At 36.3% G+C, this 121,896-nt stretch overlaps 1 protein-coding gene and 1 pseudogene across 7 annotated transcripts; both read left to right on the top strand.

Annotated features, from left to right (window-relative positions):
* Nucleotides 1–7,999: 7,999 nt before the first annotated feature.
* On the top strand, nt 8,000–121,492 carry CNOT4 (CCR4-NOT transcription complex subunit 4). Of its 7 annotated transcripts, none has more exons than XM_033098874.1 (12): nt 8,000–8,235; nt 52,962–53,227; nt 61,042–61,239; nt 70,321–70,407; nt 71,158–71,259; nt 72,314–72,439; nt 75,158–75,291; nt 89,113–89,170; nt 90,815–91,064; nt 91,995–92,492; nt 119,201–119,416; nt 120,115–121,492. In XM_033098874.1, exons 2-12 carry the CDS (start codon nt 53,054–53,056, stop codon nt 120,414–120,416), a joined length of 2,145 nt encoding a protein of 714 aa, XP_032954765.1. In that variant the 5' UTR covers nt 8,000–8,235; nt 52,962–53,053; the 3' UTR covers nt 120,417–121,492. The 7 variants fall into 7 exon arrangements, with proteins under 7 accessions (XP_032954765.1, XP_032954770.1, XP_032954771.1 ...); XM_033098876.1 differs by having other exon boundaries at nt 8,022–8,235; nt 75,158–75,282; XM_033098875.1 differs by having other exon boundaries at nt 8,029–8,222; nt 120,115–120,416.
* On the top strand, nt 79,064–85,190 carry LOC117017958 (signal transducer and activator of transcription 2-like; annotated as a pseudogene).
* Nucleotides 121,493–121,896: the final 404 nt, after the last annotated feature.

The following is a 121,896-nucleotide window of genomic DNA, read 5'->3' on the forward strand; positions in this document are numbered from 1 at the left end:
ACAATCTCGTATGCCAGCTTCTCCCCTGGAGATTCATCTCTCAGGAGATTTCTTGAAATCTTCTATAGGTAGACTTCTGGTGACCATTCCGCTTGTCTCCCAGCAGTAGACCCAAATGAGATTCTCCTTGGGATCATTTTTGGACGAAGTTAGCAGTTTCCGGCATATATAATAAAGTCTCTCTAACTTTCATGCAATAAAATGAACAAGATCAAAAAAATTTTAATCGTTTCCATCTTATAGGAAAATAGGTAAAAAGCAAAATGATCGTGATAGAAAGCAGGTCAGTGGTTGCTGAGGTTGTGAGTAGGGAGAGAGGATTGACTGCAAAGAGGTCCAAGAAAACTTATTGAGGTGACAGCATTATTCTGTATCTGGGCGGTGGTGGGGGTTACGGAATTGGATACCTGTTGTACTAGTTTAGAGTCCTTCAGAAGCAGACCCGGAGGTAAGAACTTGGGTGAAAGTAGTTATGTAGGAGGTGATTCCAAGAAGTACAGGAAGTGAGGAAGTATGGAAAGGGAAAGGGGAGAGAGGAAAAGGGCACATTTATGATCCGTTTCCTGTAGCGGCAACAGGTGTTCCACCCTGTATTGTCTTGACTTGAGGTGTAGTCCATAATCTCTTATTGTTTCTTAGGGATTTTATTTTGCACATTACTTTTAGGAATAATTTCAAAGCTAAAATAATCGAGGCTTCCTCCAGAGAATTTTTGTTTCCTTCTACTAAGTACCTGATGAGGCTGGCAGTCAAGGGTTACCTAGATGAACCCCTGGAGAGCACCTACTCTTACTTTCTGAAGTAGGGCATTTCAGGGTCCCAGCCAAGGGCAGAGGGTCCCTACCCTTTAGATGTGTTGAATTCCAACCCCTGATCTTTTAGCTACAGGTGTCCATGAAGCCACTCTCCTTTTCAGCTGTTGCCCTCAGATTACCATATGGCCCCAGGGGGAGAGCACTAGCCCTTTAGGATATTCAATAAGGAGGGGGCTCTTTGTCTTGGCAGCCAAAGGACTTACCATTGACCATTGGTCAAAGGCAGCCTTGTCTCTTAGATGCCTTTTTTTTTTTGCATGAGTGAATGCCTTTTGGACAGAAATGGCTTTCACTCATCTCTTTAACTTTAATTCTCTCCCAGTTCGAGGCCTACTATATTATTTCGTCTTTGATCCTTTTTAGTAAATGCTTCTGGTATTTATCCAACTTCTTTTTAGTTGTCTTTAGTGAAAAGATAAATGGACCTATATAATGAGCCCCCCAAGAGCCAGGAAGTGGAGTGAAGAGAAACAAATCTGGATGGTCCTGGAGATTCATTCCTGTCCCTCATTTTGTGGTAGATTAGATTATTATTCAGCAAATATTCACTCTACCCAACCTGGGAAATAGAGAGGAGTCTCTTTCCCAGCTCTTCTGATGTTGAACTTGGACATGCGACTTGCTTTGACTACTGAGATTTTGCCAAGTGTGGTGCAAGGAGAGGCTTCAAATGTGCTTGCATATTTGGGCTTGCCCTCCTGCAGCTCTGCCATTGCCATGAGAAGAACTTTCCTCAGGAAGCTGCTGGGCCCCCGAATGAATGCACATGAAAGCAATCCTGAGCCCAACCTATAGAGAAGTGACCCCAGCTGAACTTGCAGCTTGAAGCAGAGACACCCACATGAGCCCCATTTTACTACGGTGACCACCAGCTGACCTGTAGTTGTCCGAGAGGAAACAAACGATAATTTTTTTAAGTCACTGCGTTTTGGGGGTAGTTTATTACACAGCACTTTGGTGGCAATAGCTAATCATACAAGCAGCCTAGGAAGAAGCTGGCTCAGCATATCCAAGTTATTGCCACAGGAAAAAAGGCTACGATCAGAAAACTGAGCTTCAGAAGCTTCTCTTTTCTAACCTTCCCCAACCGGGAGGTTCTCTTTGTTATGAAATACATAATTGCCTAGATGGTCCCCGTTTCCCATTCTCTCAAGTCGTTAAAACTTTGCAGGAGGGGGGTGGTCGGTTAGTTCAGTTGGTTAGAGCATGGTGCTGACCACACAGGGTTGCCCGCACCATCCCCGCGTTGGCCACCACAAGGCGTGCCCTCCCTCCCACTCCTGCCCCAAGAAACATCACAGGAGTGTGGTCTATCACCTGGAAACTACCCCCCACCCCCAGGGGGCACATCCCCAGTCCATCCATGCCAGGCTCAAGCATGTGTCTCTGTGGGATAATGAGGAGCAGTGTCTTCCATCTCCAGTGTTTTTCCCACTGAATCTTATTTTGCATTTACCCTACGCAGCACTGGTGGAGTGTGTGTGCCTCTGTGCCCTTTGCACAATACGGGGAAAGGTAGATCAGAACCATCTTGTACGCTATTACCGAAAGCCAGAAATCCCAATCCCTTTGTTAAAAAACCTGTCACCCAAACCGAACAAATTTTACCATTTTATGTGCATCTTTGAACTGTTTCGTGTTGTTATTGCTGATATACAAGAATGCTACTGATTTTTGTATGTTGATATTGGAGCCAACAACCTTGCTGAACTCTTTCATTTTCATTGTTCATATATTCTCTTGCATTTTCCATGCTGACAATGGTAATATCTATATATAATGAGAGTTTTCTTTTCTTTCTGTCTAGTTCTTACATCTCGTTTCCTTTTTATGTCTTTTTGCATTGGCTAGGCCCTCTAGTATGATCCTGAACAGTAACTGCGATAGCAGTGAATATCCTTGTCATGTTTTAAAGAAAATGCCTTTAAAATTTCACTATTAAATGTAATGCTTGCTGTAGGTTTTTAGTGGATTAAAAAATCCACTAAATTTTGAAATTCCTTCTTTGAAATTGAAATGTGTCGCTGTAGTTCTTTTTTTTTTTGCTGTGTAGTATTACACTGTATTAAATTACTCAATTTATCTATTCTATTGATTGACATTTGCGCTGTTTCCAGTACTTTTGCTATTACAACTAATACGGCCATTAAATTTCCTGGCATACATACATTGATATATACATATATACATACACACCCCCACACACCCAGGAGTGGAACTGTTTGGTTGTAGGGTGTATATTAGCGAGCCGTTTTGTATTTCCTCTTATATGAATGATTTTAAAAAATCAAACCAGCAAATGACAGCCTTAGAGCCAGCTACTTATTTTGGTAACTAAAGTTTTATTGGAAGCAGGGCCAGGACTAGGGGGAGGGAATATTTTAACCTTTTGCTCATCATGGATTTTTTTTTGCATTGATTTTTATTTTTAAAAACGTTATTATCAAAAGGTCATGTACCTTCATTACCGCATCTTTTGGTGCTTGCTTAAATTTTGTGCCCAAGGCGAATGCTTCCCTCACCTCACCTTAGTCCCAGCCCTGCCCTAGTCATTATCTCCAAGTGGCGGCTTCCTGCAATATCTTCATAACTGGTCTCTCCACTTCTACGTTTGCCACTTATCTTTGATCCATTCATCACATGGCAGCTACCCTGATCTTTTGAAAAGATAAATTGATTTATGTCACTCTTCTGCTGCAAATCCCTTCAACTATCTCTTAATCTACTTGGAATAAAACCCAAATTCCATGTAAAACCCAGCATAATCTGGATTTTGCCTTCTTCCCTAACCTCCTCTTCTACCACTCTGCCTTTGGATGCCCTAACTTCACTGGCTAACTTTCCATTCCTGGAATATGCTAAACTCATTCCTGTATCAGGGTCTTGGCACAGGCTATTCTACAAATGGGTGATCCTTTCTAATCCTTTAAATTTCAGATGAAGTTATTCCTTTAGAGACTTTCCAATCTAAAGTAAATCCCTTCCTGATATTTCTATTACTCCATTCCTTTTACTTCCTAATCCTCAGACACATAGTGTTTTACTTATCATTTTCTTGTTTTCTGTTTTCCCTTTTAAACCCAAACATCTTTGAGGGAGCTCAGTGCTTTGCTTACTACCATCTACCCAATATTTAGCACTCAAATATTCACTAAATAATTAAAACTAAAAGAAAATATGTAATGATAAAACTCAAAAGTAAATGGGTTTTTGGAAAAAGTGGCCCACAAATGAAGGGACATTAATATTCATTAATATTAAATGAATACTAATCTGGCCCCAACAGGGGTCATAAAACTGATCATTTCCTTGGGCCCAGTAGGTCTACATTTGAGACTATAATCCTAAGAACTTGAAAATTTTATTTATTAAAAATATCCATATTTTCATAATTTTTGAAGGTTGAAAAAATGGGAAACAACCCATAATGTTGTTGATCATTAAACTTCCCCTGGTTTCATTCTCCTCTAGTTTAGATAAGCCCAACTATATGTTGCTTCTATGCCAGAATCCAAGCAGATAAGCATTATTAGAGAAAAAAAAAATCACTAAGTTGGGCAAAATACAATTGCCATGATTTTTAAGTTCACCAGTCTCAATTATTATTTCCCTGAAATGTTGTTGTTTTTATGATGAAGCTATTCTCCTACTCTCTACAGATGCTATTTTAATACTCATCATTCTTTTACTAAAGGAATCACCATCTATCGACAAGGCCATTTAAGTCAGAAAATCTGAGAGCCATTCATAAGAACGTCTCCAAGTCCTATTGTTTCAGTCTCAAAAAATGTATCTAGAATTTACCTCTTTTCTATCTTCACTGTCACCATAATCAGAACCAACAACTGGATAACGGAAACATTCTCTTAATTAGTTTCTCTATTTTCATTCTTTCTTTTCTCCTATCCATTCTCCACATAACAGAGTGATCCATTTTTTAAAATATATAAAACTAACTCATACACATAACAATAAATCAATACAGCAACTTATAAAGAAAAAGTTTTATTCTCCCTCCACCCCTTTCCAATTGCAATCCCCCAAGGTAACCAACCACACACTAAATATTTTATGTGTGTGTATTCTCCCATTCTTTTTTTCTATGCTCTATAGAAATATATTCAAATATTTTTTGGTTGGCGCTTTTTTATTTTTCTCTTTTTTATATAGCCATATAATATTCCAGAGAATGGAAGTACAAAAAATTAAATTAATAGCTTTCCCAGTGATGGACATTTAGTAGCATGATCTTTTAAAATGTAAACTAGATCACGCCTCTTTCCTTCAAAGGCTTTCCTTTATTCATGGAATATGATCTACATTTTCTACCAGGGCTTGCAAGGCTCAGGAATGGTCTAGCCCTTGCCTCTCTTTAAATTCAATCTACACCACTTCTCCCCTGGCTCACCATAGCCCACACTTGCCTTCTGGTACGTTTTTTTTCACCGCATGGTCCCTGCGTATTTTCTACTCTTTAACTTGTAAAGATCTTTCCTGACTATCCTTCTCTTCCCCACCAATCTAAACTAGGTTCTCCTCTTAAGCCTTCTCATAACATCTTGTAAACACCTTCATAGTACTCACCACCAGTTATGGTTATATGTAGGAAATTATATTTATATACTTGTATGTATTTATTCATCCGATTATTTCATCGGTGCCTCCTTCACCAGGCACCACACTCTGTGAGGATAGAGACAGGGTTTTGCTGTACCACTAGCACCTGGCATAATGGTTAAAGATAAAAAACATTTATGAAGTGAAGATGTCCTACACTGAGGAATCACTAGGCAGCTAGGTAATGGAATTGAATGTTAATTAACTTTCAAAATGATATGAGAATTAAGTTTTATATAGATAAGTTTATATGAAATTATACACACACATATATGAAAAACTGGTAATATATTAATAGTATAGTAAAAGAAGCATTGGCATGAGAGGGTAGTGACTCTGTCACTAATTAGTTGGTGACCTAGGAAATGTCATTTCCTTGCTGTTAGTTTCCATCAATTAATGACTTTCAGCATGGGTGGTGTTGCCCCCTAGTGTTGGATACTCTGAGAGGTAATCCTGAGCGGGGGCCAGCAAGCAAGACTCCCTGCAAAATGTGGGACTGTTTCTCACATGAACAATTATTTTGTGTCCCTCATGAGTTTTAAATGCTCTAGTGTATGTGAAAAACCTGTATATAATGATCTGTACGAAAAACCTGACCTATTTTACATACAAGCATAAAACTGGTTTTTACTTTTACATAATTCTAAAGGTGAATGTTTTAGGACTGCATTTGCAGTGGACGTTGAGGACAGATGAGTGTTGTCCACCAAAGGTGGTTAAAACACCATACCTGTGTCAGTTGGCATTTGTAGCTTTCACATTCGTGGGGATTTCACTTATAGTGCCAGCAAATGACGACTTGATTGTATATTCTAGACATGTCTGAGCATTTATATATTGAAATACAAATTACTGTATTATAAATTACTTTCTTTGTATTTTATATTATATAGGGCATTATATTAATTTGAAACAATATCATATATCTATGAATTTCATTTTAGGCTAGTAAAGGAGATGTTATGAAAATATTTGTTACCAAAAAAAGGTGTGTTAAAAAAAAAGGTGGGTAAAATAACGTTGTGAACCACTGAATTAAGTGATGATAACACTCCTAGTTCTTAATGTGATGCATCTAATCTTTAACAACAGAAAGGATTCTTTTTATTTTTTCTTTTCATTACTATGTTTATATTTCACTATAAAATTGGCAAAATAAAAAACACATAAAAATATGTCTCCTATATTGAATGTTTAAACAGTTACCTAAAGGTGAATCCAAATGATTTCCCAAGTTTACCTGCTCGATAATTTTATGATTCTATAATTTGAAATTTATGGTAAATTGTGAGTTTATTACATATTTTAAGTTTTCACCAAATAATTGTTGTCCCTAGGCTTGACAGTGAAGAAACTGAAACACAAAGAACTAATTAATATATTAAAAACAAGAATGAAATGAAGGCTCCTCACTATGAGATTAGGTTCACAGATTTAAAATTACAACTTCTTTCCTTATTCCCCTTCTCTGTTTTAAATTTTTCATCAGTTATGACATACTATGCATTTGAATCATGTATTTAACAAATTGCCTCCTTTCCCTTTTCCCTCACCCCAACACACACTAGAAGAGATACAGGAAATCCTAAAGTGGGAACAGAGAATTTTGTGTTTTGCTCACCCACATATTCCCATGTATAGAACAGTACCAGGCACACTGGAGCTCAATGAGCATTTGCTGAATGAATGGAAGAACACACGCAATAAGTAAAAACGACAGCTTCGAGCGGCACCTTCACCAGAATTCTAGGAGGCAAGAGGGAGGAACCCGGAAATTGACTGATTTTTGTGACTTGGCGATCGTAGGAATTGCAGGTGTATTCTTCTATTCTTTGGGATGTACTGATGTGTGAGGACTTTGTGACTTTGTGCGCAGGGCTGTCCAGGCTGGGAACCGAACCAACAATAATTTGCACCAAAGTTCGCATAATGTTCTTAAATGCTTATCATCAGAAACACGTTTTTGTAAGTGCATGGGTTTTCCGTTCTCTTGTATAGGACAATTTAGGATATTTCTTCCGTGGAGATTAATAGTGAGGACGGGATCAAGGGTAGTGACTCCAAAATGCGCAAACATGGGAAACCAGTTAATGCTCACTTTTCGCAAACAGATACCAATTCAGCATCAAATTCTCACCCTAGATCAAATCCCGCGCTCCTCTTACCTTCCCAACCTGCCTTTACCCCGCCTCCTTTAATATCTATGGTGGGCGGGGCAGAGAAGAGACATTCTCAGCTCCTCCTAAATTGGTTAAGCTCGCGGCGAGTTTTGGTAAGCTCGTCTTTGAAGAAACACGGAGAAAACGGAACCACTTACGAAGACCGCCGACCAAATGACAGCGTGCAGCAGCACACGAGGGCAGACAAGGAAGCAAAACACGAAGAAAGGCGCCGTCTTGCAGCCACGTGAGGTGGGCGCTGCCATCCGCCCCAAGAGTGAGAACTTCAACTCCCGGCTTGCAGCTGGGCGGTTACCCTCCAAAGACTACAACTCCCAGGGTGCCGCGGGAGGAGCCGCTCGCCGCTCCTTCCGCCCCTCCCCCGCCCCTCCCTGCCGAATCGGTGTGCGCCTGCGCACGGGAAGCCGGAGGAGTCTTACCCTAATGTAAGATGGTGGCCCGTCTGGCTGTGGAACCCACCGAAAGCTGAGAGTCTCTCTCTCAGCCGTAAAGGTCGGACTCGCTGAAGCAATCAGGCCCGGTTCTGAAGAGTTTTTTCCCCGACACTCGTTCAGTGGTCTCTCGTGAGGACGCGGCAGCGCGTGGAGTCGGCTAAGGGAAAAGCGAGGCAAGTCAGGCGGGTGAGTCTATGCGGGGCTGGGCTTAGGGGAAACCCGGGGCTGACCGGTTACGAGAGAGCGGAGGCTTCGCTGGGATTGTGCAGGCCGCACCCCCCTCTCTCCCCACCCCCCCGCCTCATCTTCACCCTCCTCTTTCTTGGTCTTCCTCCTTCTCCTCTTCCTCCCTCTCCCCTCTACGCCACAGCAGTTACCACCAGGAAAAGGGAGCGGGGCAGAAGGCAGCGCGGCGGCGGGCACCGACTCCTTGGAAAATTTCTTCAATTGGGGAGCCGAGGCGGCTTTTCGTCTTCAGCTCTCTCCCTTACATTTTTGTTGGGGCAGGATTCTTAGGTTGGAGGACTCCTTGTTTTCTCAGCCTCCTTTCCCCTCTCTGACGTCCTTTCCCGGTGGCCCCCGTCTCCCAAGACCAAAGCCATCACTTCCACTCTGACCCGTGTTGCTGCTGCTCGTTAGTCTCTCTGCTCAGTGCCCACTCGTCCTGCTGCTTGTTTTTTGCTCCACTGCTACCATTCTGGAGTTAGCCTTTGCCCTGTTCTTGTGCTTGCAATCAGCCCCCAGTTTATCTGCCACCGTAGAGCTTCCGAGGTGCAGCCTTTCCTTGTAACCACATCTGTCATTTTAAAGCTGCCCCTTAAGTATCGAGATTATGCTGCTGATCGTTCTAACCCACCTGTTTCACAGCTTTCTTGGGAATTGTCCGTTTCTTCCCTCTATCCTATGTTCTTTCAACATACAGTTCCAGAAAAAAGGGGGGGGGGGCCGCCCGGTGTTGGCCCCTGGCAAGTCAAGAAGTTGGAAAGTGAATGAAATGAGGTAGGGTACTAGGAAACGTTCTGAGCGGAGAGCGTTTATTTAGGCTACTCAGGAGAGGGACGTTTTCCTTGTGCTTTCAGTGATTTGTGGATTATTCGCTCTATAGGGAGGGGTTTTTTTTGTTTTTTCTTTTAATGCACCGGTTTGCCTATGCTACTAAGCGTTCTTCTGAATTGCCTCTCCCCAGGACATTTAATGTAGGCTCTGATTATCCTAACAAAATATTAGCCTAGGCATTTCAAAGTAAGATAAGTCTGATACAACCAAATTTCATATGTGAACAGACGCAAATATAAGTGATATTTTGATTATATGCAGGTTATATGTGGGTTACAGATTCCATATTGAGAATTGATTATTGACCAAGTGAGTTACATGTTCTGCTTAATTGATGACATTTTATTTATGGTTTGAGTGGAAATTTCCTCTCCGGCTAATGTCAGACTTAGTATTTTTGGATTTGGGCAGTTCTTTCTTTTAACATTTCTAGAATGGTAGGTATCTGAATAAATTGCTTTTTTTTTTTTTTTTTTTGAAAACCCTTGAGGTATGTATGCAAAAGATGTTGCTTTTTTTCCTCCAAAATTAAATCCCTCATTTTTTCCATAGAAAAGAAGAGGGCTGGGGGAAGGAGATGACAAAGTGCAGATACATCATTTGGTGGTACTCACTGTCATTATCTACATTAAAAAGCAGAAAACTAGAAGCAAGAGGTGGTTTATGATGTCTATATTTTGGAGACAGCTAAATTGAAGTATACTGACTAATGGCATAATGGGAAGAGGGAGCTTTTGCTGTAATCAGACCCTTGTGAAATAAAGAATTACCAGAAAATCAAACAGGATTACGTAGATCAGATACATACATCTCAAATTTAAACATAAGTAAGACATTGTGTCCTTAAGATATATGTGAAAGTGTTAAAATTCATAGTAGCAATCTCATGCAGCAATATTTCTCTTATTTGCAAAAGTAGTAATATCTCAAGTGTAAATACAGATACATATAGTTACTCTTTTAATCACTTGTGCACATTACTGTATTGAGATTTTTACCAATTTTACCTGTAATACTTGAAGAATATTACATTTAGTATTTTTGTCACTTAATTGTGATAAATGGCCTGTTTTATCAAATGTAAACTGAGGTTAGAAAAGCTGTTTATAAAACTTCTTTTTTCCTTTTAGCCACTTAAGCTCCAATTTGGGGAAACTAAATTAAATCCCTACTCTTGAGAATTAGAAGTAATTTATATAGCAAACCTTGTCCTAACTTATAGCTTGAGGTTTTTAAAAAAATATTACTTTCATCTAATTTATCAATAGGAACATGTATAATACAATTGATCTTTACTCGTAAGTAAATAATGTTAACTTATAGCTTGAGGTTTTTAAAAAAATATTACTTTCATCTAATTTATCAATAGGAACATGTATAATACAATTGATCTTTACTCTTAAGTAAATAATGTTAACTTTATAGCTTGAGGTTTTTAAAAAAATATTACTTTCATCTAATTTATCAATAGGAACATGTATAATACAATTGATCTTTACTCTTAAGTAAATAATGTATTTTATTTTTCATTGTAATATGCTGGTGGAGAAGCTTTCTACTTTCAACAAGCCCAACACACAGGTTTAGAAACCCTTGGCAGTCGTACTTGTTTGAATTGTAAGCAGTGTGTTCTAGGAGAGGACCGTGTGTCTGGCAGAAGAGAAGAAATTATTTTAATACATCTTTTGTAAATTTTTTTTTTTTTTGCCTCAGTAAATAACATTCTCAGATAATTTTCTCCACTCCATCCTTTTTTCCTGCAATCATCAAATTCTTAGTTTCAGCACTCCGAAGTCAAAATGAATTTCATTTGGGATCTTAAGCACATCTAAAGGTATCTAAAGTTCTTTGACATTTTGAGAGGAAATAGGGAGCTGAGATTTCAAAATGTTTTTGTATGGTTTAAGTTTTTAGGTGTAACATTATGAGCATTGCAGCTTTATAATGCCGTGGTGGTGGTGGTTGTTGTTTTTTGGTTAGTTTGCCAGGTTCAGTGTTTCTTTTTGGTAGTTTACCAGATACAGTTGTTGAATTCTTCAGATGGATATCTATAGGAAAGTTTTAGTACATGAATTACTTAAAGTTGACTTACTATAAAATTTGTTTTTATAAAGTTTCATAGACAAATCTTTAATTATATTGAGATGAGACAGTTATAATCAAATGGCCAAATGCAGGAAAATTGTAATGCTGTCAGCTTCAGTCTAAATGGGAACACTAGTGATAACCTGAAACTCATTACTAAGTAAGAGAAAGAGGGTATTGCTTAAGGATGAACTCCTTGTATTAAGGGAGTTTTATTTTTAAAATGATTTTACATGTCTTAAGAGAATGAAAAAATATCTTCTCAGCTTAAGCAGTATGATTTTAGAAGTCTTCCTTTTCTCTTCTTCCCTACTCATGATTTTAAGGTGAAGCTACACTCTTCATTTTAATAGTTAAAAAAGTTTTTTTTGGTGCCTGTAAATAATACTCAATTGGATCTATTTCAACTCAGTGTTATTATTTTTATAGACCAAGTGAAATAGAAAGTTTTGATTTGTGAAAACTTCAGCCTCTGCTGGAAATTTAGTTAGCTTACGGTCATTAAGTACAGTACCTGTCTTGACTTTTTGTGAAGGAAGTTACATTTGGCTCAGTTGGTTCCAAAGAAAAACAGTAGGGAAATAGGTTATCGAGATTTTTAGTGTTCTAGAAATAGTATAACTAGAATGTACTACATACTTTTCTCAAAGGATTTCTTAATCTAAATGGAGCTTGTAAATGGTTTTCATCCCATTGGAATAGCATGTATTAGATAAAACTTGTTAACACATTCTGGGATTTTAAAAATTGTATGTTACCTCAGAGATAATAGGAAAAATCTGCAAATGTCCATTTTCATGTAAAGTGTAGCAATATCCTTGATATTTGAAGATATGTATGTTTTTTCAAAAGTTGAGAGTACACAATTATAAAGATAGCATGATTTACTGAATTATTTAGTGATGCAAGGAAAGACGATAAGTGGAACTTTTGAAATCATATTTAGTGGTTTTCTGAAATAATTTTTTTTCAGAATTGTTTTTAATCTTGTTATTATGTGGCCTTATTTATTAGAAAAAATTGTGTGGTAAAGGGCAACTTTTTCAAGTGTAGTGATATAATCCAGTGAGTTTTGTCACATTTCTTTTTCATAGTATGATTCTTTCATTTTTTTAAATCAGAAAGTAGTTTACAGAAGACAAAATTTCAACAGTATTTTGGCCCCTTAGGTTAACTTTCCCATAGCAGACTTTCTTTTACCAGAAGAGAAAAATTACTAAAAAGAAGATGCTTCCTTTGCTAACTAAAAAGATGATTATTTTTACTTGCTACCATAGAAAAACTTAACTTTAAAGGTAGTACAAATACAAGGCAATTTGAGTATGAGTTTTTTTCCTAAGGAGTTTATTTGTGTGGATAGTTTCATTCTTACTAAACTCTGTTTATACAGGAGAGTTTTCCTGTTTTAAATTTTAATTGCATTGGGTGATGGGCAGATGATCTATCACTATTAGGAAAAACCTTGCTATTTGTATCTGTGTATATGTGAGATATCTGTTCAGAATCAATTTTTTTTTTTTTAAAGTAATGGTAACTGAAATCTCACCTCTTGAGTATTTAGAGAAAATTAGAGAAGGGGAAATCAGAATAATTAGATTGGTTTGTATAAATGTCCATAGCTAGTTTGGGGAGAAAAAGTGAAGGGAAAAAAACAGTGTAATTAGAAGAATAAAGATAATAGATGTTGTATTACTGCTTTTGGAAGGAATTAATGAATAATGTAGTGAATAATGTTGTGGGGAAAATTGTAGTGATTGAATTTTGAAAAGTAGCTAAGGACAAATATCAAAGGGGTAGTGCATTCCTTAGCAGTAACAAACAGATACATTGTCATTAAGCCAAATATCTGAAATTTCTTAAGCATGTTTTGCAGTCCTTGAAATAAAGAGGAAGTGCTAATTTTTCTTATTATTTAAGAACTTACTAATTCATCCCCTGTTAAGGGTGCTGATGTCTTCAGATTGTGAATTTCCTGAAATAACATTGGCTGATTTGTACAACTTTTTTTTTCTTATTTTCTGCTTTTCCTGTTTTGCTTTGATTTTTTTTTTTTTACTAATGTTTTTTGGTTTTCAGCAGTTGTTTGGGTGGACCCATTTGTGAAGGCAGTAATTGAGTAAATATTTGAAATAAGCAGTTTTTCTTTTGGTAGTAAGATTAATTTTTGTTTTGATGGAGATCCCCTCCATTTTGATTAGTTTTTTCCCTCTAATTTTTATTAATTCTTACATAAGAATTAGGATCATGCAAGTTCCCTGCCAAATTAGATCTCTCTAGGAAAACCTTTTCTTACTCTTAATGGGGACCTAGGCATTTGTTGGGAGGAAAAAAAATGTTACAATGTATTTTGCTTTTGTCATTTAAAATTAAGTGAAGAGATTATTTGTACTTAGGAAAATGAACTTATTAATGTGAAAATTTTTAAACAAGTATAAAAGTAGACGTGAACCTCTATATAGCTGTCACTTGAAAGATTATCAATTCATAGCCAATCTGGGTTCATTCATATACCCAGTTACTTTACTCCTTGTCCCCTCTCTTTGACCTGGGTTATTTTGAAGCAAATTGGAGTTATCACATTATTTAATTTGTACTAGAACTCTTTTGACATAAAATATCTTGATTTTTTAAAAATCAGGATTATTCAATTAGCTCGTCAAATAGTCTTTTTGAGTACTTATTATAGACCCACTTCTTGGGAAATGGCCCATCTCTTTTAAGAGTTTATTATCTCGTTGGATCTACTTTCATAATAATATATTAGCATTATCCAAAGCTTTATACAAATAATGTGTGGTACATATAGACTGAGTCCAGTATGTTAGTGTAGGGGTATCTTCAGACTAAAATTCTAGGAGTGGGGCTTCCCAGAGAAAGTGGAACTTGAGTAAAGAATATGTACTATCTGCATAGGAAGAACATCTCCAGAAGGAGAACATTCCATACATTCCATGTGTGGGATGGAAACATGAGCGAACATTTATTGATGGGACCAGCATGATGTGAGAGGGATGTAAGGAATCTGATCGCAGTAGAATAAGGTGTTAATTTCTGGGAAAGGTGTCACAGAAGTTAGTGTAGTAGGGTCGAGCTAGATTATGAAAGGTGTATTCAGTATCAGGGTGGATTTGATCTGCTAAGCAGTAAGGAGCAATTAGAGGTTGGTAGGGGGCAGAAGATGACATAATAAAAGAGCTTTTTAGAAAGATTGCCCTTTCAGTAGTGTGCAGCACATTTTGGGGTTGACGGTTGAGTGTGAAAAATTAACATCTAGGCCACAGAGGTAAGGGGCCATCGGAGAGATGTTAGTGCAGAAATTCTACAGGATTTGGCAGCTAATTGATTCCATCTTCTCTTTAGTCCCTTTAGTCACTTACATACAGAAGTGATATCAAGGTTTTAGAGAATGGAGAACTGAGGAAACTATATCTATTTGTCTTTGATAGTAAACTGTGCTTATTATCAAAGTCCAGCTTTTGCAAAGGAAGTGATGCATGATTATTCAAATAACAGTATCAAAAGATTTCAGTAGAGAATAGCTACCAGAGTTTTCAAATACTTTCTATTTTCTATTTTCAAGTAGTTTTAGATATTCACTCACTGCGGAATAAGAGTTGGGAAAATAATTATATGGTAGTAAAGAGATGGAGCATATTTCATTTGTAAAAGATATTTGTGCCTCATCTCCTTATGTGTGTGTGAGTTCAGAAAGGGTATTAGGAAACTTATATTTGAACAGCTTATAACCAGTATATATTATTATCTTTAAAATTTAATAATGACCTGATTAAAGCAGAAGAAATTCTGATGAAATAGGGCACTAAATATTGTTAACTCCCTTAAGAATGGATAAGGTTAGATCAGCAGGCCAAAGAAAAATGTAGGGACATTATTAAATGAAAATTTAGTCTTTATTTTGTATACTTTGTTTTGCAAAGGTATTATTAAGATCTGGTTTAACAGTAGCCACGTTTGTTTTATTTGGAATTTTTTAAAGTTCTGAGATGTTAGAAGTTATTCTTTTCTGTGTTTTGGTTTGTTGACTCTTCATTAAGCGAACTTTCTTCATCAATTGTGTATTTTTGGATAGCATGCTTTCTTTGTTTTGTGAAGGAAAACTTCACATTTTACCTTATGGAGCCGGGGTGGGGGGGAAGTAGATTTCTTGCTTCTGGCATTGTGAATAGTAGATGGATAACACTGTATTGCCATTTAATCTTTTCCTGCTTCCTTCAATAGGACGAGTATTCCCTCTCCACTGTATTTAGCATGTGGATCTCAAGAATTCTCATAATTGAGCAAAAACGTCTCAAGCTTAGGTGCTTACAACTTCAAAATTAAATTTATCTTAATTTACCAATCATTTTTGTTTCTGTTATTATAAAAGATATGACCGACCATTACTGCCGTGCACTTTTTAGGTACTTGGGAAATATTAGTAAGGATAAAGATGATGATGCAATATAGTACATTATTGGGAAATATCTGTTTTTCATTGACATTCCTTCCATCCTAAGACTTTAATTCTGGTAACGTGAGCTATTTTTGGCATTCTTTACTTTATTTAGCTGGTCATGAGTGCCATTTAATATGGTCACTGTAATAGAAAGCTATTGACCTCTCCTTGGGAGTTTGTTTTAACAGGGGCTTTAATGTTAATTTTGGATTTAAGATTGAATTGAGATCCCCTGTGTGCGGGAGAATCTTGAGAAGGATTATGTGTTTTTTCTCATTGCCTGCCACCAGTGTATGTGGGAGGGAAGTAAATATCAAATAAGTAGTGTAGTATTTGAGACGGTCTTCAGCGGTAGCTGCCGATCCATTCTTTTCCCCAAGAAATTTTAATTTAACTCCCTGGAGTGTGGAGCCATTTATAAGTGTCATGGTGGGTGGTGGTGGGGAGAGAAACGGCTCCCTGTTCCTAAAATCTCAGGTTTTAATAACTTGAGTTAATCTTAGATTATTAACACTTTGCATATTTTTCATTCATACAATTCTTTGGAGGGAGCTGATTTTGTGTGAGTGGCTTTAGGAGTGCCTTGGATAGCCAGGAGGAAGGTGCATTATAAACCCAGGACAAAAGAGGAGAGGCAGAATAGAAAGTGGGAAGACTTCAAATTCTAATAATGGCTACTGGGCAGTCTTGCCTGAGGCGTTCATGGCACTGGCTCTTTGCTGCCTTTGGCTGCATACTTTAGGTTTTTCTAAGTTAGGCTGTCAGTACTTAGAAAGGCAAACTAGTGTCCATGTTGGCTTCTGCATTTTAATCTCTCCAGCTCAAACCCTGACAATTTTTGTGTCTTTTCTCTGCCAGAGGGTAAGGGGAAAGAGAAGAAAATGGTAGGTATGGTGCTCCCCATCTGCTCACATGTTAGGGTTGTGTAATTTTAAGGTATTTTAATGGAAGAACCTCTGCCTTTCATTTTTAATTTTATGTAATCAGTTATAAAATAGCTTGATGAATTTACTAAATGAATCTTCAGAAACCTTTTAAAAGGTCTTTTAGTCATAGAGTTGGTGATAGGTTGAAGAGTACCTATATGAATTAGATGCTTAGTGGAACTTCTTTGGAATTTTTTGCTTCTACTACAATCTTTTCTGTTATACTGGACCTTGTTCTAGATGTGATTTTGCTTCCCAAAAGTACAGTCAGTAGTCTTTCTTTAAGGTAGTTAGCTTCCCTGCGTTGTACTCAAGTCTGTTTTGATCCTGATGAAAACAAGTATGACAGGAAAATACTTTAAATAGAACATTTGTTTGTCATGTGTCACCATATATTCTTTTATCATGCCTAGCAAACATTTTCAGCAGCTTTGGAGAAGTCTGAATAATATGTGAAGTGTTTGTGTTTATAGATTGTGCTTTTTGTTACATACTGCTAAATTCTAGAATTTTGAAGATTTGGCATGATATTAAAGGAAATATTATTCTTCAGTATTTGGAGTACAGGGCTAACTTAAATGATTTTTTATAGTTGAACATAGTTTTCAGTAGTTTTCCAGGCAAGCCCTTTGAACTCTCCCTATTTTTATTTATTGCTCCTATGGGAAGTATACAGCATAGTATGGAGCCAGACTGAGTGTGAATCTTGGCTCCACCACTTAATACTTGCCAGACCGAGAGCAAGTCACTTTTTACCCTGTCTGGGCCACAGCTTCCTTAGTTGTGGGTAGGAGATACTAGGATTGTTGTATGGAATAAAGGAGTTCATATACATAAAGTGCTTGGAATAGTGTTTGGCAAATAGTAAGCCCTGTATATGTGTTTGCTGTTTTTATACATTTCAGAGAACCAAAAAAACAACCATTTTTGAACACTTGACTTTTTATTCAATGCACTTTTGCATGCTTAGATACTGGACATATGTTTTCCGTAGTTATTTGATCAGCTGGAAACACAGGTAATATGTTTGAGGGGAAATCAAAGAACTGGCCTTCCTGGAATTTTTTTTGAATCATGATAAATGAACATGGATAGGTATGATGGAAAAATATTATGGAGCATTTTGAACTAAGGCAGAGAAATTTAGATTTGGTTGATAAGAAGGGAATCATTGCAAGATTTTGTTTTTTACTTTTTAAAGTCAGGAGAGTGATGTGTTTAAAATAGTGTTTAGGGGAAGATAGTTTTGAGTGTTATTGGTAGCATAGAAAGTTGTTTTTTTTTGTTTGTTTTGTTTTGTCCTGTTTACTAATCTATCCAGAGTGCGTGGTGGAGAGAGAAGGTGCTCAGTAAATATTTATTGGATGAATGAACCTTAAAGGAAACTGAGTTAACAGAGAGAGAAGCACAAAGGGCCCTAATTAAACTTTTGATATCCCTACTTTTAAGGGACAGAAGTGAAAAAGTTATTATTAAAGGTACAATTAGGGAGGTAGAGGAAAATGAGAAAGTATAAGTCTCAGGAAAGAGATTTTCTAGGAGAGAGGTCACAGATAGGGATAGGAAGAAGCATGGTATTGCTTCTGTTTCAAGAAGGAAAGACATTGACATGGTCTAACACAATATTCAAGGAGAAGGAGAATAGTTAAGCCCCTAGGCTTCTGGTGTCATAATCACCACCCATGTTAGAGCGATTTCAGTAGACTGGGAACGTAACTGGGAATGTAAATGAAATTGGGGGGACGGTAAGGAAGATGATAAGTGGAGATTGTAGATAAAGACCACTCAGTCTAGAAAATGTCTGGTAAAATGGCAAGAAGACATTATCATAGCAGCTTTCCTAATTATTGAATGTGTATTTTTAGAGATGTGTATTAGAGATGAGAAAACTGGAAGCCGTTTGTGCTGGATGTGAAGTTCTATAGTAGACAATAAACGTGCTTTTTCAGGCCACTTCTACTTGCTAAGTCTGTAATCTTGAGGCAATGGTAACACCTATTTCATAGAGCTATGGTGAGGATTAAATTATTTAATCTCTTAAAAACACTTAGAACAGTGCTTGGTGTGTGGTAAACGTTTGATAAGTGTTAGCTGTTATTGTTGTCCATTGCTATAGTGGAGTAGAGAGTAGGTAGGATTGGAGGCTGGAAGAGAAGAAATAGAAAAATAAAGAAAGTAATAAAATTATTGCCAAGTAGTAGCAAGAACTAAATGAAAAAGCCTTAGAACCTTTGTCCTGGCTATTCCCTCTCTCTGAAGAACACTTTTCCAAATATCAACGTAGCTATCTCAGCTTCTTCAGACCTTTGTTCAAATCATCTCCTTTTCACTAGGCCTACCCTGGCTATTTATTTACAGTTAAGATATCATTATTTGCATTGTTTTACTTTTTCCTGTAATATTGATCTTCAAACATATAAGCCACTTATTCATAATATGTATGCTGTTTGTTGTTGATCTCCATCTACTAGGGTAAGGGTGGATGTTTGTTTCCTTGATGTATCCCAGGTTCTGGGAATAGTACTTGGTACATAGTTGCTGCTCAGCATATGCTTTTGGAATGAATAAATTATTTACCATTGAAGTTGATTGGATGGAGAAATGAGTTCAAGGACTGGTGGTGGTGATACTTTTTTGGAGGAGAGTCAATTTTCTGAGATTGATGGACACTACATAAAAGTTGACCTCCAAGACTTCCTCTTCTTCAAATGAGTTTTGAGTCCATTTTGATACTGGTTTTCCAGGAAATCACTTGGGAAACCCATTTAGCTGAGGAAAGGAAAATATAAGATGAATGTCTTTTTTTGCTACAATAGTTATATTTTACATTTGATTAGCTAATAAAAGCATATCTTTGAGTGCTCATTAAGATGCTAGGAACGGTTTGTTTTATTAATTAAAAAAAATTCTATAACAGCCTTAGGAGCACATGACAGTTTCCTTGCAAGCCGTCATTCGAGGTGACGGAGAAGCCCTTTGCACTGAGACGGAGAGCATGCTTGCCCAGACTGTGGCGTTGTGTTGACAGGGAGATACCGCCCCGCCCCCCACAGCACTCACAGCCTTGACACTATTACTTGCCTGAGGTTCATCAGAACTAATCTTATTATATCCCTTACCCGTTTTTATGTTGTTACCACCAGTCTCTCAGGTGACATTTATGTCTCACACTTCCGTTGTCACAATGTTCTGAATGATGATTCCTATCTTTTCACTCCTCTCCATCGTCAGCAAAGTCTCCTGTATCCTTGTTTTTCTCCCGGAACACTTCCTCTACTCTCTGCTTTTCTGAGGAGATGTTTCCTCTGCATCCCTCTTACATATTGGCTATTAAGTTTTTCATTTTATTATTCATTTTTAAAAATTTATTGAATTACAGTTAACATTCTAATTATTTTACATTAGTTTTAGGTATATAGCTTAGTGGTTAGACTTTTATATAATTTATGCAGTGATCCTCCCAATTAGGCTCCACCCACCTGGCACCATGCGTGGTTATTACAGTATTACTGACAATATTCCCTGCGCTGTACTTTTCATCCCTGTGACTATTTTGTAACTACCAATTTATACTTCTAGTCTCTTCACCTTTTTCACTCAGTCCCCCGACCCCCTCCCATCTTCATTTTTTTCTTCTATGCCACCTCAAGGGTCAGTGGGAATCCCATGCCCTGAGACGTAAGACCGTATTTCCCATTCTGACTTCCTCCATTGAATAGGAATGAAAGAGGGAGACTGGTTCTGCTGAGCCTGGAAATGAGGCAGATGTCCTCTGTTCTCCTCTCTTCCCTAAAACTGGTCTGTGAGTAGGTTATAGTGTCCACAAACCCTCATGTTTGCTGGCATCTACAGCACTCTAGATTACTCCTTATCTTTTCTTTATTTTAGCTCCTAGCTCATTGTCATTCTTGCCAATACTATGCCTCTTTTAATTCTTGGTAATTTCAACATATACCATCTACGATCCTTCTAATACTGTGGCCTCTTAAGTTCTAAAATTCCTCTTTAATGACCTTGCTCTCTACCCTCTCTCAGCCATTCACTCCACGGTCATATCTTACACCTTGTTATTACCAATAAAGTGAACCCCTCCATAAATTTTAATTCATGCAACCCCCTCTCTGACCACATCTATATTTTCAGCTCATTCCACCTGGTACCCCAACTCAACAATCTTACTGTCGTTAGGATCTCCAGTCCGCAGAGGCTGTTTCCTTTGCACTGTCCTTTGCCCCCTTGGTTACCTTTCTTCCTTCCCTCGCATACATTCATTACTAGTGATCAGCCACTGTTACAGGCAGTCCCTTTAATACGCCCTCAACTCCCTTGCTCCTTTCTTCTTCATACTTACTTGGCAAAACCTCAACCTTAGGTAAATCACATTCTCTGAATACTTCATGTCTGTACCAATGTAGCTGCAAGTAACTGAAGAAAAATATAACGATATGACCAGTCTCACTTTAAATTCATGGTAGGAAACCTCACGTGGCCCTTAATAGTGTCTGGCACCGAAGTCTATTTCCTTAGTTTATTCAGTTTCCCCACTCCCAGATGACTTAGCATATGCCCTTGCCCTTCTCCTCATACTTTCACCTCTCCTCCTCACGTCCACTCTCACTTGATGGACCCGCTTTCTATTTCACTAGAAAACAGGAGTAGTCAGAAGAACATGGACAGACTCCACCAGCGCTCTGTGCACCTGCTGATCTGACTCACAGACCTTGCTCGCCTTCGGTTACCGCAGATGAACTGTCTGCTTCTTTCAAATCCCAGTTCCTCTGGTTAATGTGCTTGTTCTAGTTGTTTTATCATGTTCTTTTCTTATGTCTGTTCCAGTCAGGCTGTCGTCCCTACCATTGTACTAAAGTTGTTTTTGTTCAAGTCTCCCAACAATGACATTGTTAAATCTAGTAGTGAGTTTTTCATCTTAATATGATCAGTATACATTGATTTTTCTCTCGATGTACTTGTTTCACTTGCCTTTTAGGGTACCACCTCCCCTTGGTTTTCCTCAAAACTCATTGGCTGCAGTTGCTTAGTCTTTCCTGGTAGATCCTCCTTTTGGCCTACCTCTATCCTTGGAATATCCCAGGGCTCAGTCCTTGATTATTTTCTATCTACCCTCACTACCTTGGTGATCTCTGCTAGTTTCATTGCTTTGAATACCTTCTGAATGTTGATGACTCTCAAATTCACTCTCCCGAACTCCATATTTGTATATTTAGTTGTCTACTCAATAGCTCCACTTGAATCACTATTACAGATCTCAAACTCGACGTGTCCAAAATGGAACCTTACTCTTCCCTTCCAAATCTGCCGTCCCATACCTGCTCCACCCACACACACAGCCTTCCTCTTCTCAGTTGTTGCTCAGGCCAGAAATCTTGGAGTCATTCTTAATTCTGTTGCTCTCACCTCCCACATTCATTCTTTCCATCAGGAAATTGTTGGCTCCACTTTTAAAACATACCCGGAATCCAACCAGTTTTTACCATTTCCACAGCCTTCACTATCTCTTGCTGGGTGATTGCAATAGCCTTTTAACCGATTTTCCTGCTTTTACCCTTTTCTCTATAGTCTGTTACTATAGTCTGTTACAGCTGTCACAATGATCCTTTGAAAACCTAAGTCGGATGGCAAGAGATTTTGCTCCACGTTTAAGTTTCATGAGTTGATAAGATTAGAGATTATTCTAGTTTATCTTATACTATATCTCCTTGTCTTGGAATTCATCTTGAATGTAGGCTTTGATTTTGCCAGTTTTTATGGGTGAGGAAGAAGTTATCAGGCATGGGTTCATGGCCTTCCTCTTTTCTTACTAAACTCTAGCCCACACACAGAAAGACTTAACACCTGTATTCCCAAAGAAATTGGAAAGAAAGGGTCTGAGTTGGTTGCTATTCCAAAACGTTGCTTTGAATGGAAGACTAGGCCATGCTTTGGTAATAGAGGTCTGTTATTTTACTACTACCTCTAACATATTTTGCAACACTTGCTTTCCTTCTAATCCCTGCTAAATTTAGTGTCCTCCCCCATCCCTACTTTTCCGCTGTTTTTCCCTATTTCCAGGTAGAAATGTTGTATTTATTAAGACTTTTGACTCTATTTAATTTAGTATTGTATACTTTAAATACTCTCTTTTCAGATATCCTGAAACCCATTCTTAAGACTTCCATGTGAGTTAGTTTTACTTTTGTTAACAGTTTCCAGCAGAATGATACTGAACATGATAGTAAAAGGGAAATTGATACAAATAGGAGAAAAAGAAATGTGTAATACATTTCCCCATAATGTATTACAATTATGGGGAAATTGAAAGATATTTTTGTTGGGTACTGTGAATGTACTTGTCATGATATGGTGCTAATGATTTCTAGAGGAGTTATATTGTATATATATAAAGAAGCTTGGAGATTGGTTGGCAAAAAAGAACTTCACCGTTCATTTCTTTTATCTCTTTACAAGGCAAATGTTCTCTAATGAGTTTTCCTTTGGTTACTTTGTTTAGAGTCCACTTGTACTGGGTGGGATCAACAATTATAAATTGTAATATTGTATACATATACTACTATTGATTATTTATCTTACAAATTGTAATATTGTATATATGTTACTATTGATTTTTAGATCCTTTCCAATTATTGTACTTAATCTCTTGGTCTGATGTATTCCTGTTTTTTCAAGCCATTTCTTAGACCTGTGTTGTCCAATGTGATACCTATAAACTACATATGGCTATTGAGCACTTGAAATGTGGCTAGTCTGAATTGAGATGTGCGCTAAGTGTAAAATACCCATTGGAGTTTGAATCCTCAGTACAAAATTATAAAAGATCTCATTAGTAATTTTTAAAATAATACACGTTGAATTGATAATATTTTGCATACATTGGTTAAATAAAATTAATTACCTTTCTTATTTTTTATTAATATGGTTATAGAAAATTTTAAATTATATTTATGGTTTGCATTATATTTTGCTTCGACACTGCTGTTAAAATTACCTTTCTCTTTGCCTCAACCCTTTTAGGGTTATTTTAATGTAGATAATGAGCCATTATATATTCACTAAAAATGGTATCGATATTATGTATTATAAACGGATTTCTTTCTGAATTTAAATACTTTTATGTTGTTATCCTTCTTAGTATTAATTTTCTTAAGCCCTGTTATCTTTTTTTTTTAACCAGTTGACTTTTGCCACATCCTGCTACTTAAGCATAAGTTATTCTTTCTCTACATTGCCTGGAAGAATTTTGAAGGAAGAATTTAAAAGTACCAGGGTTGATCTTATATTGACTTCTTAATATTAGGAGTATCAGTAGTACATTTTATAATCCTTCCATTATTAACATATAATTTTAAAACTTACAGGTAATTTGTATCTGGTGAAAAAAATGCATTGAAAAATTACATATGAGAAAAGAGAATTTTGTGTGTTTAAACATAATCCATAGTCCATAAAAGTAATCTATAATATGTTGTTGCCATAAAGGCATTAACAAAAATTACTTTGTTAGGCATTTGACAATAATTTATTTAATGGAGAACTATTATTTTTATTATTCTCAAAGTTTGGGCCAAAGACTTGAATCTTTGCTTTTTCAATGATTGGAATTGATAAAAATTTTTATAAACAAGGACAATTAGGGGAAAAGAAGATACCTAGGGAGAAGAGAATCGAGATAATATAGATAATAGGAATTGTGGGAATGAAGAAGGAAAGTCAGCTCACTAACTTCACCTTCTTTTTTTTTTTTTTTTTTTTAACTTTTTAAAGTGTGTTTTTCCAGGACCCATTAGCTCCAACTCCAGTCGTTGTTTCAATCTAGTGGAGGGCACAGCTCAAACTGGCCCGTGCGGGGATTGAACCAGCAACTCTGGTGTTACAAGCATCGTGCTCTAACCAACTGAGCTAACAGGCCTCCCTCTAAAATCACCTTCTTAGGTGCTCGATGGAAGGACAACTTGGTAGACTTGGGTAGATTGAAATAAGATTTTGCTCCTTGTCATTTTTTTGGATCTTAGAATACCCTCTTTACCTTTTTGATTCCTCCTAAGTTTTGAGGATAGGACTGATTTCTATTGGCTGTGTAGACTTAGATTTGGATTTATGCATAAGAATAATTTCTGAATCCACCTATGTTGTGTATATCAAATGTTTGTTCATTTTTTATGGCTGAGTAGTATTTCATGGTGTGGATATACCATATTTGTTTAACATTTACCTGTTGGATATTTGTATTGTTTTCAGTTTTTTGGCCCTTACTAATGGAGCTGATCTGAATACTTGTATACAGATTTCTGTGTAAATGTAAGTTTCATTTCTCTGGAATAAATGCTGGGTCATCTGGTAAGGGCATATTTAGTTTTTTAAAAAGCTTCGAGACTGTTTTGTATAGCTGTATGATTTTGCATTCCCACAAGGATCGTATGAGTTTCTCTGCATTCTAATTAGATTGAGTATTATCCCTGTTTTTTATTGTAGTCATTCAAATAAGTGTGTAATGATATCTCATTGCAGTTTTAATTTGTACTCCCTAATGGCTAAAGAGGTAGAGCATCTTTTCATGTGCTCATTGGCCATCTGTATATCCTCTTTGGTGAAATGTCTGTTTATGTCTTTTACCCATTTTCTAATTGGATTTTTTTGGCTGTTGAGTTTTGAGGGTTCTTTATATATACTAGGTACAAGTTCTTTGTCAAATAAGTGGTTTGCAAATATTTTCTCCCAGTCTGTAGTTTGCTTTTTCATCCCCTTCATTGGGTATTCAGAGCAAAAGTTTTAATTTTGTTACGACTCAATATGTCAGTTCTTCCTTTTAAGTGTTGTGCCTTTTGTGTTAAGTCTAAGAACTCTTAACTCTATTCCAAAGTCTTGAAGATTTTCTCTAAATTTTTTTCTGAAAGTTTTATAATTTTACATTAAAGTTTGTGATCCATTTTGGGCTAATTTTTGCATAAGATAGGAGGTTTGGGTTGAGATTCTTTTTTTCTTTTTAAGTCCAGTAGCTTCAGCACCTTCTGTTCAAAAGGCTATCTTTCCTCCATTGAATTGCTTGTGTACTGTTGTCAAAAATCAGTTGGACATATTTGTGTGGACATATTTCTGGGTGGTTTTCTGTTCTGTTCCAACCATTTCTATGTCTATCCCCCCATCAGTACCACACTGTTTTGATTACTGTAGCTGTGTAGTAAGCTGAAACATCCTGAAGAGTGAGTGATTCTTCCCACTGGATTCATAATTTTCAAAATTGCTTTAGGTCATATAGGACCTTTTCCTTTCCATATAGATTTTAGAATAAGCTTTTATCTATACCTGCAAAAAATAAAATCTTTCCAGGATTTTGCTGGAAATTGCATTATACTTGAAGATCTTTTTGTGGAGTATCGATATCTTTACTTGTATATTCCAATCAATGAAAATGATCTCTCCAATTATTTAGATCTTTGATTTCGTTCATCAGCATTTTGTACTTTTCAGTATATAGATCCTGCATGTTTTGTTAGATTTATATCTAAGTATTTCATTTTCTTTGGAGCAATTGTAAATGGCATTGTATTTGTCATTTAGGTTTTCACATGTTTATTGTTAGTGTATATGGATGTGATTGATTTTTTGTGTTAATCTTGTAACCTTGCAGAACTCTCTTATTAGTTCCAGGGGATTTTTTGGGTAGATTCCTTGGCATTTTCTAGGTAGAAAGTCATGTCATCTGCAAACTGGATCAGATTTTATTTTTCTTCTGTTCCAATCTGTTTGCCTTTTATTTCCTTTTCTTACTTTATTTGCTGGCTAGACCTTCCATAGCTATGTTGAACAAGATTGGTGAGAGCAGCCATCCTTGCCTTGTGTGTACTGGAGCTTGGGGGAAGCGTATAGTTTTCACTATTAAGTTGTGGTGATAGCTGTGAGATTTTTATAGATGTTCTTTATCAAATTGAAGTAGTTCCCCCCCATTCTTAGTTTACTGAAAATTTTTATTGTGAATTTTATCAAATGCTTTTTCTGTCAATTGATATGATTATGTAATTTTTATTCCTTAGCCCTTTGATATGGTAGATTACACTGATTAATTTTTAAATGATCAACCAGCCACATGTACCCAGAATAAATCCCAATAATATTTTTATACATTGTTGGGTTTTATTTGCTAATATTTTGTTTAGGATTTCGCATCTAAGTTTGTGAGAAATATTGGTCTAAAGTTTTTGGTTTTGTTTTTTGGTACTATGTTTGTCTGGTTTTGGTGCCAGAGTAATACTGGTCTCATACAATGAGTTGGGAAGTATTGTTTCTCTTTTTCTGGAAGAGATGGTCTAAGATTAGAATTAACTCATTAAATTTTTGATAAAATTGTTCAATGAAGCCATCTGGGCCAGGGAATTTCTTTACCCGAGTTTTTAAACTATGAATTGAATTTATTTATAGCTATAGGACTATTCAGATTATCTATTTCATCCTGATTTAGTTTTGGTAATGTGTGGTGTCTGAAGAATTGGTCCCTTTTTCTAAGTTGTTGATTTTATGAGAATAAAGTTATTCATAGTACGTATTTCATTATTGTCTTTTTAATGGCTGTTGGATCTGTAGTGATAGTACCTTATTTCTTTCTGATATTTATGATTCCTGTCTTTTCCCTTTTATATTGTCATTCTTACCAGAGGTTTATCAACTTCATTTTTTTTTTTTACAAAGAATCAGCGTTGTGTTTCATTTTTTTCTCTATTTTTAGTTTTATTGATATCTACCCCTTATTATTTCCTTCCTTCTGCTTGCTTTGAGTTCATTTTACTATTCTTTTGTAGTTTCTTGAGGTAGGAGTAAAGATTATCGATTTAAGATCTTTTTTTCTAAATGTAAGCATTTGATGCTATAAAATTTCCTCTGGGCACTGCTTTTGCTACATTCCATGAATTTTGATATGTTGTGTTTTCATTTTTCTTAACACTATGTATTTTTAAAATTTCCTTTGAGACTTCCTCTTGGGCTTATGTTGTTATATTTCCAAGTGTGTGGAGATTTATTGAATTCTGGTTGTATTCTCTTATGGTCAGAGAATATACTCGGTATGAGTTCGATTCTTTGAAATTTGTTGGTTTGTTTTATGGCCCAGGATATTGTTTATCTGGAGGAATGTTCCATGGGCATTTGAAAAGAATGTATGAATGTATGTTCTCCTACTTATTTTTGATTCTACCTAGTCTTACTGGAATCTTACAGTCTTATTGGAGAATCACCTACCTCTCTCTATACAACTCTCCCTCGATTCCGTGCCCCATCTATTCTATTTGGTTTATATCCCTTATTATTGGTTTGTATAACATCATTGACAATTGTATTCTTTTTATTCTTATTTTTCCCCTTAGAGTTTTTTATTTATTTTCATAGTTTCTTTATTTTCATGTCCCATGTCTCATTTTACAGTTACTATAGTTTTAAACAAAATTTAACATTCTTTGTTCTAAATAGTTACTAGTTTCTATCTTGGCAATGTAATTTGTGCTTGCAGTAGTGGCAAGTTGACCTTGAAATACTAGTATTCCAAGGTGAAATATGGTGGTATTTTTATTATTATTATTATTTCTAAAGGCACCCACAAAGGGTGATTCTCTGGATAAACTTAGATGGAATTAGAAATTAGATGCTCAGCATATTACTAGGCATTAAATGGGAAGAAGATTTGTACCTTAAGGCACTTCATGGGACAGAAGATGAACGCCTCCGCAATGGTTTTTATAGTAATAAGACAATAGATACCAGATGCTTAATGGAGAAGTACTATAGGAATTCGGGAAAGGAGTAAAGAGTGTGGGCCGGATTGATTTGTGTGGTTTTGTGAAAAGATAATATTTGAATGAGTGGTAGGTAGGTAGAGTGAGGAAGGAAGTTGAAAGTGAAACATGGGAACCTTATCTTTATAAGGGGACTGACTGTTAAACCGAATGAGTATGGCCTGTGGGAAGGAGAGTGAGGAAGATATTCTCCTCCCTAGGGTTATGCAGCACTACAAAGGTAGAGAGAGGGTTCCTGAGTACCAAGAAAGAATTTAAATTTGAGCAAGAGGTAGTAGCTGATTTAAAGGTTCTTAATCTGAATAGTGAGTTGAAGGATGAAGGGTAAACCACTGGCATAACCTGGCAGCTTGCTAGAAATGCAAAAGCGAATAGCCCTTAGACCCACAGAATCAGAATCTGCGTTTTTAACAAGATACTCAAGTGATTTGTATGTATGATCAGGTTCAATAAGCACTGGTCTGAAGGGAAGTTAATCAAACAGAACTGCGTTGGATTCTAGAGGAGAGAGATTTCATTTAGATGCTATGTTATCTAGTTGAAATGGAGACCAAAGGGCATATAAGAGAGAGTTAATAAAGGAATACAATGAATAGGATTTAATGACCATTTAGCATTCTCCATTCTCTGAATGACAGAATGGAGGAGAGTGCTAAATTGAAGAATATGATCAAAATTTGGCACTGGGCAACTGAAAACTGGGTGGGCCTTTGACAGGAAATAAAAAGCCTTGGGTGGCATCAAAAGCTGTGATTATTCTTTACTCCCCAGCCACCAGAACTTTTTGTTAACAGAAAATCAGCATAATAATAACAATGGAGAAAATCTCGAAAAAGGAATGCAAAAAAACCTTGTATCCTAAATCCTAAAATAAACATTAGTTTCATTTTTTTGCACGTTTTCTTGATTTCTCGTTAATATGTGAATTTGTTTTTACATAGTTCTTATTAGTATAAAGTCATTTTGTACAATTTAAAAATTTGTTATGTAAATATTTTTTGTTTCTTTATAGTGTAGTTTAAAGGACTTTTTCCCATTATGAAATGCATACACTCAAGAATTTAAAAGTGAAAATTTAAAATAACAGTGATTCCAGTGTTTACATTTTAGGTTGGTAAGGATTAAAATGTTTGGTTCTAATAGGTTTTAGTGAGTATGTAGATTGGTACAACTGTTGAAAGGACAATTTAGCAATGTTTGTCAAAGCTAAAAATTGCACATACTATGCTTGATCCAGCAATTTTATTTCTAGGAATTTGTTCTACAGATATACTGTCTCTAGGTCAATTAATCTATAGGCTGATTCATCAAGTTCACCAATTCTTTTTATCAGTGTAGTCAAAATATTTTTTCTGATGAGCACAGACAAAATTACATTATTTCATGGGAAAATTTTTCAGTTTACTCTGATTTCTTTAGTCCTTTGAGAGTTTTGCTTTTTCCTAGCATTTTCTGATTTCTTTACAATCTTTTAGAAAGTTATTTTATGTGTTTTTAGCATTTTGGTATTTTTAGGATTCTTTTGTCAATTTCAAAGTGCGTATATTAACCTTGCCTTTTGATGTTTTTGAGTGAAATTTACAGCTATTTTTATTGAATGGTATGATTTTAATGCTTTTGAGGATTTTTGGTGAGATTGGTTGACAGTTTTCCTTTTGTCCTTATAACATTATTATGTTTATTCATTTCTAGAAGTTTATTTCCTTTCAATTGTCAAATTTATTGGCATTCAATTGTACATAGTATTCTATAATGATTCTGTGTATTTTTGTGATGTTGGATGTAACTTCTCTGTTATTTATGATTTTATTTGAACTCTTTTTCTTCATGAGTTTGACTAAAGGTTTGTTGATTTTGTTTATCTTTTCAAAGAATCAGCTCTTAGTTTTATTGATCTTTTCTCGTATTTGTTTGATTTTTATTTCATTTGTTTCTGCCCTGATCTTAACTATTTCCTTTGTTGTGTTTACTTTGGGTTGTGTTTTTTCTTGTTTTTCTAATTGGTTTAAGTGTAGAGTTAGATTATTTATTTGGGATTTTTCTTGTTTGTTGAGGTAGGCCTGTATAGCTATGAACTTCCCTCTTAGAACTGCTTTTTCTGAATCCCATAAATTTTGAGGAGTTGTGTTTTCATCTTCATTTGTTTCGAGATAGTGTTTGATTTCCTCTTTGACCCATTGGTTGTTTAGTAGGGTGCTGTTTACTCTCCACATATTTGTGTTTTTTCTAGTTTTCTCTCGGTAGTTGTTTTCTAGTTTGATGCCATTGTGGTCAGAAAAGATGCTTCATGTGATTTCAACTTTTTTGAATTTATTGAGGCTTCTTTTGTAGCCTAATATATGATTTATCATGGACAATGTTCTGTGAGCACTTGAAAAAAATGAGCATTCTTCAATTTTTGGATAAAATGTTCCATAAATGTTTACTAAATGGAACTAGTCTAAAGTGACACTTAATTAAGGCTTTTATTTCCTAGATAATCTGTCCATTGATTTGAGTGGTGTATCAAAATCCCCTATTATGATAATACTGTGGATTCCTTCATGTCCATTAATAATTGCTTTATATATTTAGGTGCTTTAATGTTGAGTGTATAGATATTTATGATTGATATATGCTCTTCCTGGATTGACTCATTTATAATTACGCAATGTCCTTCTTTGTCTTTTTTTACATTTTTCTTTTCAAGTCAATTTTATCTGATACAAGTATTGCTACTCCAGCTTTCTTTTCATTTTTATTTACATGAAATATCTTTTTCTATCCCTTCACTTTCAGCCTGTATGTGTTGTTTGATTTGAAGTAAGTCTCTTGTAAGCAGCATATAGATGGGTCATGTTTTTTAATCCATTCAGCCACCCTATGTCTTTTTATTGAAGCATTTAATCCCTTTACATTTAAAGTAATTATTGATAAGTATGTACTTAGTGCTATTTTGTTGGTTTTTGGGTTTTATAGTTCTCCTGTTGCTTCCTTCTTCTCTTGATCTCCTTTGTGGTTTGCTGTTTTTCTTTGGGTTCCTTTTGTTTGGGTTCCTTTCGCATTGTTTTTTGTATATCTTTTCTAGGTTTTTGGTTTATGGTTACCATGAGTTTTATGTATATCGTTTTCTAAGCTGATAGGCATTAAAGTTCAAATATATTCTATAAGGACTACATTTTTACTCCACTCTCCACACTTTGTTATTGATGTCATGTTTTAGATCTTTTTGTGTTATGTATTTCCTAACTGGTTTGAATTGAGTTTTATACTTTTTTCTTTTGACCTTTGTAGTAGCTTTTTAAATGTCTGATTTGCTGTATTTATTAAGTATTTGGCTTTACATGTGAGATTCTTTTTTTTCCTTTCTCATATTTTCTGTTTCTAGTTATGGCCTTTCCTTTTCTGGTAAAAGAAGACTGTTTAACATAAAGCTGGTTAATGGTGATAAACTCCTTTAGTTTTTGCTTGTCTGGGATACTCTTGATTTTTCCTTCAATTTCCAATGATAACCTTTCTCTCCTATTCTGGGATCCCTATAATACGAACGTTTGAGTGTTTGATGTTATTTCACAGGTCTCTTAAACTATCCTCGTTTTTAAAAATTCTTTTATCTTTTTGCTGTTCTTGATTGGTTGATTTCCACTAGTTTGTCTTCCAGTCGGTGATCTGTTCTTTTCTATTAGCTAATCTACTGTTGATTCCTTCTAATGTCCTTTTCATTTTAGTTACAGTATTCTTCAGGTCTGCTTGGTTGTTTTACTTTCTACATTCCTGTATTCCACTCTCAAGTTTGGTGAGCGTCTTTATGACCATTTCTTTGAATTATTTATCAGGCAAATTATTATCTCCAATTCCTTAGGATTTTTTCCTGGGGAATTTTCTTATTCCTTCATTTGAAAGATATTCTTCTGTCTTTTCATTTTGTTTGACTCTCTGTGTTTGTTTATATGAATTAGACAAAATGTTATCTAGTCTAAAAAAGTGTCCTTGTGTCGTTGGCCTTTGAGTGGGCTGTGTTGCCGGGCAGTTTGGGCAGTCCAGCAGGAGCCTCGCGGGTGCATAAGGCATCCATGGCCCTGGCCTCCTGAGCCAGGGTGGCTCTGGGTGGGAGGTCAGTGCTGTAGTAACGCCCTGTCATTCTTGCTCACTTTGTTCGGGGTGAAATGAGCGCACACAGTGTGTCTGGGAATGTCCCGTAGCAGCCTTGCGCGTAGCTCAGAGTACCTGATAGAGCCCCTGCCCCCCTTATGGAGGTAGAGGGGGACGTAAGTAATGATGCTCATTTGCACCTCCAACCCCAGAGAATTCCCTGGAGAGCTGTGGTCCCCCAGCCTTCTCTATACAGTCTCTCTCTTGTTTCTTGTCAGTGGTCTTCTGCAGAAGCAACGTCTAGGCTTTAATGCCAGGTAGTTTTGGGAAGCCGGTTGGGCCAGAGCAGGTGCTCATGAGGCCTGGGGCGTTGGTTTGTGGGGCTGGAGCAGCTCCAGGCAGGGAGACCTGGTTCTTGTGGTGATGCCCTGTCCCTGCTTGCTCCCTTTGTTCAGAGGTAAAAGGCTCTGGGCAGTGGAGCTGGCAACTTGCTGTGGTGATCTGGCCGGGAGGCCAAAGCACCGGAGGAGAGCTCCTGCCAGGGGAATGGGAGGGGAGCGGAAATGGCGTGCATTGGCTCCTCCACCCCAGAGAGTACCTGCAGCTTCCCGGCCTTCTCTGTGTCGCCGCGCTCTTTCGTTCCTTGTTCAGAAGCTCTTCATCCAGTCCTCACTTGTCTCGCAGGAGTAATTGCTCCCTCCATAGGTGTCTGAGTTTGCTCATGGCAGGGGGCGAGTTCAGCATTCACCTATGCTGCTGTTGTCTTGGACCTTCTCCTTCTTTTCTGTTGTATTAGTTTATTTTATGTGCCATAACACTAGTGATTTATATTAATAGTTATCATAGAGTCGAAATACAATGGTGACATAAACTTATAAACATCATTTTCAGTGGTCACTTAAGATTCCATTATGTTTCTGATGGGAAGGCACTGTGTTTGTGTGTATTGCGCATTGATTGCCTGGGTTGAAGGCTGATCTTGTGGGTTGGGTGGGTAGTCTCTTTCTACCACTTGGGCTCATATCTGTCACTCTCAAAGCTCCCTAGTGGGTTGAAGATGATGGCCTCCTTGGGCAGGAAAACCTTCCCCCATTGGACATTGCGTATTTATCAGTTTTTGATATTCTACATAGAACAATAGTTTACCTTTTTAACTGATTATCATTGTGATCTAGTGAATGTATTGATCCTCAAAGGATACCGGGAATACGAGTGTTTTAATCAGTCATGCCAACATTAGTGAATTTTAATCAGATTATCGTCTGTGGAAAACTACATTAACTCATTTAAATTTAATGATCAGTTTTCCACATCGTGACATTAAATGTTTTCATTCTTTTTCCAGTGGTTTGTTTTTTGTTTTTGTTTTTGTTTTTTTTTTCACATCATTTTTCTGGGCCAGAATCTTTCCCTTTTACATGCATTTAGAATGAATATTTAATTTATTAATTAGATTTTTGTTCTTAACTATCTTTGCAGGTTATAGCTTTGGTATTTGTTAGTTTTCATTTAAACTTGCTTCTACCAAATTCAGTTTGTCAAGAAGAGTTGACTCATCAATTTTTAGACAGCAGCATATTATACCATGTGCAGTTTTAGTCATTGGCAGTTTAGATCTGCCATTAATATTCTTTACAAATTGGAAAAGTTTGTTTTATTTCTTAGCTAATAATCCATGAGAGAGTTATAACCAGTTTTTATTTGATACTATAGGACTACTAACTCTATTGTCATATTCAATGAGTTTCAGAATTGTTTTTTCAATTCTTTTGTATTTCAGTTGCCTTCACCCTAAAACTGCTGGTCATGAGGTGGTCTCTTTTATTTTGGGAGCTCTCTTTTCCAGGGATGAGATTTTAAAACAAAGTATTCTGTTTGCATGTGACTTATCCATAACTTTGGTAAAATTTTTTTCTGTAGTTGTCATTGGTGGTTCTATCACATAGGTAACACCTTGGAGTACAGCAAGGCATTTTGGGTATTGGAAATACAGATCTTCATACTGACTTAAACCAGACTTCAGCATGTTTATATTGACTGTTAAATTCTATTAACTGTACCCCCAAGTGCTAGGCGAGGTTGAAATAGTTCACTTGCTTTTAGTTAAATTATTACCAAGCTGTATTCCTAGTCATGAAATTACTGGAGCAGAGGCTAGTACTGTCATTATGGATTTTGCATCGTATTGAATTTGAAAAGGATTGAACCAATTTATAATGCCATCAGCAGTGTATAAGCACCTCAGTTTTCAATATATTTTCTTTAGAATTAGGTATCACTATTTTAAAATGTTTATTTAACTGAGTGCAATGGTCTCCTTGGAGTTGCTTTTATTTACATTTTCATTTGCTTTGTCTAGAAATTTAATAAGAACAACAAATCAGAAGCAGGGTGGAAAAATGTTAACTCTTAACCAGAGCACTTGGTTGTGCACTCTTCTGTGGCACTACATTAATGTTTTGAATCAAAACCGATTTAAATATTAGGATTGGTTATTATCATAATGAAGTAGAGTGTCCCTGGAAGGAAAGCCATAGAGTACTATTGTACTCTTGGAACAGAGTTCTTATGTCTTATATTCCTCTAGCCTCTGAGTAGAATAATATGTTACTTTTATCCTACAGTTTGACAGTCACTGTGCTTAAATTTTTCTCTATGTGTCTGCTCTGTTCAGTACCTTAAAAATCTTACTGTTTCTTTGCCAAGTTAGTAATATAGTATTTTGCAGATAAGTGAATAAAAGCTATTTTGTCATGTTTCAATAGTTCTTATTTGTTCTTTTTTATTTAGTCAAAATAGTATAGCCCCACTTTTCCTTTATTGTTTTGAACATCTATCAACGGTTCCTTTTAATTGCTGAGTAGTTTTTAAATTGTGAGAAATTTAGAAATCTTTTAAGTTAAGCATGTAACCAGTTCATTTGTCAGCAAACAAGGAACACTTAATAGGAGGTTAAGTGAATCTCTTTACTTTCCCATTTATGGCACTTTTAGGACTTTTATTCAAACCTCCAAGTCAACAATTTTATTAAAACCTGGTTCTAAGGCAGGTTAATCATTTTTTTTTTTAATGTCAAGATGGGAAATTATAATTGCATTTTTTAAAAGATTTTTTTAACTTTTGTTTAGAATTCTGTATAATTTGTGAGGTACATACTTACGTTTTTGGGTTCCCCCCTCTTTATTTTCTTTTGGAGCCAATTGTTTTAGGGCTAGTTTGAAAGGGTTGCTTAAGACTCCACAGATTTTTCCTGTCATGACCTACTTGTAGTAAGGAACATTTAATATGATATTTAGCGAGATCTTGTTTGTCTAGTAAGTGTACCTTCCAGCTCTGCTAGGTATAGGGACACTGCCCTTAAGGCACTAGCATATAGACTGGCTGAGTGACAAAATTGTCATATAAAGTAAAACAGTTATGAGCAATACAAGTCATTGTGTACTCGAGCTGAAAAGAACGATCAATAATTTACTTTCAAGGCTATTTCTACCTTTAACTTTGTTTATCTCTCGATGATTTTGTGTCCCCAAATACAATTTTATCAGATCCCTTTAAAATTAGTCTTAAACACGACCCCTTAACTTATTTAGAATTTTAGTACCAGTTGCTAAGGTGCTGCTTCTAGGCATGTGTCACAACTTTCATAATAATTAGCAATTGTGAAATGTTCTATAGTTTAATAATGGGTTTGTGTGGTTTTTGAGGAATCAGGTTTTATAAGATAGGTGTCTTATAAAGACACTTATAAAAGTTTCTTTACAATCTCAAGCTGTTTTCAGTAGTTCCAGTGGTCTCTGATTGGCTTTGCATGCATAGTGACTTGTTACCAGCCAGAATCCCCTCTCTCTTCCCAGGCCACTAAATAAAGGTTTGCTTGTAATATAGGATTATTGTGTTGAATAATTCAGGATTTAGACGTCTAGGGCAGGTACCAGAAGACTTCCCTCCCTCCTTCCTTCCCCTCGTCGTCCTCCTGGTGCTTTGCTTCCCTCCAGCCAAATAGTGGAACCAAATGCTAATAGAGGAAGCTTAACTGTAAGGGCTCTACTGGCATGGAGAACTGATAAGTAGAGATTTTATTTATGGTTTTAAGAAAATGATATTTAAACAATTTGAGGTATAATTTGCATTCAATGACATATATGTCTTAAGTGAGTAATTAAGTTTTGACAAAAGTGTATACCTGTTTAACTTACCTCTGTCAAGATCCATAACGTTCCAGTCACCTCAGAAAATTCCCTCATTCCCCTTTCTACTCAATACCTGTCCCCGGAGTCAATTTCTGTTCTGATTCTGTTACCACAGCTCAGTTTGGCTGTTAATGGAATTTCACTTAAGTGGAATAATTTTGTGGCTGGCTCCTTGTACTTAGCATAATGCTTCTGAGGTTTGTCCATGGTACATCTATCAACGGTTCCTTTTAATTGCTGAGTAGTATTGTAGTATTCCATCGAAGGAATATGCCACGGTTCATGTATCCATTCACATGTTGGGGGACATTCGGGTTGTTGGTTTATTTTGGCTATTTTCAATAAAGCTGCTTATGAACATTGATGTGTAAGCTCTTTTGTGGACATGTGTTTTCATTTTTCTTGGGTACATATCTAGAAGTGGAATTGCTAGTTTATATGGTAAATGTATGTTTAAAAACTGTTTTCTCAAGGTCAGTGTTTGGAGCATAGTGATAGAGGGGAATGGAGTGAGAGATGACTTGAAGGCAGTTCCATGAATGAATGACCGTACAGGTCATACGAAGGAGGGTTTTATCCCAAGTACATTATAAGGCCCTGGAAAGGTTTAAGATAAGAGAGTAAAATCATCAAATGTATAACTTTACTCTGACTGCTTTTTGAAGAGGGGATTAAAGGTGAGGCCAAAGAGGGAGGATGCAGTGAAGAGACTCTTCTGTTGCAAATGACGTAAAACTTCACCCAAACTGATTTAACAAAAGGAGAATATTTTGGGTCACATAAATGACAAAGTCCAGGCAGTGTCATTCAGTCTCAAAGCTTTAAATATTAAATGTCTCTGAGTTGAAAATGTATATTTCATCAACGCACACATCTCTGAACTCTAGATATGTTTATTCAAGCGATCCGCATACCTAGAAAAGTGCTCTGTATACATTTCTCAGCAAACATTTTGATGAATGAATGAATGAATGTACTTGGGCATCCCTGGGAGTCATATTCGGAGTCATTCTTTTTTTTCCCTTCCCTTCCGCCTCCACGCCCCCCACTCCGGTTCAAGCCGTTGTTTCTCAGTCTAGTTGTGTAGGACACAGCTCCCTGGCCCATGCTGGTATGAGGAGCCTTGCGCCGTTGTTCACAATCTGAGCTGTAGAGGGCGCAGCTCACTGGCCCATGTGGGAATCGAACCGGCGACCTCAGCATTAGAGCACGGCGCTCCAACTGCCTGAGCCACCGGTCTGGCCCTGAGTCATTCGTGAAACCTCTTTCTCTTCCTTTTCCTCACATCTAGGCTACGCCGTCAGAGTATTTCTCAGACTTGTCCACCTTTCTCTATCTCTGCTGTCATTGTACTCTCTTCTCCACCTCTCTCAGGTGTCTTTCATGGTTCTCATATGCAGCCTTTCCCCACTGCTGTCTCTACAAGGTTGGAATTACTCAGGCCTGCTCCTGTGTCCTTGTTTCTTTCTCTGTGCCCGTCCCTGGGTGGAAGGTAAAATTTTAAAAAGGTGAAAGGTGTGCTTTTAGGAGTAAAGTATGGGGTTTTAAGTGATTGTGATGTATAGTAAACGACATACTGCTTTGCTGTAAGGAGGAAGTAGAAAGTACACCAATGGTTATTATAAATTGAAGTTCAGGGAAAGAATAGATAAATAAATTTGAGGGAAAATTTCTGGTAGAGCTCTTTCGGGTTTGCTTGAGAATGGGGAAAGTATATTAGTCCTCTGCTATCAGTCTACAAATTAAGTACCCAAAATATAATTTTAATGTATACATATCAAGTAATCTGTAGCAGTTTTATTTTTCTAAGCTAACAAATGACTTTATAATATGTAAAAATGAAAAAGTGTGTTGCATAATTCAACAAAAGCACCAGCATTTCAGCTATAGTATTTTCTTTTTGCTCTTGACTCTGTCCTTACCACTCTACCCTGTATTTTCCTGAGATACTCAGATTCTCTAGCAATTTTACTTCTGTACATTATAGACTGTTGACTAGAAAAGGTTGACTCAAAGTGATGATGGGGAAAGCAGTGGCAGCATGGAGTAGGCAGAGTTGCACAGTAGTTTTCACAACGATGTTTAGGACATAGCTGATTTATTTTTATATCTAGAAGAACCTGAAATTTGCTATGTAAATAGAGTAAAGTTCATTGAGTATATAATAAATTTATTAGTCATTCATTTTTCTCCCCCACCATCACCATCACCATCAATATCTGGTTCTATATCTGACACACAGTAGGTGCCTGACAGGATTTGCTATTTCAAAAATGATGAAAGTCACTTCCCTGGAAAATTCACAGATTGCAAAAAAAAGTAAACATTTTTAAAAATTGAAAGGCTCAGTCCTAGAATTGGAAATGTGTTGCGGGAGGCGTAAAGAGTTTGGCCTAAGTATTTAGTCTGTTAAGTTTTTTTTTTTTCAATTTGAATGTATTTCTTGTCGTTTATCTCTTTCTAGACATTTAAGTATAGCATATAAGCCTGACCCAACCAATTGTCTTTGTATTGTAGTAATATGAGTATGACTTATTTTTTAATATATTTTTCAATAAATCACCAAACAACATGTCTTGGTGAGGAGCAGAGAAAAGGGAATCTTCATACACTGTTGGTGAGATTGCAAATTGGTGAAGCCACTATGAAAAACAGTATGGAGGTTCCTCAAATAATTAAAAATAGAACCACTTTATGACCCAGTAATCCCTCTTCTGGGTATTTACCCAAAGAAATCCAAAACACTAATAATTTGAAAAGACATGCACCCCTGTGTTCATTGCAGCATTGGTTATAATAGCCAAGATACGGAAGAAACCCAACTGCCCATCAGTAGACTATTGGATAAAGAAATTGTAGTACATACATACTCGTGCAATGGAATATTACTTGGCCATAAAAAGGAATGAAATCCAACCATTTGCGAAAACATGGATGGACCTAGAGGGTATTATGCTAAGTGAAATAAGTCAGACAGAGAAAGACAAATACCATATGATATCACTTATACGTGGAATCTAATGAACAAAATAAACGAAGAAACAAAAACAAACAGACTCATAGATACTGAGAAGAAATAGATAGATAGAGAAGATACTGATGTTTGCCAGAGAGGGGAGGGGTTGGGGAGCTGGGTGAAACAGGTGAAGGGAGTAAGAAGTACAAATTAGTAGTTACAAAAGAGTCTCGGGGATATAGTCAATAACATCATATAATAGTTACGTATGGGGCGGGTGGGGGGGATCATTGCATAAATTATATACATGTTTAACCACGATGCTGTACACCTGAAACTAATATAAAATAACATGGAATGTCAACTGGAACTGAATAAAAGGAATACTTTTTTGTTATTTTTAATGAAGTGCCTAAAATCAAGGTGGGTGAGCAAATAAGTCTTGTTTCAGCCATAATTATATGAGGTTGGACTTGTGCTGAAGTTTTAGCCACTATCAAAGTTTAGAAACTTTTGCATGTTTGTTGTAAGTGTAGTAACATAGTTTATGGTTATCTACAGCATGTTATGCAGACATATTAGTATCACCAGCTTGATTCTTAAAGTTGCGCTTTCCCCACCCCATTAATAGATACACTGTAGTTCTTACAGTAATTGTAATGGGAGGTTCCATACTTCTGTATAATAAGACTATAACTAGATTGCAAAAATGATGGTGAGGGAACTGTAACTGGATAACTAAATGGTGACTTAATGTTTTATTTTGGTCGTTTTCTCTTTTATTCCCTTTCTCCTTCCATCCCTTACCACCGTTGTTCATATAAACTGTTTTCTCTTTAATTAAACCCAGCTGCTTTCTTTGTGATACCAGACTCATTAGTCTGTCTTTGGCTATTCTCCTTTCTTGTTAAAACTTAATTTAGGTTCTAATAATTGTTTTATCTCAACTTTCATGCCTTTACTTTCTCTCTTTTTACATTTTTCATTATTCATGTTTTATTTTTATTAGTACTCCCTTTTGCACCTCCAACCAAATTGCTTCCTTCTGTGAAATATGAAATTGTACCCAGTTCTGAACTTCTAGATAATTTTCTCGCTCTGTATATTTTTATATACAAATAGTGTGATTATTTAGAAGTTTACGGAGGCCTCCGACATCACGACCATTTGGTAAACGTGTAATAAGTGCTGATTGCCATCCCTGGGGACAGTTTTACTTAATACTTTAACATGTATTGTTCAGTATGGTTTTGGTTTTATTAGAATTGTTATATGGTAAATATTTCATGTCAGTATTTCTCAGGTACTGTATTTCCTAAATTCTGTCTTAATTGGCATTTATATCCTAAATTTTGTCTAATTGGAAAACAAGCCTGTGTCCACAAATGCAAGTTTGTGAAATTTTATAGTAAGAGTATGAAGATACAGGAATTTTTTTTTATATCTTAAAATAGTGCTAGTAGTTTTTTCTCATAGCATGCTAGGCCCAACTCAGCAGGGCCAGTAAAAGTAAATGCTTAGAGTGGAGAGAAACCACTTGCCTGATATAATATAAAAAGATTTCCTCAGGGAGAAGGTTAAGAGAAATAGATTTGAAAGAAGTCCAGGACTTAGACTCATGCTCAAATTTGTGAGGTTTCCATGTTAGTTTAGAGCAGAGGTCCCTGCTACTTGTTTTTGTAAGGCCTAAGGAAATGGTTTTTACATTTTGAAGTGGTTGAAAAAATAACAAACAGAAGAGGAATATTTTGTGATATGAGAAAATTAAAAGAAATTCAAATTTCAAAGTCCGTAAGTAAACTTTTATTGGAACACAGCCACACTCATGTTTTTATGGATTGTTTTAAGTGCCTTTGCATTTCAGCATCAAGTTGAATAATTGCAAGTATGTATGGCTTGCAAAGTGTAAAATATTTAGTATTTAGCCCTTTACAGAAAATTTTTGCTGACCCCTAGGTTTGAGCCTCTTCTCTTTTAGTGAGTGTTAACATTTTTTTAATGGGGCTTTTAGTTTCTTAGATGGCAATGTTATGGAAGAGTTAATAGATTTTCCATTCCACAACTAAGGAAACAGAATATCCTTCATATTCTGAGAATTTACATGCACATATGTTTTAGTCATTTTTTTTCAATCTATAGGTTTAAATTCTATGAAACCATTTAAAATATGTAATTATTTAAATGGACCATTTTGGCTGCAAACAATGCATATAATGTTCTTTCTAAATTGCTTCACTCATAATTGATCGTGGACTTTTATTTTTAACGTATGGGTACAGAATATACTTACGTGCAATTTAAAGATTAACAATACAAGCACATTGGCGATACAGCCTTTGAATTGGTTGAATAAGTTTGTACCGCTATATAGATTTAAAGCTTTTTTATACCTAACTATTTTGTGGGGTGTAGATCTTGACTTATGTGTTTTGCTATTATAATCGAGCTAATGTCATGTAACAATGGTCTTTTATTGTTTATAAAATGTTACATTATTCAAAACATTCTGATACATACATTCTCTTTGAGACGTTCCACAGAAATAGTTAGCTTAACATTTTCTGCTTGAAATTAGTTCATAGAAATGAACTAGTTCTGCCTGTAATAGAATTCTAAACTGTGTACTACTTTTACATGGCTTTATGCTGCAAAACGGTTACCATTCTAGATTTACTGAGTCACAATGGAAGCAAGACACACATGGAGATAGGAAGGAACAAAAATGAAAACATTCATTTTAGTCTTGTTTTTATAGGCGTATTATAGCGATTACTTCTGTATCTTAGGCCCCTTAAAAATCTTTATTATTAGTCTTTTAATTTTATCCCAGATGTGCTGCATGGTAATATATCTAGAAATCAAATATAGTATAATATTTATAATTCCAGGGGGTATTCATTTATAAGCTTGATTCCTGTATATGTGTAGCATTAATGTTTAAAATCCACTTTTTACCTATTTAAAAATCACTGTTTAATCAGATAAGTCTTATCTTTCCTCCTTTCTGAACCCTGTCTTACTGTGTACCCTTCCATGTCCACCCAGCCAAAAAAATTGAAAGGGTGGCTTTCCTTATTAGTCAATGCTTGCCATGAAGTGGGAAGACTAAAGTAATGGTAGGATGTAAGAGTTTGGTGGAAGAGGAACATTTGATTTGCACCATGTGATCTGGGATGAAAATTTAGGAGAATATAGAAGCTGAGTGACTGAGTGGGTAACAGATTTGGGTAAAGAAGAGGTCACACTTAACAGTGCTAATAAACATGAATTTTATTTTTTTTTTATTACCGAGAGGGTGAGACTAGCCTGTGCACTTCAATTTGGTATTTCGCTTTCAATTAGTTTTCTTTCTAATCTGTTACTACTGATACACTGTAAATTAATACACAGAAGCTTCCGTAAAAGGACTAGTATTTAAGTCTGGAGTGACTAGGAGGGTTTTGAGCTTTTGATAACCTTGATGCATTTGTTTCAAATAATTCTCTGGATCTTTAAAATAGGCATACCCTTCTACCATGTACTTTTCTCCCAAACCTGCCTTTTCTTTTTTTTTTTTTTTCTGAATCAAAAACACATTGATGTAGGCAACTCCTGTTCACAACATGTACAGGTATGGTAGAGAACTAATTAGCACACTAATTAGTCTCTGCTTTGATTCTGTACAGTTTGATTTTATCTTGTTAATGACACCTTCATCAGGCTTAGCCTTTAATTTTTTAAACTCTTATCCTTCTGAGAGAGCATGAAGCTAATAGGAAACATGTTGATGCTGATTCTCTAATTATACATTCAAAAGTTTTTTCATCTCATCACTTTATTCTCTTTTTATTTGTCAATTGCACCTGATTTTAAACTAATTTAGAAGTAGTCTTATTATAAACGTCAATGTTCATTTTCTAAAAATTGAAAAATAGAGGAAAATAACAGGAAGAAAAGAAAGTACTCATAGCTGCCCTACTAAGTGACAAACTCTTATTTTGGTATATTTCATTTGAATCACTCTTCTATGTGTCCCCCACCCCCATTGTGAGACTTATAATTTGCTATATACATTTGCCTATGGTACAGTGTTGAACACAATAGATGCAATCTTTGCACTCAGAAGATTCAAAGTTTAATACCCTTAAAAAGTTATTTTTAAAAATTAATTTGCTGTTACAGAAAAAAAGCATAATCTAGATAAGGCTGAAGTTTCCAGTTCATTCCATTTCCTTCACTGTTTTCATAGATATAACCACTATTACTAACTTGTTTATAATTTTTGTATGGTTTTGCATGTATAAATATGTGTTTGTGTGTATAATAGATGGTTTCTTTTCAAATGTAAAAACTGTTATTCAGTACCTGCAATTAGCTTTTTTCAATCAGTATATTTGTATGTACAGATCTACCTTAAGTCTTAAATTGCTATATAGTATTTCATTTTATTGATATACCGTAATTTTTCTATACCATACCATTTCCTATTGATGTAAGTTTCCGATTTTTTGCTATTACAAACAGTGCTTGTACTATTTGTGCGTGCCTCCTCACTAAAATGTGCAAGTGTTTCTCTAAGGAAGGTATCAGGAAGTGAAATTAGTAGATCATAGAGAGTACATGGTTACCCTTGAAATTTTATCATCTATACTGCTCTGGAAATTGGACCTTGTAGAGTTTATCTTGTATCACTCCTCTCCCAACTTACATGTTGTTATTGTTTAACATTTTATTTTATCCTTGTTACATTATCTTATATAGAAACCTATGATTCAGTTTACATACATTGTTACCGTATGCTTTCCTCACTATCTCTTTAATCTCAGGCTGTCCTGAGATCATTCCCCTTCTTCCTGAAGAACATCTTCACAAATTCCTTTAGTGGAGGTCTCTTACTGGTAAACAGACTCTACTTTCGTTTATGTTTTAATTTTTAATTTAGCCTCATGCTTCTATCAATTATTTTTAGCTTTTCATCATGGAAATTTTTAAGTATACGTGAAAGTACACCAAATAGTGTAGCGAAACCCAGTTTTTTTCATCCCTCGGTTTCTGTAGTTATGGACACTTTGCTATTGTAGTTTCATCTCTTCCCCATTCTGTGCTTCCTTTCCTGCCGAAATGTATCATGAAGTCTGTAAATACTTCAGAATGTATCTCCTATAGAAGAGCTTTTAAAAAAATAAATACAAAACGTCTATTATACTTAACTAACAATAATTCCTTGGTATCATCTAATATCTAGTCCATGTGAGAATCTCGATTATCACAAAAAATGGTTTATTTTACTTTCATTCTTAAGGGTTATTGTTTTCTAGGAGCACAATTGTAGGTTGACAGTAATTTTCTCAGTATCTTGAATTTGTCTTTTCCTCTGGCTTCAGTTGTTGCAGTTAAATAAGTCTGCTGTGATTCTCAATCATCACTGTTGGGTGAAGGATCCTTTTTAAATAGCTACTTTTAGGATTCTTGTTGCTTTTAGTGTTCTGCAGTTTTACTGTCTTGTGTCTGGTGAGTTTGTTGGTCTTTGGTATGTGTGCTTTTTGGATCTCGGGATTATTTTTAACCATTCTAGGAAATTTGCAGCTATTATCTTTTTCTTTTAAGACTTTGGAAAAAGTGAGAAATACATATTCAGAAACATAAAACATGTACCTGTAAGACATGTACAGTTTGATTATAAAGCAAACATCTTTGTAACGACTTCCCAGGTTAAAAATAAAATATGTATGTACCGCAGAATACCCGCTTACCCCCAGTTCTCTTCTTCTGGTTTATAACCCTCTCCCTTTCACCCAAAGGCATTCACTGTGTTGATATTTGTCATCTTATGTGCATCCCTAAAATACATTTTTCTTGTATCTGTTGAAATGTACATGACCACAGTTATATTCTTCTTGCTTCCTTGTTCAACATGATGTTTGGGAGATTCAGGTATATTGTTGTGTAGCTATAGTTCTTCATTTTAATACAGCCTTTATTTCTTTAAATATTTTGCCTTCTCCTTTCCTCTCCTAGTAGTCCCACTATGTGTATGTTGATCTGCTTAATCGTGTTTTACATTTCTGAAGCTTTTTTCATTTTTATTCTTTTTTCTCTCTATTCTTTGGACTACGTAATCTCTGTTGATCTATTGCCCTCTGTTTCGCCACTTCGTTCTTTTTCTAGTTGAAATGTACTGTTGAGTGTCCACAGTGACTTTATTTCAGTCATTGTACTTTCCAACTACAGAATTTCCATTTGGTTCTTTTTGTAAAAAATAATATCTATCTTTATTGAAATTCTCTGTTTGATGTGACATTGTCATCACACATTCCTTTACTACTTTAATCATGGTTTCCTTTAGTTCTTTGAACATATTTGAAATGGTTCCTTTGAAGTCTTTGTTAAATCCAACATCTGGTGGCTCTCACAGGCAATTTCTGTTGCCTGCTTTCTTCTCGGTGTATATAGGTTATTCTTCACTGTTTCTTTGCATGACTTGTAATTTCCGGTTGGAAACTGGACATCTTATATAATATTATAGCAACAGTGGGTTCTGGTCTCCTCCTACCCCTCCCAAGGCTTGTATTGATGTTTGTTTATTTGTTTCGTGACTGGGTGGATTATTTTAGTGACATCTATTCCCCTATTGCAATGTTAAGCATCTGGTGGTGTCCCTCGGGGTGGAGACTTAGGTGTGCCCACATGCACCCTGGATGACAGTGTTTTTTGCAGGGCTCTCTTCCACTGTCTTTCTTTTTTTTCTTTTCTTAATTAAAGTTTATTGGGGTGACAATTGTTAGTAAAGTTAAATAGATTTCAGATGTACAATTCTGTGTTACATCATCTATAAATCCCATTGTGTGTTCACCACCCAGAGTAGGTTTTCCTTCCATCACCATACATTTGATCCCCTTTACCCTCATCTCTCACCTCCCCCCTGCCGTTACCCTCTGGTAACCAGTAAACTATTGTCTGTGTCTATGAGTTTTTTTTCTCATTTGTTTGTCTTGTTCTTTTGTTGTTTTTGGTTCATATACCACATATCAGTGAAATCATATGGTTCTCTGCTTTTTCTGTGTGACTTATTTCGCTTAGCATTATTCTCTCAAGATCCATCCATGTTGTCACAAATGGTCCTATTTCATCTTTTCTTACCACTGAATCCACTGTCTTTCCTTGACCACACCCTGATGTTGCTCCACTACTTGCCAGCTGGCTGCTTCATTGTTTTCAACAATGCCCTAGGACATAAATTGCTTTTCTGCTGGATCCAAAAACATTTGACTTCACTTGAAGGGATATTTCTTGAGGTCACAGTTCTGAAGTTGGTTCTAACTCCAGTAGGGCTCATCCTGGCTGTCTTATTCCCTCGGTCTCCTTATTTTGTCCTGTGTAGTAGCTGGTTTGCAGTTTAGCCACTTTCTGAATCTCCTCCCAGTTGTCTTTCATATTAACGAGCTTCTTGGTTTTGAGATTGCCCTTGGGGCTGAACCTCACACTCTGTTGCATGTGAAGCCTGTTCCTTAGGAAGAGACTCAGAACTATCTGTTATAAGGCCTCCTTCCTGGCAGTGTCTCTGGTTCTGGCTCTGGAATCGGAGAGCAGGGATAGTGGTGTGCTTTTTCCTCCACGTGACACCCCCAGTTTAGTAACTGAGCACTTCTTCGGGGAGTGTGCAGTAGCCTCAAGTTGTCTTGTCTTGCCTTTCCTGCTGTGTGGGGCCTCTGCTTTGCAGAGTAGCTGGATGGAGGGCAATCTAAGTCCTAGTATTTTCAACATGCAGCAGCAACACAGGGCCTCTGTTCCACGAGTGGCACTTGGTTGAAAGAGGAGAGCCCCCACCTGTCGGCTGCACTTACCTGGAACTTAGCTTTAGCATTAGGGAGCTTTGGGCAGCGGGAGAAATGCTGACTGATGTTGTCAGGACAGCGCTGACTGGTGGCTGTGGTGACAGGGCACTCTGCGTTCCCGTGCACCAGTCTGGAGTGAAGTTTCAGTGTCATCGAGCTGAGAAGGGCAAGGGAACAGGTTTTGGTTCAAATACCATATAGTCTTGCTGTTTTTCCTGAATTTTAGTAGATTTTCTTGACTAAGTGTTTCTTCGTTTGCCTTATGCCCTTAGAATCATTTCCATCTGCTTTCAGTGGTTGGTTTTAAATAATTTTCACTAGTTTTGCTGGGGACGGGGTTCATGGAACTCTTTACTCTCTCATGCTGGAAGTGGAACCCAGAGAGATCTTTTGAAAATACAAGTCAAACTCATGCGATTCCTCTGTTTAAAAATCTCTGGTCCTCGTTATTTATTTCACAGAGAAAGCCACAGTTGTTCTCGTGGTCTGTGATAATCCTTACAAGGTCCTGGAGCCCCACGTCTCTGCCCTTACCTCACACTTTCTCTCCTTACTTTCTCTGTTCCAGCCCCTCTTAATTTGCTGTTCTTCAAACATTTCCAGCATGTTCCTTGGGACCTCTCTATTGACATCTTCTTGCCTGGTCTGTTCTTTTCTCAGATATTTGCATGGCTTACTCAGGCACGTCCTTAAATGTTACCTTTCCAATGATACCTACTCCAACTGGCCCATTTAAATTGCACCCCCGTCTCTGGTACCTTCTACTTTCTCCACCGCATTATTATCTTCTATCATATTATTTAATTTACTGATTTATTATGATTATTGTGTAGATCTCCCAATTAAACTTAGGCAGCAGGGCATAGATTTTTGCTTGGTATAGTCAACTAATGTATCCCAAAGCCCCAGAAACATTTGAAACATAGTAAGAGCTCAATAACTATTGAATCACTGAATGAATGGAGATAAAAAAGAACATTATAACAACAAAAACCTTTATTGGCCACTTGTATAACTTTCCTAGAACCTGTTTACGTTGAGGGAATAATAAGTGTTATTGATGTACTAGATACAATTAGAACAAGCAGTTAGCTTTCTTGATAAGAGAGCTTCAATGTGCTTTTGACATTTTTTTAAATCTTTCTCTTCCTTTAAAATGCTAATCACTGTTAAGTACCCATTAAACAATAATTCCTCATTCTCCCTCCCCTCAATCCCTGGTAATTTCCACTTTCTGTGTCAATGAATTTGCCTATTCTAGATCATCAGTGGAATCATGATATTTTGTCTCTGTGATTGACTTATTTTGTTTAGCGTAATGTTTCAAGGCTCATCTACGTTGTAGCATGTATCAGAATTTCATTCTTTTTATGGCTGAATAATAATCTGTTGTATGTATACACTACATTTTGTTTATCCATCCATTGACAGACACTTGGGTTGTTTGGGTATTGGGAATATTGCTGCTATGAGCATTGGTGTACAAGTATCTGGTAAGAGTCCTTGCTTTCAGTTCTTTCAGTATATATCCAGAAGTGGAAATACTGGATCATAGTGCTAATTGTGTTTTATCTTTTTGAGGAACCACCAAACTGTTCTCCGTAGCAGCTGCAGTATTTTATATTTCATAATATATTTTTATACGTGTCTTTTGAACAGTGTTCTAAACACAAAACCATGTGTACAACACTTTATGAATGATAAGAAATTTTCAAGCACGATTTTGAATGTATAATTTTTGTCTTGTGCACTTACTACATGGTACACGAGATTTTGGGTGACTAAGGAGAATCATGTATGTCAGATTTTGTGCTGTGTTACAGCATTGGTTGCTGGTGATCTGGAGAACAAGAACGCAGTTAATGAGATAGAAATTTCCCGTAGTATTTCAGTTTTTGTAAAATAATGTCATCTTTACTTTTTGAACATTTGCACTTTATACCTAAGGATATGCAGGAATGTATCTATCTTACCTTGTAGGAAAGGGTATGGGTTTTTATGTTGGCTGTCTTACTCTAGAATTATATCTTTATCACTGAAAGGCTGGGTCACCATTTGGTCTCAGTTTCGTCTTTCATAAAGGGGTAGTATGTTCTTACCAAGTCACTGAGAGGATTAGATAGTGTATGTGAAAATTAACTGGGTTTTTTTGCAAAATTAATTCCTGAATCAAAACCTGATCACTTCTGTGCTATAATCCTCGCATCTCATCCAGAAAGTCATTGACTTTATTGCCCTTTTTCATTTAAAAACTTCTTTTATTTCTGTGTGTTGTACCTTTATAAATGTTACTGTTTCAACTTTCTGTTTTATTTTAATTTTAATATTAGTTGATTGGCTTACGAAATAAAATTATCTCTAAACGAATATCTTGGCTAAGGTATTTGGAGGGGAGAGAGTTTAGTTCAAAGGTTATTTTAAAAGCTTAGTTCAGTGGGGCTACATTTCTACTTGAAATTCCATTCAATTGTGTGTCTCTTGGCATTTTTTAGATGAGTAAATTGAGTCCTAGAGCTTTTGAGTGTCTTATCCAAAATCTTACAGCTACTTATTAGTGGAAGAGATGAGACAGAAGTCAGCTCTTTTACTTTGTACTCCGGTGTTCTATCATACCAGATTTCCCTCCTACATTTTACCAGTTCCGAGATTACATTTTGCAGACGCCTTGCCTGGTGTCTCTCCATGGTGCTAGAAGTGTGCAAAATGTATTTGGTTTTGTATTAACCATCTTTAGGGACTTCTTGCTGTTTTGTCCTTTTTCCTCCCTCATCCTCTTGCAAACAGTTTTAAAATTAAAAGACAGAAGCAATCAAGAAGCATAACCTCAATATGTCATTTTTAACTTGTAGTAATTTACTTTCTAGAAAGCTTTTCAACTCATAAAACCCCGTGTATTGTTTCCTTCCCAGCATTGCATAAATTACTTCACTAAAACTCCAGTTAAGCTATAGTTATGGAAAGAAGGTTTTATAATCAAAAGTAAATTAGAAGTATAGGCAACACCCTTCAATTATTTTAGTTTAGTTTCCTGTTGGTGGAACCAGTGTTTGAGAATGTGTTTTCTACAAGTACAGTTTTTGGATATTCAAACTGGAACAGCCATTAGATCAGCTCTAAATCCCTCATTTTACGTATGAGGAAACCGATAGTGGCAAAATTGGGTCTGTAAATCAAGATGCGTGAGTTTATAAATACTTACACTATTTTTCTTTTAAAAAATTTTTATTTTAAAATATTTTTTCTTTGAATTATTAACAAAAGTCACATTTAATTTTCCTAAGTGAGTTGAAAATAATTTCCCTCTTTTTTTTAAGTTGGCGATTTAAATTGCAAAAATGTTTGTTGTAATAATTCAGATAATACAGATTTTTCAAAACTAAAACCGGTAGTCTACTACCTTCATTTTGTCTTTTGTGACATGGTAACATTTTGGCGGTATAACCTTTCGTGTGCTTTATTTGTTTAGAGAAACAAATATGTATACATACAAGGTTTACTCAGTTATATAGAAGTAACTGTATATTATGTTAGTCTCCAACTTGCTTTCAAAAGTTCAAAAACAACATATAATAGACATCTTCTGATTGAACACACACATCTACCTTATGACTATATTATTTACTTAATGACTTCTCAACTGATTGCTGGCAGCTTTCTCCCTGTATGAACAATGCTGCAAAACAGCAAGGCACTTGGTGCGTATGTGTATTTATGTAAGATAGATTCTTAGGTGGTATAAGGAGTGTTAGGACTTCCTGGAATGAATTTAGGCTGCACCACTTACCGTGTTTCCCCGAAAATAAGACCTAGTCAGACCATCAGCTCTAATGCAATGCGTCTTGGAGCAAAAATTAATATAAGACCCGGTCTTATTTTACTATAATATATGTTAATATAATTTTACTAGGTATAAATTTTACTAGATATATCTAATATATGTTATTTTAATATGATATAATATAATACCGGGTCTTATATTAATTTTTGCTCCAAAAGACGCATTAGAGCTGATGGTCCGGCTAGGTCTTATTTTCGGGGAAACACGGTAGTAGGTGGGCAATTTAAGGAAACGTACTCTCTGTGCTCCCATTTCCTCTTTGTGAAGAGGAACTTAGATCGGTATAGTCTCTACTTTGTGGGGAGACTAACTTCTTTGAAATACATCCTTTACTGTTTCTTGCCTTTAATTTTTTTTTTTCTTCCATGATGCTAAGTCAATCATAGCTTTCTTTTAGAGCTTCTGGATTTCTGTTTTTGCGTAGGAAGACCTTCTGTATCCCAAGATTTGAAAAATTCTCTTTTTTTCTTCTAACACTTTGATAGTTTATTTCAATATATAGCTCTTTAGACAGATCATTTGGGATTTATTTTGATTGCAGTGTGAGATAGATATATACTGTTTTTTTTCCTTCGAGTGGATAGACCACTATCCTTTTACTGCCATCGTTGCCATATTGATTTGTAATATCACTTTTACTAAATATTAAATCTCATAAATTTATGGTTCTGTTTCTAGATGTTTTACTTAGCTTCTTTGATCTTTTATCTATATTTGTACTAATATCAACTTGTTTAAATTACTGTAGATTTGTATTACAGTTTAGTATCTGATAGCACAAATCCCCACATTTCCTCCCAGAAGTTTCAAAGTAGTTCTCATGCATTTATTATTCTTTCATATAAACTTTAGAATCATTTTGTCAAATTATTTTTAAACTGTTATTTTGATAGGGATTGCACTGAGTTGTATTTTGGAGGCTATCATTTTTTTTAACCTAAAATAGTGACTCCAGTCTAATGTTTTAATTTAACAATGGCTTGAGCCTAAATTTTTACGTACAAAATTCCAACTCTCCACAATCTAAAAAGATAAATTATTTAATATTATAAAAGACTTTGATATATATAGGTCTGCTTCTCGTCCCCCTTCCTGTTTTTTGTAGGCTTCTTGTAGCATTCATTACCTTAGGAATACTTTTGTTTACTATGTTCTTATTTTCTCAGAAGTTTTCCTTGGCATATCAATACATATTTAATTGTAAACAGGTTCTACGGCATATTTTTTTCAGCTCTAGCCTATGTTTTCTTTGGTGTTTGATATTAGCATGTAATTATAGATGACTAAAGTCTCTCTTTCTCATTAGGTTTATCTTATAAATTGTGATACATTTTAGGATACTATCATGCTCCTTTAGTTATGTTGCAGTATTAAGTAGCTTTTAGGTCAAAGATAAGACAATTCAGAGTGTATTTTAAGGTTGAAGATTCTTTTGTATATTATTTATTCTCCTAAAATATGGTTTGATTAGTACTAGTTTAGTAGTAAATATATTATCTAGAAAAAAGGAAGTTCTTCCGTCTTTCTGTTGAATCTAAAAAGTTAATAATGCTAAGATTTTTATCTTGACACGTAAAAAAACTCAGAATTCCATTCTGAAACCTGTTCTGAGATGATAGCAAAAATTGGGTTGATTACTATTTTTCAAATTTTTTGATGAAATGATTATTGAAAATGCCATATTTTCCCCAGTAGTAACGGTGTTTTTTGTTTCTTTTAATGCAGGTCTTTGAAGTTCTACATTTTAATTCTCAGTGCTGAACTTCTTTCTCCCTTAAATTATTATAAACTTTTGCTGCTGTTTAATAAACGTGAAGATGTCTCGCAGTCCTGATGCGAAGGAAGACCCTGTGGAATGTCCTCTTTGCATGGAGCCCTTGGAGATAGATGATATCAATTTTTTCCCTTGCACCTGTGGCTACCAGATTTGCCGATTTTGTTGGCATCGAATTCGCACTGATGAAAATGGGCTTTGTCCTGCATGTAGAAAGGTAAACACTCCAAAATAACTTTGTGTACAGTTTTTTTTCTCCATGTGTATGAGTAAGTAGATTTAAAAGACTCTACAGACCTCAAGTGAGATTACGTGTAGCATTTTATTTTTAAAATATAACAAAGTAGAACAAACACTGCCCTTATGAGTCAGAGTGAAGTCTTGGCTTTGTTGTTAACTTAAGTATATGACCTTGGTAAAGTCACATAACCTCTCCAGTTACCCTTCAGTTTTCTTATCTGAGAAGATTAACAAGATCAGTGGTGCTGACTGTTTAAAAGAATTAGAAGTAGAGAGAGGCAAAGAATTTAGATAGGATGGTATGAAATTAGAAAACCACATTTAATATTACATCTAGTGGGGGGAATTCTCTTTAACTTTCTAGTACAAAACAGGAGAGAAGTTTTGATGTTTGGTAAAAGAAATCATGGGTTTAAAATGACATAGAAATTCTGATTCAGAAGGTAAAAGTTACTCATTTGTTGAGTTCTTACAAGTTGATAATGCTATCCCCATTATACAGTAAAAAAAACTGGACCTTTGAAGAACTTGTCCATAGGCATCAACTAGTGGGTAGTAGGTTTGGGATTCAAATATGTCTTTTGAATTCCTTCTAACTCGAAAAAAAAAATCTATGATTTTTATTAATTTTCTGGGTTTTGTTTTAATAAGCAGGTGCAATAGTTAGGTATAGTGAATGACAGGTTGAATAGGATTGTTGCATTTCCATTTCTAAGGACTTTATTTGTGACCTACGTAAGGGCTTAATGCAAAGATCTATTTTTTACCTTTAATGTCTGTATGATTTAAACCCTCTTTTCTGTTTACCCATTTCAGAGAGCTTTTGTGTTCATTACTACCAAATTTTGAGAAAGTGGGAATGTGTTTTAGAAATCTAGATTATTGTTTAAAATTTTATTTTTCAATTTCCTTTCCAGAGGAATTATATCTCAGAAGGCAATGCATTGTCCAGTTTTCTTTTTTAAATCTAGTCGGCCTTTAAAATATAGTACATGAATAAAAAATGGTTAGATCTACTTAAATATTAATTAATAGAGTTTTTACATATGTAATATATAATATATAATAGATATTTATCATGTAGAATATATACACACACACACACATATGTACGTATGTGTATGTATATATGTAGTCTTTATATAGTTAATACACTTTAAGAGTGAGTGAAAACCTTAACATTAGCACATTAGCTTTGGTCACAATGTATAATAAATTTGTGTTAATGGATTTGAAACATTAATAATATTTTAAAAGATTTAAAACGTATTTTGAAACAAAAACAATATTTAAAAATTGGTTTCTGGTCATTCCATAAAAGGACCATCATGTTGAACTATTTTGTTGAAAGCGATGACTTGCAGGATAGCCTAAAACTCAGAAGGCTTGTGAATTTGATTTACTTTGTGAAGTTTTTCTCTTTTTTTCCCTTTGGAATGTTAGGAAGTACAGTCTTAACAAAAAGACTAATTGTTAAATTGTCATGAGAGTAAAAGCAGTTATTTAGGGAAATGGCAAATTCATTTCAGTTTTACGGGATTACTGAGAATCACCTCAAATCCTTATAAAGTGGAGAAAAACATAGAAAAAATGTAAAGGTACAAACAAAACAAAATAGCAAAGCTGGTTATCTATAAAAGGGTACCTTTCTGGGAGGACCAGAAGGTGTGAGGAATATGAAAGAAGGCCATTGGGATCAAGTTCAATAAAGGAGCATTAGCTCAAAAAACATAGTCAGGAGAAGACTGCTGAAAAAAGGTAAGAATAGTGGTGCTTCAAGATCCTAGAAAAATATCTGTGTGGTTGTTTTGAGTATGGCATTGGAGGGGCGTATAGGTCCAGCTCACCTTTTATACCATGTAGCAGAGACGGATGTCCTCTAGCTGGAACACTGGTTATAAATTTGGGTCAGAGCCTCTCTAACTAGATAGAAATTCCCTGGAAGAACATGGACCTCCTGTGCTCAGAAGATGAACTACTGACATGGCCCATCCAGCAGTTTGTCCTCTTTGTAGTCACAAAAGAGCATCCTACAGTAAACAGAAAAAGCATTTATAGATTGGCTGCAGCAACCAAGAATCAAGACATTTTAGGAAAACTAACATTATGAAAGAGAAGCACAAATTCAGTAAATAGAAGAACCTAACGTAAGTAAGCAGACAGAAACAAATTTTTAAAATTGTCACTGGTACTTCTTAAAGAAGTAAGAGAAAATGATATAGTCATGTAGAAAGAACATTTTTAAAAAAGAGCTAATTAGAAGTCCTGAAAATGAACAGTTGTATAGATGGGCTGAAGAACAGAATGTGTACATTTCAAGAGTAAATTGGTAAGTTGGAAGAATGTGCTGAGTATGTTTTTGCAGGATATAGTACAAAAAGATAAAAAATAGAAAGCATGAAAGTTAAGCAACATAAAAGATCTGCTGGTTCTGATCTCTGCTAAGAAGTTTCTGAAGCAGTGAACTAAGAATGGATGGAAAGAAATAATCAAAGAACTAATAGAAGAAAATTACTAATGATGAAAAGCAGTTGTCCTCAGAAGGCCTCTGTGAATAGAAAGTAAGATGACTGAAGAAAAGATCAACGTCTATTTATATAATTGTGAAATTTTAGTGGAAACTAGCTATCACAGGATTCCTGGAATGTAGATTTCTGGAGCTCTCTTTGGACTAGTTCCCTCTTTGTGGTATTTTGCCCCATAAATTTCAATTGCCCCAGTCTCTTCAAATTTTGATCACTCTCTCCCCTGCCCAATGTGACTGTTGGACCCAGTGCTTGTATCCAGTAAGTGCCACAAGAGAAGAAAGCTAAGACACTCATGGTTTTCACCTGTCTTATTTCTTTTTTCTCAGAGTTCACAGACCAGCTGTTCATTGCCTGTTGTTCAATGTCTAAAAACATTTATTTTATATATTATGTCTCGTTTTCTAGTTGTTTATGCTGGTAGGCCTAGTCTGTTAACCGTCTACTCTGTCATGGCTGGAGGTGGAAGTATATAAATATCACTTGAATTTTATAATAATGTAATCGTGAATGTTGTCCTCACCAAAATTAGGGTGGAAGGCTAGAAAGTGTACTTGGGATGTTTGGTTAGGCTAGCTAAAAGAAAGTTAAATCTTCAACTTGCATAATGTGATAATATCAAAAACTGAAAAATCAAGAAGTAGCAATACAGGCATGTTATTTAATGATATGATGGTAAATGACAAAACAATTATCTAAAAGAGTCAACAGGTTATTTGTAGGGAGAGGCACTTGGTGCAAGGAGGAAGGAAATAGGGGACTGCTCCTTTTCCTAATAAACCTTATGTCACTGTGACTAGGAACATATATAAGAAAAATATCAGTGAAACTAGGGAAAAAAGATATAGTGGGCAAATGGAAATATAGGAGAGAAGTTATAATAGTGTTGATATTACTTATAATCAAATTAAAGATCAGACATTTTAAAAGGGCAAAGAAGACTTTTTCTCACTGATTAAAAGGTCCCTAAACTCATGAACGTTATTTAATTAACAGCGGAGCTTTGAAGTATGTTTAGCTGATATAAATACCAGGAGAAACACCGAATTTACATTCATCATGGGGAGACTTCTATATTTTAGAAATTGACAAATGAAATAGACAATAAAAAGGAAATGGAAAATTTGAGTAATAAATACAACAAGCATGTGTACATTTGTGTGTGCACATACGTTATACAAACAAATTTGTACAAAACTTTAAAATAACAAGTGCAGTGGGCACAAAAATTGACTGTTAGGCCACAATGGATATGTTAACCAATTCCAAAAGGTAGAACTCGTGTATTTCTTTTCATTTATCCTGATTAGGGTTTGTAGGGCTTCTTGAATCTGGATTGGTGAGTTTCATTAGCTCTGGAAAAAATACGCCTTTATCTCTTTATATACTGCTTTTAATTCTCTTTCTTTCTGGGACTCTGATTGTTTTTTAGATCTTTTCACTGTTTTCCATGTTTCTTAATCTCTTCTGTATTTTCTGTCTTTTTCTTTGCTTAATGCATTAATGGATGATTTCTTCTGCTCTATTCTCTAGTGTCTGAATTGTTTTTTAGGTCCAGTCTTCTAAGTATGTCTGCTGAGTTTTAAAATTTTGCCTTTGCGTTCTCCATTTCTAGAAATAATGTTTATTCTTTTTTCATACTTGATATGTTACTTTCAAAATAGATTTTTTATATTCTGCAGATGTTTTCAAGTTTGTCATATATTTGTTTAAACAGATAAGCATTATTTTAAAATCTATGTCCAATAGTTCTGGTAACTAGTCTGTGAGGTATGTTTCTGCTGGTTGTTGTTCATGTTCTTTTATTTCTTTCTATGCATGGTTATCTGTGATTACTTCCTAATTGTTATCATTGAATTATTTGTAGGGTTCTCCAAGGCCCAAGGTGGATTTGCCCTCCTCTAGAGAAGCTTTGATTTGGCTTTTGCTGAGTCCTATAAACATTGCCATTAGGGATTTTTCAAGTATAAAAGTGTTTGTTCTGGCCAAGCTTATGTCTTTTGTTCTCCAGGGTGCAAATCTTTCCTAGGGTTGGTTCAACAACTTCTCTAGAAAGATTTTCTTTGACCCCCATTTCCTTTTTCTTGTTCTGATCTCTCTGTAGTTTGTTCTTAATCCTGTGGTTAAAAGAGCCCTTTGGGGGCGGGCTAGATCTCAACTTAACGTGGGGATGCTGTCCTCAAAGACTCTTCACCTTGGGCTGCCCTTGGGCTTTGAATGCTATCCCTCTTCTTCCATTTGTCCCCCTTTCTTTATTGTTACTCAGACTTTCCACTTTTCTCTCTGGATTTTGACTCTCATCTAGAAATTGGCTTGGGACTTCCCTACTGCAGATCATTATTGTTTTTAAGATGTTGGTTTAAAAATAAAGTTTTATATAGTATTTTAGCAAGAGGAAAAGTTAGTGCTGTAAATGCATTTATTAGAAATGAAGAACAAAAGTAAATGAAGTTATTTCCAGGTTAAGAAACCAGAAAAAGAATAAACACTGGGACAGAAGACCAGGATTAAGCAGAATGTAGTGAAATAGAAGAAAAGTAGCATTTTAATAAAGTATAGGGCTGGTTCTCTGAAAAGACCATTATAATAATCAAGCTCTTGGCAAGTCTGATCAAGTAAAGAGAAGACACATGTAAATACATTAGGAATAAAAGTGGAAGATACTACACATGTGAAAAAATTAAGTGATTAAACTAGAGAATACAAACCATCTTAATTAGTAGTTTGGCAGTTTATTGCCAAATTATTAGGTTGGTGCAAAAGTAATTGCAGTTTAACAGGTTAAAAATAATTGCAAAAACTGCAATTATTTTTGCACCAACCTAATAACACTATTAAAAATATTTTATACATTAAAAATGCTTTTCCACAGGTACCCTGTTTGCATTAGTTTGATATATATACTGTGTTTCCCCGAAAATAAGACTGGGTCTTATATTAAGGTTTGCTCCAAAAGACTCATTTGGGCTTATGTTCAGGGGATGTCATGCTGAAAAATCATGCTAGGCCTTATTTTCCGGTTAGGTCTTATGTTCGGGGAAACATGGTAACACACAGTAGTACCTTTAAAGAAAAATTTTCTACTTGTAATTTTTAATTGGATGCTATATTCCTAGAAAATTAAACACGTGTTTCAGTCAAAAAGTAGACCAGATATATTTTCTTTGTATTTATTTTTAGAACTGCTTACTGTTACTAGATTTGTAAGTCACACTCTCTATCTGTAGTTATTCAAATTATGTTTCTTCATTTTTAGTCTACCTCCCTTCCTCGTTTCAATGTATCTAACTTACTAATTTTCTGCCAATTGGATTTAATAGAGTATTTATGGTGGCATGTGTGGAGGAGGAATCGTCATGGAATGCATACTTTTCGGACTTTTAATGAAACCTTTAGACAAATTAAGGCTAATAAGATTTTGTATATTTGCCCTTTGTGTTTAGAGAAAATTAGCACATTTTACGTTGTCTAAAAATTTTTATTTAATTCCTCCTAACAACAGAAATGTAGTTTTATAAATATGTTAAGATTAAAAAGCTAATGTTTATAACTTCCTTTATGTTGCTGGAATAAGAGATATTTGGAGGGTAAACCATAGTAAACTAATTTGTTCTGTTGTTCTCCTGTATTGGTGTTTTTTCGCATTGTATAGCAGTTATTTTCCAACAAAGTTTACTTTAAAGCCTGGTGGAATTATATTTCCATAAAAAATAACATGGAATAATAGCAAAAAGACTAGGATAACCAGTGCTGTATACTCAACTTGGTGGTGCATCAGTAATATACTTGGTGATAGTTGATATTGCAGTGTAATTTTTGGTACTTGTCATTCTCCATCATTTTTTTGTGTTTATGCATTTTTTACTTTTACGTTACTTGGCATCATCTTTTATCAGGATTTTGCAATGCCAGAGAATGCTGGCAGAGAAATTGAGGAACGTAGAGGGAAATCTCATTTTCTTAATTAATGTGTTCAAATTTGAGGATTTTTAAGTTTTTTGTTATTACTTATATATGAAAAAAAGAAAGTATGTTAAAGGCATAGCAAGATTTCCGGGTTTTGGATATTCCCTCTTTGTTCCCACTGTTTTTCTTGATGGCATCATTTCTGTTGTTTCGTACACCTATAGTCTCAAATCCCAACGATTTGTGGTTCCCATTTTTGAGATCTCTTCATGTCCACTTTTAGATATTGTTGCATTTAATGTGTCCTATCTACCATTTATTACTAACTAGTTTTATTAGTAGTATTAATAACTGACTTATTGAATGCTAATGTGCAGACACGTTTTAATCACTTTACAAATGTGTTTTTAAACTCACAGAAATCCTCTGAATAAAGTATTGTGATTCCCACTTTACAGAAGAGGAGACTGAGGCAGACAGGTCACATAACTTAGCTAAGGTGTCTCAGAGAATAAAGATTGAGCCAAGATTGAAAGCCAGGCAGTGTGAGTCCACAGTTCTTATTCCGGCCACCAGTAGTCTTAGTTTAGCAGTGGGAATAAAAACAATGTTGTAATGAAGAGAAAGGAAAAAATTACAACAGTGTAATTGCTAATGTTTATGAGGGATTACTGTGTGCCAGTCATAATAATAATTCTTTTATGAGTGTTATTTTATCTTTACACCAGCCTTTATGCTTATTTTCATTTTACTTATGAGGATACTGAGGCATAGAGTTTAATTAATTTACCTAAGACCACATGGCCAGTAAGTGTTGAAACTAAATTCAAACTCCTACGCCAGAGTATCAGTATTGTATTTATTTCCCCTTTTGAGTCCCTCTTTGATTGGGAATGTATTAAAAAACTAATAACTGCATTAATCCTCTAGAACATAGCAGGTTTTCATTAAATATTTGTTGATTGTAATATGTAAATGAGAATGTTTAGATAGAGAACTTGTACTCTTTGCCGCTTCCATAGCCCCTTAGAAGTTTAATTTTCCTGTAAACTGTGTGCTAGGCACTGTAGGAAATACCAAGATTGTTTTTTATTTTTTTTATTTTAGAACATTTGGTGGTGGTTTAAGTTTTAGTGCTAAAAGTGGTCTGTGTTAAGCTCTAAAAACAAGTATTTAAAAAACTGTTTTATTTAACATTTAACTTTTATTGAATAAAAATATTTTAAGCAATTAAAAGATTCAGGAAAAGGAAGCTGTAACAAATAACCACATATCCTTTATCGAGAATTTGATTATTTGTTATTCGTACAGTTTTTCTTTTTATTTAATGCTAACTTCTATGTTTGTTTTATGCTTGAAGCCATATCCAGAAGACCCAGCAGTTTATAAACCACTCTCCCAGGAGGAACTGCAAAGGATAAAGAATGAGAAGAAACAGAAACAAAATGAGAGAAAACAGAAAATATCGGAAAATCGCAAACATTTGGCTAGTGTACGTGTTGTACAAAAAAACCTCGTCTTTGTTGTAGGCCTGTCTCAGCGCCTAGCAGATCCAGAGGTAAGTCCTCTTCTGTTTTCTTTCTCAACTTGACATTTTTTCTTTTTGCTCATCTTATTTGGAAATAACACCTGACCCTGTCCAACTGCAGAATTCCCCGGAAAATATTAAAATTTAGGAGAAAATGGGCAGTGATTTTTAATCAATCACTAAAAAACCAATGACCAATTGGGATCTAAAGCAAGGGTCTTAATCTTGGCGTCAGTTCCTTCTGTTGTAAAACGAGGCAGTTGAACTAGATCTTTAAAGTCGTCATGAGTGCTAATAAACTATGAAAGTTGGGTAATGGTGCTGTTTTGCCGTTAAGGCTAATATATGACAAGATTACTTTCTTTCCTCTTTACTGTAGCTCTATAAGGACCAGCAGTGGGGGTGCAGTTATATGATCCCACTAGACATCTGTACGTTCTTAAATCGTGCCTAAGTAGTAGTTCTTGGTTATAGAACAGTTAGTGACCTGTTGCTATACTATATCATCATTCTTTACTCATTCGTTTTAAGCCAATTTTGGGGAAAGTGGGAGAATTTGATGAAGGGAAATAATGAACCAGGTTCTTTGTCATTTGTGTGGATGCAGGGGAGATCTTAACTCTCTTTTTTCTTACCTCTTTTCTCTCCTTTTATCATCTGCCTTATTAATGTTGAACTCATAACTTGCCCTGACGCCTTTGGATACACATCTGCTAATTTTCAGTTTCTGATATACCAGGAGGTGCCGACTAGATTAATGGGAAGGCGGGTAGAAGTCGATGACAGCCAGACTGTTCACTTCTGTAGGAGGGAGCGGGATTGGGGAGCTCTGCTGCAAGTACCCCTTGAGAAAGGTTTGAAGTAATGCTTCAAACAGCAGATTGCAGTGAATATGCTTAGGAGGGTGGGAATCCTCGGGCTTGGCTCTGGGCGAAAGGCCCCAGAAGGAGGAAATCTAAGGAGTCTAAAATTTGATGTTGTAAAATACAATTTAGAGAGAATAATGAATATTTACTGTTGATGAGTTTACTATGTGTTGAGGTTATGAAGGGCTTCAAGATCAGTGGGGGAGAAAATCAGGTGGACTTTACTAAGAAGGGTCTATCATTGGCAGCAAGTATGGCGGCAGCTGAGAAATTACTAGGACCTGGGTTCAGGGATGCTGGCATTAGTGGGCGACGTGATTTTCAGGAGACCAGGCTCTTGGTAAAGCCAAAAGAGTGAGTCTAGAGTTCATACAGGAAGAGACTTCTTCAGTGAGAGATATTAGGAGAGAGCTCATTTTGGGCCTATGATTCAACCTCAGCAGCCAGTTCTTCCTTTTTCTAAGCTAGTACTTAACTCCCCAGGCAGGCAGAATCCCATTTCACCCTTGACCATTTCCGTGGATACTACCACAACTTTGCACCAATCCTTGTACCTCCCTTTTCCAGCTCTGCCTTTTTTTTAAACCAGAGGGCACTTCTTACCTCTGCAAGTTTTTTATTTACCTGCTTCTATTTATTCCTACTAATCTTATTGAGTAAAATCTACTTTTGACATTTCTGAAACTGCTACTCCAGTGAACTAATGGAACTTTTATCTTGATTTGACAACTCTTGGATGTGAATGTACTTGATTTTGTTACTACATCCTGGACCTGGTCGGCTATAGAACTGGAGGCATATGAAGCAGCACCCGAAGGCTGGGTAAAATTAAGCCGTAGTCTCAGTCTGAAGTTTGGATTACAGAGATTTCTTGTTTCCACTTCAAATAACGTAACTCTAGTGTGATTAAGCTGAAGAACTATACAGAAAAATGAATCTCGGTTGTGACTAGTGAGAGAGAATACAATATTGGACTCTATAAATGTACCCCCAAAACTACTGTAGTTAGGTTTCATACTTTTGAAATAATTGTTGCTTGGTAAGAGGACAATGAATTTTCTTAAACGTTGGTTTTTCTTTTATTTCTCTTGAAAGCCTAGGAAGACCAGAGACCAGTGTTCTATTGATTAGATCCTACCACTTCTAAATAATATCTCTAAAAATTCTCTTAATTTGTCTATATAACCTTTTCAGTTTGGAAAACTTATAGTTGACTTCATAAGAAAACTCAGTTTCAAATTGTTAGTATAACTTTCAAGTTAAAGAAAATCCGTATTATTTTCTTACCTGTGGATGATTAATAAAACAGGAGAGTTTAAGAAAAATTAAAACTTATTTTGAAAATAATTTTTGTATATCAGAAAACTTCGTACCAAGATTGTCAATGTATCATTTATGGATCAGTAGAAAAACTATTTAGATATGGTTATTAGAGGTAATGATTAGAGCTAATGATGGTCGTCTTCTAGGTTGTCAAATTTGATTTGTTGGAATCTAATTCATTCATTCTGTAAATTACCATTCTGTACTTTGATGTTGGAGATAAGTAGTTTAGCAAGCCAGTCATAGTCTGTACCCTTAACAAGCTTACAGACGAGTGGGGAAGTCAGAGTTTAAGAACTTGTGAGCATTATAAACAGGAACTACAGGGCTCTTTGGGAACATATCACAGTGAGGAACTTAGCTAGTATAGAGATCTCTGAAAAAACCTCCCTGCGGAAAGGATGATTAAGAATTGGTAGGGATTACCTAGGCTGAAGATAAGGACAAAAGTGCCCCAGGTGTGTGGTGGCCTGAGGGATCAGCTTGTTCAAGGAACTAAAAGACTTAAAGACACAACCATTCCATTTATAAATGAGAACCTGAGGCACAGGGAAGTTGAGTGACTTGCCTATGATAGCACAGCTGTTTTATTTCATAGCAGAGCCAGGACTAGAACGATCTCCCAACCGCAGCTCCCACATACCCCCCTTCTTAAAGCTCCTATTCCAGTGTATTTCACACTGATCGTCGGTGTGTTGTTCCTCTTCACCATCCACCCATTTATCCATTCGTCCTTCCAGCTGCTTACCAGCTGTTTGATTTTTATCTGTCATGTCCATGAACACTTGACTGTGTTCCCAAAGAATATAGCAAGACATTTATGTATTAGGCATACCATTGGGCACTTATAATTCTGTCACGTGGCCTTTTGTGTTTTGTTAGGACTACAACTGACTCACTGTGAAGTAAATATATGACATTGAATATGTGGCTAATACGGTGATGTGCAGGGTACCCCCCATACTTACTTTCTGTTCACTTTAATACTGTTTTGCTAGTTGACCATAATGTTTAGGCAGAATCTGTAGTGTTCAGCTTAGTATAAAAAGTTTAAAATATTTGAATATCTCTTGCCTGGACAGGCCATTTCTTATCAGCCACAGGCCATTTGCTAATACATTGAGCCCCACCAGTGTTCGTACAGAACACTTCTCTTTGTTCAACGCTAAGACAGTTGAGTGTTTCAGGAAGCACTTACTGAGTTGCTGCAGTGTGCCAGGCACTGTGTAAGACCCTGAGCATGCGCCACTACAAAAGCCATCCTGCTTATTTACAAAAGTAACAGGACACGGTGAGAAATGCTGTGCACTACGGAGGCTCAGGACATAGCACCTGGCCTTTACGGGGGAGGGATGTACCCCTGTGTTATCTTTGGGGTAGAGTGCTTCTATAACAACTATACAAATGCTTCGGGATGAGAAAGAGCCTGTTCTGCAGCTGATTTGTTGGGCTGGAGGAGTGCAATGGTGAGAGATGAGTCTGGAGAGGTAAGTGGTAATGAATTAGGAAGGGCTTTCTGACCGTGGTAAGGAGTTTGCACTTTAGCTCAAGGCAGTGGGGAACTGTTAAGTGCTCTTAAGAACAGAGTGACATGGCTAGATTTGTACTTCGAAAATATCATTCTGGCTTCAGTGTGACATGTCAGTGTAATTATATAAAAACCTTTTGTTGTCATGCAGACCAGAAATTATTTCCGAAAGTTAGCGATCTTCAACCTTATCAGACCCAGTACCCACTTTTTTTAAATGAATATTTTATAACACCCTTTGACTTTCAAGAAATGACTTCTTGATAATATAATCTGTCTTAATACTTAATTTACAAAAAAAAAATATAAAGGAGAAATTAAAGGAAAGTAGTTATAAAAAGACCATTTCTAATTGTAAATACTTGGGTATCGCTACTTTAGAACCTTGCTGCTCAAGTTTTGGCCTCTGGGCTTACCCAGGGGGCATTAGTATCACCCGGGAGTTTATTATGCAAACTCTCAGGTCCTGCCTCAGATGCTGCGTCCACATCTGCATTTTAACTAGTTCCCCAAATAATTTGTGTGTGTTCAAGTTTGGGAAGTACTATTTTTCAGTATATGATACAATAGTGAGATGCTTGCGGCCTTCTGTAGAATCACTGTGAAGGTGGCAGCTACAAATGCAGATTGTTGCACGCGTATGTATTAGAAACTCAGGCACCATGAAATGTCAGTGACGTGATTTTTCTGCAACAACTCTTAGTAAAATTCCAAACAAAGCATTTGTAGTCTTCTCTTAATTACATATTATTTGCTTTTCCTGTAAATTCAAAGTATGTCAGAACTGTAGGGAACTGCTCTGTGTTTATAAATAATAAGGAATTTGTTTCTAGGTTCACTTAATTATAAACAGTCTTCTCAGTTACATGACTGTCTCGTTGGACATTCAGAAGTTGTGCAGGACAGTTCTGTGTTGTGCAGGGCTAGTCCGAGCATTCTGAGCCATCCCTGGCTCCCATCCACAGAACGACAATAGTGACAGTCACTTTGACAACCTTCCCCAATGAAAGCTCCCACAAATTTCCAAGATGTCCCATTGAATGCTGCCTTCATTGTGATCTACTGCCATAAACTCAGGTGTGACATGGCAGGTTGATGCAGCACAAATGGTGACCAGCCAGAAGCCTCTGAAGCAGGTCTTTTGGCTGTGAGGCCTTTTGCTGAGTTGGTATGCATCCAGCTGGAATACCGAATGCGGTTACACACTCCACCTGCCAGAAGGCTTTTCAGAGTATACGCTCCTCACCCCTCAACCTTGAGACTTTGCTGCGAACAGCCTGATGGTCATTGCCTTCACCACTGTTATTATTGTATCCATCAGGGGATTTGGTGGAAAATGATTGAAAACCATAGTAATCACTTCTTCTAATTCATTAGAATTGGCTATAGAAACCAAGACAACGCTATACTTACAAGAAGCTAAAATAAAATATGGAAAAAGTAATTACAGCTGACTCTTGAATATTCTGGGGGCTAGGAACGCCAACCCCTTGCACTGAATGAATTGTTAAAAAATTCTTTTGGCATACAACATTACATTCATAAGACAGTATTAGAGACATTGTTACATTTTTAAAAACCACTTATGATAGGCTAATATGCAGTTTCTCCAATTACGAGACAAGCATACTGTACAGTAATGTAATTCTTTGAAAGCAAAGTTATAAACAGTGAAACACATTAATTCTATATTAAATAGCCCCTTACGCCTGTGTAAGGAGAGGCTGTCCACTCAGGACCAGCCTGCACACGATGATCCACACGATGAATGCGTAGGCGATGGTGATCATGGCGCAGGAACGTCTCCTGCGGTTCTTGCTGCACGTCACTAGGTTTCCACACACAGACACACATAAACGCAGATAAGTTGATTAACTGTAGGGCATGAAGGTTATTTACTGTTCATTAAGTGGAAGTGGCTCGTCACCAAGGTCTTCATCCTGTCATCTTCACGTGAGGAGGCTGAGGAGGGACTGGTCTTGCTGACTCGGGGGTGGCAGGGGCAGTGGACGGGGGGTGGGGGGCAGAAGGCAGGCAAACTGGGGGAAACTGTGGAATCACACCATCGTTTCTGGCGGACCGTTTTGCTTTTTCATTTCTCTGAAGGTTTCCGTAAGGTACCAGTCCTTCTTCCGCTGTTTGTTTTAGTTTCAGTGCCCGTGTTGTAGAAGGGTCCATGGTGTAAAAGAAGTCAAAAGCAGTTTTGAGTAGCGGACCCCCTTCTGCCCGAGTGTCTGATGTCAGTTTGTGTTCTGACACTGCTCCTCCTGCGTCGTCTTCCTCCTCGTCTGGCACTGGTTCAGAAGCGCTCCTCTCCATCAAGTCTTCTTGTTAGTGCCTCGGATGTGATGTCTGTTAGCTCTTGAAATTCTCCGAGATCCTTATGTTGAAACCCTTCACCTCACCTGTTTTGTCATGTCCCCAATCTCTGTAGTGATTTCCTTTATCAGCTCCGTGGTGAATCCTGTGAAGTCATGCGCAGCATCTGGACAGTTTCCTCCAGCAGGAATTGCTCGTTGCGGGCTTGATGGCTAGAACGGCCTTTTCTGTAACCACGTGGCATCTTCAGCGGTATAATCCTAGACTTTCATGGTGTTCGATCGGGGTTCTTTCCCCTTGCGTTGACAGTCCTTTCCATAGAGCATTGTGTGTAATGAGCCTTCAAGGTCCTTGTGACCCCCGATCTAAAGGCTAAATTAAGATACTGTGTTTGGGGGCAAGTAAACCACTGGCCCGTCAGTGTTGAACTCACGGGGTCTGGGTGGCCACAGGCACTGTCCAAGCGCAAAGAACGTTAAAAGGCAGTCAGTCCCTTACTAGCAGGGGACTTCCTGACTTCAGAGCATTGATGGAACCAATCCAGACAAAAATTCTTGTTGTCCAGGCTGTCCTGTTGTACAACCAGAAGACTAGCAGCTGGTGTTTGTCTTCTCCCTTCTAGGCTCGGGGCAGCAGCTTGATAGATAAGGGCGGTCCTGATCAGAAACCTGACTGCATTTGCACAAAATGGTTAAGTTAGCCTATCCCTTATTACCTTAAATTCTGGTACTCACTTCTCTGCCTTACTAAGAACTGTCTGTTTTGGCATTTTTTTTCCAGAATAGGGCACTTTCATGTGCATTAAAAACCTGTTCAGGCAAATATCTTTTCTCCTGGGTGATTTTCTTGATAGTATCTGGGAACTTGTCTGCTACTTCTTGGTGAGCAGAAGCTGCTTCTCCTGTTATCTTCACATTTTTAAAGCCAAACCTCTTTCTAAAATTATCAAACCATCCTTTGCTGGCATTAAATTCTTCAGCTTTATATCTCCTTCACCTTTCATTTGCTTTAAGTTGTCATATAATGACTTTGGTTTTTCTCGAATCACATTAGAGTCAGTAGGTACGCCTTTCTTACAGCAATCCTGTACCCACATAGAAGCTGCATTTTCAGTACGAGATACAAAGTATTTTGCAGAAGTCCAAGGTTTTTGTGTGTGCTAGCATAGCTGCAGTCAGGGCTTCACAAATTTTTTTTTCTTACAATAGTTCACACTGGGTTCCTTTATCTTGAAATGGCGGGCATCGCAGCTGCAGACCTCAGTCTGTGATACATGTCAAGCACTCAGCTTTTCTCAGAATGTCGTGACTTTCCTCTGCCTCTTGGGAGCAGTCCCAGCATCGCTAGTGGAGCTTCATATGGGTGTCGTGTTATTCAAAGTTTACGATATTGCACAAAACACAGTGGAACATAAGCGAGAATCTCGAGAGATAGATCCCTTTTTACTGTGATACACAACTTACTGGAGAGACAGCTGCTCACATGGAGATGACTAGCGTCACATAGCATTTTAAGCGGATACTTGTAACACTTGAGCTCACCGCAGTAGCAACAGGAGGTGCCTATGAAATTATTACAGTTGTACAGTATGCACTACAGTAAATTTTATGCAGTTACGATTTAACATTGCATCTTGATGATTGTTTACATTTCTTTCTACTGTGAATGGCACTATATATGGTCTATGTGTGCATACGTTTTGAAAATTACTTTTTATAATTTGTATATTTTATGGTAGTAAACAATAAAATAGACTAGTGTTTACATAGGTATTTATGCATTCATGATATACCTATCTTTTTCTTAAAAATTTTTTATGCTATTTCTAGGCTATGCAGTTCATCTCTGAGTTTTTCCAAATTGTTGCAAGTCTCCAAAAAATTTTCCAGTGTATTTATTAAAAAAAAATTCATGTATAAGTGGACCTGCACAATTCAAACCATGTTATTCAAGGGTCAACTGTATATTAATAAGTTGCAAACTGTTAAGAATTAATGACACCCTAGCCACAAAGCTTTGATTCTGTCTGATGTAAAACATATCTAAACTTGGCTAATTTGCTAGTATGTACCCCGATACAAAAATCTCTCTTGTGATTTGCTACTACCTCAAAATTACGTTGTTCTTTTCCTAAAATTTACCTATAGACCTACTGTCCTACAGTCAAACAGCAAGCTGTCTTTCAATGAAAGCTCTGTATGCATACAAGGTATTCTTTCCAAACACTCGATAATATTTTCCCACACAGCTTAGCTAGTAAGTTTGTAGTAGAAGCTAAATGAGTAGATGCAGTGATCACAAAGTAAAGGAGGTGACACAAGTATGAGGGGAAATAACCATGAAGAAGTAACATAGGTAATAGAGAAAGAAATGTATAAATTTATTTCCCAACTATTTCCCCCCCACCTATCATCTCACATAAATTACTTACCAGAAAAGAGAGAAATTAAAGTAGGAGACAGTTGAGAAATGGTACAATTGATTGACATAAGGAAACTAAATACACACACATGCATGCGTGCAGTGATATAAAATGTAGACAGTTGAGGATCATTCTGTTACCATATTTGGTATTTGTAGTTCATAAACAACGCTTGATAATATAGCAAATATTATGTACAACACATTTATGAGTAAAGACTGTCTCTACCTAATGTCCTTCAGTTTCTGTCTGTCTTTAATACATAATTTGAGTCATTGTTTTGAGAAATACTTTCCTATAAAGATCATCTGTTAATAAAAATGTGGTCAGAATATTTGATCTGTTTTGTATTTAAGAATACTGTGAAGGTAAGATCCCATAGATTATTGGTGCAGGTATTAGAACATAGTGGATAATACCAAACTTAGTGTGTGTCAGTTTCTATTCAGTGGGTCAATAAAGAATAACTTTTAGACTCTTTTGATGATTTTCTGTAGGTTAACCACACAAATTGTAATCAGGAAATAATCACATTTATTAGAAAATATTAAAAATTATTTTTCTTTCACGGAAGAGGGATAGTGTATGTCCCTATTATCAGGATAAAGTTGATGAAAATGGGACAGTTTATATCGTATTTCTTCTTCTTACAGGTTTTAAAACGACCAGAATATTTTGGGAAGTTTGGTAAAATACATAAAGTTGTCATCAATAATAGCACATCATATGCAGGATCACAGGTAACTCATTATATCCCTATAAGTAATTATAGGGATTTTTGCCTTTACTCCATATAGTCTGGTTTGACCTGGGCTGAATATTTATTTTCTGTGATTAGAAAGCTTGAGGGTCAAAGACTTAAGCAGTGTAGTGACCTCTGTTGGTGGGGTGTGGGAATTTTTGGTGCTCATTTGACCCAAGACTTAACAGCAAATTGATAGTAAGGGAACTAGTAAAACAAAGATTTAGTAATGGTTCGAAGGGGTGGGGGAGTTGAGTCTATTGTTTGGCAGTTTAATAATTAGATAATGATTTCTAATTAATGTTTTCAGATGTTGAAAACTTAATAAAAAAGAAAACTTAAAAGAGCATCTTTGTTATGCTGGTTTTAGCGGATAGACTGTTCTTGAAAATTACATTTATTTTTATACGACCATAATTTGACACGGTCTTCAAATGTTAGTTTTTAAAGTCTAACTTCCAGTTTTTTGTTTTTTGTAACCTTGAGGAGCCTGTCAAATGACTCTTTTAAAAAATAAATGCCAAGCCAAAGATATTTTAGTCTAGTTAAAATCAGATAAAATTCATTGAGTATGATTGTTTTAAAATGAACTAGTATGTGGATTGTTTTAAAACGAACTACTATGTGATTATTGTTACTGACAGTAGTAACAAAGGTCTTTTGAGTTTCCAAGGCAGGTTTTAAGATAATTTTTTTTTTTAGTTTTTGTTGAATTTGAAACTAATAAAAGTGGATTTTCACTTTTTAGGGTCCAAGTGCCAGTGCTTATGTAACCTACATCCGGTCAGAAGATGCTCTCAGAGCCATACAGTGTGTCAACAATGTGGTGGTAGATGGCAGAACACTTAAGGTGACATGATCCTCTTGATTTATTTGTCTTAAGGGGGAAGGGAAATATAGCAGGTAGAGGAGTATCTAGCATTTACATACCGTGTTGCCCCGAAAATAAGACCTTGCCGGACAATCAGCTCTAATGCGTCTTTTGGAGCAAAAATTAATGTAAGACCCTGTATTATATTATATTATATTATATTATATTATATTATATTATATTATATTATAATGTAAGACCCGGTATTTTATTATATTATATATTATATTATATTATATTATATTATATTATATTATATTACATTACATTACATTACATTATGTTATGTAAGACCGGGTCTTATATTAATTTTTGCTCCAAAAAGACCCATTAGAGCTGATTGTCCGGCTAGGTCTTATTTTCAGGGAAACACGGTATTACATTTGAAGGGAGTCTGTTTGAAGATTGCTTCTTAGGCATCTAGACCAACCCATGACAGCTGATTTGTTTACTGTTGTCTTATGTAGGGTCCTGTTTTGCCAGGTAGGAATAAACATGTTCATTAGTAAGGGACGATCTTTTAAAATCTCCTATATTTACACACATTTTATTCTGTGACAATGATTCTATTATTCTTATCAGAAATAGATAATGGTTCTGATTTGTTGTCCTTAAATATTTGGACATTGATCAGTTCAGGTTTGAGTGAAGGGTCCCACCAAGCACTGCTTTATGTAAATGAGAGAAGAATGGCATAATTAGTAAAGGGAATTTGCCTTCTTATGTGCCTAACCACTTATGACATGGAACAGATTTTGTCTGTCTTCTCTTCTGATTGCTAGGGAAAACCATTTGGATACTCAAGTCCTGGCAACTATAGACTGAGATGTTTTCTTTAGTTATTCCAAATGGGCATCATCATTAATAAGTCCTGCTAGTGATAGTTTAGTTCTCTAGTATTTACAGCCATACTCCTTGTTTTATCATGTCTGTGTCTCATTTTAGGTGAAATGAAAACATAAAACATGGAAGTTCTTATTGCGTCATTTCATATTTTGGGTCCTTTTTTCCCTCTCCCCTCCTCTTCCTACAGGCATCTCTAGGTACAACAAAATACTGCAGTTACTTTTTAAAGAATATGCAGTGTCCAAAGCCTGACTGCATGTATCTACATGAATTGGGGGATGAGGCCGCCAGCTTCACAAAAGAGGAAATGCAGGTAGTAAAGTAATGTGAACTTTCAAATTTGCAGGGAAAAGGAGGATTTTTCTTTGCAAGTTAAAATTGTAAAAGCAAAAACTAGGGATTTTATTTTTTAAAAACTGGTATTTAAAGTGGCATTTTCCAAACAGTATTCAATAGAAGGTCCATTCTGTAGGATATTGTTATAATGAAAATGGATCTGTGGTTCAACTAGAACTTTATTGACCACGGAAAGCATTTGGGGAAATGCTACTTTAAAGGAAGTGTCAACAAAATGAAAGCTCAGTGTGATACTGTAATTATGAGTTGTATTTTTTCCCCCTAATCTCTACTCTTTACAGAGCATGCTAGACAATAATATTCCATCAAATGTTGTTGATAAGCTCAGATTATTTTTATAAAATGATTCTCCCCATGAAAGTGTCCTGTAAAAGGTAAATTGAACACTTATTATCCTATGTTCTTTTTTACATTTCCTTTTCTCCTGTCTCCTTTCAATTTGTAGTATAAACATGGCTTTACATGTAGAATTGGTGACCATACAGCATATTAAATGAGGACTATACAAAGCACAGTGCTGCACTTGCCTGTGATAGATGAGGACTTCAGGTTGTTGTTGTGGACTTTTTGCAGGAACACTTCTCATTTAGAAGGTGGGGGGCATTGATTGCTACCTTTCTCCAGGTCAAACTAGAGAAAGTCTGGTAGTGGCTCCTTTAAGAGCAGATTGTTAAAGAAAATGAAATAATACCTTTTTGACTTGAAGTTACTACAGAGTAAATTCCGTTTTAATAAATACATTGGAATTTTTTGACAGTGTTGTCTTTCTGATCCAAAAACAGTGTTAAAATAAGATCTCTGTTGGATGACTTCCTTATTTCTTACTTATCCAGTAAGTGTTTCTTGATTTTTTTTTTCTGTTTTTGGATGAAGCTTTCTTGGATGAAATCTAAGGTTTAACCATTTCAAACTGAATTTTGACTAGTGGGGAGTATGCTTTACTCACAGGTACTATTACAGTGAAAATCTCTGCCAAAGAATTTCTAAGAACCAGTTCATGTAATTTTTAAGTAGTATTGAACAGTAAAAGAAAATGGATGACACCTGAGACTAATTATAATATTGTATGTCAAATGTAACTGAAAAAAATTAGATTAAAAAAAAATGGATGGACAGTCCCTTAGAACGTAATTTGTAATGGTATTTAACTTATTTTATGAACTACCTCTGTAGAATCATTTGAGTATCAGTTTGAGCTCTTTGTGGCTAACAGAAGCCATACTATCTCTTGAAGTATTGATTGCCAAAAGAATTTTCAAGGCTTTTTGTGTTTTGAAGATGTAAAATCCATACATAACTGTATTTTTTTTTTTGATAATTTAAAATTCATTTCATGTTGTTGTCGGGAATTGATCTTGCTCTTCTTCACCTGAGTTTAAAATTACTTTGAAAAGGGGATTCTTTGTTAAAATACTTCCTCAGCATAGAAAGGAAATTTGAACAAATTACATCATGGCAAAAATCAGATTTTTGTTGTTGTTACTGCATACCTCAAAATGTGTTATCTTATGAAATATTTAGAGATCCAACTGAAGCAGGCAAGAGCCCTCTCAGAACAGGAAGGATGCATTGTGCAGTAAATACAATACAGTTGTGCCCCATTAGATGATACTGCCCTGCCCTTGCTTGTTTTCACTGTTTTGTTTTTATCTGTTCTGTTTTTGGTTTCCCCATAACACTTATTTAGACCACACTTTTAAAACAATTAACAACCCTGAATGTAAGTAAAAATGTCATTCTAGTCATGATATACATGCAAATAATAAAGTTACTCAAAGTAATTTCATTGTAATATATGTATTTCTGTATATGACTAGTTTAAATAATAAAAAGTTATTCAAAGTGATTTCATTGTAATATATGTATTTCTGTATATGACTAGTTTCCACAGTCAGTCTTTGCCTAATTTCTCCCATAATGCTTGTGACATTGCCTTCTGATATGTAACTACCAACTACAGGAAATACAGACTTCTCTTTGTTATATATAGAGCAGGGATCGCCAAACATTTTCTGTAAAGGGCCAGTTAGTAAATATTTTAGGCTTTCTGGGCCATAGTCTCCGTAGCAACTGTTCAATTCTGTTGTTGTAGCATGAAAGTAGCTGTAGACAACTCATAAATAATAGACAATTCATAAATGACAGTTCATAAATGAATGAGTATGACTGTTCTAATAAAACTTTATTTACAAAAACAAAGTGGCCAGCTGTAAATTGACAACCCCTGGTCTAGAGTTTAAAGTACATTAAATTTAATGTAGAAACACAAAATTGTAATCTGAAAAAAAATTTGACTGATTTTCAGTGGTCTTCAGAAAATTTAGTAATGGCCTGTTACAAGACTTAATTTTTCTATGAAAGATAGGGTTTAAAAGTAGGTTTAAAGGGAGCGTCAAGTTTTTTTGAGTTAGAAAAATGTCTTTTAGTATGCTTTTCTACACAATAAAATGATCAATGAAATGCCGTAATGGAACATATTAGTTTTGTTCTTTTTTGGAGAACTTTCATTGGTCTAGAAGAAGCTTTATGACATCTCCTCACAGGTTTCTCTGACATCATGAAAAACCCTTTTATGTTTTATTTAGGATATCTTTAATAATTCAGAAGGTAATTCAATATTTTATACCAGCCATTTTGTGAACCCCACTGCAGTTTTAATTTCTTCTTCCATTAGGCAGGTAAACACCAAGAATATGAACAGAAGCTACTTCAAGAATTATATAAATTAAACCCCAATTTTCTTCAACTATCTACGGGTTCAGTTGATAAGAATAAAAACAAAGTGACACCACTGCAGAGGTATGATACGTAAGTACCGATATTTGTATAATCAGATACTTTACCATCACATCTGTCAGTCTTCTCTTTTCCTTCTACATCTTTTTCTGACAGAATCTTTCTTGACAATGTCTATCATTTTTGCAGAATTATTGCGTTATATAGGAAATGTTGAGTCAAAACTTCTGGGTTTGAATATTTGCTGCCTGCTGCTCCCTGGTGATACTTTAGATGAGTCTCTTCATGGCTTCCCCTTTGTATTGATCTGCAGACTACTTTCATTGATAAAAAGGAAATTAAAGGATGTTGGTTCTTGAAAGGCTCTTGTTACCTAATTGAGGTTTCTCCCCTGATTTCATGAGGAGAACAAAATACAGTGCAAAGGGAGAGTGGCAGTTACTGAAGTATTGTGTGTTGTGCACACAAATACTCATGATTGTTTAGTCTGAGGAATTCCTGAAGTTTTATATCCTCTGCATGAGGAGGGCATCCCATGTTCAGAATCACTCGTCTTAGGAGACCACTTGTTTTTGCATAGATCTATATTGTGTCAATGTTTAAACAAATTTAATAGTCTTAAATACTGAGTCTCATTCTGAAATGGTGATCTTCTCATCTTGTATTTGGTCAGAAAATGGTCTGATTAAAAAAACAGTTATTTTTGGGTTATGATCTATTCTGAATGTTCTTTTAAGTTTGATGTGTTATCACCTTTGTTTATTTTTTTTTAATTTGGTAAGTTTAACTTTTATAAAATAAATCTATTTAAAGTAAGTAGCTATAATTAATTTAGATATGTTGATTTTCTTTTTTAAAAATTATTCCAAAATTAAATCTCTTTAAGTGATATTTTAAATGTCTGGGTGTTCCATGTTTATAGTCCAATGTCTATTTAGGACTGAAATAATGTAAGGGCCATTGTTCAAATACAGCTAGTAACTACATGGCTTGTTGTCAGAGTCAGTTTCTTTACAAACATATCCTTGTATTTAAATTCTTGAAGTCCTTATTAAGTTTCTTTGCTTTGATAAGAAAGATTATTTATTCAAATTAAAATATTTCTTGTTTTTACACACACACATGTACATGTTTGCATAAATACGTATAGAAGAGGCCACAGAGCAAAACAAAATTACTGTATAGCAAACTGTGAAATTTGTATATATCAAACCTAAGTCCAAAAGAAATCTTTCTGGGTTGATAATCTTTTACCCTTTCCATTGATCTTTTTGTACCTACCCCTTTCTGCCCATGTGTTTATTTGATTATGAACCATGTGCTATTACTTAACCTCATTGGTTGCTGACTCTGAGGGTGATTCTTATAAGCACGGGGTTATTGTAGTAAAAATTTATTTCAGAATCTTTTAACATTTATGCACATAATTGTTCTCATTAAAAATGTCATTCTAATTAAAATCACATTCTGATTTATAGCTCCTAAAGAATTCAGAGCCGAAATTTAATTTTAGGTTATCTCTTTGAGACATTTGTTATTTCCTGAATATACAAGTAATGTGTTTTTATTGAAAGGAATTTGAAAAATATATAAAAGCGTACAGAAGTAAATATTGTAATGTGATCTCAATACTCAAATGTTTTTATTGAAAATGATTTGGTGTGTTTCTTGTAGTCCTTTTCCTTCCTGTGAATGTATATAAACACAAAATACACCGATTTGTTACATTTTAAAACTTATTACCCATTAGTATGAATATTTTTCCATGTCATGGAAACATACTTTTTTATAGCTGCATAGTAGTCCATTATATATTAGTATTTCAAATTTATTAAACAAATTTCCTGGTGTATGTTATTTTCGTTTTGGTGCTGTTATTTATAACAGTGATGAACATTTTTTCATATAAATATTTTGGTTATAGCTTTGATCTGCTTCATGTAGAACTGCTGAATCAAAGATTATGAATACCTATTTCTTTCAATTAAGTATTCTTTTCTGCACATTTGCCAGTTTGATAACGAAAAAACTCTCATTTAATTTATATTTAATTAATAGAATGAAATACTTATGCATAGTGAATTCATATCTGTTTGCCATGTTTTATTGATGTATTTAAGTGTTTTATGTGCAGTTTACAGATCTAACTTCCCCAATTAGTTGACCAATCTATTTGTATTTCAAAAAATACTTGACTATAAATCAAATTTAGAAGAATACTATACAGTATAACATTGAGTCATCTCAACCATTATCATCTGTATCTATTTTAAGTCACTTGTGCCTCTTGGGAACAATTTTTTTCTTTCTCCTGTTTTATTTTATTGGCTCTCCTACCACTTCTTCCTGTTTGAGAATCCCTAGGCTAAAAATTAAAGAGCAGTGTTAGAAAGTGGTGCTAACAGGCATGCTTGTCCAGTTCTTTACTTTTATAGGGATATCTCCAGTGTTTTATTTACTTTTAAAATGATTTTGACCCTTTATTTGAGATAAGTATTTTTAAGCACAATACAAAAATACCTTGTAATTTCTGATTTATTGAGCTTTTCTCTTTAGATTGGAAGTGAAAATTAGAATTTACCAAATGTCTTTTTGACATTTATGACAAGTAATTAGCTTTTCTTTAACTTATTTTTTTATCAGTTATAAATAAATTTACTAATATTTTATTGACTTTACCTTTATATAAAATATAGTCAGAGCACATTCATAACTATTTCAGTAGTAGGAGAGGAGTTTCCTCGGAGCCACAAGTTGTAGAGGGAAGGCAAGGGGGGATTTAAAACAGTGTACACATTGAATAACTTTGTCCAAAGCCAGTGCTACTGAACCTCACCTGGGACCAGAATAAATTTTGACATGGTTTCCTATGTTTTACATAAGTTTATAATGCAGGAAGTTTTTTCGGGGGGAAGTGGTTGTTTTTTGTTTATTTAATATAGGTTCCCTCAAATTTATTAAGGACGATTGATGGCCCAAGTTACAGAAAGGTGGTTTTGTTGTTGTTGTTGTTGTTGTTTCTTGGCGCACTCCTATAGCTTACTTTCTTTCATGCTGACCCCTGCAAGTGAGTAAGTTTGACGGACAGTAATACCAGAGGTCTGCTTTGGTCTCCATTTCCACATTGCCACCATATAGTGTACAGTGGTAGGGATATATTTGAAGATAAGTTTTCTTCTTCCTGCAGGGGAGACATACCAAGTTAGAATAATGAGCAGCATAACTTTTTCCATGGTCCTACCCAAGAGATAAGTTTTTCTTATTTAAGATAAATTGACAATTAAACTTTCTAGAGAAAGAAAAAAGAATGGTTGCTTCTCCTCTTTCCTTGGCATTCCTGTGTAGTGAGTAGCAGTTATAAGAGTTGCAAGAAAGCAAAATCTGGAAACTTATAGATTGACACTGAATTTAAAATGTAGTGTTCTCTTATTTCTAATTAAGCCAGAATACAAATATTAAGAGTACCATAGCTACCAATCTTCATTAAGCCCTGACATGGTCCTGATACACATATATGATAGTAAGTGAAATTTTCTGCAATATGTCTTATCCTTATCTCACTTAAATGAACAGTAAATTCTAAAAAGGAATGTCATCCCCCCCCATTATGAATTTGAGAGTATATCTGTCATACTGAGTATTGAATATAGATGTGCTTTTTTTCAGTTTTAATAAGTTACTTTGAAGGGAAGAATACAAATGATGAGAATGGGGAGTGAGGAAGCCATGCAGTAGTGATGTTTAAGGACTGGGTATTGTTTTTAATTTGGGGGCTTGAAATACCTTCATTTAGATTGAGACACAATTCGTTCATCAAGTGAAGACTGAAATGAATAGTAGCTAGATGTGCTGCTATGCCCAGAACAGTGGGCAGGCCTACTTACAAGAATTTGGGGGCATTTTTATGGGGTAAGCAGATTATGCAAGGTGAGGGGTTCCGACTTGATACTGTGGATCAGTCAAAGAAGCCACCGTTGAAGGAATGGAGATGTTTAGCTTTAGACTTAGGTGAAAAGAAGGTTGAACAAAAATGCGGTGTCTTCTGTATTGATTTAATTTCCTCAGTAGTCCTGTGTGGTAGATATCATTGTTATTTTACTACTTGCAAGAAAACTAAGTCTCAGAGAGTTTAAATAATTTACCAGTATCCTACACAAATAAGTGATAGAGTAGATTCTGATGAAAGTCTCTGACACTTTTAAACCCAAGTTCATTCTCCCATTCTGCCATTGCTTAGTCTAGAAGAGGTGAAATTATTTAGAGACTCTAACATGAATCAAAAACTCTTAACACGAATCAAACTAATTCAGTTAAATGAAACTGTGCTATAACTATATATAGTTTGACCTTGAAGATCTCTGGTACTTAAGGGTTATTAACTCAGGATAAATATAGTGGGTGTACTATGAATTCCAAGGAATCGATGGTATTTTAAGCAAAACCTTCCCTAACCCACGGATTGATGGCAGTAGAGGATATGCTAAAGAAATGGTGAAAGGAAAATTTCTATAGTAATTTGTAAATTTTTATTGCATTTATTATATTGAAAGAAAGTGTACATCTTTTAAAGAAATACAGCTATCTCCTTATTGAAAATCAAGTATAGGCTCTGATAGACTAAAGGTATAGTCAGAATACTTGGTTTATTCAGCACAATGGGAGTGATCACTGCATGAATCCTTTCTCCTAGCCTCACATTGTTTGGTAACCCCGGAGATTTAGAAAAGGTATAGTCCAGAGACTTGTACAAAACAATCTTAAGTAGAGCTTGTTAAATCATGGGTAGGCTTCAGGATATGTGTGAACTCTGAAATTTTATGTAAAATTGTGTGTGTTTGTACACTTTGCTGCAGAGAGCATCCATGACCAAAAAGAAATGGTTATTAATTACTGGTGTAAAGGCCCTGGCTTGCTGATACCTGTAGATAGATTAAAGGTGAATTCAGGAGTGGTATAAAGCAGTGATTCTCAAAATATGGACACGCACTGTGAGAGGTAGCCTGCATTCTTTTGTAAAATGGATCCCCAGAATGTCTGTTCCCTCTTTCATTATAGATAAATGATTTGCAGTTCCCTGTTTTTATTTTTGCATAAGACTAAGGACTACTTACTAGTAAACTAACTAGATGAGTTAGTAAGGTTTGTTAAAATTGGATATTTACATTAAAATTAGTGAATTACAAGATTTTTCTGAACTTATTTCTCAAAATCTTTCCTTATTTCTCTTTAAGAAATTTTCTTTCCGTGCTGTTTGGATATATAAAGTTACTGCACATGTGCACATAAACACTGGAAAACTAATAAGTGAGCTGGGGTATCTTGCTCCACCTAAGTAGGATATATATGTTCAAATAAGTTAAGAGAGCCACTGGTCTGAAGTATTTGTTACAGAGGGTAGATTGTAATGCGTGTGGAGGGAGGGGCAGTTAGAGATAGGGTTGTTGGTTCCCTTATTTCTTACAGTACAAGGGAATGGACATCACACGAGCAGTTGTGTGTTTGTTTAAATGCAACTTAAATATATAGTACCTTTTAAAAAATCAATACTTATTTCTGAAATACAAAATTTTAATGAATAAACGGAGACTTTACTTGCTGTTTTTGAAAGTTTGCCACATTCTGTGATATGTTTAGGATGGTGGCTGTTCAGTTTTCAGCTTTAGTATTAAGAATAATTATTTGTGCTTACTAGTAATCAAAACATTAGGTACATCCTAGAGTTATGAGAAAATTCCAGTTAAAATCATATTTACCAAACTACAGTCAGTCCAGGTTTATTAAGGCATTTTTTTTCTTACCTTGTTAGTAACGGCTAATTGTGTCACATTACTTGGCCATATTTTAGTAGCAAAGTAATACTTTAAGCGTTAGTGTATTTGAAGTCTGTATCCAATAAAATATGTTTTATAAAGGCAAGCTACCTATTCATAACTTAAATTTGTCCTTTGTGGTAGCAAATGTTTTTATCAGTTATTTAAGACTCAGGTGAGCATGAGAAATGAAACTGAATTCTTCTAAATGAATATTGGAATATTTAATTTAGGAGCAACATAAATATGTGTTTGTATGTATAGTGACATGACACTGAAATTTGGAAATGTCCATAATATTGACATCTGTATTAAAATTTACCTTATATCCAAAATGCAACCAAAATTACTATACTCACTGAGACTATTTTTATGTTTTGAATGTAGTAAACAAGGTGAACTAGACCTTATCAATGTTTTATCTATTCCATCCCCAGTCCTCAAAAAAATGATTTTTTCTTTGATCCTTCTATGTAATTACTTTTTTGTGTTGCAAATTTTAGAAAGCAGCCAAAGACTATTTCCAGGAATTTTGTTGGCATCGTCACCAAGGAAGTAAAAGGAAGTCAAATTTAAGCACCGTCTTTAGGGCAAGTTAGAAGCCAGCAAAGTTGCTGAGCACCCGAAGGTTCACGTGGAGGCACAGTCGTGTCAGGCTGCCTGCTCGCAGATAGTGGTGAATTTGGGTCTCTTTATCTATAAAACAAACTCTTTAAATTTGATGTGAATGGTACTTCTAGCTCTAAAATCTAATAATTTCAGAGACTTTGAGGAAGCTTGATGTGACAGATGCCTTTTCACTGGGTTCTTCACTTCCTCTAGTGCACTGGTCATCAGCCTGTCAGTTTACACTGCATCAGAGTCTCCAGGGACTGGGCCTGGAGGTACAATTTACACTTTAATAAAACAAATGTAAATATGTAAATATATATGTATATATATATATATGAAAGTACACACACACACACACACACACACACCCCATAGCACTGGATTCCAGCTGTTGGGTTAATTGAAAAATATTTACTCCTGAGAAATCTGTAATCTCACCATCGATTTCAGAACTATTTAGGGCTAGAGCTTTAAAAAATTTAGTAAGACTGTTTATATGAAAATATATATTTAGGAATTTTTATCTACAGGAATTTATTTACACACATAGCATTGCCTTCTGGAAATAATATTTTGATTATATTATGAGACCAAATTACCTATTAAAACTTGTAGTTCTACTTGAATCCAGTGTTTTTCAATCATCTGTGTCTTTAGGTATCTTGATTTGTCTTTCTTTCAGCATATGACTATTCTCAGTGTTTGAGTGAACTGTAAGTATAGGTGGTCTTCCAACTTTTAGCCTTTTCAAAAGTAATTGTCAACCTGTTTTTGCCGCTCTCATTTGATTTAGTTTAATTTATTTGATCTGCTTTTATAAAGAGAACAAAATTAATATGCTTCAACTTTTCAACACCTTTTTAGGTTTCTTCCCCCTTACTAGGCAACCTCTGTCCCATTGCTTTGTACTAAGCAAATGGTTGTTAACCTTTCCTATCGAAAATGGAATGAACAACAAAACTTTAGCTTCAGAGTATAAGCTATTACTTTAGTATGGCAAAAAAGAGGTTAATTTAAGAATGTCTGGGCTGAGTGGCAGCCAGGTCTATGTACCCAGCTGGGAATGTTGAGCTCTGGGGTTCAGCTACCCACTCAAGCTTGCTCCTTGGTGGGGGGGCAAGTCAGAAGGGCAGAAGCCTAGGGCAGAGCTAAAGGCCCTGGTGCTGGAGCTCCCTCTGGGGACTGCAAGCTGTGACCAGAGTCACTAAAGGGAGTGACGACTGAGCCCCTAGCCAAACTCAGACCCCGAATGGTGCAGTGGAGCTGCTGCAGAATCTTGACAGCCCATTTCAGGATCATCTGCAGCAGAGCTACTCAGACAGCCTCCTGCTGGTGGACATTTGACAGTACTTGGTGGTCTGGATTGAAGACCCAAACTGGCCAGGAGACTGCACTGGGCGATGACAATCCCAAGACTGACATGCTATTCTTCCACTTTGACCAGCTGAACCATGAGTGTGGCTGCTGTAGCCAGGACCCTGAGGGCTTATTGCCACAGCACAACTTGTGAAAATTCTGTCAGAACATTCAGGCCTTTCCCCAGGGCCCTACCAGTTGGCTGAGATGATCTTTAATCTCTTTAATTCTGATCCAGGCTCAGAGGGCTCAGTCGGAGCAAGGAGAACCAGGCTTTGAAGCAGCTATGGAGAGCCAACAGCCTGAGATTGAATCCTGGATCCTAGAATTGAGGGCTAAGATCCATCAGCCAACTGAAAGATCAGCAGACTGTCTTGTGCTTCCGACGTAAGACCAGACCCTAGTGAGGATACCCTCTTTGGACTCTCATCACACCAGACAGCGGTGGCTTTTGCGGGAAACTTGCAGTGAACTGGACAAAAGGAGAAACAGGTTCAAGGTTCTTCCAAAGCACCGCTAGGCCGATAACTACCCTAACTGAGCTACTGCAGCCAAAATTGGAGGTGTGGAAAGGCCAGCAGCAAAATGCCTGCTGTGGAGCTCCTTGGACTATGGGTTGGAGCACCTGGAAGAGTGGTTCACAGCTGGAGCAAAGCTATTGTTTCACCTGGGTCAGCTGCTGAAGAATCTGAAGAGATTGAGTCACCTGGTTGGCTGTCAGAATGACCGTCCGACCAAAGTGATGGACCTACAAAAGGCCCATGTCATAGAGTTGCTACAGTGTCTGCTCCACAAAACCTTTGTGTTAGAAATGCAGTTCTACACGCCGTAAACTCCCCATTGACCACCCCCAGCCTCAAGACTAGGAGGAAGTTTGCTGTCCCGACAAGGCCGCCTGCTGGTGAGATTACAGGAAGGCCATGGGTCACTGCCTGCAGAAGTCTCCATTGACAGGAACGCTCCTCATTACAAGTTTCCTGGCTTCAAACCAGAAAACTTGGACCCCCAAAGAAGAGTCAGGGCTTAGTTTAGGACTTTGGCTACCTGACTGGTGGGGCAACGTTCAGGCGATTCAGGAAGGGCAGCAGTCGGGCTGCTAGCTGTGACAGAGGGACTACACATTATCTACTTCATGTCGGCTACACCTACCAGGGTCTGGAGCAGGAGCTGAAAACAGACACCCTCCATATGGTTATTATTTTTAAGGTGAACCTACTCTCAATTGCCTGGGCCACAGTTCTCTGGTTCACTCTGCTCAGCTCAAACCCCCAGAATCAGCAGTTCTTTTTCAGCCTCTTTTCCCCAACCCCCCAGCCTTCCTAGACTTTGCCGGGCCCCACTCTCTGTTGGCAGTTCTCCTCCTATGTTGGCTGAGTCCTCGACCTGGAGCAGCTGAGCAAGCTGAGAGACGAGCTGTTGGGATAGAACTCTAGGATTGAGGGTACATTGTTGTCCTGGGCTGACTTCACTATGCAACATAGACCCCCCAGCCAAAGCTACTGTTCTGGACATGGCTGGACAAAATTCTGAACCAGGTACGTGACCACCGGAAGGATCTGTGGGATGGTGTGAGCCAGAACCAGGAGTGCCAGCTGCTGATGAGTTTCCGGTGCCGGCTGTGCTTCAGTGAATCTCAGCAGGGGCTACTACCTGCTCCTAAGTGGAATCCCAGGACCATGATAAGGTCCTCGTCTGCTCTGTGCAGCCTGACACCAAGGAGGTGCTACCATCCCTCACACAAACTGAAAGCATCCACCACGACCAGCTGCTCACTGAGGAGCTCATACTGAGGACCTGTTGTAATCCCCTGGGAAGAGGCTTTGGGCACCATCACCGGGACGTAGTTAATCACCAGCAATGGAGTAAGCACCCGAAACATAGGCTCATTGTGGTCTCTAGCACACAGGTGGATGAACTGCAACAACTGCTGGACCTTAAGCTGTAGCCAGGGTCAGAGCTAGGCCTGGGGCTAGAGCCACTGCTTGAGGTCGGGCTGGATCTGGGGCCAGGACTGGAATCCATACTAGGCATGGTATCACGAGTGCCAGAGCCAAACCTGGGACCAGAGCTGAAGCTGGAGCCTACTCTAGGGCCAGTCCCAGGGAATCCCTGAAATAACTGCCATTACTCTGAGATGTACTTCTAGTCTAAGTTGAAGTGTAAATGAAAGGCCCTGTGTAGGCAGTCCTCATTTTATCGTGCTCTGCTGTATTGTGCTTCACAGGTATTGTGGGTTGTTTTGTTTTTCTTTTTTTTTTTTTACAAATTGAAGGCAAGACCCTCCACCATCAAAAAGATTACTACTCACTTTATTGTGATACTCACTTTATTACAGTGGTCTGGAACCAAACCCACAGTATCTCCAAAGTATGATTGTACATGTTGCTGTTTCGTGCCTGGTATATTAGAGGAACAGTCCTGTTCAGAAAGAGACCTTTCCGAGCAGAAGTGACTCATAAACTTTGTGCTGACCTGGGTGGAGGAAGGGGAAAGAAAAGGAAGCCTGTAGATTTTGTTTCAAATAAAAAAGCCATGTGCAATTTATCTTAGTGTACCCAATCTTTTTCATCTGATATAATTGGGACTTGGTAATTCTTGACTGGAGAAAACAGTCCATTTCGTAGAGTAGGTCTCTTCATTTGTAAATCCAGTGTTTATTAAAGTTTGTTCTCCTTTCTTAATCTTCTTGGCATGATAATGGGGGGGGGGGTGGATGTTGAATGTAAAACAAAAAAAATTGCTACTATGGTCACAGTTTAAGCAACACAGAGCTTGATGAGGAAGTAAATTTGATACCTGATGCCAGGATGTTTATAAGAACTCTGACCTGTTAGTGGTAGCCTTGGGGCATCTATTTTCTGTCCAGCCATTAGAGAGCCAAGAAATCCCCATTTATTAGAATTGGAATTTGTAAATGTACTTTTTCTTTATATTAATGTTACACGTGCATTTTCGGGGACTCTCCCATCTTTATTTTCCACTTTTCCATGATAGTTGCACTAATAATGGCAGATTTAACTATAATAGGCTTTTTACAGCCCACATGGGAAATAAAGCAATTTCTAGTTATATCTTTATTCTTAAAAGTTTTCATTTATTATTCTTTGAATTTGTTAATTATTGTTAAAATAAATGGAAGAACATACTAAAACTCAGTGGAACATAAGCTTACTGATATCTTGCCCCAGTCTGCGTTTTTCATTGGCTGTCTTTGGATTGATGACATTAATCTAGAAATGTTTAAGCGTCTTTCATAAAACTTTCTCAGGTAAAGTGTAAAAAAATCAGTGCTTATGAAACTGTAGCTGGCATGGTCAAAAAGATGATTTTAGTTATTCTAATTAGTTGTAATTCATAAACCTTCAAATTTATTCTGAATGCAATAATACTTTCATATATTGCCCTTGACATTAACAAGACTGACCTCACCTATATTGAAATTATTAGGTTGGTGCAAAAATAATTGTGGTTTAAAAGGTTAAAAATAATTGCAAAAACCGCAATTACTTTTGCACCAACTTAATATTATTTCGTGCTCTTTAATGGTTGGGAAGGTGAACAAGATTAAGACACTGCAGTTCTTCATTTGTGATATCTTGTATTCATCTTTTTGTTTCTATTATTACTGCTTCTCAACTTTAAGCCCTTATTCCCATACTACTATAAGAATAGTGCAAGTTTGGGGAAGATGGCAGAGCAGTTAGCATCAAGAATCTGTGTCCTCACCTAGACAACAGTTGCACTGGCAGAATCTCTCTGGCATAACTATTGTGGAACTTTGAAGTCTGGTGAAGGCTTGAAACTTCTAGGAACAGACTTGGTAGTTAATTTTGGTCAATTTCAGCTCTTAGCACAGTAGCAGCATGGCAGGAGGCTGTGAACATGTTTCTGGAAGCAGTTTCCACAGTTTGAGGGAGCCATAGTAGATAAAAAGGACTTTGTTCTCCAAATATTGAGGATCTCTGCTCTGCTTGTTACTGCTTCTGATCACAGAGGTGTGGAGAAGAGTCAGACAACCATTGTTGCAATGACAATATTGGATAGAGCAACCAAACAAAAGAATTTAAACACCACAATAAACCAACTATTTGTAACAGACATATACAGAACACTGTACCTAAACAACAGAATACAAATTCTTCTGAATCGCACATGGTACATTTTCCAGGATAGCCCATATGATAGGTCACAAATTAAGTCTCAGTAGATTTTAAAAGATAGATATCATATCAAGTATTTTTTCCGACCACAACAGGATGAAGTTAGAAACCATTAACAAAAGGAAATCTTGAGAATTCAGAAAATTGGTAGATGCCGTGGGGAGAGGAAAACGGGGAGTTATTGTTTAGTGGGTACAGAATTTCAGTTTTTGCAAGATGAAAGGAGTTATGGGGTGGGTGGCAGTGTTGATTGTACAACTATGTGAATATGTTTGATACTACTGAAATATGCACTTAATAATAGCTAAGATGGTAGATTTACTCATATGTTAAGTGTATTTTACACATAATTTTTTTTTAAATACTGCAAGTTTATCTCAAATTATCTGTATTATGTTCTAGTTTGCGCTTCATGCTACCACCAAATTTATCTTTTAAGACACTGCTTTGTTTATATCATTTTTTATGCTCAAAAATTTCCATTGGCATCTGGTGTCTGGCCTCTGTCTTTCTCTCTTTACCTCATATATTTAAAAAGTACATTAAAATCATACATTACATTATTACTTAACTTTCACCCAACTCTGCAACCTTTTGATTCCTGATACACTTGCTATTCCTACCTTTAATGCTGTTCTTTCTCCCTTTTTTCTCCTAATGTGTAAATCTTTCTAAGTACCTACTTAAATTTGAACTCCCCTGGGAAACATCCTCTAAATGCTCCATTTCTGGTGGCTTCTCTTCTAAAGACCTATTGAATAAACAGTTCATTTAATATTTGGCACCAACTGATTTTATTGGTGTGCACTTGTCTTGTTTCTCCAAATATCTAGATTTAATTGACTCAGAGCTGTATCTTAAATTTATTTGTAATTACCCACTTGGCTTAATAACATGATTTGACTTTTTGATATTTTGTGAATAATAAGTAAAAATGCTCTTCAAGTAAATTTCAGGCCTATCTGTGAGATTCTAGAGCATCTGGCAGTGTTTCTGCGAAAGATACACTTGAAATTCAGATCGGGTACTAGCCCTTAAGGTTTTTTAGAGCAGTTAAATATAGTACCAGTAAGTTGTCTCTTTGTAAGGTGACTTGTATATATTTTCAGGCAATAAAATAATTTTGAGAAATTTGGAATCTTATTTTTTTTTTTGCTGTAGTACTGTATAAGAAATAAGTATTCATACCTGGGTACCAATACTTACTTTTGTTCATGTGCTGGTTAAATAAAATTAGTTGTAGAAATAGCTTGCTATTTCTATGTCAACATAATGTCATTGTTGTGATGCTTATAAAGATTTTTGTTTTGTTTTTAAGTCAGATGAGTTAAAACGGACTTGAACTTAACAATTCTGTGTTACTTTACTGTGGTACTGCATTTTTTTCTATACGGAAGTCAAGTTTTAATGTTTTTTTTTAAGTCAATAGTTTGCACAAAAGTTTGTTTCTGTTAGTCTCGCGTGTGTTTGTGTGTGTGTGTGTGTGTGTGTATGTGTATGCATCCACTTGTCTTCTCTAGGGTTATGATTAGGATATTGAAGTATTAAATTTATTGCTCATAAGAACCTATAGAGAACATTTCAATAACTTCTGTGCCCCCTGTCAAACAACTATAAAAATGAGTATTATTTCAAGAAGTTTAATGGGGACTGTGTTTATCATGTGCACAAAACTAAATAATGGGTTTGACTTTTGACCTATTGCTTGGAGTAGTATCCATTTTAAGCAGTTTTACCCCTTGTTTCTGGAGAATCTAGTTAGAATGTAAGTTGCCCAAGGGTAGGGATTTTATCTTACACTTCTTTGTATTCTTAACATCTAACCTAATGTCTTACATCATAATGCTTCAATAAATGTTAGGATGATGTGTATTTTTCTGGCTTTTGCGGATACTTTTTTATTGAGGGAGAATGATTTTTACCCTGATTTTATTCAATTTGTTTTCTTTTTACAGTCCCATTGACAAACCTTCAGATTCTCTCAGTATAGGGAATGGTGAAAATTCCCAGCAGGTAAGATTTTGATACTGTGTCTCTTCATTTATCTGCTATCCCCACAACAAGGCATTCTGTGTAAGTGAATTTTCTAGATAGTGAAAAATACTTTAAATACTAAACGATTTAAAAACATTTTTAGTGTACGTCTCTGTTACATGTTTTATAATTAGCCTTTTTTCCTCCACAGAATGTACAGAGCATAATCTAACCCTTTCCTGATGATGCAGCATTACCGTTATGGCCATGTTATTGTACTGTGTGGCAATCCAGGTGTCCTTACAGTCTGCTGTCTTACTGGTCTTTCTGAGCCTCCACAGAGTGGTCCCAGACTAGCATGCCTTGTGCATTCTTATTTTAAGAATTGTTTAAGAGTTGTTTAAGAGAAATTGTTGAAGAGAAAAAACTCTTATTTTAAGAGTTGCTTCTATGCCATGTGCTCCCCTTGTCCCTTGCTGTCCATTTTAATTTTCTATTTCTCTTGGTGTACTTGCCCCCAACATTTTTCTCCTCCCCCTAAATGACTATGGGATTTGAAATAATAAACCCAAATAGTTAATTTCAAAGTTGCACCCAAAATAATAACTGAGTGAAGTCGTGATCTTTAGTGTGCTTTGTCTCATCTTGCTTAATTGCTAGTTTTTCACTGGTTAAGCTCCCGAATACCACAGATCTGCTTTTCCAAAGTTTTTGCTCACAAATTCCATTAAAAATTTTTGAATATCTGTGTGTACCCTTGTATATTTTAAGTTAACATTAAAGGTTTTTTTCATATAAAGTTTAAAAAGTTGCGAAGGGTATTAATTTTCAGCGTACTGTAAATATTGGTAGTTTCATTTGGTTAAAGCAATTTATATAAGTATAGATTTTGATAAAATTTGTTATTAAATATAAGCACTAAAATTATATTGGAGATTCATGTCTTAGTGAGATAGGTAGGGCCATTTTAAATTAGTTTTTATGTACTTATAGATGAATATTACCTATTGGTTCAAGGAGATAAGTTTCAGCATCAATCCTAGTCATGTTTTCATTTTTCTAAATGTAAGTGCTGAGATAATCTTGTTCGTATATAAATAAGAGGTAGAAGAAACAGTATTATGTCAGTATCACTCAAATCTTTGAACTCCTGAATTGAATACCGAAAAATTATATAAAGATTTATCATGAAAAAATTTTTTAATGATGTGTTGGAAATAACTTTAGATCGTTTTTTCCTTTTTGTTCCAAACAAATGTATTGGGCATCACCTAGCTTGCCAAAGAATGCAGTCCTTAGCGTCAGTCACTCTCTCTCACCACCAACCTGAGTATTTCTAGTAAGTTTCTGTTTGGCTCCCAGAAAGATTTCATTCTTGGACACAAAATACTATACTTAGGTCCCAGAAAGTGAGAAATATTCTTTTCTCTGTAAAGTAAAAAAATCAGGCTGTAAAAGGAGAGGAGAATGGCTTAGTCTTTTGGGGGAAGGTCTGTTTTAGAAAAGAGTACATATGTAAGTGGATAGATATTTTGAAAATTCATGCTCTCATAAAGAAGTCTTCAAGTACCCCAGTTTGAAGACCACCATTCTAATACCTTTCGTTGCACGTCTTTTTAATTATGGCTTATTTAAATGCATACACTTATATTGAATATTCTTTTCTTTTCCTATTTTGTTTAGATACCTAACAGTGATACGCCTTCACCACCACCTGGTTTATCAAAATCTAACCCAGTCATCCCCATCAGCTCATCCAATCACAGCGCACGGTCTCCTTTTGAAGGGGCAGTAACTGAGTCACAGTCGTTATTCTCAGATAACTTCCGACATCCCAACCCTATTCCGAGTGGGCTTCCTCCTTTCCCCAGCTCCCCCCAGACCCCCAGTGACTGGCCTACAGCACCAGAGCCACAGAGCCTCTTCACATCAGGTATATAACACAACTAGACATGTTAGCATGTTAATAATTTGACCAAGATGATCCCCTTGCTGGATGTGTCTTTATTATTTTTCTCCCCACTCCCACTTTCATAAACATGTAAACATTTAAACTGCATGGAATTGGATGGTTAGATAAGTTGTTGTATGACCTAGAACTTATTATGTTAACAGATTTCTCCAGAAATCAATGATTAGATCATTTTTCCAATAATAAAACACTTCCTCCTGTAGGAAGTAATAAGGACTTCTATTTTAGTCAGATTTATGTTAAACTAAGAGTTTTTTCAACAGCTGACAAAAGTGTTAGTTTGTATTAAAAGTTGTATTTTGGCCTTTTTGAGCCATTTCCATTTTTATTCATTGTAAGTTCTTTTATTAATATGAAGGATGGCATAAAATTAACATTGACAATAACACCTATTGTCAGTGGAGCAGACAAATTTTAAAAAACTATGAAGATTAAATAAATACTTTTTATTGTTATATTATTTTTTCTTAGTATGTAAAGCATATATTCAAAATTATTTATACTTTGTCTTTAATAAATACATTTAAAATGCACTTTACTAATAAATTCTGTTATATTTGTTATTACTTTATTTCATATAAGTGACTTATTCTTGGTTTTAAAATTATGAATGCGTAGAATTTGCATTTCAAGTACTTCATTTTCTTTGATAAGCAAAATCAGTCTATATTATTCAGTTTTCAAAGTTAGTAACTTAAGAATGAAATCATTGCTAGAAGTATATGAGGTCTTTTACAATTTTACAATCTTAATGTGCTATAAAAAACATCATACATATTTCGTATATATTTGCCTTTATCTTGTAATATGATGTTTAACTTGTGTGGCTACTCATTAAATACAAAAATGAGGGATGTGTTTTAAATCCATCACTAATTTTCTCCCCAACAGAAACAATCCCAGTATCATCTTCTACAGACTGGCAAGCAGCGTTTGGCTTTGGTTCTTCTAAACAACCAGAGGATGACTTGGGTTTTGATCCCTTTGATGTCACTCGAAAAGCCTTAGCAGACCTGATTGAAAAGGAACTGTCAGTCCAAGACCAGCCCTCCCTTTCGCCCACATCTCTTCAGAACTCCTCTTCACACACTACAACCGCCAAAGGCCCGGGCTCTGGATTCCTGCATCCTGCTGCACCTGCAAATGCCAACTCTCTCAGTAGTACCTTTTCAGTCTTGCCACAGAGGTTCCCTCAATTTCAGCAGCACCGAGCGGTTTATAATTCATTCAGTTTTCCAGGCCAGGCAGCCCGCTATCCTTGGATGGCCTTTCCACGCAATAGCATCATGCACTTGAACCACACAGCAAACCCCACCTCAAATAGTAATTTCTTGGACTTGAATCTCCCGCCACAGCACAACACAGGTCTGGGAGGGATCCCTATAGCAGGTAGGTTCATTTATAGCCTTTGAGAATTTGTGAATAACTCATGCCTTCAGGTTGTTGGGTGGGTAGGGAGGGATCTTTTGAATAACAGAGTACGTATCATTAGTCTTGGAAATTTCTATAGAAAAAAAATTAAAGTCCTTATAATCTAAAAATGTTTTAATTGGGTGGATGCCTTGTAATATTGAGCTTTATAAGGATGGTGGAGTATTATACCTAGTTACTGTTTAGAAGCATTTCACTTAATAGGATAGTTACCAAACTTGCATATGGCATATAAATACAAAAAGAAAAAGAAAAGAAATGGGCTCTGAAATTATGGTGCTGTAAAGTCCAACACCATGGTAAAACTTCTGATTATACATTCTAAAAGTAAACTGGTTCAAAAAAATTTTAAAGATGGTAATTAGTGAGAGCATGAGGGATAAAGCCACTCTAACTACTTTTGGCAGTTACTTATTTTGACTGAGACACACGTGCACACACACATATCAAAACTGTGCTATATGTTAATAAAGTACTTAATATTTGAGAACTCTGATTATTAATGTTTTACAGACATATATGTGCATAAGTATACTTTCTGTGAAAAAGGAATTGTCCAAGGAGAGATATTTTCCCTTTTGGTCTGTCATTTTTATTTTTTGGGGAAATACTAAATTCCTGTAAGTGATGCCAGAATACTTCTGGTTTTGTACTGCTACCCTTGAAGGTTTCAGAATTTTTGGTTTTTAAAGTCCCATATAACATTAGATCAAGTGACTTCTGTATCTAATGGAATCATTCTTATTAATAGTTTTTTGTTTTGTTTCGTTTTTTTAGTTTAATTTGGGCTTTAGAGATGACTGGTAAAAGAGAGAGTTTGTTCCTCTCTTGATTTTCTTAAGTAGAATAGAATAGTCCCTCACTCATTATGAAATTTATTTTTATTCCTTGTCACAGCCTTAAGGTGTGGCATGGCACAGCGTTGATTGTAGGAAGGTGCTATTACAGCAAGGCGTTGGTTCTCTTGTCTTTAGAAAGTTTGATAGATGACTTTACAGATATCCATCAAAATTCTTTGTCTCTGATCTCTTCGTGACCAGCAATATTTCATTTTTAAGACAGGTAGGTTGGAGAGTATTGTTTGTGGCTGTTGATACAGTGAAGTTAGCAGTCGATACAGTGAAGTTAATTTACATAATCTCGATAGCACTTAGTGTAGTAGTTTGCACATGAGTGGACTCATGATATTTGTTTATTCGATACGGTAGTAGTAGGTGATCCAGAAGGACATTTTTCAGTCCTCTCCTTCTGTATGATACTCACGTTCAATTCTTGGTACTTTTTTTTTTTTTTCCATTCAAGACAGCATAGTAAAGTGTAATTTTGTTTTGTTTTGCTTTGCTTTAATCATGTAGAAATGTAGCATTTTAATTACTGGTAGTATATCTCATAACTGATTATAACATGAAAAGTTAGATTTAAGTCCTGCTAAATATTCTAAAGATTTAAAAATAAAATATTAAACCATTACAATGAATATTTGGGTTCCTCTTTGCCCAACAATGAACTAGGCCATGTGGGTAATACAAAAGAAACATAAAATAGGATATTGTTTCCAGGTACTTTACAGTGTAGTTGAAGAGATAAAATTAAGATGATACAAGTAACTATGATACTAGAATTCTAGAGACGTTAATAGCGCTTATACTTGTTGGGGAGGCTTCATTGAAGAAGTGGAAATTGATCTGTACTGTGGTATCTTGGATTTGGGCTAGCAGGTGGAAAGAGAAAGGCCTTTTATGTTGATGGAAACGCCTAAATAAAGGCATAGAAGCAGGAATTGGTACTGTGTCATTACTGTAAGAAGCAGTAGGACTGCCTTCTGTAACAGGAGGTGCTTCATGTATTGTAGAGAGAGAATGGGGTGCGCAGCCAGCAAGGCAAAACAGCATGGTCTTGATATGACAGGAAGGATAATGCTTTTGTGGAACTCTAGTTCTCAGCTGTCTTCATTGTGTGCTTTGATTTGACTTATTACATGACCATTATCTGTTCTTCCAATTGTCTGTTTTTCCAATTTTATAGTTACCATATTGTCCATTAGCACCGAAAGAGTAGTTTTAACCCAAATATTTCGAGGTGTTCTGGAAATGCCACAATGGTAATAAGTAATCACTGATTTGTGAGTGTAGTTGTCTTCTTGTTAGTCATTTGAAATCTTTATCTAAAGTAGATAGATACTTTATGAAAAAAAATGTGGCATTAAATTTTGGTTCTATCTTTACGGGTTTTTCTTTTCTCTTAATATATACTCAACCATAGAGCATAAATACTTTTTTCCCCCCAGAAATTCTAAGGATGAAGTCACCAACTGTAGGTTCTGAAACGTTGTATTTTGTGGGAGGTGGGGATATTATTTCAGATGTTCAGTTTCTGACAATACGTACTTGGTTGGTATTTAAATGGTGACTTATGATTAAGCTTATTATTAGATTATTTTTAAGGCTCTGATGACTAGAGAAATTTTAGTTTTAAGGTACCAGATATTTAAAATTGTTATCAAGAATTACACAACATCTTCTTACAACCTATAAATATTTGGCAGAGACCTCAGGAAGCTGAATGTGCTAAGCCTCAGAACAGAACAGCTGTATAATTGTGGCCAGATGACTTACGATTTTCAGTAACATTTAGAAATGACAGAAAGTAAAATTCTGGAAAACTGTATACATCTTAACCGTGTCTAATTTGAAGCAATTTAATACCTAGGCAATATTTGCCTCCCCCACCCCTAGTTGTAACTCAGTTGTACTTGAGTTGAACTATTGAATTAGGTTCACCTTTGCATCCTGCAATGAATAAGTATCACAGTATCTTACACAGGGTAGCTGTTCCTTAAGTGCTTCATGATAAAGAGTATATCCTGTTTCAGTGAGAGCAGCCACTTTAAGATATGCTTGGACAATACACTGGAAAAGGCATGTGTGTATTTGTTCTTCAGACACGTAGAGCAAAATAGGGTCTCTGACCTTCAGGAGCAAATACTCAGACGTGTCAGTCACCTACATACCATACAGATACCACATCTATATTTATTATATATTTGTATTTAAATTTTTAGTTTTGACTTGTTTTAGTTAATTATTAAAAAATGATATATCTGAAACCTATCATGGGAAGAACAGTTACCAGAGGTTTGACAAATGTAGCTTCCATTTATTTCCTTTGCCTAATTGAAAATTTTTGTGTTTAAAATTAGTTACTACTGAGGAGAAATTTTTTATCAGCATTTTCTTGGCAGCACATTCCGTTTGTTAAGTTTAGAAGGATTTTTGAAATATACTTGGGAGAAACTTTGATTAGTGGGTAGTTATAGTAAGTCCATTCAGATCTTTGTAATTATTGGAACCTTGTACTTTTGTTTTAAAAAGTGACTTGTCTTGTCCAACTCCTCATTTTAGGAATGGCAAAACTGGGTTCCAGAAAGGTTAAATAATGTAAGGTCACACATTCAATTAGTAAGAAAATTAGGATAAGAATCCAGATCCCAAATTCACTAACAAATGTTTTTTCACTACAACATTGACTCTCTTTCATAAACGAAGATCACTGGCATGTACCTTCACTTTGGCTTTCTTCCCGTAGTAATTGATTTTTGCTCTCACACACTCGCAGGTCCCTTTTTTATCAACAGAATCTATTTGTGAGACATTTGGCCCAGCTCAGGAATATGGCCTGTAGTTACAAACTAGAGTGAAGTTTGTTGACTTGATGAAAATGAATCTTTTGCTTAGTCCTCATTAGTACCAGGTCCTCACCAAGAACTCTATCAAATTTCCTTTACACACCCTCCTTGCTATATACTTGGGGTTTATACAACCTTTGCCAATTTACTGAAAAACTATGAAATTACCTGTTCGAAAGACTGGAAGTCCTTTTCTTCTTGTTGTCAGTTAAGCTATCTTTCCAAATGTAATTTTGCAGATACGTTTTCTAAGGAACTCTGCCAAGATGTGTTTATTCCATAATGCTAAAAATTATTTGGAAAACAAATTACAAGTCTAAGTTTGTAAGCATTATTGTTTCAAGATATATTTAGAAAAATATTTGAAACTGTTTAGGATTGGATTTTTTCATGTTTTTGATCATTCAGTTTTACTTATGAGAGGATATTTTTCTTTAAATTTTATTTTGTTTCTTAATTAGCTTTTTTAACAGTGACTTGATTGAATTTTGAGTCATGTGTGAAACAAGTCACTTGTAGCCAAATAATTATCAGTTATAATTAGGAGAACTGATCTCATTTCATGTGTAGTTCTCTGACCTAGAAGTAGTCATTTCACTTTCAGTCAATTGGATCATTGTATTGTTTTGAGCATTTTCTAATTACTTCAAAAGTACACATTAAATTTTCAGATGCTATATGGTAATTTGCTAAATTAATATTTGTATCTTTTTATTTTCCTTTTCTAAACATAATTCTGCTTTTAAAACGAGCATTTGTCATTTTTCCCTTTTAAAAATTACATTTTCAATTCTGTGAATTTAAATTTTTTCACAAAATACTACTTACTGTTAGCAGTATATGAATTTATAAGGGGTCCAATTGGCTTGGAAAAGAATGGCTTACCTGGTCTCTTTTTTTTTCCTTTTTGTATATTTATAATCCTAAATCTATTATATTTGTTCTCGTATCTGACATAGTATTAAATTTAAGGGTGTGTTTAGAGTGTAACTACTTTCTAGGTACTTGATAAGTTTATATTTTAAAATTCTTGTCTTGTTTCACACCTGGATTCCAACCATTACGCATGTGTTTTATATATGTATCCGTATTCCAAATATTGAAATCATTTTTAAAGGGACTGTTAACAAATCTAGTCACCCATAACTAGACCATGACTGACTTTTCCACAGGGGAAGAAGAGGTGAAGGTTTCGACCATGCCACTGTCAGCCTCTTCCCATTCATTACAACAAGGACAGCAGCCTACAAGTCTCCACACTACTGTGGCCTGACACCAGAACTGAGAGGAGAGGATTAGACTCTGGGGTGCTTGCATGGGCAACCGGATTTTTGCATGATTCTTTCTGATTTTGCATTTAATGTATACACCCAAAAGAGCCAATATAAACGTTCCTCATGCCTACAACTAGTGTGTTACCTCATAGTTGCTAAAGTCTTTCTTCATTAGGCCTTTAACACAATTTATTAGCATAATAATTTTGGCATTGTTTCTCATGAGTGATACTATTTTTAACTCACACAAATAAACTTGTAGTACTAATTAAGATCCCAGATGAGATTAGCTAGAATTGTTCTTGTTTTGGCTCTCTTACTGAAAAGATACAAAGATAATGGTAGCTCCTTGTTTTCTGCTTTGTGAAAAAATGGTAATATCCTAATATACTCATGAAAAATTTGAAAATTAAGAAGATAATGTCTTATTGCATTCTTTGAATACTTGAGAAGAAAGAATACATATAAAACAAAATTGGTGGTGTCATTTAATGCTCAGAAGGATGTTGTCAGCAATTGTTTTCAGTTGTATGGATTTATATCCTATATTATGCATTACATGTTTAGAAACTGTTTTTGTTCTCTCTCATTTGCACATTTGCACTTTCTTTTTGAATGGTTGTTAATTATATATAGAAGGTTAAAAGCTAATTATTATAGACTAAATGCAATATAAACTCTTTTCTAATGCACTGCCTAGTATACCAGGAAATGCCTCAGAAACAGAATTTCAACTTACAGTTGATTTATCAGAAACTTGAATATGGGGTTAAACATTGTATGTGAGAAGTGACCGTAGTAGTGTAACTTTTTTTTTTTTTTTAACAAACGGTACTTCTGTGAGATATCTGTTTGGAAATTTCATTGTTTAATAATTGAAATGTGATAATAAAACTGTATTACAAGTACCTGACCAGAATGGGACTAAGAGAAAGAGAAGAGATTGGGGATCTTCTAAAATTAGGCCACGTAAGTTGTCATAGATAATTTTAGTTCATCACAGAAAATAGTGGAGTACTCTATTAGGACATAATGTGAAGTGATATTTTTGGATAATACACAATTTCTTGAAATAGTTTTAAAATTGATAATGAAAGAAAATAAATTGAATTCGATTCTGAGCAGTGGACAAGAGCTGATTCAGAAAACATGACCTAAATTAAACAACTGGGAAGAAAGGGGAAAGTCAGAGTTCCTCTTGAGGTTTTCAAAAACAATCATGACTTCAAAGATTTGCCTTAACTAACAAGTTAAAAATATGAAACGGGTAACATGAATACCCAGAAAGGAAGCCTAGAGATTTAAAATAATAAGGAAACACCTTATGAGGAGATGATACGTAATATCATGCTGGAGTTGGAGTTTTCAAGGTTACTTGTCTCTAAGAAGTCTGAATACTTTCTATTAGATATAATACAACACATGAAATGGCTTTGTCCTGAGGTGTAGTAGGATAAACTAAAATCTGTTCTTAGATGTCGTTTGGTTAACTGAGGGTGTAGAAACAGCTAGTTACCTGGCCAGTTATTTTTGTGAAATTCTGCATATATGACAACCTCTAATTTTTTAGAAGTGACTTTAGGACAGCATTACAAGAAATTTAGAAAATAAAAATAAAATGTTGTAGGCTTATTATACAGAAGCCTTGTATCGTGGGTTAATTACGGTTTCATTTTTGCTGTAAGGGGCAAAGACATCCACTTCATGTCTCCTGTGGTGCTAAAGCTTTGGGGCTTTCTTAACAAACCTGGGCTCCCTGTAATGAGGCTTACTAGAGCAGAGCTTTCTCCAGCCTTCATTGCAGGCCTTTCACCTGGATCTTCTTACAAAGACATAGAGGCGGTTAACTCCTATTTACTGCTTCTCTCTGTTGAGAGATATACCTGTTAAACCAGGCCTCTTTCCTGCGGTAGCTTTCCCTCTCCTTTCTCACTCCTGGCCTGTGCCAAAAAACTGTCAGGTAGTTTGCCCAGGCTTGCTGGAACCCAGAACTGTTTCCCGGCCTGCTTCTCCCCCTCCTAACTTCTGCACACGCCATATTTCAGGACAGTGCTTCTGGAGCAATTAGGCTTCAACTTACATATTTTATCTTTTAACTAGAAAGCTAAAGATTATCTTTTAACTTATTTTGTAATTTCTGAGACCTTGTAAGCCTGAGAATAAGCCTGTTTTGCTTACTTAATATTTCATATAGTATGTTTTTAAAAAAAATGAAATCTTAAAGTCATAGTCATAATTAATTATACTAAAGCACAGAAGAAATTACACAACACACAAAAAAGGCACCACTTCACAAAGCAAGTAAGTTGATGAAACCAAATGATGGTAAAAAATGAGAAATTCTAAAAAGCTTCAAGTTGTTTTCGTAAATTCCTGCATAATCTATCATGTGCAAGGGAAATTTTGTATGCTTTTACATACTTAACCTTTAAAAGGTGACTGGTCTGTTCCTTCAGTCAGGAATTACACCTAGAGTCCAGAACTCTTTGGATGTACTTGCAAAGTTACGAGTTTTGTCTGTATGTGCATCTGTCCATTTTTTTTTTCTGGGGAGAAGAGCCATAATTATATGATCTATAAAGGGTTTGATGACACCTCCAAGGGAAAAAAGTTAGGAGCTTCTGCCTTGAAATATTTTTAGTGCCACCGTAAGAAATAGAGGCCTAGACTTAATGAATTTAGTCATATGATGAATGTCAAATACCTCTTTGTTTTCTTAAAGATTCCATTAGAAAATATTTTCTGATTAATACTACTTTCCTTTTTATTCTATTGTTTTATTTTGTTTTTCCAGGTGGTGCTTTTGTATACTCTCCCCTTATTTCAACAAGCATTAATTAAATATTTGAGTGCCTATTTTTGTAGTAACCTGAGCTAGATCTTGAAGGATATAAGGTCGTGTAAACTATAGACCCTGCCATCAAGGATAACAGTCTAGTGACAGTTTTATTTCACATTATTTCTGTAAGGTCAGCTCTTGATATATTTTAACCCTACCAACAGCCATGGCAGTCCAGACTTACTTCATTATTTATCACTCTGACAGTGACAGCAAATTATTGAATACTGATACTTGAAATTTTAAAATATAGGATAATTGGGCAGAAGTGAAAAACATCTTAACAGGGTAGGCACACATTCGTTGTTCTATAAGTATTTCTCAGTCGTGCGTGCATACTCATGTCCCTTACTCTTTACTTAGTGTCCTAGAACTCAAGTAGAGCTTTCTATATATGTGTTCTTTTGAAGAAAACAACTTTAATGCATCGTGTCTCTGCACATTTTTACTGACATGGCTCCTATTTGTACGGTATCCCAAGCACCTTCAAGACTGCCAGAGCTCTCTTCTGCCGGGACACAGGTTTCTAGGGAGCTGCTCCCAGAGACATTGCCTCAGAAAGCCAAGAGAAAGGAATGAATTGCAGGTGCATTGAAGCCTTACCAAAAGGAACACCACTGTATATGTTACAGATACATAAAAAATGGGGGACATTTTTCCTTTGTTGACTTATAAGGTTTTGGATTTTTTTTGTTTGATCATGAAATTTCCACAAATCTACTTAATTGGCTCTAAGAGATAGATATCATATAACTGAAAACACAGTAACTTTTTAAAAAATTGTAAAGAGGTGATAATCTCTAAACATTTTATATACGTATTATATATATATATATATATATATATATATATATATATATATATATGTCTTTTTCTACAAAATGAGACCAGAGTCAGTTATCTGGTGCCAAGCTAGTCCTTCTGTCCTTAGTGCTGTGTCTCTCTCCTCGCAGCCTTTTAATCTGGATGAGTGCCTACTACATTATCTCCTTGTGCTGAATAAATGGCAGTAATATATGCAGGTATGACACCTGAGGTGTTTAGTAAACTAATGAGACACTACACTGATATAAAAATAAGAATGGGAGTTAGAGAAAGAAGTTATTGTGAGCTGGTTCAGGGAAAGTCTTCATAAAAAGGATGGCTGAAATTTAGATGATGAAAGGGAAAAATACAGTAAAGAGAACAGATTGAACAAAGAATTAGCGACAGAGATTAGCATGGTCAGTAGGAGTTAGGAGGGTAGGATAGTAGGAGATGGACACACTCACCTGAGGTATACAGGTCGTATAGGAAAGTGGGATAAGTGTGCAAAAACCTCAAAAACTGGGAAGAAGAGTTTAATCTTGATATGGATATGGTCCATGGTAGAGAACTCTAGGTTCTTTGGTAAAGATGTAACTTAATTGTAGCATTTTCTTGGTAATATGTTTGTTTGAAATTAGGACCAGTTAGAAAGCAATTTCCAGTATGCCAGTGCAAATGAGATGGCCTGGACTAGAACAGTAATAGTAGGAATAGAAAAGAAATTGGAGTTAGAAGTCAGAAAGGATGAGATCTTAGAAAAGGCCTTTGGGTTTGGCTAGGTTTCTAGTGACCTTTAAAAATGTAACTTTTATAAAAAGGTACTGATAGAAATCAGATTCCAAAGGAAAAAAAAAAACTAAGAAAAAAGTGAAAAAATATTAAGAAAAAAAGAGAAGAAATCAGATTCCTAGGATTCATGCGGAAATGTCAAGGATATGAATGCAATAATCACTGACTACTTATTTAAGATATTCGGCAAGGGGAAGAGAACAACAAGATGCTAACTAAATAGGGGGAGCGATCTTAGAAAGCATTGCTTTATGATCAGTGAAATACTGAAATATTTGAAGATAGAACACATAGAGCCAATTGAGAGGAAGATACGGACAGCGCTGAAGAGAAGATAGACTAATCAAGTCGGATAACAGATTCATCTGTAGATTATGGGAGGAAGTAAGCTTCTGAGATGAGGTTAGGTTATGGGTTTAGCTTTCGAGAGGTAGGATATATTCTTTGTTATTTGTAAGAACAATCAGAAAATCTAGGGGAGAGACTGAGATTAGAGAAATAGATGAAGGGGCTCATATCAGCAATTATTGAATGCATATTGTGTGAGGAGGGAGGTAAAAGAGTGGAGTTGGGAGCCTGTAAAGAAAGGAGATTAAATACATCTGTAAGGATAAGCATAGAGGTCAGGTGCATTGGAAAGGAATGAATGAATTGCTGAGTAAAGACAAGGATCGACTTTAAAAATTTTAGAGTCTACATATGGTTCGTATGTTCCTCTGGTTCAGCCCAAAGCATCAGGAGTGAACAAAGCAAATATTGAGAGTTTGGTTAGAAGGTGAAAAAGAAAAGGACACAAAGATATTCAAGAAGACAATCTTGAAATCCCTAATTTTGATCAGTGTATTGAGAGAGTTCATTGATTTTCGATTTGATAAAGACAGAGAACACGAGTATAGTGCTGTTAAGGGGACGACAGCTTAGGAGACTGGTCAGTGTGATGACCACTCAGTGCTGAATGATGAGTGAGAAACAGAGAACAGATGGTAGGTAGACACCTTAACATTAGATCTGGAGTTTAGAAAGAAGGCTGGCTTTCGTAAACCCTGTGATCTCTTCTCTACCTGTTTTCCCTCCAGTTCTTTCTTCAGAGGAGGAAGTTAGACTGTATGAGAGAGAATTGTAGAAACCGTGGGATTGCCTGGGGGAATCCTATGTCAGGTTCCTATAAGTTGAAATGATCCCAAAGAAAACTTCCCACAATAGAATAAACAAATAGGAAATAAAACCCTGTTTAAATACAGCGAGGTTATAATACAGGTGCTCACCTCACCCTGGTCATGTTTATCTGAATAAATATTTTCATAGCTTTATCTCATCACATTTCACTCCCACCACCGAGGCTACCCATCCCATGTCACACTCTGGGAAAATCTAAAGAAAAGCTAATAAAAAAGATTTGTATTAGAATCATGGAATTTCAGAGCTATGAAGTATATAATGTAGTCTTTTACAGTCCTCCTTTTAAAGACCAAGTAATGATAGTGATAATAATAAACAAGGATTAGAAGGATTGTGATTTGCCCATAATCACAGCATAACAACAATGTAGAGTTTTGTTAGCCTTCACCATCTGCATTTGCTTTGCTACATGTAACTCAAGGAGAAAAAAAGCTTTAAGATTCAGAATATAGCTCTTCTCTAAATCTTGTTGTGTCTTAACAGTTTGATTATTATATTAATAGTTCTCACAAGTGAAGGGCTTTCAACTGTGAATATCAGTGCAAATAATGAAGGCTTTCCAAGGGTCCATCTACTGGCAACTGTTACCACAGATCCTGTAATTTGTCAGAACAGCCGTGTGTTAAATGCGGCCCAGTGATCGTGGAGTAACTTGAGCAGGGGGAAGGGTAACCTTGCAGTTACTCTTAATGTAGACTTAAAATAATTACCAATGTCAGAACCAAAACAAAGAGTGAAACAGAGGTGGAAATTAAATTGACCCAGGATTTTTCTACAGTGCCGAAGAGCGTTTAAGAACCAACTTGCGTGACAGTAGACTGGTGACATCTCTAATAACACAGAATGAAAACAATCTTGTAGTAAACGGCACCAACATGCACCGGCCCCGCAACCAAGGTGCGATCTCAGGTTCATCTTTGAAGAGCTACTATATGCTACGCCATGTAAAATGATAGCAGACCTGATTTTTTGTTTTAATTCATGGAGGTTATTGTTTTCAGCATAATGAAACAGAGGGAAAGCTCCACAAGGATTTAAAGGTGATAATACCATCACCATCTCCAAGAAGAAATGCAGGAAGGCTGACGGCAATCAACTTTTGTAGCCTAGTGCTGTTTCCTAATATGGTGAGATCTTTTCCGAAGGACTATACTAGCATTTATGTCTTGCATCCTGAAGGAATGTGTCTACGGAGCAGAACTTAGTGATCTGGAACATTACGGGGATGATTTTAAACATTGTCACTTTCTGTGTTGGCATTTGCAAGAAGATTGACCCCGTGAAGCTCTTTATTTTTTTCTTTATTGCATCTACAAGTTGAGTATCCAGCTGAAGGTAAAGGAGGCCCTGGGTTATGACTTCTTCAACCAAGTAGGAAGGTTTCTTAGCTTTAAGCAGAGTGCTAGGATATATACCATTGTTCCACTTACATTTTTTCTATTTAAAAGTATAATTTTTTTAAAAAATTTATTATTGTGGATTACTGATATACCATGTTTCCCTGAAAAATAAGATCTCGCCGGACCATCAGCTCTAATGCATCTTTTGGTGCAAAAATTAATATAAGACCCAGTCTTATTATACTATAATGTAAGTCTGGGTCTTATATAATATAATAATAATATAATATTATATTATACTGGGTCTTATATTAATTTTTGCTCCAAAAGACGCATTAGAGCTGATGGTCCGGCTAGGTCTTCTTTTTGGGGAAACACTAGCCTCCCTCATTCCCCATTTAGGGTAAGATTTGGTACCAGCCAGTTATGTTTCTTTTTACTTCTAAACTGTTAATATTCACTAATTAACCTAACCGTAGTCTTTTCCAGTCCCAGATAGGTATAACATACCTTGCTTGAGTTTTAGTGTACGCAGTACTGCTACATGTAAACTCCCAAGACCTCACCTGTATTTTAAATGGTAGGTGATTGAAATTAAGCCTATCACTAAAATAAGCAAAGATCTTATATAACCTGCAAATAAATACACACAGCCATGCAACCTTTGTTTTATAACCTGCTTTCAGGTTTTAATTCTTGACCACCATGAGTCTTATTCCCATAGCTTGTCCCTACCGCTCTATCCAGTTTCTTTTTCTTTGGACAAAGAGGAAATCGATTCTCTATGTAGCTTACCACACTTGAAGGGAGTAGTCTTGACTAGGTCTTAATGTGCATTTACCTGTATGATCCCCCGACTGGCCTGAATTGTTCCTTTTCAAAGGAGAAAGCTCTGTCCCTACTGTGCTGCTAAATCTCTGACCAATTATCTCCCTAGCAACCAGTCTACTACCATTCAGCTATTGCCAAACTGGCTTTTGATTTTAAGTGACCATATTCTTTCCCCTCTCTCTTTTAAATCAAAACACATTTAAACAGAAAGCATAGTCTGGATTTGGAAGTAGATTGACAACCATGCACTGTTAAGTGTCAAATTGATAAAATTCGACTGGTGTTATGGTGTTACTCACTTTCCCCAACTTCTAAGTTATTCTAGCTCTTTTAAAAATCACCTAATATTTCTAGACAATATGACTAAAATTCTGTGTTTTACAACTCTGTGACTGTTAACAGAATTAATTTGTTTCACTAAAATGTTCTAGTTCAGTATAAAGCTCCAGATACAGTGAAATAAGAATTGTAGTTTCTAATTTATATTTGAGAATGTATTCATCTGATCTTCCTTCCTTCTTTCCTGACTTCCTTCCTTCACAGTGAGACTCAACACAGATTGAGAGTTGGTTCTGTCAAGACTATCTCTGGCATTCTTTTCCAAATTCAAGTATAATAATTCATAGCTAAGGATGGACAAGTAAATAAATGTATATTTTAAATGATTTTTAACTAAGACTCCTTAGTGAACTGGTGGTGAGCATGTAAGTCTTTGAATTCATCAGGATCTTGAAAGAATGCATTCTTATTAGTACTAATTCTTTTAAAATCAAGACGTCATTTGCAAGTTGGAAGTAAAAAGTTTTTTATTTTCCCTAGTATGTGAATAAATAGTTAGCGAGAAGAAAAAGTAGTCTTGCTTTTTTAAATTATACATTACATAGCTAAAATAATTAAATTTTAAAACATACATGCTTGTTTAGAAATCAAATGTTTATAAAATAATCGCTATACACACTTCTTTCAACAACTGTCTTTTGGTTTGGGTAAATAGTACAAGACAGAACTGTTAAAGATTTAATTGCTTGGTCTGTTGGGTTGGAAATATAACCATGACTACCCTGGTATTTTTCACTTAGTTTTAGTATAAAATAATGAAGTTACTTCATTTCCTGAAATATTTTTTTTCCTGAAACTAAGAAATAAAGCAAATTATTGTTTTAATGCTGAAATAGATAACTTTCTAAAAGCAGAGCTAATAGCTGGGTTATGAAGAATTTGTCCATTAAAATCATGTTTCAGAGCCTGGATAATTTTAGTCTTCATTTGGGGGGATTTTTGTGACTGATTTAAACCCTTAAGATAGGAGCCATCTTTCAGAAAAAGATGAGACTGACTGATCTTCACCGTTGAAATAAAAGTGAGCTGTGTGATCAAATGGAGTAAAAAACTGGATTTGGAGTTTTTAATAACTTTTAGAAAATTTGGAAATCTTTTAATTAGGAAAGTTATGAATATCAAAAACCTTAGGAATTTTAGTAGACACATAAGCATGGGGGATTTGCTACATAGGCAGCAAAATACTTTGATCTGAATGCAAGCCTGAAGAGGAACTTATCCCCCCATACAAATATTTTATTGGCGCCAAACAATCAAAAGCTATCACTGACTTTGTTCAGAATGGCCAACTTCCAGTGATCCACTAAAGAAACACAAAAACAAAGCAGAACAGCATGACTTTCAGGAGGCTGCTGCAGAATATTACGGCATCGAGCACCCGAGAAAAGAACAGAGTAGCCATTCGATAAATGTTGAAAGAAAACCAGTGGTTGATAGAGCGATGTTAGTGTCTGATTGCTTCTGAAGGCGTGCGAAGCCTGCATGTGCTTTGTGTTACATCTGGACTTTGGGAAGCTTTTCATCAGATTCGTGTGCACATACAACTAGAACTTAGCTCTTGGTTACGATTCCTCTCACCGAGGCTCCCTGATCAGGCCTTCTGTCTTCATTACCTCTGAACTGTGGAAACCTCAACTCGACTTTTCCTTATTTCCCCAAGACCAGCCCCCCCACCACACAAACTTTTAAAAATTTTATCTAATAGCACTTTTTTAACTCCATTTTCTCATTTGTGATACTCACAGATCTCTCTCTACATATCTGTAAATATTGGTCCACCTTCCCCTTAAACAGAGACATATATATATACACAATTCAGAGTCTCTGTAACATACCTTTTCTTCCAGAACTCTATGGATAATGACGAGCTGTTATGAGAGCTTAATACTTTCCTAAGGGAGATTCTTTAGGGCAACTTCTAATGTTAAAAGAATTTTTTTCTCTTGGTTTGGTTAAACCAAATTCTTTTCCCATGTATACTTCTGGTTAAATATGTGAAGGCAGTTACCACTTGTTTAGTAACTTCTAGATGTAGATGGAACATTTTTAGTTCTTTCAACTGTTTCATACTTAACATGGTTTCTAGTTCTCTCTGTAGTCCAGTTCTCCTCTACACATATTTTGACTTCACAATGAATAACTTTCTTAAAATATGAAGCTCACAGTTTAATATAGTAATCCAGATGTGCTCAGATAACGCTATATTTGTTATTAAAATTATTGTTATTACTAATATTTGTATATTCCTTTACAGTTTACAGAGTTCTTTTATAAAAATATTTTGTGGGGTATAAAAATATTTTGTGGGGTATCTTTTATAAAAATATTTTGTGTGGTATAAAATGTGGTATCCCCATTTTGTAAAGGAAAGAGCAGCAGAGTGTTTATCATTGGCCCAATGTCATACAATTGCTAATTTAGACATTTCACGTCTATTTATATGATTTCAATGTCACCTTTTTAGAAGTTCTATTATCCAATTGTCATATCAAATTTATAAGCCTACTAAAGTCTTATAGGATAGACCTTTTTTCATACACACTTAGGTTATTCTACCATCCTGTGCTTTTCTGATGCATTTTTTAAAAATCTGAATATACTCCTGTTAAATTTTTATGTTTTGATTTGATGTAGAGTATATCCTTTTTGTATATCACCATCATCCATGTTTGTCTTACGAAAGAACTATGTGATTATAAAGCGATAAATATTACTAGTAACATTAGTAACATTTGTGTGAAGAATTTAAGAATAGTTCCAGTTTTAAGTACAAATTTTGTCATCTCTAGAATTGGCTTTCATTTGCATATTTAACTTTGTGGAGTGAAAAGATAAGCCAAGCAGTAGCTCAGAAACTTTTAGGCTGACACGCAGTATCTTAAGTTCTGTGAAAATTCGTCTAAACACTGCTGTTAGCCATGCTATACTTTACCATCTTACCACAAAAGGTTCCTATCAGAAAACTTACCAGAAATTGCTGGTTGTATTTATGACATCCTAGGAAGCCTTTCCAAAGACTCAATTACCTTGATATGGTTGGTTCTTCATGAAAATGCATTTTGGCTCTATTACTTTTGTTTTATGGAATTGATGTGTCAGTGAGGTGGGAATGGAGATAGCGGCAAAGTCTTTGGGTTTGGGCAGGCGACAGAAGAGGAAAGGAAATGGACCACGGGATATAGAAGGAGATCATTTCCAGTGAAAAACAATTGTCAGTAGAACCTGCCTCCATGACTGCTTGTTCCACTTCAAAATTCAAATTTAACTGCCTGTGTATTTCAGTTAGAAGGGAACTGAGGTTCTAGCCAACATGCTCCATATTTCCCTTGAAAAATGCCCCTAAACATAAGCAGTAAAGCAGTGCTTGCTTAAACCTATTATATGCATTTCTAAAGAAATCCCCAGTTCCTAATCTGTTTCAGAATTTTCCCAAGAATTTTAAGCATGTAGTTTCTAGAGTCTGCCATTTCTTCTTTTCTGGCATTTCTCTTAATGGTTTTGTGATCACATCTGAGGGTTAATACCCCAGGACAGAATTCATGTTGCACCTAGAGATTTTAAGCTCATTTAAATTGAGTAGATGTTCTTTCACTGTCTTTGCATCTCTCCTCACAGTTCTTTCCTATACCTTCCTTAATCTGCCCTTTCTGGTTTGAGAATTGGTATTCTTACAGAGAAGATGGAAGAAAGCAAAATGAAGATGGAACTACATAGCTCAGTCTTCTCTTGGGGCTTCACATTGTAACATCAGGCTGAGCAGTGACTTTGGCTAATGTTCTCCATTCATATTTAGCTTTTTCTTGTCTTCAGCATTTTCCCCAAGCTTCAGTCATTATGGATTCTGATTTTAATCCTCAAGGGTTATGATACTCTTATATACAGGTAGGTCATATACCTCCATCCATCTTTTCTAAGGTCTTTTCATATCTAATCCCATGAGATTCTCCCTGTACAGCAGCCAATTTCTTTAGATTTCTCCCCAGTTGATTTCCCTTACTAGAATTACTTATTGCATAGTCAGAATGCCATATTTTAGCATCTTCTGTGGCCTATGAAGCACTGCTCCCTATAACCATGGGACTACCTGACCCATCCTTTTTCTGACCTTTTTTGGAAAGCTGTTGTCTCAGAAAATCTGGAAGCAAATGTTCAGGGCTGTTCATGTAGGAAACACGACCTCGTGAGGTTCTGTTTCAGGAACTGCTCACTGCTACAAAGACGATTAAATCAAGGCCCTTTTTCTGGAGGAGCTAGCGGCCTAGTAGAAAAAACTAACACGCACACAGGTAAATGCAATACACTGTGGTAATTGCAAAAATAACCAACGTGCCTGCCAGCCAAGAACGCAAGTCTGGTTATTCCTTGCTTCTGCAGATCCGAATATTATGTCACACACACTCAACGGCTTCTCTTATGTTGACAATAGCTAACCAGTTCTTTGGTGGCCACAAGTCCAGAGTAAAAGTTTTCCTCCTTGTTTCTCCCATGGGAAAGAGAGGTGGTCAGGAAGTAAATTTCATCAGGTTTGTTTTCTTCTAGCCGATTTAGAGTGCAGGTAGTAGGGTGGTTGACAGCCTTCATGTCTCTGCAGTTTTACAGTGTGTTTTGGTGAAATCATGTTCTGGTGAACTATACGTGCTCTCCTGGATGCTAAGCTCCCTTGTCATCTTTGGGTGTCCTCACAGCTTTGCTCATTTCAGTTGTGTGCACTGAAATGTGTTCTTCAAGCTTCCAGTTTCTGATTGTAGACATTGCTTATATAGGATTCTTGTCTTCCCATCGTTTAGCTCTGTCGCTTATATGTTCTGGTGCAGTTTCCATCTAATCCAGGCTATAATACCTCTAAGAATGTATGTATCTTTTGCATTGAATTTTAAGTTTACTTTTTCATATATCTATATAGGCTTCCTAGGATGTCATAAATACAACTAGAATTCAGCAATTTCTGGTAAGTTTTCTGATAGTAACCTTTTGTAATAAGATGGTAAAGTATAGCATGGCTAACAGCAGTGTTTAGATGAATTGTCACAGAACTTAAGCTATGTGTGTGTGTGTGTATATATATATATAGCTTTGTATAGAGACATTTTTTTCCATAAGTATTTTTCCCTGTTGTTTTTTTTTTTTTTAAACAGATTCTGCCTCCTTAGATCCTTCATAAAGCAAACATCTAGGTGTTTTTCTGGTTCCCATTTCATGATCTGATTGTCCCCCAAAGTAGACTTATAGATCCTTGTAGGAACATTCTAGAAGAGAGAAGTACACATTGTGCAAAACACGTCTACTTATATTTTGAAATATTCCTACTATATGATTAACTTCTTGTGCTCTCTGTTCAGTGTGGAAAGACCTTTCCCTCTTCCATCTCAGTTTCTCTTCCTCTGAGCTTCTCCAGTCACTGTTTGTCCTGCATGTAGGCAGAGATGTTCATTCTCTTCTTTATGCCCCTTCATAGCAGAATAGCATTACTTATTTATTTAAGTTATTTAAACACGTTGCCCTCCCCTTTTCTTGGCCTGTGAGTCCTGCCAGGAAAGGGAGCAGTTGGTAGTGTGTTTGGCAGAGAGAAGAAATATGTTGGAGTCAGACTGGGTTTGATTACTGACTTAGACACTTGTAAACTATATAACCTTGAGCAGATTTCTTAAACTACCAGAGCCACTTAGTCTCCTTGTTGGTAAAATAAAGTTAATACAGCTCATTGGGTTGTTGGTACTAAAGTGAGTAATTAAATACATAAAGTACATAGTGAATGAATAGTGTCCAGAATAGAAAAATGATACAATATAGTTAATAGACCTATTTACCCTGTGCACATAATATTAGAATATCTTTTTAAAAAAACATTTCTTAGTAAATAATTTTGGTGTGTTGGATTTAAAAAATTATATTTGCTTATATTTTGGCATCTCAAGCACTATGGAAAACATCATCTTAATGGTTCCTTTCCCTCAGTTTACACGCAGAGAAACCCTTTGGACCCTAACACTTAGCTGATTGCTGCTTTCAGAAAGATTTGCATCTCTTTGGAGAGAACGGCTTGATTCATAGCATTATACAGATATGAATTAAACAGGCTTTTTTGGGCAAAGTGATTTTCCAGCTCCTCTCAAGCTGGACCTTGGATTCAGCAGATTCGGCGGATATCTTGAAGCATGTCAGTTTCTAAGACTCTGAGCTACATGCTGAAGAATGTACAAAATATCCCCTTGCAGAACAGATGGGTCAGTAAAATTGTGAGGGAGAAGATAGGAATACAGTAGATGTCACAGCACAGTTTGCTGCCAGATGAGTGTGGCTCAGACTATAAGTGCATCTGGAATGATCTGACTGGAAGAGAAAAGACTTAGACTTTGGAAGGTTGAGTACAAATTAATTGAAGAGATCAGGAAAGCATTCTAGTAGACAAGGAGAAAGAAAGTAGTTAGAGTGTCCAGAAAGCACAAATCGTATTTAGCTGATTCTCGTGGCCTCTCTTTTCCTGTTTATGTCATTTCTGCTTTCTAGTGGGAATAAATTTTACCACTTTTTTGTTATTACTTTGTTCAAGTTCCCATGTTCTCAGAACTCCTATTACTTTGTTCAGGTTCCTCTATTCTCAGAACTCCTTTTTTACTTGAGATCTTAGAATTTTGCACGTCGTCCCATCTCTACTTTCAGATTTATTGAATCTTTAAGTTTTGTCTGTGTCTCAGCAGATCTGCTTCACAGTAGTGGCTATCTTGCTTTGTAATAAACAATCCTAGAAATTTGAGCATCAGCTCTATTTGTTTAAGTAGAATAACATTTTGCATAGACAATCTGATTTTATAAGTCTATTTGAAAGAATTCATTCACATAGTAGTCATTTTCCCTGCAAATTTTAGTGAATAAATTGAAATGATTTTTGTGTTTTTCTTTAAATACAGTACATCTCTATCATGAAGGCTTTCTTTTCTGATAGGAGAAGTTCTGTGTACTCTTTAAAGTGTGGTTTAACATATAGGACATGCATAAGTTGTTTATATTTGAATTGCTAGACGTATGTTGAAGTTTGGGAAAGTTGAGGCTTTCTTAAAATCAATGGAGATGTACTCCGGCCCAAAACTGATAGGAAATAGTGTGTAAAGCGGTGAGAGTGTGTGTGTGTGTGTGTGTGTGTGTGTGTGTGTGTAGAGGACGCAGTGGCTGAGACAGGCTGCACCCTGTGTCCTTCTAAAAATGCATGGAGATTTGAAAATCCAACTAGCAAGGAGTAACCATGGCAGGAACTAGATTTCTGATGTACAATTACTTCTACCAAGAAAGACTTGTTTAATAACCTAACCACTGGAGGGAGCCTCTGACTTTGAACTGGAAAGCACAGCAGTGAAGAAAAGGAAGATAAAACTTTATAGAGGCAAAAAAAGAAGGTTGCAGAGTCGGGCTTTTGGAGTAACCATTAAAAAAGGTTTGAAAACTGAAGAGTAGAATAATCTCTTCTAGGAATATTGTGTGACTGGGACTCCTGACAACTGCTCCCCAGTTGGGATGGGATTGACGGCTAACAGAGAGGAATTGAACTTGAAATAAGAGGTCTCTGGCTCTAGGGACTACAGTGGAGAATGGAGTAGCCCCAGCATCAGGGCCGATTATGTGGGCCAGCCAGCCCAACCCAAACACCAAAGTAGAGAAATTGGTGGATGTGTGAATTTACTTGCGTCTACCGTGTTTCTCCAAAAATAAAACCTAGCCAGACCATCAGTTCTAATGCATCTTTTGGAGCAAAAATTAATATAAGACCCAGTCTTATTTTGCTATAATATAAAACCCAGTCTTTATAATATAATATGGTATAATAATATAATATAAGACCGGGTCTTATATTAATTTTTGCTCCAAAAGACACATTAGAGGCTGGTCCAGCTAGGTCTTCTTTTCGGGGAAACATGGTAGCTGGTTTAATTAGCGAGGCCTACGTGTTTATTGTTAACTGGAAAGACCTGCAGTGGGGAAACCAAAAGGAAGGTAGAGACAAGAATTCCTCTAGCAAAGCAAGAGGAGACAGAAAAGCCTGACCTGGTGGTACAAATTGCATCAGAGGAAGCAAATCCTTGCAGTAGCCTTTTGTTTTAGGGTTCCTCTGGAGTGCGCTTTATTTCACTGTGTTGTCATTATACATAGATCTTCTGTCTTAACTCCTGGCAGCAAATCTTGTTTTCCGAATACAGTCTTAACATGGTACCCTAATATGTAAAATAGGTGAAATCAGGTTGGAGGAGGTTGGGGTGTGTGCCCTGTCCCCTCAGCTTCCTCCCCTGTGGCTCCTGAGATGGTTTTGCAGGCTGTGAAACCAATTTGAAAATCATTCTTTGAGGAGACGCAAACCAGCAAAACTCATTGGCTTGTCACCAGTGACAACTTCTCGAAAGGAGCAGATTTTCCCACACTTTCGCTGTCTGTAGCAAAGTTTTGCATTTCATAATAATGAACATATTGCAGTTTATCTGAGGAACAAAAAGGAAAGAAACCCCACTTGGCCGCTCTAATGCTCACTGTGTCCTCTTGCCTAAACCATTCACTTTTCCTGCTTTATGATTTTCTGTGAAAGGTGCGATGTTAGAACACAGCTTAATTTTTATCTTGTAATATAGTTACTGCTTATAAAACATGTCTTACTCTACACTTCCTAATACATAGCTGGACTAGTCTAGTGTTGGGTAAAAATACCAAAGGTGGTTTCAACTTGTGGGTTTTTCAGGCTTGGGGGTGCGGGGGTTGTCTGTGTAGTAACTAAAGCCCCAAGAATGAATGACAGCTACTGTTCTTCACCCACCAGCACATTTCCATGCATGTGCCTAACTGGCCTCTCTTTTTCCTAAACATCTTAGCATCTGTTAATCATGTGCAACCCTATGACATTTCTTCAGTTGCTTTTTCAGATTGTAGTTGTTGAACTTGTCCTGTTGTTTTTGTTTTGTTTTTGTTTTTTTATTATTAATTTTTTAATTAAAGTTTATTGGGGTGACAGTTGTTAGTAAAGTTACATAGATTTCAGGTGTACAATTCTGTGTTATATCATCTATAAATCCCACTGTGTGTTCACCACCCAGAGTCGGTTCTCCTTCCATCACCATATATGTGAGAACTTGTCCTGTTGTCGCGTTGTCTCTTCTGGTAGATGTTGAACTCCCTGAGAACGGGAGTCATGGTTTAAGTGCTTCGTTCTTCTTGTGCACATTCAGTAAATAGTTGTTTTTTGTTTTTGTTTTTGTTTTAACCTTGGCAGCCTTAACACATACATTTTGTAATAATTTTTGTTGTTGCTAAAATCTAGATTTGTCATCTTAGTATGTGATGGTAGAACGGTTGTGAACTGGGTGTTAGGCTACCAGCAAGCTGGCGGGATTTTAACCATAATTTCTTCCCTAAAAAGTGTTCTGAGCCAGGTAAACACAGTATACTGATAACTTCTTACACACTAGAATGTGAGAGTGTGGTATGTGGTATCTTGAAAGTACTTTAAATTCTATTTCTTTGAGGTTTATACTGAAAAATAAAACTACTGCGAGCAACTTGACCTGGTCTCCTGCCCTCAAATTATTTAGAACCACAAATAATGTTTTGTTGTACATATTTGAACATTATAAATTAAATTTATAATTTAAACAACAGTTGGGTTGTTTAGTGTCACAAAACTTTTAAACATGTTAGCAGTACTTTAAACATATACAGTCCTCTCCTAATGTATTATACTACTAATTAAATACTTTAAAAATGAAATCACTATCGTTTTTAACATGAAATATGTTTAGTAATTTGATTTTCATTGTACTTTGCTTGGTCTTTTCCAGTCTTTCTTATGGAAAGTTTAAAGTGCTTTCTCATATTCGTCTTTGCAATATTTTGGTGGCAGGGGGACTTGTTAATTAGATTGGGTCCCCAGTACTTCTGTGAGAATCCTGCCTGTTGTCCCTGTGTTCCGAGGAGGAAACCGTTGTGCTCACGCCAGTTCTGGGCACGTGAGAATTCCTCCGCCTGGGCTTTTTGGAAAGCTTTCTATCTGTTCAGTATTGAGCACTAGGGAGAAAAATGTTTTTAGACATTTATCAGGTAATATATAGACTTCACATTGCTTTCCTTCTCCTATTTCATTTTATCTTCACGAGAGAGTGAGTGGATGTTACTCCTACTTACGTATGAAGCAGGATCCTGGGACGTTAAGAGAATGACTGACATGTCCAGTTATATTAAAAACCCGCGTGGAGCCGCCTTTCGCAGTCCATCTGCAGTGTCCAGCGCAGTGTTTTCTCCATTAGACTTGTCCACATTGAATTGTACCCCTGTGTGAATAAAGTTCCTGTATAAATGAAGTTGCATCGAGTCTAATGGTCAGAGTCCTGGGACTATTTGAAAGGAAAATTGTATTTGAGTGGGATTATGTAGAGACTCAGAAAAAGGAATTTTCGCATCAGTGGTTCTCCTCCAGTAACAATTTTCCCCCACTGAGTCTTTGGCCATGCCTGGAGACATTTTTGGTTGTCAAGAACTAGGGGCGTTTGGGGGGAGTTGTGTGTGTACGTGTACGTGTGTACAGGCATGCGTGCACACACCTCCAACTGGCATCTAGTGGGTAGAGTCCAGGGATGCTGCTAAACATCTTCTACTGCATAGAACAGCCCTTACAACAAACAGTCATATAGTCCAAAGTGTCAGTAGTGCTGAAGCTGCTAAGTCCTGCTGTTTGTATTGCAAGGAATGGAATTACCAGAAGCCCTCGCAGCAAAAACAAAATTGGGTCAGAGGCAGGGAGCAGATAAAGGAGGTGACTTCAGGTGCCCTGGACTGAGATGAGCTCTTTTGATGGGGTTAGGTTTTAGCTGATTTTCTTTTCCTTGCCCTTTCTTTGTGCCAGCATTTGCTATAGCAACAGTGGAGAAAACAGTGAAGAAAACGCCTTCTAAGCTACTCGAAATAGCGGTCCCATTCCAAGAACTGAAGATGTCAGTCCACTTCCCTATGTCACTTGCAGCTTCCCTGAACACTGCTTATTGTGCTGTCAGGCTTCCAAGAAGTCCAGGGCACGTGAGAGTTTTGGGCCAGATTGTAGGAATTATAAATAGGAATTATAAACCAGCTAATTTATTTCATAAGGTATCTTACAATCAATCATAGTTCACCCGGCAGGATCTAAGTTTCTCACTGTTTCTGTGTCAGGTACCATTTGTGAATTTCTTTGAGTGGCATACTCTTGCTGAATTTCCTGAGTCTAAAATCAGAGAAACAAATATCTTTTTAAAAAAACAGACTTTATTTTTTTAGAGTTTTTCAAGTTTTTAAGTATTTTAAGTTCACAGCAAAATTGAGTGGAAAGTAGCGTTCCTATGTATCCCCTGTCCTTGAACAAATGTCTTTTGACTTCAATACTAAGTTTTCAATAAACTTTATATACATGCAGTGTTATTCTGTTAATGCAAAACGAGGGCTTTCCTTAGTTCCGGTTCTCATTACATGTAAAGCAGAAGTAAGGAGGAAATCAGTCTTAGTGAGTTACGGGTGTTTTCTTTTCCCTGACTCAGTGGACGAGAGGCTCAAATCACCTACATAGGCTTCTTACTGGCTTTGGCTCCTAGTTTAAGAACATCCATCTGCCTCAAAATTTTCCCACCCAGTTCTACATCGTCTTTTTACATCAGGGCAATTTTCTTTCCCTCCTAGGAAGTTTTCCTTGTTTAGAGTTCAGTTTCTGGTAAACTGAAAACCATCTTAAGTTATTCAGTCTTGACAGTTTGACTGCTTTAAGGGTTAGAATGTACCATAGCCACCAAAGCTTCCTGTAATTGAGGGTGTTCTGGGACTGGAGTGACATCATCTTGTTAGTGCCTCATGCAGGTGGAGTCGGGGACTAACGATTGTGTTGGTGATTAGAATACATCCCCTCTCCTCAACTGCAACGTCCAGCTTGTTCCTTCAGCCAACATATTTCTCTGTCCTGCTCATCGTGGCTAATAGACATAATGCTTCTGTGTTTCTTTTCTGGTTCCTTTTAATCACGGGTTTCATAGGCCCCTGGGTTTTCTCTTAAATATCTGACATATTAAAAAGTCAATTAATAGTCTATACAAAGTAGATAGAGTTAGTGTCACTAAAAACCCAACTTAGGGTCTGGGTTCAAATCCTCACTCTGCAAGTCCTGTGACCTCGGGTCAGTTATTCTGGAGTCTTATTTTATCTGGTAAATGCAAATTATTCCCCGTGCTCTGCAAACCTCACAACATGAAGATCAAGTGAAATAAGTGACTCTGAGAGCGCCTTGTAAGGTGTACAACACAAAGTGTATGGAGGATGCAGCTAGAAGGGTGAGCTTTAGGCAACTGCATTGACTGGGAAATGGAAGTAGGTGGACAGAATTTATTTTCCCTTCCATTGACCTGTGTGTATGGCAGGAATTGCCTTTACTTCATCTTAGTGTAATTCAGAGGTGACTTTTGTCGGTTTTGGTTGTAGGGTTTTTTTTTTGTGCCTTTTTATAAATAAGGTTAATAGGGTTAAATGATTCACTTGTGATACATCAGTGATTGGTGCAAAACAAAATTCTGAATTCACCTGGGCCTGTTACATCATCATCATCATTTTCATTATCATCAGTGGTGATTGCTAATCAATTCTGTAGAACCAGAAATAATTTTCTGTGCTCTTCTCAAAAACCTCAGTGGTAGTTTGACCTATATTCCGGTTTTCAAACAGCGATTATTCTAAGTAGTTACACTGTACCCTTTCTGCCCCCACCCCCCCAACCAGTTAGTTATAAAATGCGGATTCTGGATGGTTGTAGATCAAGTTAGTTTAATCACAATTTATATAAAGCCTTTTGACGCGGAGAGTGACTTACCGTGTTTGATGCTGTTAGTACATAGACCCAGAGAACTGGAGGCCTCATGCGTTGAGTGACTGATAGAAAGAACTGTTAGAGTAGGGTAGGCAGGCTGTGCCGGAAATTATTCCATCTGAAAGGTAGCCCCTGCCTCCTGGGCCTTTGTGACTAATGGAAAAATACTCTTTTCAAATTCAAAAGCCTACTCATGACTGCCTTTCTCCTCTGAAATGCATTACCAGTTTTATAATCAGGAAGAATAATTATTTTCCTTTTTCTATTGGCTTATGTTTATTCTTCATAAAATGACTTTTCTTCCATTTCACGGGCTCAGAAATAAGCTCCTGTATTGAATTTGCAGGCTTGCTTTTTTTATATAGAATAAATCAGCTCAGCTGGCGAAATGCCTCACTTAACTGAAACTTCATAATGTGGCTGGAACGAAATTGTGCTCCGGAGCATTGAGTCTTTAAACTGTATTATTGATTTACAAACGCAAAATGGTGAGGAGGCTAGAAGGAGGAAGCTCCCTCTCCTGATTCTGGAGCAAATTTTTTTCCTCATTTCAGGGGCTCTGAGCTCACGAGCAAATCCCAGACAAGTTTATCTTGCGAGGACAACCCATTTTAAATGCTCAATAAAGAAAGCATAATTCTCCTCCCGCTTAACCACTAAAGAACAACATATGTTTCTAACGTCAGCTTTTTATTTTTTTTTTTATCTTTCATTTTTTTGTTGGTAAATCTCCCAGACAACAGCAGTTCTGTAGAGAGTTTAAATATGAAGGAATGGCAGGACGGGCTAAGGGCACTTCTCCCCAACATTAACATCAACTTTGGTGGACTGCCCAATTCTGCCTGCCCCTCCAACGCCAACAGCCACAGTGCACCAACGTCCAACACTGCCACCACCGACAGCCTGAGTTGGGACAGCCCTGGCAGCTGGACAGACCCAGCCATCATCACAGGTAACTCTCTCACTCCTTCAGCTCCGCTGACTGCCATCAGTTTAGTTTTTTTTTTTTAGCACAGATTAAATTAAAACAGAGGTCTTTTCCCCAGAAGCTTCTTTTCACCAAGCCACATGTGCGGGGTAGCTTGTTTCGTTCTCCGGGGTGCGGTGTCGCTTCATTCTGTTGGCGTAGTTGTGTAACAACACATTTGGTGCCTCGGTTGCTTCTTTTGGTGTCAGTAGGTGCTAACATCTGGCCGCATGTGTGTATTGTTTCGGTCTCAGACTATAGGAAGGATCTGACTTACCCTCTTAAAGGGACATACTCCACTTTTTAAAATAAAGCTCTCTATTATAAGGCTGTCTTGTTTATGTATTGCTATTAGAGGAGAAGCACAATTGGGAAATAACGTCATACAATTCTGGGGACTCGTTTCTGCAGCTCTGCCTCTGTGACAGTGGGGGACAATATCTGGTCTGTGTAGTTGGAAGAGGAGGCATGGGTTTCTGTGACAATAAATTGTGGTCGTTGTGGGTGGAGGCTAAAAGGAATGTAAGATTAAAAAGGTCTTATTTGGAAGGAGTTTAAAATTGTAATCTCTTCGGTTTCTTTTTGGGTAAACTAACCACCTTTGAAAACATTTGTTTGACAAATTTCGTATTCCTTGTGCCCAAACTCACCAGTGTTCCTCTTGTCTTCTTTTCTCTCCTTAGGTATTCCAGCCTCTTCAGGAAACAGTTTAGACTCTCTTCAAGATGACAATCCTCCACACTGGCTAAAATCCCTCCAGGCCCTCACAGAGATGGACGGCCCCAGTGCTGCTCCATCACAGACCCACCACAGCGCCGCCTTCAGCACACAGATCCCTCTGCACAGAGCCAGTTGGAATCCCTACCCTCCTCCTTCAAATCCTTCCAGCTTCCACTCCCCACCCCCAGGCTTTCAGACGGCCTTCAGACCCCCCAGCAAAACCCCCACAGATTTACTACAGAGTTCAACACTGGACCGCCATTAGGGAAAGAGGAGAAACCATTCGAAAAATACAGGATTTGTCCCACCCTGTTTTGCCCTCAGCCCACCCCACAGCTCCCTCTCATCTCTTAAGTTCTGAAGAATCCAGTTCCTGATCAGTTTTTTTTCTCTCTACCCCCAGATGCAATGCGATCACAGGGTCATTACCGTCTTTTTTTTCATTGTAAGAGTTTCTGTTGATCCAGCATTTGAGTGACACTGTTGAATGTTTCCTAAAAATGCCTTTTTAAGGAGGAGAAAAAAAATAAAGGGCAGTCTCGATACTTAGAAAATTACTGTTTGTGACGCGTAATAATGACATAATCTGCTTAGCAGAAAATGACGATTAATCTCTAGGAAAGGTCAAGTCAATGCATTGTCAACTGCAGAAGTTTGAAAACCAGGTTAATCGAAATGAGATTGCTAGATACGTGGGGGAAAGCGGTGGTCCTGGCATCCATCTCGTATTCAGCTTATCACTATTGCAGGGAAGATGCTTTTAATTTAATTTAATTTTTAATTGTTTTGGCAAGTTGATGGAGACGACTTGATTGTGTTGTGAAGAAAAATAATTTATTGAAAGTTGATGGAAAGACACATTGATCTGTAGTAGTAACTGGCCAATTGCTAAAGAGTTTATAAGGAGGGGAGAACTATTTTTTTTTTTTAAAGGAGAAAATATGTTTTGGCTTTAGATTCAAAATAAATTCAAATGTTTTAAAGAAAAAAAGTATTCACAGATGTAATACCTATGCATACTATAAGAGCTGAAATAGACGTGATTTCTTAAGTCTTTCTCATCTGTCAGAATCTTTTTTTCTTTTACATTAAATTCACCTGACTCGGGCCCTCAGCACCGCTCTGGGCCATCTGACCACCATCAACAGCAAATCTCTGACCTCCTTGCCTGCAGCTTATTTAACCCTGTAGTTTCTGGACATTTGTGCAGTATTGAAAAGACAGGAGAAAAGAAAACAAACCTGGTTATAACCTGACGCTAAAACTAAAAAAAAGGAAATGTACCTCTTTCTTCAGAATTAAAACTAAAATCTTAAATAAAACAGAAAACTTGATGATGACCCTTGGAATGTTCTTGTTTTTTGTTTTTCCGTTTCATTGCACGTGAGTTCAAAACAGTTCGTGAGAGCAGTCATCAGACGTTTCCATTGTTGTTACAGCGTCAACAATAGGGAGGGTGGTATAGAAGAAGAAAGTAGGTAAAATTCATGGTATTGTCGGTCTCTGCCATCTTTGAAGTCCAGCCCACCTTGTCCTTAAGACGTCCTCTTGCAGTGGCTCTCTGTAGAAGACACCTCCTTCTGCTATTGTATTGTGCAGACCAAACCTTCCAAACTGAGGAGCCTCGTGTACCAGAAAGGAGCTGGGCTCTGGATATGCTGAGGTGTTGGTTGTCTTGGGGAGACCTGGGCGGGGGTGAGGGTGGGGCGGCAGCAGCACCTTGGAGAGCGCCATGATGGGAAAGG

Source organism: Rhinolophus ferrumequinum, chromosome 26, assembly GCF_004115265.2.
Source record: "Rhinolophus ferrumequinum isolate MPI-CBG mRhiFer1 chromosome 26, mRhiFer1_v1.p, whole genome shotgun sequence".
NCBI lineage: Eukaryota > Metazoa > Chordata > Mammalia > Chiroptera > Rhinolophidae > Rhinolophus > Rhinolophus ferrumequinum.

Bases quoted from the DNA above. Each gene is read 5' to 3' on its own strand.
- CNOT4 (XM_033098874.1), top strand. From the start codon at position 53,054: ATGTCTCGCAGTCCTGATGCGAAGGAAGACCCTGTGGAATGTCCTCTT. The intron at 71,260-72,313 runs GTGACATGATCC...CTCTTCCTACAG, and splicing joins TAGATGGCAGAACACTTAAG to GCATCTCTAGGTACAACAAA. The intron at 92,493-119,200 runs GTAGGTTCATTT...TAAATCTCCCAG, and splicing joins GGGAGGGATCCCTATAGCAG to ACAACAGCAGTTCTGTAGAG.